Here is a 144,179-nt window from a genome sequence, read left to right as displayed (position 1 = left end):
TTTGTGAGTATGACGTTATGCATTAGCACATAAATTCATTTTATATACGCTTATGTTGTTCAGATATAAAGCTGTATTTTCTTTGCTCACACTTTCTGTAAAGACAGTGTTCACGAATGGTGTTTTAAAGTAACAGGCCATGGGGTCCTGTAAGTTTCAAATGTCTGTCTGACCCACTGAAAATTCACTGGACCCACAGAATAAAATTAAACACACATTTCAAATTTAACGTTTCTCATAATTGGCATTGAAATTATTAGCATTATATGATGACAAACATGATAAACATAAATTCATAAACAGTGAACAAGTGTCTCATGCCACAAATAACAACTTCAGACAAAGTTATTGGGATATATTCAGTCTGACACTGGGGCCAGCAGGTTGGCGACTTCTGTCTGACTGTTGGCAAATCTGCCGGATTTGTCAGAGGGTCAGACACTATTCGTGAACACTGTAAAGATGCCAAATTAAAAAAAAATCATAGCAGAGTGCTTTTATTGGTGCACAGAAATTGACTGTTTTTCAACACACACACACACACACACACACACACAGGTTTTGGACAACATTTACCAGTGCCTATTTCTCAAATCCCTGAGGTAACCACAGTTATACTTGTACGAGCGGATAGGAAATTAAATATTCTACATTTCTGTGCAATTGTATAGCCGCACGCAGATGCAGGACCACGCGAGCACAAATTTCTCACAACGTTCACTTTTCAAACCTTACGAAAATGTGCGCCTGAAGAAAACTCGGCATCCAGGGGGATATGACGACAGTCAGTAAATACTTAAATAAGTCTGGACCAGACAATACAGTGATCAACAGCATGAACATCGATCTGTGCAATTGTGAACCCATTACATGTGTAACAAAGTCAGCGAACCGTACCAACCGATCCTGTTAATCGCATATTGCCCCAAAAAGGGATTACTGAAGACAAATATTCTAACCCAGACCTTCACGGGTCTATAACTATATGTATATGCTACTAACATATATTATCTTTGTTTTGTTGCACTGAGCAATGTGTAAACAATGACGTTTGATACAAATTCGTGTTTTCTGTAATTGCTACGATAGTTTTTGTTTACAAACAAAAGAGCATGAACTGTTGGGAAGTGAAAAAAAATATACTAACACATTTAAAGTTTCTGTGATACAGAAACTGCACCATCGACTATTACTTATCTGAAAACGAGAGTGTGTCATATAGGTAGTGTTTCAGCCATAATGTGTTTACAACAAGTTCAATATTCATAACACATAATGTTATATTATGAAAACCTGTCAATGAATGACAGTAAAAACAACTAGAATATCACAAATACTGATGTAACACATGTAAATATAAAAGTATTGAATACCATAAAATCAGACTCCAACAACTGTAGTTTGATCACCATAAAGGGACCACAATGACTTAAAGTATTATTGATGTCTACATTGACCCAAGCTGGATTTACACCATCCCTCGGATTTCAGCAGTTGCAGCCAGTCTAGCCAAAGTTGTATATCTACAGAATATTTTACTCAAAAATTTGATTCTTTCATTCCTTGAAAAAAAAAACAGCAATTCTATGAAAAATGTGAAAAAGCATACAATCGCTGACATTATTTTACATGGGATAGTAGTCTTGAAAGAACAGGAGCGGATTTTTATGGATAGATATTAATGCTGGACAGACCGGCATATAAAATAAGGTATAAGCGTACGAAACGTACAGTAACTCAGAAGAAATGTTATACACAGCATAAAACAGTCAGCCTAGGTCTATGGGAAACAATTGGACTTACACTGAAGAAGTCAGGCATTCGTGTGTTCTGATTTTAACTTGATTGCCATTACGAATATTCCAGTTATATGGCAGCGTCTGTACATAATCGAGTCTGGACCAGACAACCCAGTGATCAACAGCACAGCCTACACTTCTGGGATTTGACGAAACGTGTCAGCCAAATCAGCGCGCCTGGACGCCTAGTCCCTTTAGTGGCCTCTTACATGGGTTTCCAAAGGCGAATTCTAACTCGGATCTTACCAGGCAGGTAAGCAACGCACTTCTAATAAATGGGTTTACAATTATATTGACATGTCCCTCAAATACATCAACTGCATGCAAAGTCAGCTGAAATCCCGGCTAAAAATGTTGTTACAGCTATCTATGGCCCCATCCAGATAGCATTTAGAGTTGGGCCAACATTGGCAGACATTGGTGCAGCACTGGATCGTTCTGTCGAGATGGATAATAAAGAGAGCTAGCACACTTGGGCCAGTTGACGTTACATGTATTTCCGTGCACAGACTTACATGTTAATTTAGTGTAACATAGATAATTTTCATGAATTTAAATTTCGTAAGATACATGTCAAATTTTGCATATTTGTGTAGAATCATCCTTGCCTACAATCTTATAATTTCTGTGTAATTTTCCGTTGCGTTTTTATCGAATGTCAACCAGTTAATCAACATGTGTACAGTGCCGAGAACTCCTTTAACATAGCGGCCTATGGGATTGTGCATTGTGGAACCATACGTAAACTGATAAATGTGAAACCATTAGTTAAAGAGTGGTCGGAAAATTTAACTGAAATTATGTGCGCCGAGCAGAGATGATTTTACAGTTGCCTGTCACGTTTTACAAAGATCCACCCTAAGCTCACTCCATGACAATTATTGATGCAACACCGAAATAACATGTACGTCCATAGACATTACGTCAAGTGGCGCAGTATAACTGACACGGGTCTGTATGTTGGTGCCATGAGAGCTATGGTGATGTAGTCTGATGTGTCTGTATTTCCGTCTTCTTGTTCGCGCCAGTCAGGAGTTACTCGAAATGGACCCAGTTCTGCAGGTTAAGTGTTCTGACCCCCTTGATTGCATGTAAACACAAAATATAACATATTTATCGATTGGTTCAAAAGGTGACTCTCACCTCTGTGTTTAGCATTGAAATGGACCGTGTGATGATCGCTACCCCGCACACTTTCATACCAGTCGATAAAATCTACTGAAGTGACACTGCTAATAAGCAATACACTGCTGTACAGCTCTCATTTATGATGCGAAGTGTTCGATTTAATCAGGGATCACAACGATCCATATTGCAAGAGATAGCATTTATTGTTTAATGGTATATATATTATTTTTTTTAGTTTTTGACTTTGTACAGTGTTAAAGTAACAAAACTATTTTACACATATTGGATAATTTTCGTAACCTTCCAAGTTTTTGACGTTTTAAAAGTAAATTCATTCCCAAGAAATTCTATATAGTGTTAAAAAAATGTGACTTAGCTGTTTTCTCTCCTTTTCCGAAATTGCAAAGATTTGTAAACAAATAAAAAAAATATCTCTTAAATCAACTGAAGTTTTTTAGTTAGTTTTTTTGCAACTGCTTCAATGGGCAGATTGTGTATTAGAGGAAAGGATATTCAGCTATGTTTGAATGTATCCAGTGTACTTAAATTGCCCTTTACTCCAGGTAACAACAAGCTAGAAAATAAAAAAACAAACAAACAAGAAAGAAAATATATTGCACATTTAATGTGGTAAACATGATTTCTAGAATTTACCACCAGTTATTTTTTTTCCTTTTCCCCACCTTGAAGTCATATTTTTGGTTTGTGGGGGGAGATCCTTCTAATTCGTGAATACATATATTGTTCCCATTTGCCTTGTGCTTCGTGACACCCGTGTTAGTGAGGAGGAGAATAGTAATTTGTCGTAACAGAACACATACAGATTTTGTTTCATGGATTTGAAAACATCAAACATTGCCTGTTGTGGAGCATGCACGTGTTTGAAAGACTGGCTGAGTTCTTCATCAACATCCGACCCTGAAGATCCAGGGTAGAGTAGGTTTTCAGCAACCCCTGTTTGCCACAAGAGGTGACTATGCTTTTCATAAGAGGCAACTAACCGATCGGGTGGTCAAGCTGCTGACTTGGTTGATACATGTTATCAGTTCCCATTTGGGCAGAGCAATACTCATACTGTTGATCACTGGACTGCCTGGTTCAGACACGATTATTTTCGGACCGCCGCTGTATAGCAGCAATATTGCCGAGTGCGGCGTAAAACTATACTCACTCACTCACTTATCAACAGCCTTCATTCTTGTTGTTGCATGACATCATAAAGAAGCGTCAAACTCTTTCAATATCCATTAGCAATCTCTGTTTAAAGCAGGGCCGATTGTTTAGTTCTGATTTTATTACAAGAGAAGAATCGAGTCAGGACCAGACAATCCAGTGACTGTCACCATGCGATGTCAAGCATCTGTTTATGAATCACTGTTAAAGGTCAGAACAATAAAGGACTACACGCTCAGGTATTGTGAAACAAACGTGATCTAAACGTGGTAGATGTTAGTACATTTGACATAGGAGTGTCAGAAAGCATCATCTTGTGGTTGTTCATGGAGAAATGACCTGAAACGCAATGTGACCTAAATCTGTATCTGTCTTTGCTGCAAGCCTCTGTCCGAGGTGGTGGATTGTGCAAGATGTGACGTGCTTGTGCCTGAGCCATTATTTTAAGACCAAAAGTTGTAAAGTTTGGTCCTTCAATGTTCATGCAGTATTTTGTGGTACAGGAAACTTTTGTCCAATGAAATACTGTCATGCAGTTGCGCAACAGGAAGGGGCTCTTTGTATTCATGCATGTATACTTCCTGTCGTACTGTCAACTGTGAACCAGTTATGTGAACACTTCTGCTGTGAACCAGTTATGTGAACACTTCTGCTGTGAACCAGTTATGTGAACACTTCTGCTGTGAACCAGTTATGTGAACACTTCTGCTGTGAACCAGTTATGTGAACACTTCTGCTGTGAACCAGTTATGTGAACACTTCTGCTGTGAACCAGTTATGTGAACACTTCTGCTGTGAACCAGTTATGTGAACACTTCTGCTGTGAACCAGTTATGTGAACACTTCTGATCTTACAAATTAAAAATCAATGATAATTAGAGTCTCTACCATGCACGAAGCATAGCATATAGATTTTTAACGTCAAACTAAGGGAGATATTCTCTAATGTATGGAGTTTCACACTGTTCGATACACTGCCACGAATCTAAGTTTCTCACTTCATTTAAATATCCAAGCTCAGAGTTGGTTATTTTCCATACATCAGCACAACATATTGCCATGCTGTAATAATGCCAAACGTGACATTCTGAATGTCTTACAAATATCTTTCAACAAAATATTGTCTACTGTCGCTTAAAGGTTTCATAAAGTCGCCCACTGAATTGAACCCTTAAGTCAAGAGTAATACATTGTCTGTTTTGGGAATCCCCTCTTCAGTGATGAATTGGACCATGACCCAAGGAGGATAACTGATTGTTCTTTTCATCCGTGTATTCATAAGGTAAAGACAGTTTCCGAGTCTACATATGAGCATGCTTAGGACTTAGGTTTCTTTTCTGCCTTCGCATGGCAAGTGTCAGGCTACAACTGCTTGCATTTGAATGTAGACTTATGGGCAGCGTGAAGAGGGCATGGAGAGGAACTTTAACCAGTAAGAAATACAGCATTTAAGTGTGTACTCATGAATAGGATATCTAACAGTTTCTCCTAGGACATTGGACAGATTGTGTATTGGAGGAAAGGATATCCAGTCTCTGTATGTTTACTCATTCCCTGTCTAAAGGACATTTCATACGTGAACCATTTTAAGGATTGACTGTGTATTTCTTTCGTTGCATTGAGGTATGAAACTAAAAACCAATGTACTACGCGGATTCATACAGTTTGCACATTGGTTTTTAGTTTCATACCTCAATGCAACGAAAGAAATACACAGTCAATCCTTATAATTAAATTCAGCAACAAATACAATACCCTTTCAACAATATTTTCTGTAAACATAATCAAATTCATTGAAACAGATATCTTTGTTACCACCGATTAACATTTTCGGTGTATGAATTAGGTAATGGCGTGACATGACTCAGGTGACTCATCTACATAAAATGACACGCCTACCAAACCATTAGCCAATCAGCATAGAGCACCCCCAAACAGCTGCCAATCAACCAAGCTAACATCGGTCGGCGAATCAGTGTGGAACAACTCAAGGTGACGCGTCCGGTATCGGCAAAGTTCAAACGTTTGAATTACTACCAGCGAACTGAAAGAGACAGTTTGAAAAGAGACAATTGGAAATGAAGCCCTATGATATGAAGTTAGTGGAACTAAGACTGTAGTATTTACGCAAATAGAAAGAGGATGTGATGTGACTGGGATTGTGATGCCATGAACTGATGTTCCAACGTGCGCATACTCTTGTCATGGCTTTGCAACGTTATTAACGTTCACGGATAATTTTGAGTTGTTTGTTTATGTTAACCACAATGTATCACTTCAATGTTTACCCAAAATTCATTAAGGTACGCGAGTGCAAGGGAATTCCCTCCATGTATAAAGGTATTCCCCGACATTCCTCAGGTCCGAAAGTAGTCCGGTTCGGTGGTCGTGGCTTATTTTTTTTTCAGATTCATTGGGAAATGAAATCACAAGAAATGTTCCCAGTTAACCAATCAGATTGACAGAATTTTAATGAACACAATAAAAATGTAATTATACGTACACAGTGTCACTGTGAAGACAGTAGGAATATGCCCTATCCCAGCAGATTTGTTCACTTCACTATGGTTTTAGGCGTTAAAAGGGAATATTTACTGTGAGCAAATGCTGTAGATTAAATCATCTGTAGGACAAATACCACTTCTGCTAATTTGTGATCATTATAGTAACATTGTAAGCAAGATATATCGCCAGTTATTATGCAAAACAACCGCCCACACCTTTATCCAGCTATTGCCAATTGCTAAAGAGTATTAACTGAAAATATTGCATATTTCTTTATCATGTTATTATGAACAGAAATGCACACTGATGTTAAACATCATATATACGTTTACTATAAGTTGTGACCTTCAGCTCTGAATAAAGTTTGGTAGAGGTAAGTCAGCATTTCACAAACTGCTTTCTCACTAAACTTCAAACATTTTCTTTCAATTTTGACAAATTGAAATGAATCTCCGAAAATAGATACGTTGTTATAACATTGTGCACGTCCTTATTTACAAATGCCCAATGGATCAAGGAATGAAGTTTTCCCTTATGTATGGTACACTGGATAAAAGTGAAAACATTTTAGAAAATCGATTGTTTTTACAAAACAGAATCCCAGTCTTGTTTCCTTCTTTTTGCAGTTTGTTCATTCCACCAATGACATCATCAAACACTCACTTTCCTCATTCTGAAAAAACTTCCGCAGGTTCCTCATCTCTCATGGCCCATTTGTTGGGCAGGTGCGTCTCCATAAAGTTGTAGTCCGGATTAGCAGGATGGTGGATGTACATGGTATTTAGGTCCATGTCTGTACAGTTGGTGAAGGTTGCATTAGTCAACAGTTGAGAAGTCACCTATGATTGTCATTTCAATTGCAGTACAAAGTTTTCAAATGTTAAACATTCATGAAATAACTGTAATAGCGCCACAAAATCCATAATCAATAAACACTTACGTTATAGATGTGGACCTCCCTATGGTGAAATTTACACATGATACATGGATTACACAACCATAGCGAGACATGGTAAATTACGTTGAAACAACAGATACGTCTACATATACCTCCCAATTACGTCTAGATTAAGTTAGAGTTCAATTAGCTTCCCTTTCAATTAACGGAGACTTTGGTATGTGTTGCATTTACTTTGTGACGTTATTAATTCACACATTCCATAAATCTTCCGAACACCATGCACAATTACTCACTAATAACATTATCGAGCAGCCCGATGTTAGATATTTCTAAAATTGTGAATATTGTTAACAAGTGTTAAGACTAGAGCTAAATATTGATAACTCTTCTGTCAGTAGAGTTTATCTGATTGCCTTTACTGTGAATCCCTTCACTTCTATGACCTCCACAACTTACAATAAGATTGTAAGTCAGATCAACAACATTACAGATATATCGTGACTAAAACAAGCTATAGACTCATAGCAACTGGAGTTAATTTACAACAATCTGTCGACGAAGGAGATAACTAGAATATTGCAGCATGTACTTCTTTCACACTACCAGGCCTGTTCATGTAATGATTGTAGTGGTACAGATTGTAGTGCTACATAATATTATTTTGAATCATAAGAGGACTGAAAAACAAAATGAACAACAACTAATCAGACACTTACTTTGTTGACACCTATTTGAATCTTACAAATTAGAACAATATTTTATGGATAATAAGTTCTAAACTGAGTGAGAGTACAGATTTGTTACCATGACAACGGTACTCATGCTTGACAACGGTATTCTTGCTTGACAATGGTACTCTTGCTTGACAACGGTACTCTTGCTCAACAACGGTGCAAGAACCTGTATCGAAATGTCACATTCACGCAATCCAAGTTGTTATCCATAAACTATCGTTCTATTTCGTACGTCTCCACTTCTGAAAACAAGATATTTGAATTTTGTGAGACCACCATCAGTATTATGTGCACAAGCGTTAGTATCAGGCACAAATCGGGTGTCACGGGTTAAACATTTTCAGCTTACAGCGAGATATATTTTCTAACAATCATGTCTCGCCATTTATTGTGCTGGTAGTATCTCGCGTGGATGATATAAAACTACCCCAAAGCAAGCTGAATTCAACGTTCTGGTGATTTCGATGATTAGGCTACATTCCTAGCGCTATATCTGGGAAGTACGTGCGCGATCTGAGCGCACAAAGTTTCATCGGTAGGGTGGATGCCTAACTGCTGCCTAGCGAAGTTTTACTGACAATTGAAATCCCGAAGTTCAGTTGTATAAAAAGCAAATAAACGTAAATATCATCTCATCAGTCGTTTGCTAGTGACAGGCAATATATAAACAGGAAACCACGTGACCAAAACACTCTCTCGCAGTGCAGGTGTGGGGTAAAGTATGGCTCATCCTCGAAAACACATACCAAAATAACCGGATGTGGTTAACGGCTACATTTTCTCCGATATATATATACGATGTCATCAACGCTATTTATGAAGGATACACTTGATATTTATGTGTGTAACACATGACTGTATCCTTTTCCTCTCAAGTTTAGTAAAATAATAACTTTAAGTGGTATTAAAGATAAAGAAAACACGTTTTTACTTTACATCGTGGAAACCCCTTAAACCCGGGATGTTTCTGTCCCATTCAAGTCTCCTTAGTGCTTTGGCGGAAGACATGTTGGGAGGATTTCTATGTCTTCTCTGAACTTTCAGCAAATCTTTGATAAATTTAAAGTCATCTGAATACTATTTTTCTACAATATTTTTATGTTGCAGATATTTTATTGATAAGAAGAGAGTTTTCAGAAATACATGGTTTGAGAAGACCATTCCAAATATATACCATGTTTCGTATGCAGAACACTACTGTTACAGAATCTGAAAACATTGTAGCAGTTTTGAACAGAAGTAGAGAGTTCACAAGAATATCTGCGTAGGGTTCACTAACTTCTCCACACACACAAAGGAGTCCTTCTTAGTAACGACACTCCACCTCACACATGAAACTTGAAACTGTATTTTGGCCTGTGGTACTGTAGTTCTGAATCAGATTTTGCCCAAATCTTAGATCATTGGAATGCACCCGGACTGAACTTTCATCATTAGGAAACACCCAGACTGAGCATTCATCACTACGATAAACCCAAACAAAACGTTCATCATTAGGATACACCCAGGCTGAACTATTATCATTAGGATACACCCAGACTGAACTATTATCATTACGATATACCCAGACTGAACTATTATCATTAGGATACACCAAGACTGAACTATTACCATTAGGATACACCAAGACTGAACTATTATCATTACGATACACCCAGACTGAACTGTTATCATTACGATACACCAAGACTGAACTTTCATCATTAGGATACACCCAGACTGAACTATCATCATTAGGATGCACCCCGACTGAACTTTCATCAGAGAAAATTATGTTGCTCCAGTCCAAGTATTCATGGCACATTCAAGGTAATGTTAATACATTAATGTGACACGTGGCAGCTGGAAAATAATGTTGGTAGGGCTAAAGTCGTCGTGTGTAGGTGGTAGATTGAATGAGATTGAAAGTATGAACGTTTTTATTTGAACAATGATACTCCAGACAATACTGTGTGTTTTTAGACAGATACATGGGAGAACATTTTACGTTCTGGACCTTGGTATCAAACTCAAATGATTTTTCTACAACAAGTGAACAAAATGTTATGCATGTTGAAATTAAAGATCTAGAGTTCCTTTTTTCATAATTTGCCACTGTTCACTTTCAAGGAGTTGAATAAATTCCTAAATACAAAAGTGCTTTCAATCAGAGATGTACTGATATTGATAGTGTAGATACCATATTTACACATATGTTAATCGCAAATCAAACTCGTAGCATAGTCCTTTATATCATATGTATCACACGTAAGGGTGAAAAGAAATAAATTACCTTTGTTTAAATTTACATGTAGTAATCATAAAATAATAACTGAGAAATGTATGCATTCAACCAAAACTGGGAAATTGACCATCATCTCATGTTTGAATGTCCATTTAATAATAATTTACGATCTGTGACACTGCACCAATATTTTGTATGAAATGAATCGTCACATAAAAACGTATGTATAATTTATGTCACAATACTCAGGTGTTTTGAATGGGCATACCAATTACATGGTATGACGGACCACGTTGCAGTCTTTATGTTTCAAATGATGCCATGCCAACACTTCCAACATCATCACTGGTGCTCAAGTATTGTTGATACTGATTTCCTGTATTGGTAATAAGCCAGAGAACACGCTATATCCTAGTTTTAGCTTAAACACATGTACGTTTGACAAAAAAACATATCAGTGCAGGCAACAGAGAGCTTATTGTCAATTCAATCATCATTTTGTTCGGAAGAACAAATGACAGAGTGAAAAACACAACTTTTTATCCAATGTGGTCGGTATATTTGTAAATTAGAAATGGCAGACAAAATAACCCGATATGCCATGAATTCAGATCGGTTGTATGGTGCACTGGAGTTCATTCAGAGCTTCTATAGTTGGTGTACATGTGCCTATACCATCTGAGAAACATATGGTACGAAAACCAGATGTATAACTGCATTATGAAAAACGATACAACACCAACAAAATGGGACACCTTTCATAGTCCATGCGATACATTACAAATGGCTCATAAATTACCCCAAAATAACCCCCTATTCAAATCGGTTGCATGGTGCACTGGAGTTCATTTAGAGCAACTACAGTTGGTGAACATGTGCCTATACCATCTGACGACCATGTGCTACAAAATCAGTTGTTTAATTGCATTATGCAAAAGGATACAACACCAACAAGAGGAGGCCTCTTTCATCGTCCATGCAAAACTTTATAAATGGCTGCAAAACTGTTCAAACTGAGGTCTCTACACATCGGGTGCATGGTGCATTAAAGTTCATTCAGAGCATCTACAGTTGGTGTACATGTGCCTATATCATCTGACGTCCATGTGGTACAAAATCAGATGTTTAACTGTGTTAGGAAAAAAGGATACAACACTAACAAGAGGGGGCCTCTTTCATAGCCCATGCAAAAAAAAAAACAAAAATGACTTATACAATACCCCCAAATACCCCTTGTTCAGATCGGTTGCATGCTCCATTAAAGTTCATTTAGAGCATCTACAGTTCGTGTACATGTGCCTATACCATCTGAGAAACATATGGTACGAAAACCAGATGTATAACTGCATTATGAAAAACGATACAACACCAACAAAATGGGACACCTTTCATAGTCCATGCGATACATTACAAATGGCTCATAAATTACCCCAAAATAACCCCCTATTCAAATCGGTTGCATGGTGCACTGGAGTTCATTTAGAGCAACTACAGTTGGTGTACATGTGCCTATACCATCTGACGACCATGTGCTACAAAATCAGTTGTTTAATTGCATTATGCAAAAGGATACAACACCAACAAGAGGGAGCCCCTTTCATCGTCCATGCAAAACTTTATAAATGGCTGCAAAACTGTTCAAACTGAGGTCTCTACACATCGGGTGCATGGTGCATTAAAGTTCATTCAGAGCATCTACAGTTGGTGTACATGTGCCTATATCATCTGACGTCCATGTGGTACAAAATCAGATGTTTAACTGTGTTAGGAAAAAAGGATACAACACTAACAAGAGGGGGCCTCTTTCATAGCCCATGCAAAAAAAAAAACAAAAATGACTTATACAATACCCCCAAATACCCCTTGTTCAGATCGGTTGCATGCTCCACTAGTGTTCATTCAGAGGATCTATAGTTGGTGTACATGTGCCTATACCATCTGAGAAACATATGGTACGAAAACCAGATGTATAACTGCATTATGAAAAACGATACAACACCAACAAAATGGGACACCTTTCATAGTCCATGCGATACATTACAAATGGCTCATAAATTACCCCAAAATAACCCCCTATTCAAATCAGTTGCATGGTGCACTGGAGTTCATTTAGAGCAACTACAGTTGGTGTACATGTGCCTATACCATCTGACGACCATGTGCTACAAAATCAGTTGTTTGATTGCATTATAAAAACGATACAACACCAACAAGAGGAGGCCTCTTTCATAGTCCATGCAAAACTTTATAAATAGCTGCAAAAATGTTCTATGTGAGTTCTGTTCACATCGGTTGCATGGTGCATTAAAGTGATTCAGAGCATCTACAGATGGTGTAAATATGCATATACCATCTGACGATCATGTGGTACAAAATCAGTTGTTTGATTGCATTATAAAAACGATACAACACCAACAAGAGGAGGCCTCTTTCATCGTCCATGCAAAACTTTATAAATAGCTGCAAAAATGTTCAAACTGGGTTCTGTTCACATCGGTTGCATGGTGCATTAAAGTGATTCAGAGCATCTACAGATGGTGTAAATATGCATATACCATCTGACGATCATGTGATACAAAATCAGGTGTTTAAGTGCATTATGAAAAATGATACAACACCAACAAGAGGGGGCCACCTGTTTCATAGTCCATGCAAAAAACTAGAAAGGCCTTACACCATACATCCAAATACCCCTTATTAAGATTGGTTGCATGGTGCATTTAAGTCCATTCAGAGCATGTACATTTGGTTTCAATATGCCTCGTTTGCATTGTGCATTAGATTTCATTCAGCGCATTTACTTTTGGTGTAAATGTGCCTGTACCATCTGACGAACATGATTGTGGTAAAAAAAAGAGAGAGACTTAATTGCAGTAAGAAAAACGATACACCACCAACGGAGGGCTTCCCTGTCATTCCCCATGTGAAAAATAATAAATGGCTGCAAAATTGTCCATAATGAGCTCTATTTACATCGGTTGCATGATGCATTGGAGTTGATTGAAACCATTTACGGTTGATCCAGATGTGCCTATACCATTTGGCAAAATGTCCTACAAAAACCAGATACTTACTTGCATTATGAAAAGAGATCCACCACCAACAAGAGGGACAATACTAATGACTGACAAAATACCCCAAAATACACCCACCCATATTGGTTGCACGGTACACTGGAGTTTATTCAGAGCATTTACAGTTGGTGTCCATGTGCCTATACCAACTGATAAAAAGTTGTAGAAAAACCAGACACTTAACTGCATTATGAAAAACGATCCAACATCAACAAGAGGGAGCCCTTTTCATTGTCCATGCGAAAAATACTAAATGTCTACAAAATAAGCCAAATGACCTTTACACACATCGTTGTATGGTGCCTTGGAGCTCATTAACAGCATCTACAGTTGATGCCTATGTGCCTATGCCATCTGACAACATGTGGTACAGAAATCCGATGTTTAATTGCATTATGGGAAACAATACAACACCAACAAGAGGGTTTGTTTTATTGACCATGGGAAAAAAAGTAAATGGCTGCTTAACAGGCCAAAATGGAATTCATTAGGACCATTAACAGTTGATGCACATACCATATGCAATAGGTGGTGGAAATAACAGATGCCAGCATCAATCTGTCCAGTGATTCTACACCATCAAGAGAGATTCCTGTTGAGGGATCAAGTGGAAATTATTGAAACTAGAAAATTAGCTGAAAATAAGCCCTGTCCAGATCGGTGTTAGGCATAGCAAGTCTTTAATTGCAATGTAATACACCAGTTACATTTATATAGAGTCTTTTTTTATGATCCAGTTAGAATCTGTATAGCTACAAACAGGCCCTTCACTTGCTTCCCATCTCTGCAAGGTTGACTTTCAAACTCTTAATAACAAATGTTTTATGTTTTACAGATTAAGATAAAAAAGGAGCAGAGAGGGGTCAGTCCAGTAAGGCTCATCATCACCTCAGGGCCCTCGCCCCCTCTACACGCAGCCAAGACAGTGGAACCCACGAAGAATTTCCCAGGGAATATGAAGGCTCCCCAACACTGTAGCATTACCCAGATTGTCAGAGGGGATGTGCTCCTGGTGGAGAACCCGGGCACTCTCCCTAATCTTTGCCCAGCACTCTTCTGATAAGTGCCATGAATTTAGGAGGTACCAAACCAACGTTAGCGAGAACAACGGGAAGGCTGACGACAGTGTAATTGAGATGCAAGCGAGACATTTCAAATGCGAGGTCCGCATATTTATGATGCTTTTCCTGAATTTTGCCAGTCACATTGCTATTAAAAGGGACAGAAAATTCAATAATATAAATAATTTCACTGGCTTTATCAAAAAGGAAAAGATCAGGTTTGTTGGCTGGAATTCGTCTCGCGCTGCATACTGGCGTATTCCATGGAAGTTTAAAAGCATCATTTTCCATGACGCCCTGGACATGTTCAGGGTCATACCATTAATACAATGTGTTATTATTGCGATTAAGATGATGATGATGACGACGACAACGACAACGACAACGATGATGATGAAAACAGGCTCCAGTAGTAGCTTACTTTCAGTTTACGTTCAAAACTGGTATGTTTAACACAAAGGGAACTTCAAAAGTTAATCAAAAACAAAATCTTCCTGTTCACTCGCTTATATTTTCTTATAAGGATCCATACCAAATTTTCGCATCATATGTAACAAAGAAGTTGTTATCAATAAAGAATCTTACCCTCTTATCACTCACCAGCTTCTAATAATGCCAATCCAACAAATGATCAATTAGTATAGATCTAAGTAGTAGTATTTTTTTAAATATCTGAACTGAGGCATCTCTTCAATATATATTCATTTGAATCATACACAAAATATATCAATACATTATTTCAGGTGAAAAGACAAATTCCTGATGAATAGAATACCAGTATAATACTGCAACCAACTGAATTTAATTGGATCCCTGGTATTATTCACTTACATTTTTGCATAACATGTGTATGTTTGTTGCTTGGCAAAGCAGACAACCAAGAGTTGGCCTACAAATCCTGCAATAGGATGGCCAAAATGATTTTTTTTTCAATTTAAAAGCAGAGATTGTGTTGCTTATAAGTTAAAAGCATTTCAGAAACAAAACTACAAAATGAGTAAACCTTACATCACAATACTCAACATAAGAAAGAAAACATAAGTTCTTTATTCTATTATGAGTCGACATTTTAGAATAGATCCTTAAACCATTGACAAGGAAATGTGACATGAAGCATTCAGATACATAGAGGTTATAACGCATTTTGGGAATGGTTAATATCCTGCATTAGAAATAAACAGTGTATTTCATGGTCCACACACGACTGCTGACCCTTGAGGCCATGTTTGTGTACACTGTGAAAGTAGTCGATAAAATTTACATATGATCTAGTTTGCATCACCTTCAGTTGCTGGTCATCTATAGCCCGTGTTATATATTGTATTGTCTGCTCTAATTACTAGAATGTTTACCTTTTCCATGCTAGTTTTATACCCATACCTGTGATACCCTAGTCTTTCTACTAACCATCGTGACAGGTTTCATTCTTCAAAACGTTTCTCATTTTTCTTACATAAATTGTTTTGGTCACAATATGGCTGAAATATTGCCGATGTGAGTTAAATTTTTACCCAGTCACTCTAATTTGCATCGATGTCCATATGTGACCCAAACAGATACCTATAAGATCTGTTGGGGCGATCCTGCTGAGAACACTATCCATTGTACTGTAAGAGTCTATAATGATCACTAACGGTGCTTCAAAAATGTCCATTATTAAAAGGGTGGCACGTGGTGATGAATTGAATTATTATTTCCCCTTTATCCATTTTAGTAGTAGCCAAGGGCCAGTGAATCATTTTTGCACGTATCATTTAATCTGTCAGATGTATCATATATGCATTCGTATTATGTGTCTATATGTGTCATATATGCATTCATATCATTTAATGTGACCTATGCATCATATAACATTTGTATCATACAATGTGACACATGTATTATGTTCTCTATCAATAAATTTGCAATCCAGGTGTGCTTATACCTATACAGCATGTGTTGCATATATGGTACCTGTAAATGTTGGGATATGTCTTCAAAATATCAAAATTACCCTCCTCCTCAAACCAAAACAGAGTGGCGTCACACTAAATGGTCAAACTTTGGATCACATTTTACATTTAGAGCAAGATGTTAGAGTAGCACAACACGACACAATGGCCATCTTCACAGACTTATATATGGTCTGGCATAATGACCCTCTAGTAAAGCCACAAATACCATAATAGACACTCATCCCTCTCAGCCAAGACCCAGTATGCATCACTCAGGCTCCCAGGGCCACAACTCAGACACTCATCCCTCTCAGCCAAGACCCAGTATGCATCACTCAGGCTCCCAGGGCCACAACTCAGACACTCATCCCTCTCAGACTCTCAGGGCCACCACATTGTAAAACCGGAGTCTTTACCCAATCCCAAGCCCTGGTAGTATGATATGAGCACAAAACAAATCTGTCCCATTATTGCGGATACTCGCACTCGCACACAGTCGGCAAATTACTCTGTTGACACAGCAACAAACATTCCCATACAACACACATCTCCTGAGTTAATATTCTCACCTAGTAAATCAGAAATTAAATAACTATGTCAAAACATTAAAATTCATTCAAACTCTTATTCAAAGTCTCCCTCCACTACCTGATAACGCGAATCAACAGTGGCACAGCATTTACTAACACGTCCACACAACATCAGTAATCTTGTACAATGGATGCGTGATCCTTCATGTGACCCCAACCATTGTTTCTTTTCATCTTTAGTGATGTAGACAACTCCCTTTGGAACTTGGCTGGTATTACTATGGAAACACAGTCTTCACAACACATCCACACAACATCACTAATCTTGTATAACGGATGCTTCATGTGACCCCTCAAGATAACTGTCCCTTCCCTGTCTTCTTTTGTGATGCTCACAACTCTCTTCAGAACTTGGCTGGCATCAAATTCTGTTGATTTGTATTCCTGGTTAACTCTTCAACTTCTTCTTCAAAGATTTCCTTTCATTACATCCATCAGAATAATAATGATAGCTTCCTTTTCCCCCAATGCATGTGGTTCCCTGGCAGCTCTAAAATGTAGAAACATGTAAGTGTGAGATTTGAGTATGTAAAAATAACTGACATACGATTGTAACTTACTTACACATCATGAGTTATGTAAAAGCAAAAGAGATCCAGTAATTTAACAGAAGTTTGCTATTAGCTTTGAAATTCTACCAAACGTAATTACTGAAAAGAAGCAACAAATAACACTCATATTGAGAGAGTGAAACCTTATGGAAATAGCGTATTACAAAATCTGAAACTAAAGTGCCATCTTTCACATGGACAAGTATACTAAACAAAAATAGAAACTTCACACGTGTTCCTTTATGTCCCAAACACACCCATATAGAACAAAGTCTGTTGTTAGCAGTTACACCTGGTATATGTAAGTAATTTGCGTACAGTGAAAAGGGATCAGGCATACAGGTGCAATTGATGCACCCTCCGAGTGATGAGTCACATTTTTATTTCGCTGAGACCCATCATCTACATTAGAGCTTGTTCTGTGCACCCTACTTCTCATGACTACATGGCAACGTTGTCCCACTGGCTGTCTATCACAGGCACAGTATTCAGCTGCTTGGGTCAGAGCTACACCAACATGACCCAAACTCTTGGGACATTCTAGGGTTGGTGCCTGAGAGGAATACTTCTTCAAAGGGCATCCTATCTTGGATTGAGGTCAGGTGATCTTAATGGCCATTCCATGACAACAGCACCCATATTTTGCATGAATGTAGCCCTCTGCAGGTGCAATTGTGCCCAGTATAAATGTTCATTACAGTTTAAAAGTGTCAGAATGGGTCCAACATTGGGACACTAGGCACAAAGATGGATGGTTTAATATGGTCTGGGCAGTTATACCACATCCCAATAAGTACATTACTGGTTTATATGGAAGATGTAAAACAATCAATAATGCCTCTGTTGACCTTAGGGGATCAAGTGTCATACCCTGTTGATGTAAATGTGACCTAGGGTTCTGAATAGTCTGTCTACGACATCTTATGGGATGTGCAACAGTCACAGTAGATTGGCCCGCCTGCAGCATTCACGTTCAACATTTAGACGTTCATCTCACAAAGGCTACTAATGTGTTTGCCTAATCACCAACACAGATGATAGTGTGGTCATGTAGTCAGGTGTTCACAAAAGAGCGTGCTGCATGCACCCAGCATGGTTCACCACAGGTGGAATGGAAAGATGTGTCTGGCTGCACTTAGCCACTATTGTATTCGCCCACATGAACCTCATAGCACTACCTTTTGTCAATATAATTCACTTCTCTATGCAGTAATCATCTTTTGTTTGTTCAGCATATTTGACATTTGACATTATTATTTAGAATGTGGCCTCTATGCAGAAGAAGCATCAACTTGTGGAAAACAACACATTAGTCTAATAAGGCAATCAAATCCCAGCATACCATGATGCACATTTAAAGCACATGCTTCTTAGAATGTCTCAAAAGCTGTGGGTTCCATATTCACATGCTGTGAAGGTGCTGCTTTGTTAAAACAAATTCTGAATTGCAGTATATGCACAAGAGCTTTCTAACTGATTGAAATGATGACACCAGAAAAAGTCGACTATTCTTGACATAGCAAGACTTTCAGAACATACATGGTGGCAAATTACTGGTATGGATGATGCCGTAGTGCACTGTCACAACCTCAGCATTAAACAGCATAAGATATGCTCATAGTATTCATAGTTATATATTCATCACTGTGGTAAATATTACTGTAACCTGTCTGAATACATTTTACCACCATTGTGAACATGATGAGATAAATAAACAAAATCACTGTGATGTAGACAGTAACATTACTGCACTTTAAAACTTAACTATGAAAATATACTACTAATCCTGTCTGGTCTTGAGAGGGCAAACTAAATGGTTGTCACTGCTATATATATTTCAGTAACTGATAGTGGATTTGGTTTCCAATTCCCAACACTATTGGTATCAAACTAATACATGTCATGTTACCATCTTAATTCATAACATTTGCTTACTAAAACATGTGGTATTTTCATATTTATCACAGAGTAAACCAGGTGATGCTTGATTAATACTCTTGTGTATGTATAATCAGTACATGACATCAACTTAAGGACAATGACAATCAATTGTTCAGGCAAAATAGTTTTTCACTGTCCCATGCTGGTTGATACAATGTCACCACAGTGTCTCATTGTGATGGTCATTGGTACCAAATCAACATGATGACCGTTGATGCCATGTCACAATGGTGGTCACTGGAGCCCTGTCATTGATGGTCTTTGATACTATGTCACAATGATGCTCATCAATACCATGTCATCATGAAGGTGTTTGACACCATGTCATCATAATGTTCATCAATACTATGTCATCATGACGGTCATCAATACCATGTCATCATGACGGTCATAAATACCATGTCATCATGATGATGATCAATACCATGTCATGATGATGATCCATACATGTCATCATAATGTTCATCAATACTATGTCATCATAATGGTCATTGATACTAGTCTACTCAAAAAAAAAAAGAAACGCATAGGTAAGTTTTCAAACTGGAATCATTGGTGTCTATGTAATCAGTATATCTTTGGTGAACGCTGTCTGCAAACACAAACGCACCGAAATCTGTTTTCCTTTATAAATAGAATAAATTGTGAACAGTAAGAAAATCATGAATTCCACACATTCCATGCATCATTTCCAGTAAAAGCCAGGGGTGTTAAATGCTCTTGGGACGGTTCATAATCTTTAATTTTGTGTTAAAGTCGTACCTGGCTCAGCGCAACAATTCGTTTGGTAATTTCGAGGCTGGGGAATCTCAGTCTGCGATTGCAAGGCAACTCAATGTGTCACAGGGTGCCATACCAAGACTTTGGCTTCACTACCAGCACCAAGGGTCAACACGTGATCACCCCTGGTCAAGTCCACCCCAGGTGACCATGCCCGCTCAGGACACGCTTCGACATTTGCGGAACAGGTTCACCACAGGGGTGGCTGGTGTCAAACACTGACCACTGAACCCTACCTCCCACTATGATCTAGAGTGTTCAGTACAGGGGTGGATGGTGGTTAGCACTAACCAGTGAACCATTCTTCCCTTCCCGACTGACAGGGTACAGTACAGGGGTGGCTGGTGTCCAACACTTACCAGTAAATCCTACCTCCCTTGGAGGCTGACAGTGTCCAGTACAGAGGTAGCTGGTGTCCAACACTGACCAGTGAATCCTACAATTCTTCAAAACTGACACGTACACTAACCAGTGAACCCTCCCTCCCTTCCCGACTGACAGGGTACAGTACAGGGGTGGCTGATATCAAACTCTGACAAGTAAACTGAAACTTACTTTGGCGTCACTACCAGCACCAAGGGTCAACACGTGATCGCCCCAGGTCAGGTCCACCCCAGGTGACCATGCCCGCTCAGGACACGTTTTTTCAGCTTCGACATTTGCGGAACAGGTTCACCACAGGGGTGGCTGGTGTCCAACACTGACCAGTGAACCCTACCTCCCACTATGATCTACAGTGTTCAGTACAGGGGTGGATGAGGGGTGGTTAGCACTAACCAGTGAACCCTTCCTCCCTTCCCGACTGACAGTGTACAGTACAGGGGTGGCTGGTGTCCAACACTGACCAGTGACCCCTACCTTCCATTAAGACTGACAGTGTACAGAACAGGGGTGACTGGTGTCCAACACTGACCAGTGAACACTACCTCCCATTATGACTGTGTACAGTACAGGGGTGACTGGTGTCCAACACTGACCAGTGAACCCTACGACCCATTATGACTGACAGTGTACAGAACAGGGGTGGCTGGTGTCCAACACTGACCAGTGACCCCTACCTTCCATTAAGACTGACAGTGTACAGAACAGGGGTGGCTGGTGTCCAACACAGACCAGTGACCCCTACCTCCCATCATGACTAACTGTGTAGAGTACAGGGGTGACTGGTGTCCAACACTGACCAGTGAACACTACCTCCCATTATGACTGTGTACAGTACAGGGGTGACTGGTGTCTAGCACTGACCAGTGACCCCTACCTCCCATTATGACTGACAGTGTACAGTACAGGGGTGACTGGTGTCCATCACTGACCAGTGAACCCTACCTCCCATCATGACTAACTGTGTAGAGTACAGGGGTGACTGGTGTCCAACACTGACCAGTGAACACTACCTCCCATTATGACTGTGTACAGTACAGGGGTGACTGGTGTCCAACACTGATCAGTGAACACTACCTCCCATTATGACCAACAAGGTACAGTACAGGGGTGACTGGTGTCCAACACAAACTAGTGACCCCTACCTTCCATTAAGACATAGTGTACAGAACAGGGGTGGCTAGTGTCCAACACTGACCAGTGACCCCTACCTCCCATTAAGACTGACAGTGTACAGAACAGGGGTGACTGGTGTCCAACACAGACCAGTGACCCCTACCTTCCATTAAGACATAGTGTACAGAACAGGGGTGGCTAGTGTCCAACACTGACCAGTGAACCCTACCTCCCATTATGACTGACAGTGTACAGAACAGGGGTGGCTGGTGTCCAACACAGACCAGTGACCCCTACCTTCCATTAAGACATAGTGTACAGAACAGGGGTGGCTAGTGTCCAACACTGACCAGTGACCCCTACCTCCCATTAAGACTGACAGTGCACAGTACAGGGGTGGCTGGCGTCCAGCACTGACCAGTGACCCCTACCTCCCATTAAGACTAACAGTGTACATTACAGGGGTGGCTGGTGTTCAACACAGACCAGTGACCCCTACCTTCCATTAAGACTGACAGTGTACAGAACAGGGGTGGCTAGTGTCCAACACAGACCAGTGACCCCTACCTCCCATTAAGACTGACAGTGTAGAGAACAGGGGTGACTGGTGTCCAACACAGATCAGTGACCCCTACCTCCCATCATGACTAACTGTGTAGAGTACAGGGGTGACTGGTGTCCAACACTGACCAGTGAACACTACCTCCCATTATGACTGTGTACAGTACAGGGGTGACTGGTGTCCAACACTGATCAGTGAACACTACCTCCCATTATGACCAACAAGGTACAGTACAGGGGTGACTGGTGTCCAACACAAACCAGTGAACCCTACATCCCATTAAAGAAGCACTGATGCGGAGCGAATAATGTTTCTCGCCAACGGTCTAATTATGAAACCAAATTAGTCAGCGCCCGCTCCCTCGACTGTGACGGACAAAGGGACTGGGCTCTGGTCCACATTAGCAGAATTTCTTCACCTAAACAGTCAGGAGGCCGGATGCCCACCATATGCCATTATTTAAAAATAACAAAATAACAAAGTAACAAAATATCCCAGCAGTGTAGTTTTTTTCGGATGGTTGGATGGTTTAGTGACTGATCCAATTTGATCCAATTTCTGTTTTTTTACCTCGATATTTAATCATGTTATGTGAAAATATGATGTCTACAGGCACATAGTAAACCATTTGTTTCACTCTGAAAGATTGAAACCTATATACTTAGAGAGTTTTGAGTGTTGGCCCAGTTGTGATAGCAAATATCATACGTAAATTTTGGAAGCTATGGTAGCTACCCTGGTTTATTATCTATGATAATAAAATCTCACAGTTGATTTATTTGATTTTGTAAACTAAAAACAATAACTTTGATATTGGTAGAGAAATCTGAAAATGTTCTTACTTAAAACAAACTGATTACACCTATTTACCCAACTACACAGCAAATGTTTGCATGTATTTCTTATGTAACGAAGTTCCGTTAGTATCCTCAAAACAGTTTCGGCCCATAATTGCTTTCGGGCTGCATGCGACACAGAGATTGCATCTTCCTCGCTGTTTGATGGTCTAAACCTACACGTGTAATTTGTCATCATTCTCTTGATGGTCAGTTAATGAATGCATAACAGGTATAATTAGTGGTAACACTGTATGTTATGTAATATGTGCATGTAAGTGATGCAAGAGGGTTTATCAGCTGAGTTACAAAAACAAACATCGATCAAAGGATTAACCAATAACACACTGATTGATTAATTACTTCTATCTACTACAGCGGATTTGTCAAACAGCAGTGTATGTAGATGTACTACATCCTGTCGTAAAGTACCAGTGTAAAAGCAACATCATCCCTTCAAAGAATTAACCACCATTGCGTTGATTGACTGATTGCTCATTATTGGTTAACTAAATTACTTAGAATGGCGGACAACATACAATTCGTTGCCAAGTGTGCTATCTTGGATGACCAATGAGACGTTTATCAAGTTTTCACCAATGCAAAAGACGTGAAACGATGTGTTCGCAAATTAGACTGTTGTAAGAAACACGACATAGAGCAGGAATATATAAATTATTTACCAGTTGCAGATGAATAGAATATGGTTCTTTTATGTGGATATTGATGGATACATTCCTGAACAAGGTAGTAGTCTATTTTAAATTATTTGCATTTGGTTTTAATTTATTTGTTGTAGCATTCAGCAGAATCTAAATGACAGAAAAAACTAGACCGCGTATTGGCAGTCTATACAATGTTACAGTCATGTTAGAAATTTACTATCGGTATAAGCAGACCGTGTGTTCTTTTATTAATTTTCAAAATCATACAAATATGACAATAAACTAATTAGGATGGTGAGAAAAAATATAGATATGTACACTGGCTTCGTTACTTGTCCGTGCTAATAGTTTTTTACCATTTCTACCACTGGCAGATTATTAACCCCCATTTGTTTCATTTGTTTTCATTATACATTTGTAATGATGTTTTTAATAAAATGACTTCACTTTACTTGATGTAGAGGTCACGCACCAGTCACGAATTCTGGAATATCATCCAGGTACTGATGGGAGAAAAACAATAACAAAAATTTCCACCAGTCCACAGAAACTGCTCCACATCAGTGCCCCTTTAAGACTGACAGTGTACAGAACAGGGGTGACTGGTGTCCAACACTGACCAGAGACCCCTACCTCCCATTAAGACTGATAGTGCACAGTACAGGGGTGGCTGGTGTTCAACACAGACCAGTGACCCCTACCTCCCATTAAGACTGACAGTGCACAGTACAGGGTGGCTGGTGTCTAACACTGACCAGTGACCATACCTCCCATTAAGACTGACAGTGTACAGTACAGGGGTGGCTGGTGTTCAACACAGACCAGTGACCATACCTCCCATTAAGACTGACAGTGTACAGTACAGGGTGGCTGGTGTCCAACACAGACAAGTGAACCCTACCTCCCATTAAGACTGACAGTGTACAGTACAGGGGTGGCTGGCGTCCAGCACTGACCAGAGACCCCTATCTCCCAATTAGACTCACAGTGCACAGTACAGGGGTGGCTGGTGTCCAACACTGACCAGTGAACCCTACCTCCCATTAAGACTGACAGTGTACAGAACAGGGGTGGGTGGCATCCAACACTGACCAGTGAACCCTACCTCTCATTAAGACTGATAGTGCACAGTACAGGGGTGGCTGGTGTCCAGCACTGACCAGTGAACCCTACCTCCCATTAAGACTGACAGTGTACAACAGGGGTGGATGGCGTCCAACACAGACCAGTAAACCCTACCCCCCATCAAATGTCACAAGCAACGTAAAACACAACTTCGCAGATTCTGATACCTTTTGGTATGCACTTACAAAAACAAATCATCATAAATGCCAATTCCGCCTATAAAGCTGAAAATAGGCGAAATAGGAGTTCAAACTATTCACTAAATTTCACAAACGCTGGGTTAAAAAAAGTGGTTTCAACAGCTGTGCTGCACTGCACCCATAACGAATGCACAGTGAATAGGTTGATTGTGGAAAGCAGCCTCTGTCATAGAGAAAACTCAATGTCTGGTTTATTGACACCTATATGTCTGTCTCTCTGTCTGTCTGTCTGTCTGCTGAAGACAATATGCAATACACAGCTTCAATCATTGACCACATATCAGGCTATACACCATAAACAAAATAAACTGATTTATGACTCGTGCACCCAAGTTCTGCCTCTGCCACATTATGTAATTAGGCAGGTGTGATACTTGTACACATGACATGTTTTTATGTCTATGGGTTGCAGACAAACTACATCCATTTTTCTTGGCTGACTGGATCTGACGGAAACTGACGCAAACTCTTGTCAGTTTCAAGTAATAATTTGTACTTGGATGAATGACAGTTTCCAGCCACGCAGTAGTTCACCATCTGTACTGAGATGACTTTAGACTGCATCGAACCCAAATTCAGAGAACATGTATTTATAAAACCCAACATCTCTATACACATTTTTATGGACAGCAACTTCTTCTAGTGTATATGATTTTGTTTGACAACAGTATATGAATCCATACTGAAACGACACATCAAGTACAATAAAAGAAGTTGTTATCCATAAAGAATCCTACTTTCTTCTGACTCACCATAGTTCTAAAATGCCCATCAAACAGATCAGAAGTGAGTCCTCAACGTATCAGCAAATGAACCAGCCAAATGGAAGCTGTTGTTACACTAGAGTGCACATCCACGCGCTTTGACTGGGTTCAGTCTCCTGAGGGCTTCGTTTCGAGGGGTAGTAAGCCCAAGTACAAAATGTTGCACTTTGAATCGCAATTGTACACTTATAATTTTGTTTATTTGCTTTTTAACAAGCAGCAATGTATATTTTATGTCATGAATAAGTGATAATTGTGTTTCAGTTATGTTTGATTTTTTGGTTGCAAGTGACCTTTAAGACTGATAGTGCCCAGTACAAGGGTGGATGGCATCAAATACTGACCAGTAAACCCTACCTCCCATTATGACTAACAATGTACAGTACAGGGGTGGATAGCATCCAACACTGACCAGTGAACCCTATCTCCGAGTAAGACTGACAGTGTACAGAACAAGGGTAGGTGGCATCCAACACTGACCAATGACCCCTACCTTCCATTCAGACTGACAATGTACAGAACAGGGGTGGATGGTGTCCAACACTGACCAGTGAACCCTACCTCCCATTATGACCGACAATGTACAGTACAGGGGTGGCTGGTGTCCAACACTGACCAGTGAACTCTACCTCCCATTAAGACTGACAGTGTACAGTACAGGGGTGGCTGGTGTCCAACACTGACCAGTGAACCCTACCTCCCATTAAGACTGACAGTGTACAGTACAGGGTGGCTGGTGTCTAACACTGACCAGTGACCCCTACCTCCCATTATGACCGACAATGTACAGTACAGGGGTGGCTGGTGTCCAACACTGACCAGTGAACCCTACCTCCCATTAAGACTGACAATGTACAGAACAGGAGGGGTGGGTGGCATCCAACACTGACCAGTGACCCTACCTCCCAGTAAGACTGACAGTGTACAGAACAAGGGTAGGTGGCATCCAACACTGACTAATGACCCCTACCTTCCATTCAGACTGACAATGTACAGAACAGGGGTGGATGGTGTCCAACACTGACCAGTGAACCCTACCTCCCATTATGACCGACAATGTACAGTACAGGGGTGGCTGGTGTCCAACACTGACCAGTGAACTCTACCTCCCATTAAGACTGACAGTGTACAGTACAGGGGTGGCTGGTGTCCAACACTGACCAGTGAACCCTACCTCCCATTAAGACTGACAATGTACAGTACAGGGTGGCTGGTGTCCAACACTGACCAGTGACCCCTACCTCCCATTATGACCGACAATGTACAGTACAGGGGTGGATGGTGTCCAACACTGACCAGTGAACCCTACCTCCCATTAAGACTGACAATGTACAGAACAGGAGGGGTGGGTGGCATCCAACACTGACCAGTGACCCTACCTCCCATTATGACTGACAATGTACAGAACAGGGGTGGCTGGTGTCTAACACTGACCAGTGACCCCTACCTCCCATTAACACTGACAATGTACAGAACAGGGGTGGCTGGTGTCTAACACTGACCAGTGACCCCTGCCTCCCATTAAGACTGACAATGTACAGAACAGGGCTGGCTGGTGTCCAACACTGACCAGTTGCCCCTACCTCCCATTATGACTAAGAGTGTACAGTACAGGGGTGGCTGGTGTCCAACACTGACCAGTGAACCCTACCAACCATTAAGACGGGCAGTGACTTGAACCAGTTTTAAAATGCAGAAACGTTTTTAAGGAAGCATGTTGTTGCGGTGCTAAGCAATCATGTCAGTGTGTATAAACAAGTCTTCAGTTGGTAAGAGTTTGGCCCGTACCCCCCACACCTCAAAAGTCAAAATTACAAACTGACATGCATACCTCATCCTAAATATACATTCAGTATACTAGAACAGGTATAAACAAAAGTCATCAGAAGATGACTTATCTCCCCAAACCCCACATATGTGAAAGAAGAAATCATGTGACAGTTAATGAAGCTTTTTTAGATTAAGTTTGAATCATTTCCATGGAAATCATGAAAAATATAAATGCCATATATTTGTAAACAGCAAAAGGGACCACTTCAAGATCTGTCTGATATATCTGCCAAGATATGTTAAAAGAAAATGAAATGGTTTTCAAGTTGTCCGGAAATGAAGCCCATCCCTCCATTTTGAGAGGGATTGGCTTCAGAATTGTTTCAATGGAAACCAGGAAAAATAAAAATGCCAAAACTTTGTAAATAGCAAAAGGCATCACTTTGCAGTCCGCATATCTGACAAGTTTTGCTGAATTATATCAAAAAGTTTTCGAGTTGTGCTCCGGAAACAAAGACAATCCCTCCACTTGGAGACCCAGTCAGAATCGTCCCCATGGAAACCGAGAAAATAATAAACCACAAAAACCTGTAAATACCAAAAGGCACCACTTGAGGTTCTGACTGATATATCTACCAAGTTTGGCTGAAAAATATTGAATGGCTTTTGAGTTCTGCTCCAGAAACGAAGCCCACCCAACAATTATACTAAGACCAAAACGTTTCATGGAAAAACAAAAAACTAAATAAAAATGCCAAAAAATCCACAAATAGCAAAAGGCACAACCATAGGTTCAGATTATTATGTCTATCAATTTTGGCCTAAAAATATTGAATCGTTTTTAGTCAAAATACAAAATGATTACGGACGGGCGGACGGAGGGACGGACGGATGGGGGTGCCAGGAAAAAGGGGTGGGGGGTAATAAAAAGGTGATAAAAGTTGACAGTCACAATGTAAAGGAAAATATTGAACTCACGTGTCAACATCAAAACACAGCACGGCAAATAACAACATCCGGTTTTTTAAATGGGGCTGCGCAGAGGGAAAGGGCTAAAAATAGAAAAGCACATGGAGTGTGTTTGTAAACAATCGCTGTTTGCGTGGAGGCAAACATCGCACTGGGTGTATATGGAGGTTTGCACTTAAACGTCGCAATCTCAATAATAACTGGCATGGACAAATGAATAAAAACAAACTGAAAAGAATTGTTTAGCTTGGTTCTCTTGTTTCTGCTTTGCGAATAAGCCCATACGAAATACACAGAAAATGTATTTGTAATTAATGTAAAGATACAAATAAACTCACACATCGCAAATGTTACTTCACATTCGCGTACATTTTTCTGAGTTGAAATAAAAAGTCATTTTCATTTAGACGGCAACTTTAAACGTTTTCCGTGTGCTCTTGTCCTTTTTGTCGTTTGTATATTTTATTGGACAAGTCATTGTGAGTGAGTGAGTATAGTTTGCGCAGCCTTTAGCAACGTTACAGCCATATCAGTGCTGGGGACACCAGAAACGGGCTTCACATATTGTACCCATTTGGGGAAGCGAACTTGGGTCTTCGGCGAGAAAAGCCAACACTTTAACCACTAGGCTTCCCCACAGCCCGCATAGATGATATAATAAACCTTACACCCAAATTGAACTGCAAAGAGGCAAGAGTTTATTTCATGGGTAAAAAAAATCGTGTTTTTCTTTTGACAAACTTGTGTTTCTTTTTGGATTGTTCTCTCCCGTCACATGATACATAGGATGTGTAGTGTTGGTCTGACTTTAATTTGGTATACATTAATCCAAAGAATATTCCAATGCCCCGAGTACATGAGTGTCAGAGAGTGTATTAGTCCAGGTTTGGAAATGTAAGACATGCACTGCTTACATTATTCCCTTATCTGAACGCCGCCTCATAGTTAATCTGCATATCTCTGTCATTTATACGGGTGCCTGCTCCACACAAATGTATCTAGTTACTGTGTCTCAGACGTTTATTTTAGGGACCATAGACGACCTTTACCTTATTCGGCATACTTCTGTTGACATCACTTTATTTCCGATTCCCAGTGATGGCAGCTCTGGGGTGACTTCTGTCCTTGAACATGTGTACAAGACATGTGATATGATGCTGTACAGTGTCAAGATGCACGAGCCAGGAGGACAGATGTCACCTTTTGGTTAAGACACTTCACGAGTGAGTGAGTGAGTGAGTGAGTTGGGTTTAGTGTCACCTTGTACTTCACAGTGTCACTGAAATGGGAATGAGTGAGTTGGGTTTAGTGCCACCTTGTACTTCACAGTGTCAGTTGAATGGGAGTGAGTGAGTTGGGTTTAGTGTCACCTTGTACTTCACAGTGTCAGTTACATGGGAGTGAGTGAGTTGGGTTTAGTGTCACCTTGTACTTCACAGTGTCAGTTGAATGGGAGTGAGGGAGTTGGGTTTTGTGCCACCTTGTACTTCACAGTGTCAGTTACATGGGAGTGAGTGAGTTGGGTTTAGTGTCACCTTGTACTTCACAGTGTCAGTTGAATGGGAGTGAAGGAGTGAGTGAGTTGGGTTTAGTGTCACCTTGTACTTCACAGTGTCAGTTGAATGGGAGTGAGGGAGTTGGGTTTAGTGTCACCTTGAACTACACAGTGTCAGTTGAATGGGAGTGCGGGAGTGAGGGAGTGAGTTGGGTTTTGTGCCACCTTGTACTTTACAGTGTCAGTTACATGGGAGTGAGTTCCGTTTCATGCCACCTTGTATTTCACAGTGTCAGTTGAATGGGAGTGAGGGAGTGAGGGAGTTGGGTTTAGTGCCACCTTGTACTATACAGTGTCAGTTGAATGGGAGTGAGTGAGCGAGTGAGTGAGTTGGGTTTTGTGCCACCTTGTACTTAACAGTGTCAGTTTCATGGGAGTGAGTGGGTAGGGTTTCATGCCTCCATGTACTGAACAGTGTCAGTTACTTGGGAGTGTGTGGGTTTCATGGCACCTTATACTTCACAGTGTCAGTTGAACGGGAATGAATGAGTGAGTTGGGTTTCATGTCACTTTGTACTTCACAGTGCCGGCTGAATGGGAATGATTGAATGAGTGAGTTGGGTTTCGTGCAACCTTGCACAGTGTCAGTTGAATGGGAATGAGGTTCTAAATATTTGAATAGCTGGTGAAGGAGGTATGATGAGACTGACTGACAAACTTAGAGTGATTCTTGTTTACAAGCAGCATATCGTCACATAATGGCATGTGTACTTGTAAATATCATAAATATGATTTTGGTTCCACAACCGTCAGAATATCCTAGTATGACCAAGGGGTGCTACTTTGTCATATACTGAACAAGATGAGATGGATGTATTAAACAATATAAGCAAGAAATAAATCAGTTTTAACATATTTATTTTAAAAATTACTCAATGATGGTATTTTACATTTATTATCAAATAAGTCAGCTGTCATGAAACCATTTCAAGTATGCTTGGCAACAATAGTTAGTATGTATGCACATTTGTAAAATGCAACATTGACAACACTGTCAACATGCTCGTAATGATTTCAACAAAATTATAAAACAAATCAGAACCACCTGAGTACCAGTCTTGCTGATGATAGATCTTATATTACTGATACCGTGTGCAAAATAATCTAACAAAGCATATCTGGGACTTTTCTGAAGCTCAAGAGGCATGAAGCATCAGCTTTCAAGATGTGTCAATGACTTGATGCAAAAATCAAATTCAATAATCATTACGTATATATCAACGATTGTGAGCAAAATGATGCTCCTTAAAGACACTTCGAGTATAGACATTTGCCATTATTCTAAAAACAACACAAATATGTGGAAAAGGGACAACAAGACAACACATTCTTTTCTTCCCACACCCCTCCTCCAAACTGACGAGCCCCAAACAGAACACTCCACCCTGTATCATTTTGCCCTCCTCACACCCTCCTCCAAACTGACCAAGCCCCACCTCAACATCACCACGCTATATAATTCTACTCTCAACACATCCCTCCTCCAAACTGACCAATCCCCACCGGTACACTCCCACCCTGTATCATTCATCTCTCCCCACACCCCTCCTCCAAACTGACCAACACCCACCAGAATACCCCCATTCTGTATCATTCTCCTCTCCCCACATCCCTCCTCCAAACTGACCAGCCCCCATCAGAACATCCCACCCTGTATCATTCTGCCCTACCCACACCCCTATTCCAAACTGACCAGTCCCCACCAGAACACCCCCACCCTGTATCATTCTGCCCCACCCACATCCCTCCTCCAAACTGACCAGTCCCCATCAGAACATCTCCACCCTGTATCATTCTGCCCTACCCACATCCCTCCTCCAAACTGACCAGTCCCCATCAGAACATCCCAACCCTATATCAGTCTGCCCCTTCCACACCCCTCCTCCAAACTGACCAGCCCCCAACCAGAACACCCCCACCCTGTATCACTCTGCACTACCCACACCCCTCCTCCAAACTGACCAGTCCCCATCTGAACACCCCCACCCTGTATCATTCTGCCTCCTCCAAACTGACCAGCCCCATCAGAACATCCCCACCCTGTATCATTCTGCCCTACCCACACCCATCCTCCAAACTTACCAGTCCCCATCGCAACACCCCCACTCTGTATCATTCTGCCCTTTCCACACCCCTCCTCCAAACTGACCAGCCCCATCAGAACATCCCCACTCTGTATCATTCTGCCCTACCCACACCCCTCCTCCAAACTTACCAGTCCCCATCGCAACACCCCCACTCTGTATCATTCTGCCCTACCCACACCCCTCCTCCAAACTGACCAGTCCCCATCTGAACACCCCCACCCTGTATCATTCTGCCTCCTCCAAACTGACCAACCCCATCAGAACATCCCCACTCTGTATCATTCTGCCCTACCCACACCCCTCCTCCAAACTTACCAGTCCCCATCGCAACATCCCCACCCTGTACCATTCTGCTCTACCCACATCCCTCCTCCAAACTGACCAGTCCCCATCAGAACATCCCTACCTTGTACCATTCTGCTCTACCCACATCCCTCCTCCAAACTGACCAGTCCCCATCAGAACATCCCCACCCTGTACCATTCTGCCCTACCCACACCCCTCCTCCAAACTGACCAGTCCCCACCAGAACATCCCCACCCTGTATCATTCTGCCCTACCCACACCCCTCCTCCAAACTTACCAGTCCCCACCAGAACACCCCCACCCTGTACCATTCTGCCCTACCCACACCCCTCCTCCAAACTGACCAGTCAGCACCAGAACACCCCCACCCTGTATCATTCTGCCCTACCCACACCCCTCCTCCAAACTGACCAGTCCCCACCAGAACACCCCCACCCTGTATCATTCTGCTGTACCCACATCCCTCCTCCAAACTGACCAGTCCCCACCAGAACACCCCCACCCTGTATCATTCTGCCCTACCCACACCCCTCCTCCAAACTGACCAGTCCCCATCAGAACATCCCCACCCTGTATCATTCTGCCCTACCCACATCCCTCCTCCAAACTGACCAGTCCCCACCTGATCATCCCCACCCTGTATCACTCTGCCCTACCCACACCCCTCCTCCAAACTGACCAGTCCCCACCAGAACATCCCCACCCTGTATCATTCTGCCCTACCCACACCCCTCCTCCAAACTGACCAGTCCCCATCAGAACATCCCCACCCTGTTTGATTCTGCCCTACCCACATCCCTCCTCCAAACTGACCAGTCCCCACCAGAACACCACTTCTTTTTGTCTTCAGATGCAGTCTCATACTCGAACTCGAGTTCAGGAACTGGATGATGATTTTTCAATCCATTTACTATTACTTCCATACAGCGTTGATCCAGCTACCTGCAAGGCTTACTTACTGACAGGAAGGTGCATGCATGTGAGACAATTCTTACCTGACTACTGATTATTGTGTTCACTGCTGTTTCTTGGCATTTGTTTCATGTGACATATGTGAACACATTCACCACGCAGTACCTTTTGGCAGTAAGGAAATGCAATTAACAGCCTTGTTAGCAAGGTGTGAGTGAGTGCATCACGTTTTATGCCACTTTAGGCAATATTCCAGCAATATCACGGGTTGGGACACCAGAAATGGGCTTCACACATGGTACCAACGTGGGGAATCGAACCCGTGCATTCGGTGAGAGAGTGAACGCTTTAACCACTAGGCTACCCCACTGCTCATGTTAGCAATGAAATACATCTAACAGATATATAATATAGATTGAAATGGCTGTATTGCTTGCTACCAGAACCCTTTTCAAACATAACCAAAACATTTGTTTAAACAGGGTTTGACTGTTTTATTTTTGCAAATTGACACCAATTTATAAACAAGAACTGTACTTATTTTTCTTGAATAAATAGTACAACTCATAAACGCATTAAAGCAGGAATGGTTGATAGTCCCAAGCATATCTGTTCCGATTTATCCAAGTAAGCATTGTATCTTCATTGTGCCAAGCTTCCTCTCAAGAGTTGTCTTTGCAGGCACAACTGTGGGGTGGCAGAGTGTATGACGGGTGTCACAGTTTCGGATAGACTGGGGCTGGAAGTCCTGAATCTGAAACAGTGAGTGAGTGAGTGAGTGAGTGAGTGAGTGAGTGAGTGAGTGAGTGAGCGAGAGAGTGAGTGAGTGAGTGAGCAAGGTCATCTTAGACAAGAATATAGTTATGTCCTACTTCTAACTTTCACATGTCTTACTGAATTTCACATTCTTTCTTAGTAAGTCATCAGCCGACAGAGGGAAAATACTTCCAACACAAATAGTATATCTGCTGAAGACATTAACTTTACATTTTGAAGCATCTAATGCATTACTGCATAGAAATGGTAGGTACTCTTGAATCATCTATTGTCTTCATGCTGTCTTCAAGATACATGTTACAGCAATACACGTCAGGCAAACATACCAAAAAGGGCTGTTCTAAAAACATCATGCCATATTTTCAAACTTGTTCTTCTTGAATGCAGAAACAAGGGATCAGACAGATAATTGAGGACTGCTGTCTCTCCATAAATTCTCACATGTGAATTGTTTTATGAACACATTCAAAGGTACAAATTTCTTCTTGAGAAATCTGCAACCAACTGGTGGTTACCAACCAATACCACTTTCCACTATGCCATTTCTTGTAGAAGCAGGCGACAGAGTTCTGGCTGAAGATGGCCTGCTCTTCAGTCCTTCTTCCCAGCTTCCTTCAGTCTCACTGGCAAACAGAATCATAATATTGTTACATTCAAACATTCTTCAGTCTGGACCTAACTCTAAACTGACAGACAAAAGAAAGTATACCAAAAGTTTACCATTTCTGAAATTTTTAGAAACATTTTTGAAAGTATATTACACACTGAAACATGTCACGCCAACATAGATGGGTATCAGATTGAGAACTTGTGGGTTGCACTCGGAAGACGTGTGCGGTAACGCCCTAACCCACCACAGAATGGGCAGCAACATGCACAAGCCGTCCAGGACGAATGGCTAGGAGGCTGTGTGTCTATATTGATGCAGGATACTGAAATAATGGTAGTGAACATCTATTTGGTGTAACTCTGTATCTCCTTATTCTCAATCTGACTGAAAACTGTGAACTTTCAGTGCATGTCACTGCATGTCTGACACCTGACTTCGGATGACCTGAACTTGCCCATGTCTGACACCTGAATTCTGACACTTTAAATTGCCCATGTTTGACACCTGAACTTGCCCATGTCTCACACTTGAACTTGCCCATGTCTGACACTTGAACTTGCCCATGTTTGACACCTGAACTTGCCCATGTCTGACACTTGAACTTGCCCATGTCTGACACTTGAACTTGCCCATGTCTGACACTTGAACTTGCCCATGTTTGACACCTGAACTTGCCCATGTCTGACACTTGAACTTGCCCATGTCTGACACTTGAACTTGCCCATGTCTGACACCTGAACTTGCCCATGTCTGACACTTGAACTTGCCCATGTTTGACACCTGAACTTGCCCATGTCTGACACTTGAACTTGCCCATGTCTGACACTTGAACTTGCCCATGTTTGACACCTGAACTTGCCCATGTCTGACACTTGAACTTGCCCATGTCTGACACTTGAACTTGCCCATGTCTGACACTTTAACTTGCCCATGTTTGACACCTGAACTTGCCCATGTCTGACACTTGAACTTGCCCATGTTTGACACCTGGACTTGCGCATGTCTGGCGCATGTCTGACACATGTTTCTGTATTAAGCATGTGATCTTTAGCTCAGATTGAGTAAAGATGTTGTTAACACCTCTGTAACATCATGATCACGTTTGTGTCTAGGTACTCTGGGCCAATGATAATGACCTCTTGGAAACCTTGTATAGTTTGTTTTGCCAGTCAGTTTTGTTCTATCGCACACAACACCGTATTACATTCAGAACCCATGAAGATCTGGTTTAGAATTAGTCAACATCAACCCTTGATACTTGTCACAAGAAGATAGTAGTATTCACTGGCATGTCATTGTCTACTGATCACATACATGCTCTTCAAGTCAGTTGATTAAATCAATGTCATATGTTTCTTTGAGTGGCATTTTTAGAAGTCAGGAGTCAGATAGAACAAGTACATGTGGGTGACAACTTTTTCATTCTAGAGTATGACATTTCGATAAAGGTTCCTGTATCGATGTCAAGCATGAATGGTACAGGGAGACAACAGGTGATATATATACAACAAATGATACATAGACAACAGAAGACTAATTAACAAGGAGACAATAATGAACAAATGGACAACAAAGCATTACAGGGATAAACACAGAGGCCAGTGGACACAGAGATACCCGTGAACCCCACCTACCATCATAACTGACAGTATACAGAACAGGGATGGTTGGTGTCCAACACTGACCAGTGACCCCTACCTCCCATTAAAACTAACAGTGTACAGTACAAGGGTGACTGGTGTCCAACACTGACCAGTGAACCCTACCTCCCATTATAACTAACAGTGTAGAGTACAGGTGTGGCTGGTTTCCAACACTGACCAGTGACCCCTACCTCCTTTTATGACTGTGTACAGTACAGGGGTGGCTGGTGTCCAACACTGACCAGTGAACCCTACCTCCCATTATAAGTAACAGTGTAGAGTACAGGGGTGGCTGGTGTCCAACACTGATCAGTTACCCCTACCTCCCATTATAACAAACAGTGTACAGAACAGGGGTGGCTGGTATCCAACACTGACCAGTGACCACTACCTCCAAATTGTGACTGTGTACAGTACAGGGGTGACTGGTGTCCAACACTGACCAGTGAACCCTACCTCACATTATAACTAACAGTGTAGAGTACAGGGGTGGCTGGTGTCCAACACTGATCAGTGACCTACATTATAACTAACAGTGTAGAGTACAGTGCTGGCTGGTGTCCAACACTGACCAGTGACCACTACCTTCAAATTATGACTGTGTACAGTACAGGGGTGACTGGTGTCCAACACTGACCAGTGAACCCTACCTCCCATTATAACTAACAATGTAGAGTACAGGGGTGGCTGGTGTCCAACACTGACCAGTGACCCCTACCTCCCATTATGACTAACAGTGTAGAGTACAGGGGTGGCTGGTGTCCAACACTGACCAGTGACCTACATTATAACTAACAGTGTAGAGTACAGTGGTGGCTGGTTTCCAACACTGACCAGTGACCCCTACCTCCCATTATGACTGTGTACAGTACAGGGGTGGCTGGTGTCCAACACTGACCAGTGAACCCCACCTCCCATTATAACTAACAGTGTAGAGTACAGGGGTGGCTGGTGTCCAACACTGACCAGTGACCTACATTATAACTAACAGTGTACAGTACAGAGGTGGATGGTGTCCAATACTGATCAGTGAACCCTACCTCCTATTATGACTGAGAATACAGAAATACAACAGAGATGCCAACCCTGAATCAAATGAAAGCGGAGTCATGCCTTGCCCAAAGCAATTCTCGAGCCCCGAAGATGCGAGTTGAGGGTGAGCGTGAGAGGGGGGTCAGGACCCTTTCGATGGTGGGTGTCTGGGGGGGCCTCTCCTACAAAAATAGATTTAGTCTACTGGAAAAATGAAACTTCTGGGCATTCTTAACCAGATAATACTAGTCTAAGTAAACTTAGTCTCAGTGTATTTCGTTACACTCCACCACAGAGTCTAACAAAACCTAATAGAAGGCCGCGTCAGGTAACCTTTCAGCGACGAATGACCGTCCAATCAAACGTGAGACGGTTAAAAAGATTTAACAAATCAGACAACAGCTACGATTTAGGGATCGGAGGGACTTTCAAAATATTCAGGTCACCCACACAGATCTCTCCACAAACAAAAATCTGTATATGACACAGTTATTTGACCTGCAGTATATACGCTTTGGGGTTTCTGTTGACATGGTTACCATTAGCTAATATTTCCGCAAGATGACATCCTTGAATATCGCCAAAAACACTATTTTCAGCGACTGTTTACTCACCGTTGTCATGGTTGTACATACAGCGTGTGCATCACCCGGAAGTGATCGTATGCTACATAGCATTCGGAATCATTCGGGTAAGAACATTTTCGAGATAAAAAGCTCAAAAGGTATATGCGAATGTCCCTTTTCGCGATTTGGTAAGCTGTGTTCTGATTGGTCAATCTTATAGGTTACCTGAAGCGACCTCCCATAAGGTTTTGTTAGACTCAGTAGTGGAGTGTAACGAAAAATACTGAGGATAAGTTTACTTAAATTAGATTACTAAAATTCTTTCAAACATTCTAAATTTATAAACATATTTGTATTTTAAAAAAATGGGAGTTTATTTAGAGACAAATTAGACAGTAGATTTTGTGTTTGAAAATCGGAGTAACTGCTCCAAAATCAGTGTGGTTGGCATCTCTGATAGAAGCGTGGAAGGTGTCCAACACAAATCTGTACCAAGATCTGAAACAAACATCAACTGTATCACTCTTTACGTATTCCAGTCTTCAGCATTTACATCAACCTATAAATAAACGAGACCTATTAACTTCACAACCCACCTCCAAACTGACCAATACCCACCAACAAGAACATCCCTACCCTGTATCATTCTCCTCTTCCCACACCCCTCCTCCAAACTGACCAATACCCACCAGAACATCCCCACCTTGTATCATTCTCCCTCCCCATAACCCAAATCCAAACTGACCTACACCCACCAGAACACCCCCCACCTTGTATCATTATCCTCTTCCCACACCCCTCCTCCAAACTGACCAATACCCACCAGAACATCCCCACCTTGTATCATTCTCCCTCCCCATAACCCAAATCCAAACTGACCAATACCCACCAGAACACCCCCATCTTGCATCATTCTCCTCTTCTCACAACCCACCTCCAAACTGACCAATACCCACCAACAAGAACATCCCTACCCTGTATCATTCTCCTCTTCCCACACCCCTCCTCCAAACTGACCAATACCCACCAGAACATCCCCACCTTGTATCATTCTCCCTCCCCATAACCCACCTCCAAACTGACCAAGCCCCACCAGAACACCCCCACCTTGTATCATTCTCCCTCCCCATAACCCACCTCCAAACTGACCAATACCCACCAGAACATCCCCACCTTGTATCATTCTCCCTCCCCATAACCCAACTGCAAACTGACCTACACCCACCAGAACACCCCCACCTTGTATCATTCTCCTCTTCCCACACCCCTTCTCCAAACTGACCAATACCCACCAGAACACCCCCACCTTGTATCATTCTCCTCTTCCCACACCCCACGTCCAAACTGACTAACACCCACCAGTGCATCCCCACCTTGTATCATTCTCCTCTTCCCACACCCCACCTCCAAACTGACCAATACCCACCAGAACACCCCCACCTTGTATCATTCTCCTCTTCCCACAACCCACGTCCAAACTGACTAACACCCACCAGTGTATCCCCACCTTGTATCATTCTCCTCTTCCCACACCCCACCTCCAAACTGACCAATACCCACCAGAACACCCCCACCTTGTATCATTCTCCTCTTCCCACACCCCTTCTCCAAACTGACCAATACCCACCAGAACATCCCCACCTTGTATCATTCTCCTCTTCCCACACCCCTCCTCCAAACTGACCAATACCCACCAGTGCATCCCCACCTTGTATCATTCCCCCTCCCCATAACCCACCTCCAAACTGACCAAGCCCCACCAGAACATCTCCACCTTGTATCATTCTCCTCTTCCCACACCCCTCCTCCAAACTGACCAATACCCACCAGAACATCCCCACCTTGTATCATTCTCCTCTTCCCACACCCCTCCTCCAAACTGACTAATACCCACCAGAACATCCCCACCTTGTATCATTCTCCTCTTCCTACACCCCTCCTCCAAACTGACCAATACCCACCAGAACATCCCCACCTTGTATCATTCTCCTCTTCCCACACCCCTCCTCCAAACTGACTAATACCCACCAGAACATCCCCACCTTGTATCATTCTCCTCTTCCCACACCCCACCTCCAAACTGACCAATACCCACCAGTGCATCCCCACCTTGTATCATTCTCCTCTTCCCACACCCCACCTCCAAACTGACCAATACCCACCAGAACATCCCCACCTTGTATCATTCTCCTCTTCCCACACCCCTCCTCCAAACTGACCAATACCCACCAGGACACCCCCTCCTTGTATCATTCTCCTCTTCCCACACCCCTCCTCCAAACTGACCAATACCCACCAGGACACCCCCTCCTTGTATCATTCTGCCTCCCCATAACCCACCTCCAAACTAACCTACACCCACCAGAACACCCCCACCTTGTATCATTCTCCTCTTCCCACACCCCCCCTGCATACTGACCAATACCCACCAGGACACCCCCTCCTTGTATCATTCTGCCTCCCCATAACCCAACTCCAAACTAACCTACACCCACCAGAACACCCCCACCTTGTATCATTCTGCCTCCCCATAACCCAACTCCAAACTGACCAATACCCACCAGAACACCCCCACCTTGTATCATTCTCCTCTTCCCACACCCCTCCTCCAAACTGACCAATACCCACCAGAACATCCCCTCCTTGTATCATTCTGCCTCCCCATCACCCCTTCTCCAAACTGACCTACACCCACCAGAACACCCCCATGCTGTATCATTCTGTTCTCCCAACACCCCTTCTCCAAACTGACCAACACCCACCAGAACACCCCCATGCTGTATCATTCTGTTCTCCCAACACCCCTTCTCCAAACTGACCAAGCCCCACCAGAACACCCCCATGCTGTATCATTCTGTTCTCCCATCACCCCTTCTCCAAACTGACCAACACCCACCAGAACACCCCCATGCTGTATCATTCTGCTCCCCCAACACCCCTCCTCTAAACTGACCAACACTCACCAGAACACCCCCATGTTGCATCATTGTGTTCTCCCAACAACCATCCTCCAAACTGACAAATACACGTGTTTTACAACACGCTCATATTTTGAAGTCATTTGAAACAGATTGCAATTGAAAGTGATGTGCAGAGTTCTTGGTACTCTCTTGTCAGTGAGGAAAGGTAGTGCATTTTGTTACAGTTGAGGTATGTCTACGTTTTGGAGTTTACTTGAAAACAAACAAAAGCATTTCAGATTTATGTGTAATGTCTCGAGTGCGCCAACACGCCCCGCCAGTATGTTTGAAGTGCGGCTATGAACTTTCAGTGCGTGAATGGAGGGTGCGGCCTCGAATGAACACTGACTGGGGAAACAGTAAACGCATTAGTGAATAAGTGAGAGAGAGTGTCAGCCAGCCATTATAAAATTTAGTAGTCCTATCCATTCCCCTCCAGTCCCAGTCAGCGCTCTTATATCGTGGTTCAAGGTATAATTTTTCTCCGACAACCATTCATACAACAGTGTCTTATCAGCTGACCGTCCAGCCAGCTCCTGATCGCTGAAGACCCACTCCTAAACGTTTTCATCAATTAAAATCATTAGTCAATTGTAATACTATACCTTAGGCATACAAAACGTCGATTCCCCTGTCATGACACGTACCCTGTGCTGTACAAAACAGTGGTAATCACCATCCTCATCCACACGAATTCCACAACAACTTCCGGCGGCCATTTTAAGAACAAGGCCAAGGCCGTTATCGACGACAAGCGCGCTCCGCAAACTTTCTAAGCCGCAGTGGGAGAACGGGGAGGATGTCATTCTACGTTTTAGGATGATTTCGCAAAATTGTGCCGCATTTTTACCATTGTAAATAACTGCACTTTAGCATGTGAATTTACAATTTTAAAGCACTTGACACTACATTAGCAGACAGGAAGGGTAGATATAAAAGACGAGATAAAATTATACAATGAATAATCAAAGGCGGATATGCTTGTTTCATGCTCCCCAAAGCTGATCTGGAAATAAAGGACAAAACTCCTGAACTACAGCAAATAAGAAACGCTGGGTATTAAACTTTCTTATTAAAGTGTACGCTGTAGACGCTGTGGTGCTGAGTCTCATATCGGGTATGATGTGTATCCTCAGAGTGTGGCAGAAAGTCCCAGCTTACAATGTCAGCTACCTGGCCTCCAAAATACCGGAGAAAAATAATCCGGTGGTGTAGTGTATGTACTTTGTCTACCCGTCTGACCAGGGCAAATTAGTACTGTTCCCAGAGAAGAATATTGTACACACTGTCGTTTTACCAGTGATCAAATGTCGGGAAGTGTGACTCTAAATATAACACCTAACTTACTTTCTCATGATGATGACGAAATAGAGAGTTTAGTGCCATTCAGTACGATACACATTAGGTTGATCTTACAGAATCTGATAAGTTCTTGAAGGCATAATGCCTGGATTCTGAATTTTCATTTTTGCTTCTGTATGCTCTTTATGGATCCTGTTTGGTCTTGTCCTCTGACCTCATATTGTGTTAAAATTTCATGGAACTGACTTTGTTCATGGTTATGAAATCCTTTCAGCTTCCATGCCTTTAAAACTCAACCTTGAACTTGACTTGGCACAGACAGTGAGACATACACTGTCTGTGCACATGCTGTATTAAAACTTCATCTTTCATTGTTGTCCATGAAGTCTAAACTTTAATGACAGAAACACTGATCATGAAAACAGCATTGTGTACATGAAATTCAGTATGTGATGTTTGGGTCATTAGAAGTAAGCAATCAGTTTTAGTGAAAGTGTTCACTTTTTGAGAGAAATGTATGCATATCCACTTGTTGGAACATCATCCATGATCCAGAACTCCCAAATACGAGGGTGTACGTTTAATTTTCACCTCAACATTCTATACTGACTTACCTACTGTAATGCTGATACATCTTATCAGTGTTTGTTCCTCTATGCATCAATTGATCTGTACATGAACTGAAAAATATTTATACCAAATGAAGTGCCATACATTTCACAATATTTGTGATGCCTTAAACATTAAACATTCTATTTATTGTTTCTTGGAACAACTGACTGCATAATTGTTGTAGCTGAACTAATTTGTAATCATGTATCAAACTGAGTAGAATAAGGTTGAAATTTTGAAGTAGTTTCATAATAAATCAGAAATTTGTGTCTTTGCTTGTTTGTCATATAACTTTTCAGAAACTGCAATCAAGCATGAAGTGAGTGGGTACGTGTTGAAATTCTCACACGGTACTAGGTAACATTAGACACCATATGAGATTGCACTTGTGCAGTCAGATTTCAGTGCAAGTGTAAATTTGGATGAAAGTTATGGTACTTTCAAAGCTCTTAGCAATTTGGATTTTAGGGTGTATTTATTCAAGGATTTGGTAATTTATCAGGTACTGTGACTTAGAATAATGCCTTCAACGTTAAGCAATTCGGACAGAATACAAGGCTCTGCTTAAAATTGTTTTGGAACAGACGACCCCCAGCTCGGCCATATTAGTCAAGTTACAAAACAAACTGCTTGGTTAGTCCTCATTAGCAAGACAAAAAGAATTAAAGCAGATGCCAACAATGTTGAGAATAGGATTATCAACCAGTTGAAAACAGGATTGTGGACCAGTTACCAACAGCCATGAGCACAGGATTGTGGACCAGTTGCCAACAGCCATGAGAACACCCTTTTGGGTGGCATCAACAATGGTCTCCTTGGAGGTAGAAGAGTGCGAGATTGAGACATGTCTACCATTAAACTACGTCTACACCTCTGACATGTCACTGTATCCCAATAATTCCATGTAGCTGGAATACTGGTGAGTTCATGTTAATCAAACACACAAAATAATAAATCTCTATCTTGCTCTCATTCACTCTACTACTACTTGGCAGCTATGTTATGTCTCTTCATAAGAACAACAAACACCACAGTGATTTATTTGCTTATAAACTGCTTTATATTCTGCCTAACAAGTAATTGTAAGACAGATCCATAACAGTGCTATGATAGTGTAACACAGGTGGCATGTCAAGGCTCTCACAGAGCAGCGTCAGGTCACAGTTAACACTTCCTGACTGGACCATGTAACAACGGGGCAAGATGCTCATGCCGTGCTGAACATCAAACGTAAGATAAAACAAATCTTGTCACAATGTTCCTTGAAACCTTCACTTTCTGTATGTCAACACCCAGACAGAAACATACAAATTGACGGGGAAAAAAAATGAATATCAGATAAAAATAAATCTTGTGTGAACAAATGAATTACAGAAAAAATATATTGAAGGCCAGACGAATTTTATTTCTTGTTTTACTGATTTTTGTAATCAGATAACCATAAGACAGGAGATAACAAATAAAAATAAAACCACCAATCAATTCTAAAATAATCTAAAAAAAAAAATGATTTTCTTGTCAGTTTACAATTTTGGCCAATGAAAACATTAGGATTTTATTTTTAGTGTGGGAAAATTCCCTTCTATTTGTTTTCCTAATTCTCTTTAAAAAAATACAGCAGGTGGATCTGCAAAACAAGAAAAAAATTGGGTCTGGTCTAATCATGTTAAGCACTTGCACATCAAGGCATTTTTGACGTAGATAATTTTCTGGTATCAAAGGCTTAAGACTTCAAGACCCTAAAAAGCATGTCTACTGATGAATTCATCAAGAGAGCACAATGAATGAAAAAACATTTACAGTCTTTGACTATTCCAATAATGCCCATTGTTCGTCTTATTACAACCTTCCTCTTTGCCATCAGATTCATATTCTTCGTTTGTCTAAAGCAATTTTATTAAAAACGGCAATATATAAAGAAATCTCTTTTTTGTGGGACATCAAAGATTTCAAACTCCAGCAAGGCTATACACTCCAAGCTGCTCTCATCCTATAATCTCACCAAATACTTGGATTCAACACTGGTGATACACAAAATAACCAAACGTAAACTTTCAAAGATGTGATGGAAGATGCTGATGATGAGGCTTCAGTTGTGGACAGGAACTACTCAAACAGAAATGCGTGCAGGAAATATTAGGATCATTCAAGGTAATGCTAAGTTGAATGCTTATCAAAAGCGGAGACTGACTTCTTGCAACTTACATAAGCACTGACCAAGTGTGACAAAGACATTGGTAGCATTGTTTACTTAAACAAGAAAAACATTAGCAGAGGATGAGGTAAAGAAGATAAAAGCACATTGTCAACAGTTCTCTTAAACACATCTTGCAGAGCGGAACCATGCCCAAAAGTCAAGACTGGCAGACATACATAAACAGTATATTTCAATCATTTCTTGGATAACTACAGTAGGGTATTAATACAGGACAAATTTTATGGATAGCAACTTCTTAAGTTTATTTTCACGACTGCTATGCTATGATTGTGACGTCATAAGCATTGTGGGGTCATGGGCAGAGTTAACAGTTAGCCTTGCTGTTCAGTTCAGCTCAACCTGATGAGGGGGCTAGGATAAGCCCCGAAACGTCGTGAAAATAAACTCAAGAAGTTGCTATCCATAAAATTTGTCCTGTATTGCTACACCAACTTCTAAATGCCTTTGAAGAATCACATACAGTACGGTATGAATGTTATCAAATTGAGCAAACCTGGAGAGTTAGAAGCATTGTGTCGAGAGATCAGTCAATTAGATTCAGCATTATTTAAACTGATGTCAGGCTTAAAATACAGGACTTGCTAAAAATACAAGGAATACATTACTGTGTATTGTGGAACATGACCAAGATCTTATGAGGTTCTAATAAATTTTGATACATGATAACAAGGAAATATAAATAGATATTTCTTTAATACAAGAAACAAACAATGAACTCAGCTGTACATCCTGTTTTCTTGGATTAATACTTAGGGCACAGGTTGACATAATAGTGATATAGATAGTGGGCTTTCAGACAACATTCTGGTTTCTTAGTAACAGTTTTATATACCAGTATACAATACCAGAAGCTTGTCAAGAGAATAGCTCCTGTTCACTTCAGATTAAGCAAGGGGAACTTTCAACAACTGAAAGTGACAAATAAAACAAGAAATATACTATATAAAGTCAACAAAATCCAATTAAGAAATATAGCTTGCATACTCAAAGTGCACTACCTTGATTTCTTGAGCTAAATCACTACATATCAGCATAACAGCAATAGTATAATGAAAAAAAATATACCATTTCTAAATAAAAATTCACACGTTCTTAACCGATTGTTGAAAAGTCAAGAAATCATGTTCTTTTGTGCAGTTCATAACACAAAGTTCTTCACTGGAAACATACAATATATCAAATTTCTTTGTTATTCTATATCAAAGCATTGTTTCTTCAAATGAAAGGCTGTATCTGCCTAAAACAATTTTTCAAACAGCTTTCTAACTGGTCTTCATCATAAATCACTTCATATAAACACACTCAGGACAGCTTTGTTTCATTGCTTTAAGACAAGAACTGACAAACAATGCGATAACAAAATAATCAAAACAAACTAACTCTGTCCCAATTTGTCGTAAGGACTGCCTGACAACATATTGCAGCATATCATCCCACTTCTCAATGCCATAAACAGCTAAAACACTTTTAGATGTGTAAATGTTGGCTGTACATGAACCAGTGCCCTTAAGCTTTGGACTTGTAACTTAACATTAAATATGTTGATTAAACAGAACAGCACAAAACCTAAATAAAAGACATCTTGCTGGAAAGCATTACGTTTGAGAAAGCATTACACTCCTCTGGCCATGAGTTTCAAATCCAAAAGTCATTTCAAGGAATGCAACTAAAACTATAATTAGGCAAAAATGTTAAGAAGCATACAGCTACAAGACCAAACACAATATCAGTCCTCCTATGCTGGAGGTAGGTAAATTAGTGGAGTTCATTCTCCTGTACCATAATTATTAATAAACAACTACTGTAGCAAAGACAATATCTGATGTTATCTTGAGCCAGTATTTGTATTAAACATCACACTTTGATCAATTGACATACTAAGTATTCCAAAACATTTGTTATCACAATTAAGATGGAAAATTCACATCTCTGTGAAGCCATCATATACAAAGAAAGTTACAGGAAAATAGCACACTGAAATGACATTAGCACAATAAATGGTATTTTCAGGTAATGACTGACACTACTTTCCTGGAGAATATTATGTCCAAGTATTCACCCAAAACATCACTGCCATAACCTCTTTAAATATTCATTCCTTAACAATTGCTTAACACTGAACTTCTATACAATTGTTAAGTTATAAGGACGGATAAAAGAAACTTAACAATTTATTTGCAAAAAAGCTTCTTATTTAATTGGACTTGGATCTGCTTGGGCAATACATACTATTCTGTACAAAACCTCTCAGGGATCCTGGTTGTAAAGGTTGCTAGGCAGTAGTCAATCACATAACTAGAAGATTGGCTTCATGTTTCCTTGTGTTCCTAAATGTTTTGTTTGTTTTCTCCTTGTTTTCCATTGGCTTTATTTTCCCAAGTACATCACAATTATTAACATAACACTATCATTCTATTTCATAAGATTCTCAGATATATGCTAACTTTTCTTCATAGTGATCTTCCCTCTAGTAAAGCCAATCCAGTCCCTCAGCTGTCAGGGTGTGTTTATGGTATGCATATATCTACAGCTGATCGTTGCACATTCGTCAAGCTGGAGACGTGCAATCAGTTCCCCACATTGGTACAATGTTTGAAACTCATTCCTAGTCTTCCCTTGCATGATATTGGCAACGGCAGCATTGGAGCATCTTCACTCATGTTTCCTTCCACTTGTGAAACAGACCAACAACCAGTATGCATACATTAGCCTTATGACAAAGCAATTTATTAATGTTGGGTATTTATATTACTCAAAAGAAGTTAGGCATCACCGGCTTCCTTTAATACTACATTCTCCTTCATATTGTACTTTGAACTTGTCTGCCACTTTGGGTATGACTAGGGTGTGCACTTTCTGTCCATGTTTTCGATAGACTTACTAAATCAGTACTTGGTGACTCTTGGATTTGTTTTTTTTAAGGGCATTAAAAGCAATGGACATGAGCATAAGATATTTGGGACATCAAGTTCAACTTGTTTATTTGTTAAACAGGACATTATTACTTCTTCCTGTGATTGAAAGAGTAAGAAGGAACTTTGACACGCTGTGAGCATATATATTAAAGAAGAAACAAATTCCTCATCATAGAGAATGCTTGCAGATCGATTTGCAAAACAATGACAGCATACATGCATAAACATTCAAATTCAATTTCCATTCAAATAATTTTCAAAATAACTTGGCTATGTTAATCAGTATGGAATCAGTTTCTGAAGTTAATAAAATGTCTGACACTGACTTTTAAGTTTATTGATGTATAAACATACTTCATTTGATCTTTCTCAACAAGAACAGAGACTCTTTATTAGGCAATTTCAACATAAATTAAGTTAGTAGACAAACTGAGATCGACATGGTTTTAACTGTCATGATTAAATAACATATTTGAGATGCTACTAGGGTGAAGTAAGGTAGAAGTATTTTTAGAGAAACAAAACTCTGGGACAATATAAGAAAAGTGTAACTGGGACTCAAGTTCGATGCAAGTTAGACACCTAAAAGTAAACCTTTTCATATTTTGTTGAGACACAAGAAATATCTCAGAACCTTAATAAAAAGACTTGCATCAACTCTTATATCTGCATTCAAATAACACTGCTGTGTACATGAATTCAACTTTACTAATATTCCCATCACCCTTTCAATTGCAGATGGACTGACAAGACTACCAACTTTTACATATCATTGTGATAAATCCCTAACAACTTATTCAGTTGGAAACAAACAGAAAGACTTCGTATGGCATCCAGTTGATTGCACTGCCCGAACTCTAGCAGGTCATCTAACTTGCTACTAAGGTACTGATTTCACCTCGACTGAGGCTCAGTATATACACAACTGCCAATGACTATGTACAATGAACAAACACACTGGTACTCTAGAAATAGCAAAATGATGAATTCAGTCAGCTTTAATGTTTCATGGATATTTACATTTTGCAGCTAGCAAATGCAGTGAGCTAGCCAGATTCCTGTGTATTGTTTACATATACAACAATATTCACAAACATAAAACAAGAGAAAACAGTCTAAATTTTCCATAATGTCTAACAGTGTAATATTTCCTCCGTCATTCAATAACCAGACTATAGAATTTACTGTGACAAACTGAACAAGAGTAAATAGTTTTCTGAACTTCAAACTCCTGAAATTGGCAGTCTGTAGTTACCTCCAATTAGTATTAACTTAGACATCTGTATAAACTACTGGCCCATTGTACACGCGAATATCAAGCTGCCCATACTTAAACACAGGCTTATGTTCAGTGCAGTGCAAACTCTGCTTTGCTGAATGGCACCAATGTGGTTAGTGCAAATTTTGCATCAGTCATCTTTGAACAGCAGATTAACTGCAGCAAGTAAGTGGATAAGGCAATCTGATATATGTAAGAAAATGTCTTTTGAGAGATTTCATTTCAAACGGTAATTTGCAGATGAATTAATTGATAAGATTAAGTAACCACAGGAATACGTAGGCATAAGCAGGCATGGCCTCGTTCCGTAATGATACCACTTAACTATACAGTATGATAATCTTAAATTGCGTTTTCACATCAAAAACAAACATTTCCTACATTTGAAATTGATGCCACATGGCAGAGAAATTAAATATATATATATATAGATACAGATATATATATATATATATATACATCATTCATATCACTGCTAGTCATGAATTAGCAATGTCATGTCACACGATTAATTCAACTACCTGAAATGGGCACTGCAATAAATCTGGGAAAAAGGGGCTATTGAGGGTATGGATACACATTCCTGTCTTCAGTTTGGACAGACATGTTATCATATAAATACAGTCTAAGTAAACATATCCTCAGTACTTTTCGTTACACTCCACCACTGAGTCTAACAAAACCTTATGGGAGGTTGCGTCAAGTAACCTTTGAGATTGACCAATCAAAACACAGCTTACCAAATCGCGAAAGTACACATTCGCACATCCCTTTTGAACTTTTTATCTCGAAAAGGTTCGTACCCGAATGATTCCGAATGCTATGTAGCATACGATCACTTCCGGGTGATGCACATGGTGTACGTAGAGCCATGACAAGGCTGAGTAAACAGTCGCTGAAAATAGTGTTTTTGACAATATTCAAGGATGTTATTTTGTGGAAACATTAGCTAATGGTAACCATGTCAACAGAAACCCCAAAGCGTATATACTGCAGGTCAAATAATTGTGTTATATGCTGATTTTTGTTTGTGGAGAGATCTGTGTGGGTGACCTGAATATTTTGAAAGTCCCTCCGATCCCTAAATAGTAGCCGTTGTCTGATTGGTTAAATCTATTTAACTGTCTCGCATTTGACTGGACTGTCATTGCTTGCTCAAAGGTTACCTGACGCGACCTTCTACTAGGTTTTGTTAGACTCTGTGGTGGAGTGAAACGAAATTTACTTAGACTGCATGTAAATAGTATGTATATTTCATGTTTGTATTGTACATAATACAATATATAACAGTGTACGTCATGACCATGTTTATCATGTCAACAACATGTCAATATCAAGTATATTACATGACAGAAATGTACATTAATATAAAGCAGAAGAGTGTTTGTTCTTAAAACCATGTACATAGGATGTCGATGTCATGTATTTTACATGCGAATATTGTACATTAATACAATGTAGAAGATGATCAACTCCTTGGCCATACACATGTCTGCAATAACTGCTCATAACTCATGGCCATTTTCATAGCATGTCAATATCTTATTTATAATCCCTGCACAATGTCCAGATATGATAGATCCCTCTATCACATACCATGATATAACACACCAATATCATGTATACAAAATGTTGATCACATCAAATTCATGAAACTACATGCATATTCCACTCCAACATCATATATATCCCGTGTCATTATGATACATCTGCCATGTCAATATCATGTATATTCCATTTCAATACCACACCTCTAATCTGACCTGACATACACATTAACCTGCATCACACTTAACAAATAAATGTATATATTCTTTGTATTCACAGATTATAAAGCCCCTGCCAGGCTGGTTCTGTCTTTGTTTTGGTTAGCTGAGGTATTCCATTTCTTTCCTGGTTGGGACTATTGGGGTCTGTTTTACTCCATGCTTGTCAAACAAAGAGCGTAAGGCAGCTTATTTGGTGTAAACTCCTGTCAGTAGAATTGAGGGCTGCTGAAACAAAACGAAAAACAAATATTTTGAATGAGTTCTGTTAACGCTGTCATATCATGGTGTCAGTTACAAGGGAGACCAGGCATTAGTCAATTACCAGTACTGGCAATTCAAAATGAAGGTAGCATGTGGTTCTGTTAGACCGTCTCAAAGTCCCTGAACCACATTATTTCCCCACTGTTTAGCAATTTGTCTAGAATTTGTACTTTACCAAGAAAGTGTAATCCCAAACATGACAAATGTTACACATGTTCATGACTGTCATGGCCTATCTGATCAACGATATAAAAATGACAGAATTGGGTGTTCTTTATTATAAGTTTAACGTTATTTTTCAGGGCATTATCATTTGCAGGAGCCCAATATTATAGCTGAAATGAATAGAATTTTTAATAAAATAAGAATAAAAAACAATGGCATCGATTTTGAAGCATTTACTGTTAACAACAAACGATGGAGGTCACTGACACACTTTTTACAAATATAGACATGTCATAGAAAAACACAGATGATGTCATCATTGAGAGTGATGACACTGACCTTGACCATTGCCCATACTACCAGCTGCCATTGTTTTCTGTGCTCAGCAACGTTAGACTTCAAGTGGATATTTTCATTACTGTATGTTGTAATTTATGGTACAATTGTTATGGTTGGCACTGGGAAGAAAGTACATACTGGCGCAGGTACATGTGACGAATGTGAGTCAGATATATCGTCAAAAGTGAACCCAAGTTCAAAAGAGCCCTTGGTGATTGTACTTCCACAGCTCAGCTTGTTATTATGTCATCTAACAACGGGCTTGATAATGGATTGTCTGCAAGCATTTTGCAGGCATTATCAAGTTACAGTGTCATTTCTGATAATGTGTGAGCGTTTTAATGATATTTCTATCCATTTTAAATATAAAGCTTGTTAGAAGCAATATTTATGATCACTGAATATGCCCTTCCTCAATAGGCCGACCTGGTTTACAGCTGACAGATCTGAACTGTCGTGTATTGGTGCAAAATGGTTTAAACAACTGGATGGCAAACAGATTCCAGATCTGACCACTCCAGCTAACTGCCTGCTTCTGTTTCCCAATAACCCACCTTGCATGACCTTCAGCAATATTCACCTGAATCATCCATCCGAGATTACCGGGTTTTCTGGCTGATGGTTGTTGCAGACGTCAGCTCTCGCTGACTCCTTCGACAGACCTGTTGAAACGGCAGCCTCCTTAATCTGAAGAGGAAATAGAAAATCTTCAGTATCTGCCATCTTGGTAGCGAGTCACTAAGTTTGGATTTACACAAATATTTATGAAGGAGAACAACGTACACTGTACATGTAACCATTTGTGAAAACAACTCTGGTTCTTTTTAATTCTGTAGCAGTAATGTCTGAACTAGGTAACTGGAACCTCAAACACACTAACTATCAGTATCAGCTCCCCACAACTTGGGTGGAAAGATGTGACAAACACGATCAGGTGGTCAGGCTCAATGACTCGCTTGACACATGTAATCCTATCCCAAATTACTTAGACTGATGCTCATGCTGTTAATCATTGGGTTGTCTGGTCCCAACTTGAAACTTCATACAGCAAACAGTGTAGTCTTTGGGAACCCCTATATTACAGCAATAGACAGAATCATATACGGCTGAGGGAGTGAGAATCGTGGTACCTACCTGTCTGATGTACTCTTGGCAGTCCTTCTTGGCCTGCATCACCAGGTCAGCCTGACCTTTCAACACTCGGATGTTCCATGCAAAGTTCTCTGTTGCCTGTGTAGGAAGTTTGAAAATATTTTCTCATGTTTGGTGCATTTACAAAAAGTGAGTAAGTTAAGATTTAACATCACATAAGCAATATTTCAGCCATATTGTGACAAGAACACATGCAATATTGAAATCAAATATGTGTATACTATAAAAACCTGTGGTCAAAGCACAGTGAAACAACTACAATATCACAGTTACAACTAAAACTAGTATAGAAAGTTAAAACTAATAACACTATTTGGACAGTACAGTGTAAAAACTGGGTACAGATCACCAACAGCTGAAGGTACATCACTATACTAGGGATCATGGGGACTGACAGTACTTTTACTACCTGCAATGGACCCTAGTTGGATATATATCGACTCTTCAGCTGCTGGTGACTATGGTCAAATTTAGCTCAAATTAAAATCACAAAAATATGTTTATAACAGCTGATAAATTTAAATATCTGTTGAATGTTTTGGGACTTGCTTAACCTCTCAGGAGGGCTACAATTTTAAAATACTTCAACATCATTTGAGTGTACAGCCACAAACAAACTCAGTCACTAATCTAAACTATCAACAATAAAATATTTACCTATGTACAAATCATTTCACGAATGTAATGCTTCTAAAATGCAACAATTAAATGAGAACTGTTACTAGTAAAAAGATCCTTCATAGTTCATGATTTGAAATAGGTTTCCCTTGTAATGAAATATTCAACAGTCAAACAGGACATGCTTCACTGAGATTCTTGCATCACAAGGGATACAGAACTGAGGATTTTGCCTTTCAATGAATATTCGTGAGTATATCTTGTATGACCAATGCGACATATAGCAAGAAGACCTCATCATATCTTGACTAACAGCCCAAGCAGGTGTAACCGATATAGTGTTTTATTTCATGTAACTTATTAATACCTACTTGGGTCTCCCAGTTCTGCATCTGATCATGAATGTAGGTTCTCATGCTAACTTTGTAACCAGAGTATGAAATAAGAAGTGCCGTCACAGATTTGTTGGGTGCTGGCTTGACTGTAAAATCAGCCATTGTGTTCCCGAAAATGCCAACATGACTGGGTAACCAACAAAAAACGATGTCGCACTGGCCAGTAGCAAGATGACAGGTTCATTTACAAAAGAGCAATACAGCAAGTATCAGGGATTTATTGAAAGTAGCCCCGAGGTTGACGTTTGTTTGCAATAAGTGACTGCCAAAATTTGAAACCGAATTAAAACATTTTTGCAATTCTTAAAGGGGCACTGATGAGGAGCAATTTCCGTGAACTGGATGATAACTTTTGTTATTGTTTTTCTCCCGTGAGTACCCGGATGATATCCCAGAACTCGTGACTGGTTCGTGACCTCTGTATGCGCAACTGATAGTTTAATTATAGACAGATCAAGTAAGGCGAAGTCATTTTTACTTCATTACAAATGTATTATGAAAACAAATGAAACATTTTGAAGGTTAATCATCTGCCAGTGGTAGAAATGGTAAAAAAATATTAGGACGGAAAGAAAACGAAGTCAATGTATGTCTCTATATTTTGCCTCATAACCCTAATTAGTTTATTGTCATATTCGTATGATTTTGAAAATTAATAAATTAACACATGGTCTGCTTATACTTATAGTAAATTTCTAACACAACAGCAACATTTATACGTTGTATAGATTGCCAATGTGGATCCTATTTCACACACATACGCGATCAAGTGTGTGTTTTCCGTCATATAGATTCTGCTGAATGCTACAACAAATAAATTAAAACAAAATGCGAATAATGAATGTAAACCAGACTAATTTTTCAGCAACAATGTCAGGCTACTACCTTGTTCAGGAATGTATCCATCAATATCCACATAAAAGCAACCGTATTCCATTCATCTGCAGCTGGTAAATAATCCTGCTCTGTGTCTTACAACAGGCTAATTTGCGAAAAGGTAACACATTGTTTCACGTCTTTTACATTGGTGAAAACCTGATAACCTCTCATTGGTCACCCAAGATAGCACACCTGGCAACTAATTGTATGATGTCCACCATTCTAAGTAATTTAGTTAACCAATAATGAACAATCAATCAATCAATCAATCAATGCAGGGGTGGTTAATTCTTTAAAGGTAGGATATTGTTTTTACACTGGCACTTTACGACAGGGTGTAGTCAGTATAAATTAGTACATCTACACACACTGCCTTTAGACAAACCTGCTAGCATATAAAAGTAATTAATCAATCAGGGTGTTATCGGTTAATCCTTTGATCAATGTTTGTTTTTGTAACTCAGCTGATAAACCCTCTTGCATCACTTACATGCACATATTACATAACATGCAATACATTTGCCATTATAGACCTTAATTTATAATGTTCAGTATTTACTCCAGACAGGCGAAATGCCAAATGGGAACCTTTGTTGAGTAACCGAAGTGGTGTTACTACTAATTATACCTGTTATAAATTCATTAATGGACAGAATCCACAGAATGATGACAAATAACATGTGTAGGTTTACACTATCAAATGCGAGTTACAGCAAGGAAGAGATTGCGAGTTTCAGCAAGGAAGATGCAATCTCTATGTCACATGCAGCCTGAAAACACTTATGGGCCGAACCAGTTTGAGGATACCAACGGAACTTTGTTACATAAGGAATACATACAGGCATTTGCTGTGTACTTGGGTAAACAGGTGTAATAAGTTTGGTTTTTTTTACGTAAGAAAATTTTCACATTTTTCTACCAAAGGCAAAGTCATCATCTTTTGTTTACGAAGTCAAATAAATCAACCGTGTGTTTTTATTATCATAAATGATAAACCAGGGTAACTACCATAGGTACCAAAATTTACGTACGATATTTGCTATCACAGCTGAACCAACACTGAAAACTACCTGAATATAAAGCGTTGTAATCTTTCAGACTGAAACAAATGACTTGCTACGTGCTTGTAGACATCATATTTTCACGCAACATGATTAAATATCGAGGTTAAAAACACAGAAATAGGAACAAGTTGGATCAGACACTATACCATCCAAGCATCCGAAAAAAACTACACTGCTGGGGTATTTTGTTACGATCAGACAAGGAATACCATGGATATTTTGAAATAATGGCATATGATGGGCATCCGGCCTCCTGACTGTTTAGGTGAAGAAATTCTGCTAATATGGACAGGAGCCCCAGTCCCTTTGTCCGTCACGGTCGAGGGAGCGGGCGCTGACCAATTTGCAGTTTGGTTTCATAATCAGACCGCTGGCGAGAAACATTATTTGCTCCACATCAGTGCCCCTTTAAGCTTAGGAAAATAAGGATACTAAATAAATTTTAATCTTGAGGAATGTTTAAATAGTACTTAAAATAGAGCTACTAGTCATATGGGGTACTGGTGCATGTTTTGTGCTGCAACCATCTCTCCAAGATTTAGAAATCTGCAAGTTATATCAGCTTATTGTGAAACAAACATTGGAAGTTACATCTCAGATGTTCACCACCTTCGTAAATAAAACGACAAACAGTTTGTGCGTGTTGACACACCAGGAATCATGATCACCGAGTCAAACCATTAAAAAACGGATTCTGGCATGCCAAGGGGCTGCAACTCTGTTCAGCAAATTTCACAACATATATGCTATCAACAAAAAGCAAACAAGCAGCAACTGACTCACCTTGGTCAACTTCTTGCTCTTCAGTCCAGCTTGTACACACACATTCTCCAGGTCCTCATGCCATTCCATCCCAGCTCTCTGACAATGCAGCAACTACAACAACAACACCAGCTTCATCTCAGCAGCAGACTTGCTAAGTCATGTTCTAGGACAATTCTAAGTCTCACAGAGTTACCATGTATATTTTTGGATGAGTGAGTAGAGTTTCACACCTCAGACAGAATATTTCTACTGTGTGATGTTGGCTGATATGTTCTGAATTTAGGCCCAGCAAAACCATGGATAGATACTCTGACCAAACATCAACTCCCTTGGGACACACTGATCAGTAATCTAAGGACAGGATGATATGCAATCAGTTTGGAGCCACCCAATCCACATTAGTCAGCTCCTAATACATGTAATCTGACTGGTTGATCAGTTTGTTCTTCAACACAGCATTAAGCAAAATTCCAGCTACATGGCACCATCTGAATCATATTCTACATTCTAGTGATTGATATTATTATGACCAACGCAAGTATGGGGCCATGACATTACAAAAAGTCACCATTCTTGTGATTGATTTCACATTCTAGTGATTGATATTATGACCAACAAACCACAGCACGGGACTATGACATTACAATAAGTCACCATTCTTGTGATTGATTTCACATTCTAGTGATTGATGTTATGACCAACAAACCACAGCACGGGACTATGACATTACAATAAGTCACCATTCTTGTGATTGATTTCACATTCTAGTGATTGATGTTATGACCAACAAACCACAGCACGGGACTATGACATTACAATAAGTCACCATTCTAGTGATTGATATTATGTCCAATAATGCAAGCATGGGGCTATGGGATTGAAACAAGTCACCATTCTAGTGATTGATTCCAAATTTTAGTGATTGATATTATGACCAACAATGCAAGCACAGGGCTATGGGATTAAAACAAGTCACCAAGTGCATTCCCCTCTAACAGCATTGGTGGCTCAGGACACTTTCTATCACAAGTACCCATGGGGTCAAGCAAATTACCAGTGAAACTCAAAACATCCATGCTATAAGTTTGGATTGTTCAGTAAAAAACATGGCTCACCTTCTCATACACACTATCTGCACATTCTATAAGGTTTCTGCACTCGGTGATCAGCTGAAAACCAATATAAACATCTATCAAATTGTTCAGTCATATATCATGATTTCAGATAATTAGACTTTTCTTACTTTTAGCAGAAGTTCCAGTTTCATAAGTGAGCTATACTCATATGTTGGTCTTTCACTGGTGAGCTATGGTTTAATTCCAGCTACTACTCACATCATCAAATGACAGGAGAGCTTTTTTCAGTATATCCGGCAAGTTCCCTTGTGCTTCTAAAGATGGGTACTGCAAAACCGATAATCAATACATACAAACAAATACTGATGTCATCAACAAATTTAAGTCTCAGTTTGAGCAAGCAACATAGGATGCATATAATATGACAGGTATAATTGACTGACAGCAGCTGAAGGACAATTAGAGACAAAATGATTAAAGCTGATGTTGTCTGAAAGTCTAACACTTGAATTTGTTTGCTTGGTCATAAACACAGCGCTGAGCAAGTTTCCAGCGACGTGACAACATAGTACAAATAGTCAAGTCTGGTCCATACAATCCAGTGATTAACACCATGAGTATCAAGACTTAGTACTACCCTACAAACACATAGATGATTTATGATGAAGACTTCTACCATTAAAAATTCATAAGGGTAAATGGGGTGGCCATCAAGACTATAGCTTGCAGAGAGCAAAGAACAAATATCAGACTCACCTCATCAGTCTTGGCATATATCACCTTCATGACATTAGACTCACTTCTCATAACACTGTCAGACTCCCCTCCCCTCACCTTTCATGACATAACAGACTAACTTCTCATGACACTGTCAGACTCACCTCTCATGATAGTGTCAGACACACCTTTCATGACATTTTCAGATTCAGCTCCCCTCTCATGACCCTGTCAGACTCACTTCTCTGACATAACAGACTCACCTCGCCTCTCATGACGTAACAGACTCACCTTACCTATAAAGACAACGTCAGACTCACCTCGCCTTTCATAACATATGTGAGACTCTGGTCTCCTGAGTTGGTGATTCTGGTGGACAAGAGTCGGATACACTGCTTAATGTTGGCGATGGGTGGCAGGCCACACGTCTCCTTGAAGCCACTCAGGGCTAGTTGCACGTTGTCTCGTAGGTCGGTGCCATCCCGCAAAGGCTGGATTGCAACCTGAAGATAGGACCAATGGCTGTTGAGCAAGCAGTCAGTGTCAATAGGGCTGAATAATTTCCTGGTGCTCACCTTTGAGATATATCACCAATTAAAAACTTACCGGGAGCATTGAATTTTCAAATTACATGTATTTCTGTTAGCTGTTCATAAATATTCAATGCCATTTAGAAACTGCTCAAATGTAAGTTTTGTTATATTTGGGTCTACACTTTCTCAGTAAAGTGTAGATTCTAGTAGTCTGTTGGGTGGTGTCCAATTCAGCGACAATGTCAATGAAAACACTATCATATTGTAATAAAGGTGCAAAAGTTAAGATATTTTACAGACAGTTCCTATAATTACATTACAGTCCAGTAGAGTCTACACACAGACGTTTCACACAGTAAGACACTCATATGATTTGTTAAATCAAGAACACATGAACCATCACTTTTCCTTCTACAACAGAAACGGGAGATGGATATTCAGGTGTCTTTTGAATCTGTTAAACAGTAATCATTGCAATCTTCATCCCTTCCTTCACTGGTATTATGTTGGACTGTTACTTCATTATTAAGCAGTTTTTGATGAACCCATATTACCTTTCATAATATTTCCATAACCTACCTTGAATGTTTCATCTATGTTTTTCACTCCGACTGACTTCATGCTGGTGTAGTCCCGATATCGTTTTGTTTTCTTCACAGATAAGCCTCGTTTGTATGCCTGTGGTAGACCAGATACATTTAGTCCACAAGGAAAGTTGTTAAATTATTGCTTTGGACATATGTGCTTGTTGCCTTATATGTGAGTGAGTGAGTTGTTGCTATATATGAGTGAGTGAGTGAGTGAGTGAGTTAGTTTCGTTTCGTTTCGTTTCAGGCCACAATCAGCAATATTCCAGCTATATGGCAGCAGTCAAATCAAATCTGGACCGGACAATCCAGTTCAACAGCATGAACATCCATCTACACAATCAGGAACCGATGAAGTGTGTCAATCATGCCAGTGAGCGTGACAACCTAATCCTGTAAGACACCTCTTATGTCAAGCATAGTTGCCTCTTATGGCAAGCATCTTCATGGGTTACTGTGTGAGTTAAAGAAACATTAAACAGAAATGAGTGAATGCTGTTTTAATGCATACTCACACTGCTGATAGTGTATGTTTCACACCACAGTGAGTGAGCAAATACTGTTTTCAGCCAAAGAGTGAGTTAGTGACTGGTAACCCTACTGAAGGCAGCAGTAGTTTGGGTATATCATAGCAGATAATAAGGGTTCAGATTTTCGAAGCTCTCTTAACACTAATGAAAGGCACTTACCACTATTAAAGAGCTTAGAGAGCTTAGAAAATTAAGCCCAGGTCCTCAAACAAACTCACCCCACCACCTCTCTTGTTTGTTATTGCTACATGTACAAATAATGTACAGTTTTCAATGGGGTACCCCGTGTTTGACAAAAGCTGGATATGTCGGTAACCTGTGAAAAAGAATGGATAACAATCAAAAATAAGAAACTGACAATTAGAAAACCATTATACATTTTTATTCTAGCTACAGAATTTTGCAAGATATGTCACAAAAGAGAACCCACAACCTAAATGGAAATCTCCCTTCTGCTGTGATCAGGAACAAGGGAAGAGTTGTTGCCCTTAGATTGAGAATGGCACTTAAAACGTTGTTAACTTCTACACCTTTAGGTTCATATTCAGTCTGGTTTCTAACAAATGGCAATAAATCCATCATATCTTTGGACATGAAGTGGGATGAAAAAACAAACACATTATTTTCTCAGATACTTTTCACTAAGTTACTGTCCTCCGGCAGGTTATAGTATCCCTATGCAATGTTTCAACATAAGACATTTACCTGTTTGCATGCACTCAAATGGTATTGTGAACTGTCCAATGAATTCATCTCCAATAAAGTCATCATCCAGAACAGTGAATCTCACCAAAGCCAGCTCTGGCAAGTTAATCTGGAACTCGAAGCTTTCATCAAAGATTGGATTATACCCTGGAAACAATCAAAATAACACATACAAAAGCATATATTAGGTTGATATTTATTTAAAACCATTTTCTGGTATAAATTAAACATGACATGACTAATTTACAGTTTAAGAAATTCATTCTAACAACTGCTATCCTGCAGTGAATATTCAGTGCAGACGGCAAGTTCAAAATGACTTCTCTCACAGCAAAAGGTGGATTTCACCCCAAACTTGCAAGTGAGGTGGGATAAAAAATATCAAATGATTTATCACAGATTTGGTATAGGTACCTGTATGCTGAAATAACTATGTCATGTAAGTTCCAACCATTCACAATCTAAGAATTCAATATTTTAATGTCTGTTGCACATTTCAGTTCCCATTACTGAAATCTGTCATCAACCCACTTCCACCTATAATTGACCTAGGTACACAAAACACAAAAATAGTGGAGACTAAGTGTTCAGACTTACCATTATGCGGCATAGTTTTTGTCCTCTCTTCAGCACAGTCCGACGGAATGCCGAACACTTCAATAGTAACATAGGGATCAGTCACCTCCCCTTTAGCTGCAGAACCCTTAGGCTTGGGGAAGTTCTGACCGCTAATAATCTGTAAGAAACAAAAAAAGAAGAGGTCATTTTCACATTTGTCTTGATAAAAAGGATTTATTGTGTGGTGTCTGCAAGTCAGTTACTGAATTATTAAATCAGCAGCAAAATTTTTAGTTACTGTCTAATGTCAAATTACCATTGCAAAACACTCGCATGAAAAATATATATACTTGCCGAAGAGTTTGAGGGGAAATATTTGTTAAGACCTCTCTAAGTAGTATTCATCTTGATAAAAACATTCCATAGTATCAGTGTGGGTATCATCTTACACAAAATATTTGTTTAGACACAACATTTATCATTTTGAAGACAATTTTGGAGGGACACAAAGTTTACCTTCATACTGATCATTTGTTCAGTCTCCATACTGACCTGTACACGGGATATTTGTTCAGTCACTTTATTCATCTTTACACTGAATACTTGTAATGACACCATAATCACCTTTATATGAAGTATTTGTGGGGACACCCCTGGAATGACCTCCCTGGTGTTTGCACTGAAGTATGAGATCTCTTCTCGCATGATGGCTGGTTTCAGTACAAAGCCACAGCCTCCATTCTTGTGGAACCAGCCGTTATAGAGATCCATCATGAGACCTGCCGTCTGGTAGTTCAGGGCAACTGGGGAGGAAAGGCAGACATTATGTATGTCATACATCAAAATATTCTCAGGAGAGGCGAGTGTTTGAATTGTTTGTTTGTTTGTTTGCTGCTTAATGCTACACTCAGCAACATTCCAGCTACAGGGGGGCAGTCAGTAAATAATCAGGTCTGGGCCAGACAATACAGTGATCAATATCATGAGTACTTGGGATACGATGACATCTGTCAACCAAGTCAGAGAGTCTGACCACCCAATCATGTCAGTGTCCCCTTATGACAAGCATGGGTTCAATTCTGACTCAGCCCTAGATGGGTTGTTCAGGACCAATTCTGACCCGCATCTTCATGGGTACATGCATGTCTGCAACCATGAGGTACAGTCTATGTGTGTTAATTTACCATACAACAAACACTTTAGTTGGTCCCTTTGAGCCACTTGGTTCTTAATTCTATTTTCCTTCAAGTCTCCACAGATGTACATGTAAACAAATTCAAAATGTTGTAATAATTAGTAAATGGTTAAAAAATCATCAATAAAGGCTACAGAGTAAAAGTAATTACTGCAATACAGTGGAAGCTGTCTAAACCAGCACTCACTGGGACTAAAGCAATAATTCAGTTTAGACAACATGCTGGATTGTACAGCTGATGATGGATGTACAACCCACCGACAGGACTGAAAGTTTATGCCAGTGTTGAGAACTTGCTGGATTGGACAGATGCTGGTTTTGACAGCTTTTACTGTACAGTCAAATCCTGAATGTTGATTACCAGTGTCTTGATTCTTATGCATAAGTAAACGTACCTTTCTACCCCGACCATTTTTTTCTACCATCACAGACATACCAATGTCACAAATATATCAAGAAGTCGAATTTATCACTTGGTCAGCGATTCAACTCACTGAGATTTGAGTGTATATCTCTCCTCAAGAGAGCAACCAAAGATGGTGACCCAGTGAGTCTTAACAGAGTCGCAGAGCAGAAACACCCTGATAATGTATGCCATCCAACAACCTTAATACAACAGCACTTCTTCAGCTGCATGTACTGCATGATTAACACAAACACCTTGTCCTTGGGGCCCTGGTGTTGGGCGCTGAGTGGAGAGTTGGAAGTAATGTTCGTGCAAACTGATCTCTTTTTATAGGAGTACAAGGATAAAGAGCAATAGCTGCATACTGTACCTCCAACTTTACCACCATTTATCCATAACAACGTATAACACATGCACAGCTTGTATGGGAGTGCCCTTACCCATTTGGCAGCCACAGTTCCAGAGATCTTGGGGGTTGTAGTTGCTGGAGTCGATACGCATGCCGTTGGGGTAGATGCGTGACAGGAACCGCTTGTTGTGGTTGACGTATTCCTCTGGTGAGGACATTGCCAACTTCAGAGCCTGGGACTCGCTGTATGAGCAAATCTCCCAGCACTTCTCTGAAAAATAAATTACATATGACATTTTCAAAGAATCATATTATTAAATCTGTAATCTGATTGAGAATTATTAGAATAAATGTGTTACACCACTACTTGTCCAGAACTGTGGAAGGAGGTGAGCTGTATTTCATTTATTTCCAACACACCTGTGCACAAAACCTGCCCATATTAATATGAAATACATAGTCATCCACATGCCGTTGATTTATTTGTGAAAACTGATATAGACTTCATCTCTCTGCAAAGCAGCAATAGTCATGTTCACAAGCATTGCCATGACTTGCTGAGTAGAACTGTACTATACTCTGTGAGCCATTTCAAAAGAAAATTATCCATTCCATTTGCAGAGGAATACTATCTACTATAGCATAATATACTACTACAAGTCAAAGTATCAAGTTCCGTGGTGTTACACATGTAGATGTTGGCATAACATGATGACATTTGAAGATATTGTGGATAAAAACTTCTTCATAGTTTGTGGAAGGCCTCAGTAGCCCTGACGTGTAATGTGTCAATGCATCATACTATGTAGATTATCATGACCCGATTAATATGACATGTTTAGAGCAGTCACGACAGGAAGGACATGGACTCTTAAAGTTATGCATGTCTTAGTTAAGTGAACTATTTAACTAACACTTAAGACTCCGAAATCTGTAGCATATAGCAGGTAAAGGCCTTGGGAAAGGGAAAATAGTACAGTTCATTGTGAGAACAAGGTTTAATACATCTACTTCCTATTGTCTAGTGGAAAAGGTATCACTGAGCTCTTGTTTGGTTTCTAATATTCATCCTATGATGGGCCTTACCGTATACCTGTTACACCAGAAGAGCACAACATGCTTTTCAAGTGACACATGTCAGACCACTCTGAGAACTGGTATACTGGGTAAAAAATATATGAAAGAATCTGCATGTACAATAAATGTTAATCAGAGCCATAATTATTTCAGGGCCTTAGTATGTAGAAAACAGGATCTGCATGTACAATAAGCGTCAATCACAGTCACACACTTGGCTCACAATATATCATAGTACAGACAGTATATTGCAATGCTATCTATTTGCCAATACATAGCCCTACAAGCAATATGACAGGCTGAATATTGTGTACATCAGGGTACAAAAGGACACACTCGCCTGAGTCACCAAGTGCTTTTGGTCACTTCTTACAACCAACATAGGTAGCTGGGGGCAATTGTAACCCCGGGCCCTTCTAGGACATCTTTTGTGTACTTACGGTTCTGCTGGGACGCCTGAAAGTCTTCAAATCTCTTGGACACACAATACACAACCATGTCCGACAGCTCCTTAACCAGTTTGTGTTTCTTAACCGACCCTTCCTGAAACACCAACATCCAAGGATTCTGCAGTCTAATAACCAAAACACAGACAACTACATACAGCCAACAGATTGAGAAAGCTCTAACACATACATGTCTGAAAATTGAAACAGCCATGAAAAGATGCATTTTTCTACCAACAGGCCATGTTCTGAATGCCATCAAGGTAAACAAATGCATGCCCAATAGATAGACATGGCCGTTCAGTCAATCGGTTGCAAAATTTGGCAAAAGCAGTGCAGTTCCTTTTTCCTTTCAGTCTCCATGATACAGCAGAAGAAGCATGCGACTTGACATAAGGCAGGTAGGTCCCTCTGCATGTTTCACTGGCTGAATTCACACAGTATACAAAGCTAGGCAAAAACCACTAAACTTCAGCCATTTCTGCATGTGGGAACAATGCAATCCCTGACTTTATTTACCAGTATGCTAGTGTTCTTCATTTTGTACATTATGGAAAATGGTGTTTGTGGCAAGGCTGCTAAAGACCAATCCTGGCATGGACAAGGACCAAAAACACCACAAGTGAATCTTGTGACTACTTAACAGGTACACACTTATCAAACAGCAATGGGCAATTGTCTCCAAATAAATAGAAGTATCTCACAAATCTATGTTTTCAGGATTCCAAAAGCTTACACATATGGCATTACAACCACTTAAATTCAAACTAGATTTATTACAATAATAATTTTCACTATATGAAAGAAACTAAATAACATTCAAATCTTTTAGCAAGATCTCACTGACAACAAAATATTGTTGTTTTTTCATGTTTTTTTTTTGTTTTCTCAAACTCTTTGCAAAAAGAAACATTCCAGTCAACAAGCCTGAAGGTGGCGAAAAGCTTCAATTTCACTATGTTTCAGAGTTATCAAATAGGATTTTCTTGTACACTGAGTGACATTTAACAATACACTATTGCCAGACTGGTGGCTTAAGTCACAGACTATAACCGAGTCCTTTGAAACTTGAACTTTTACCTAGGATTCACCACGTCTCCTTGACACTGATCTTTAACCTTGACCTTACCCGTTTACTATTTTTCTTCTTGTCAGGTTCGGCACCTTCATCCTCATCAGTGACATAGCCCTCAACTGAGCTGCTTGAGATTGGCAGTTTTTTACCCTGCAATAAGCATGAGTTAAGCATGTGAACAAGGCAACTAGATCTACTGATACCAGCAAGGTGAGGTTAATCTGGGGTCCAGATAGGGGACGATGTCAGAAGCCAGCCAGGTCATAAAGTCCACACCAACACAGCATATAGTATACAAAAACCATGCCAGAGAATAACCAGTCTCAAACATACTCCAAAACAGACTCCACTGGGCATCAAACTCACTGTGATGTTACAATAGTCATTGACAGGTCAGGTCATAGCATAGCTGTTATATTTCAGTTACTGGTACATCTATTGAAGTGACTCAATTTCATTTCCAAACACTTAAACCATTCATGCCAATAAATAATGATACGATTGGGAAACATAAATATGCAAAGTCTATAAGAAATTTGAACCTATTTCTGGTAAACTAAATCCTTCAGTTGGAGGTATCAGGACATACCTGTATTTCACCCACACGGGTGGTGTTGGAGTTGTATTGAGCTCCTGACCAGGCTGTAAGCACTATTATCTTACCTCACACATGAATGTCGCTTTCTGATTGGCTAAGCACTATTTAATTATTTTCCGTGTACCCCACTTACTGGCGATGTATTATTTTCAATGTACACTGCTGTGAATTCCAAACTCTTCTGGTTCATGGTTGTACTTCTTTGTCTCGAATAACATTGAATCACACATGAAGCACGGAAATTACTGATGCCTTGTGATTAAAAATTGATGGAAGGGAGATAACTCTAAATCTGTTTATCTTGTGTCGTCTGCAAAATGGCAAAATTCTGATGTTCGGCATGATAAATACATTGTTCACTGGTCCCTTGGGCTCAAGGAACATAAACAAACCTTGAGGGTACATGAGCCCATGGCCCCCTTGAAAATAGTGAACAACTTATAATATGCATCCTGACCTAGGCACATATAGTTGTATAATCATATCCTTCAGCTGTAAGTATCAGGACATGCCTATTTCACCCACACAAGTGGTACTAGGACATGACTATAATCAATGGCAGAACCAAGAAAGTTAGAACCAGATCAGTTCCTGACAGTTGGATATACTTCATAGCTGCCTCATGTGTAATGATGTATGGGACATGCAAACCTGAGCTGATGAAGGGTCTTTCTTGTGAGTGAGATGGTTTCATTGATAGCAACAGATTTGTTTGTTTGGGAAATCACTGCATGTCAGATATTAGCAAAAGCAATGCTTGTCATTGAACTTTTTTATATGAGGAAATCCACCAACATGGGTATAAGCAACACCTCTGGAACTCCAACTGGCATTGATTTGAGCCCAGTGATTAGCTGTTCATTATGTCCATGAAAATTAGTACTTACATTTTTATCCTAACTTGGCAGATTATTCACACAAACTAAGCAAATGACTGTATTTTCATGTTTAAAGTTTCATATCAAACACAAACATTTTGGACCTGTTGACATGTACGTCAGGAACATAGAAATGACCTGAAATCATAAAATGAATTCTTCTTTAATAAAGACGTGTGGCACATCATGGTTCAGTAGTTTAGATTCACAAGGATTTTTAGACTTCGTAGTCTTCAGTCTCCAAAAATGCAATTAAAGATCTTTGAAGGCTAAAATTGCACATTTGGCTAATAACTTAACAAACTTATCAACACACTTCATCTCCCTCAAATTCAATTTTAGGAGCCAAAATATGACTGGCTGAGGTGAAAGGTACACTCACAATATCTGATCAATATCCAAAGAAATGAATAAATTTTCTCAACAAGTCTGAAGTGTCTCTCGCTTATCCTCCAATATTGATTGAACATTCCTCTGTACGACATTGACAACACAGCCTGATCACTCACCACAGAAAAGATGAGAATGCACTTGCCAAAAATAGCTCATAAAACAAATTTGCCAATTCCTCATAGATGACAAGCAAGTAATTATCCACCGTATATTAAACATAAAACTTACAGACTGACTTTTGTCGTAACGTAATTTTTGGCCAGCAATATTGATCTTGAGCCTTCCTGCTACAGATGAGATGATGTTCAAACCTTCTGTTTCCAACTTGTTTTACAATGATAAATATCTGTAGTGGATGTGATGAATTACACAATCAGAGGATCCAATTGATTGTGATCACAATTCACTTTGAACGGTGACAGCTAAATCAGGCTTACTCCATGGGCAGTAAACCGAGGTGATAAGAAAATATAATCTTTATGCCTTATAACTCAGCTGACATGGAGGTGTGAATGTTGTTTCAGGGCAATTATGTCATGGATGCCAGTAGAATGTTATTCTTTTTCAGTCAGACCGCAAAATAATAGCTAGAAACACAAGTACGTGTTTATACTAACAGTACAATTATGGTGTAACAACAACTGAACTAATGCGCTTGACAAACTAGAATGTTGTTGCTGCTGACACCAGCACACACAGGAGTTTTTTGCCACCTCCAACAATCTTTATGAGTTGTGGGTAGCAAGATACCTTTACTGAAACAACTTATTATGGATTGCCAACAATGAAGAGGACTTCAGTTGAAAATCTGAAGACCGTAGAGTGTGATAGCAGCAGGATGCAGGATTTAGGGCAACAATGAAACATTAACTATTGTTCAAAATCTTACAGCATATATTTTAGTGTAATGACAACTGAATCACACCATATCTATACTGACGTAAGACAGGTAATGTATTCATAAGAATCGTAAAAAATACCCTGGCAACTCTCTGTCTTTTGGCATTTGTGACACCATGTTTATCGGTGTGACCCACTGGTCACATCCTGCTGGCATGCATTTTTCACGTTGCAACCTCAATGACAACAAGGGGTTCTTGTGTCATAATTTGTTATAGTACTGTTGCCAGGATCACCTGCGTTAATGCTTCATGAACACCTGTTCACCTTCATTTGGATAACATGAACAATGGATCTGGCTACTTTCAAAGTCTAATTTTTACTATAAATTCAACCTGTCCAGTATAAATACCCTAAATATTTTGTGTTTTTCTTATGTGTCATGCCAAGATTATTTCTGCTGACTGAAACAAAGAATAATGTATGTTAGCTCTCTTGTCCATAAAGATTAAATACACTTGGGACTCATTTAAATGTTTAAACCATCTTAACCCTTCACTAATCATACACAGCTACAACCATTTTCTCGATCATCCATCCATAAGTTCTGTATGTGTCAACACATTTAAACACATTTATAGATGCATACAACAAGACGATGAGTGACTGTCCACCCCCATCATAAAAATGGCAAGTTACGTCAGCACTTGACATAAAGTTTATTACATTAGAAATATTTGATAGAGGCCTATTCCGGGTGTGTACCAAAAGGTACTTGTAAATCCTTATAGTGAAATGGCCTATAGAAGAGGTCTGTCCAACGGTATCCTTCTAGAGATTGTAAATGTAAGTCCCTTTAGTACAAGGACCATGGAAAGTGATGACAGACCTTTTCATGGTATGTGCCAATCCTCATAGAGTAAGACCCAACAGTGGAAGACCCAATAGTGATAGGCTTTATCGAGGAAGCTAACAAGAGACCTATCAACAACTTTCCTCCTGCAGATGATATATAAATGTAAGGCCTCGTAGTACAAGGCCATATGGTTGAAACTGCTGACAGACTTTTACATGTTTTCCACCTACATTTCATACCATAAGGCCCTACAGTGCAAGGCCCAATACAGGAAGGCCCTATAGTGGAAGCTGATGCGACTAAAGCAGGGACTGTTCAAGGCAAGGCATTTCTCTTCCCACACCAAAGCAAATAGACAGTGGATATCCTAAAATTACATCTCTTTCTAAATGTGACCCCCAGGATTATCTAGGTACAGTTTAAGTGTTTCCAAATAGAGGTTTCGCATTACCCATAAACGTCAACAGCTCCAAACAGTTGCAGTGCATCTTACCCTTGACCATAATCACCATATGCTATGTGCTCACAAAAAGTAAAGAAGGATTCTCACAGTTAGTTTCAACTGATGTTTTTCCTACAGTTTCTTTTGAAGCACTTATGTGCTTGAGACATATCAACAATATCCTGTTCGATTTTTTTTCCCAACATATACCAGAATGGAAACTAGTATGTAATTTTCCTCAGATATACTTTCAAGAAAATCCACCAAGTGACAATTAACACACTTACTTTGATAAGAACTTTGCCTTTGAAGAATTCAGGTGAAGGTAAATGCTCGAGATTTTCATCGGCAGCCTCTGTGTACAACGTGTCCCCAAGTATAGTTTTCATGTAATGGGCAATAGCTTGCTGTTGCTTGACAGTACAGTGGTTTTCTATTGACAATATCACAGGGTACCTGAAATACAAGTTATATCATATTGAGCTGTTTGACAGTGCAGTCGTTTCTATTGATAATATCACAGGGTACCTGAAATACAAGTTATATCATAGCGAGCATGGATGTTTCACTTTACAGGCAGCAAACATGCTTGATCAATAAAAGTAGAATTGCTGAAGATCTATACACATCTAAACATAATTATCCTCTCTTCAATCAACAGAATTCAGTATGTAAATAAACTTTGAAATCATCTTTGTTCATGCATTTAAGAAATAAGCAACCAACATATATACATACAATCAACAACATACATAATGAATACACTCACACTGAACTAACAGATACAAGGAACTGTTAGGTTTTTTGTCACTGACACCTGCTTCACATTCAAGCTAAAATGTGTTGAACACACTACCATTATAATGAACCAAAATAAGAGGCCCCTTTGAAGGTTCTTCCTAACCCTACTATACCGTAATGCTTACCAGATTAATTGTAAGAATATACACAATCTTGAGGTCCTTAAACCTTTTCAGTTGTAAAACACGAAATGTCACCCACAAAGATATCCATATATAACAATCCATTTTCTATGTTCAACCATCAAAGTTTGTTGAATACATCCTTGCTATATTTCTGCTTAGTAAAGCAATTTCTTTGAAGAAAAGTGGGAAGCACGATCCTATGTTTTCTCTCTGAAGCATGAAAACACTTTGAAGCATGTATTCTTGTCAGTTTTGCCAAGAATTCATTTATCCTTGGCAAATATCAATCAAAATGTTGCTGTGTAGATTGAGGTATATTCTTTGTGTCAATGCTCCTAGAGACTCTGTTTTAATGTGGAGACTGGAGGGCATGATAGAGCATGGTCAATAATCTAGTTCCCCTCAGATTGCAATGCCACGGAGAAACTCTACAGCTGAGTCCATCATGTCCTCATTACATCTTCCCAGTGTTCATTACTAAGGCTAACAAAAAAACCCTATAGACTCTTCATTGTCCTCGATAATTAGACATCATTCCATCCTCAAAGGTGACATCAGATGAACAAAAAACAAAAACAGATGCATGTTTTGGATTACAAGAAGAGATGATCAAAATGATGTGTCATCAATATTCCTCTAAGAATACAACTTAATAGTAGATCCTATTCCTTTACTTCTGTTTCATTACAACTCTTCTGTTACAGGAATTAGGTTACATAAATATCAATGCCAAGATCACAAGGATGGGCAAACTATGGACAAAGTTGGTTCTGTGAAACAAATGTTCTATATCCTGGGTTACAACAGCCACGAAGTAACCAGAACAAAATAAGTTGCTCACTGGTCATGAGGGTACATCAACCATGGACCCCGATGGACCATTGAACAACTTATTGAACTTACCAAACACCTTAATTTTAATTTTGAACTGTTTGAAGCATAGATATTGGATTGTACACTTCATATGGATCATGAGCATTCAATTGGGATACGATGACATGTGTCAAGTCAGTGAGTCTGACCATCTGATCCACTTAGTTGCCTCTTATGACAAGCATGGGTTGCTGATGATCAATTCTAACCCAAACCATCACAGGTTTCAGTACTTAAATATGACTACGACAACACAAGCTTAAACCAATATATGTGAAGTCCGTGACTATATGCAGTTCTTCACTTGCAGGCTCCTGCTGGTTCTGCTATTTATAGATTGTCCAACAAACACTGAAGCATACTTCTACTACAATAGAGGCTATACAGGTTATAGAAGGGCATGCCCTACTCTTCTCCCAGCTCCCCTCAAAGGTTAAGAAATACTACAGATACTGGCCCCATCAGGTCAGCCAGTTCCATAAAGGCCACACCTCTTCACAAGCCATCAGCAACACTCATTATTCCAAACACATTTTATGCTGCACATGTCGTGCACATCAACCTGAAACCTGTTACAGCTTCATCTTTTCACCGATCTTATTGACCCTGTTAAATTATCGTCCTTAAAAGCTGAAGGTGCTGATAGGATGATTAATAGGGGATTATTGGGACCCAAAAGCAATCTAGGTGCCTGATCTAATCCTTCAGAATACTGTGTGGTCACATAAAAGACAAGAATGTATTTTGACTGGTGGTGAGCCTGACAAAGTATATAATAGAGAAGTCTGGGGGCTGATTCCTGAGGCAGTCTTTATGACACCACCAATATCAAATAGCAATACAACTTATACCTGCTGACTTGGCATAATAAAACGTCACATCTAATCACTGCTAACCATTCTTGAGCAGATGGACAAAGCAGTGAACTAGTAGGTTTCCACCTTGTTTTACTGGAAAACATTTCTAATCCTCAAAAAAATGAACAAGTCATTTCAGGAATATGGGGGATATATACCTTTGAATTATGTAATAACATTCAATTGCTGGCTTTATACAACTCTTTATATGTCATAATTAGGAACTGCTTGTTTTGTCTCAAACTAATGAATTTGTCATCAACATATATGTAGGACTCAGATCTGTGGCACGTTTCCTAATTTGTGGCAGGTTTGATTGTTTAATTGTTACGTGGCGTCATAGCATGAATGAAGTCAATGTTATTCGACACTACACTCGCCATTCTTGGTGATAATAATCTAAGGAAAATCTTCAATGCCAAGAAAATGGAAATCATTGAAAGAGGTAGGTTTGTAATTGCGGTACCACCTACAAAGAGGAAACCTGTACAAAAAAACATAAATGCAGCAGCATTCTGAAATGGCATGGAAAAAATATTAGAGATCAGAAAACTGAAATCGGAAAATCTGAACTGGGGAAGGGAAAATCCTTGAGAAATATCCTCTCAAAAAAATAAAAGAGAAGAAACTTGACATAGGAACAATTTGAATATTATGGAAATAGCTGACACAAAACAGTCCATGCTGAATCACATCATGTGGGGGAATGGTTGCCTGAGTCTAAGACTCAGGCCCTGATTTCTCGAAACAAACTTCAGTTATTACTCAAATCTCAAACTGAGTTTGACAATTTGAAACTGCTGAATTTTTAACTCAACTACATTTTTTAAAATATAAAAGTCCAAACAGCAAATATAGAAATCTGTGGAACAAACTCTGATCGTTTACGTAGTTAAAGTTTGATACCGATTTCCACTCATTCTGGAAAATGTATGTTCCTGATTTTGCTAAAATTTGCGCAAAACTCAGACTTCAGTTTGTTTCGAGAATGGGGTCATATTAATTCAGTAATATTTGAATGAACCTGAACACTACACTAGGATAAAAGATTCTGAACATTTTACTGGGATAAGTCTGAACACCACAATGAGATATGTAGAAACACTCTATTCTGATAAGTTTCAACATTACTAGGTAAATCAACACTACTGGGAGACGTCTATACATTCTACTGGGACATGCGTGAACACTACATCAGGATAAATCTGAAACTATTAGAATAAATCTGAACACTCTACTGGGATACATCTGAACACAACAGCTTGATAAGTCTGGGCACTACTGGGATAAGTCAGCACATGGTGTTGGGAAAACTGAACACAATTGAATAGATCTAAATACTCTATACGGAGATGTCTGAACACCCTATTCTGATATATCACTTTATTGCGATAAGTGTGAAAACTATTCTGGTAAGTCTGAACTCAATTGGGACAAGTCTGCACACTAGTCTATGAAATCGGAACACTTTAATGGGATAAGTCTGCACATTATTGAGGCACGTCTTATTCTAACACTATTCTGGTAAGTGTGAACACTACTGGGACAGAACTGCACATTCTGTTAAGATAAATGTGACAACACTACATATGGATAAGTTTGAACATTATTGGGATAAGTTTCATTGTCTGTGTTGAGTTTGTGTAGCATCAGTGCTGGGAAACTTTTCTCCCATTTTGTTTTCCACACACGCAGAGATTAAAAAAAATCCCCTCACATTGTCGAGAACAGTAATATCTAGCCAAAAACATGTGGCTTCAAAAAGGGACAGATTCAGTTAGATGAAAAGGCTTCATCTCTAACATTGTATTCTGACGGCAAGACTATAATGTCTTCTACAATCAAGTAGACTGGTAGACTAACAGCTAGTCTCTGAAATGAACATATTTTACTGAAAAAACGTCCATAGTGTAAAAAAATAATATAATGAAATGGAGCCCTGAGACTTTCTTCATTTGGAAATCTAGACTTGCCACATTTTCTAGACTTGCGTGGGCTTTCTTGGATATTTATACTTCAGGGTCTGTACGACAGACTCGTAGACCGGATGTGCACATCAAGCTTCCTCAAACATGCAGTCAGTCTTCATTTATTCAGGTAAAAAATTGATTTCAAACACAGAACTTAATATCAGTGGGGAAAAGGTAGCCTGGACGTAGTTTTTTAAGCTCTTTTAATGCTAAGACAGTCGTAAGTGCCATACATTAACATGGTTTTGACTATCATAGCGCTAAGAGAGCTTCGAAAATCTAGGCCATCTGACTAACAGTTACGCTATCAAAATTGTTTTTAATTAACATAAAATACAACAAAAAGAAGCCCTGAAACTTTCTTCATTTTCAGAGACTGTGGTAATCTAGACCTGCCAAACATTTTATACTTACATAGGTTGATTTGTTTCGGGGTTTGTATCACCGAATAGACTTAACACATATTCCTAACTTGCATGGACTACACATTGGGAAGATTTGTGTCAGGGTCTGTATAACTTGCCAAACATTCTAGAGTTGCATGGACTACATTGGGTAGATTTGTTTCAGGGTTTGTATAACTGACTAGACTTGCCAAACATTCTACACGTGCGTGGGCTACATTGGGTAGATTTGTTTCAGGGTTTGTATAACTGACTAGACTTTCCAAACATTCTAGACTTGCATGGACTACACATTGGGTATATTTGTTTCAGGGTCTGTATAACTGACTAAACTTGCCACATTCTAGACTTGCATGGACTAAATTGGGTAGATTTGTTTCAGGGTTTGTATAACTGACTAGACTTGCCAAACATTCTAGAGTTGCATGGACTACATTGGGTTGATTTGTTTCAGGGTTTGTATAACCGACTAGACTTGCCAAACATTCTAGACTTGCATGGACTACATTGGGTAGATTTGTTTCAGGGTTTGTATCACCAACTAGACTTTCCAAACATTCTAGACTTGCATGGACTACATTGGGTAGATTTGTTTCAGGGTCTGTACAAGTGACTAGACTTGCATGGACTACATTGGGTAGATTTGTTTCAGGGTTTGTATAACCGACTAGACTTGCCAAACATTCTAGACTTGTATGGACTACCTACATTGGGTAGATTTGTTTCAGGGTATGTATAATCAAATACACCTGCCATACATTCTACACTTGCATGGGCTACATTGGGTAGATTTGTTTCAGGCATGTATAATCAAATACATCTGCCATACATTCTACACTTGCATGGGCTACATTGGGTAGATTTGTTTCTACCTGGTCATCAAAGGCACTGCAGTTTGCTGTGAAGAATTACATGCTTTTGGCAGGCACTAACAATTATGAGTTTGAATCCCATTTGCCTACTGGTACTTCATGGTCTGTCTGCAATACGACTGTACTCACACTGCACTTGCAAAAGTGGTAAATGTCTGAGACACTGCATGCTCTCATTTCAGTCTGTCATCACACATTCTGACATACAGTGGTACAACTGGATTACTGTTCAAACCACTTCATACTTAATTTCTGTCAATATTCATCATGACGCCACTACCACTAAAAGTCATCTTACTCATATTACCTAGCACACATCAGTTAATACTCAGAGCGAGTGACTGAGTTTAGTTTAACGCCACCTTTGGCACATTCCACTACCACTAAAAGTCATCTTACTCATATTACCTACCACACATCAGTTAATATTCAGAGCGAGTGATTGAGTTTAGTTTAACGCCACCTTTGGCACATTCCACTACCACTAAAAGTCATCTTACTCATATTACCTAGCACACATCAGTTAATATTCAGAGCTAGTGACTGAGTTTAGTTTAATGCCACCTTTGGCACATTCCAGCTATAGTAGCAGGTGACACTAGAAATGATCTTCGGCATGATGAGAAAATGCTTTAACCACTTGTCACCCATTGTACCTCCCTATTCAGGTGTTTTAATGAAGACAAGTTCTTGGAAAGGAAAGAGTTCTGGAGACATATTAATCCTTTTCGCTCTTCAACAAAAAGCCATCTGCTTCACCAACGTAATTTTAAAATATTTAATGAAAAATAGTACACTTAATCATTCTCCGAGTCCCAAACATGTTTGAATGATTAAAGCTTTTTTTTCATTTCAATAATGCTGGAATTTGTTCAATTTCCCTTTTTTTCTAGCTTTCTTTTTATTTAAAAAGAACAGCATCTGAAAATACCAGCCACATGAGCCTGCACTATCGAACAAAAACTGGGCAGTCTGCTCCAATCCTGCCAAGAGAGGTAGAAATTGCATTTAGGAGTAGGGAACGTTCTACAAATTCTGAATGGAATTGATTAGCAGAAGAGAGGCATCAAACCAAAATGGCAGCTATGACATAGCATCCATGTCACATCAAAAGGACTAATTTGCTCATTTTGGTGTGACAAATAAGGAAATTGACGTTGCTCCCAACAAGAACAAGCCTTGGAGGGATGTAACGCAATCTGGCCACTAGTAAATTCTTCAGATCAGCTGGGTGTACTAAGTCGGGCAGGATTCTCATGGAGTGTAAATTCTGGAGATCAATAATGATAGGAAATAATCAAAATTCCACGTTTTCATCTCCAAAATCCACATTATTGCAAAATCTAATTTCTGATTGATGAGAACCATAAGAGAACAACCATGACAACTTTCAGTATCCAGAGCTTTTGATAGCTCTTGGTTATCTGGTATTTTACTCAAAGGTTTTCATTTAATATGTCACATTTCGCAATCTTCCAGTAATGAAACTCTCTCTGTGTGTGTGTGTGTGTGTGAGCGTACGTGCGTGCGCGAAAGAGAGAGAGAGAGAACCGATCAGTGACTGTGACAGAAATACACAAACTAGACACCATGTATGTTTCAATAGGAACCTACATAATTCTGTGAGTCATATGTTTACATAATGTAAATGATAGTAATTGAATTTTGTAGTCATGACATCTAACAGTTGTAATGAAAGCACTGTTCTTTCTTTTCCCCAACTGTGAAATGTTTTCATGAATCTAACAACCCCAAGGCTACTGACATTATGCACAAATCTTCCACATAGCTCTGTTAGATTCTACATAAATCATGGAAAGATCAACGGTCAATGTCACAAGACAGAAAAAGTGTTACATACGGTTACAAATTCCTGAAATACACTGATGCACTGTCATTAAATTTGTTAGATACTTTTTCTAAATATACAATTAAAGTTACTCTAAAGTTATGGTCATTGTTCAGCTTTTTGGAAAACACTGTCAAGTCTGTGACCGAGGATTGCTTTCCTTTCCTCTTCAGTCATGAAACTTTACATTAACCGATTCTTCAGGTAACTCACATTGAAGTAAAATGTCATGGTAACCTTTAACATACTCGTGAAATGTAGATGTGTCATATTTTCTTTTGAATATGATGTATACTGTAGATATTTGTTGACTAGTGCGCAGAGTTCTGAGAGTACCCTAATGGTAATAGGAATATATAATTGTCAATGGCAACTTGAAATGTTTGTTGCCATTGTTAATCAATGTGGCACTGGTATTCTAGCTACACTCAAGTGATGTTTTGTAAATAAACAGTTCTGGGTCAGTCAGTCCAGTGATTTGCATCGAGCATTATTCGATGTTGATATGATGACATGCATCAACCAAGTCTGCATGCCAAGTCAACCAATCACGTTAGTCACCTTTCAAAATTGAGTGGCTGAAAAAGAACTGTAATCTAGATTTCCATGGGTAGAAATTAAATGAATGACTGATGAACACAAAAAGAATAAAACAAGTGTGAAGTTGCATAATGAACCCAAATAGAGAGAGAGGGTGGTGAAGGCCAAGAGGGTGAAAGCTTGATATTCTGTTTGCATATATTCAGATGTAATTATTGTAAAATACATGAAAAAAGCTAAAGAGCTTAGTTCCAGGTTATAATAAAGAGGTACTGAGTCTGAGGTAACAGGTTTACTCGAATTTCAAAACACAGGTTTATACCTAAGTAAATGACTGTTACTACAGAATATGAGGCGCTATAGCTATCAGGATCTGGTTTCATCAACATAACATATTCAGTGTTCCTGGTGGTTTTGAAATTTACCAGCGGCTTATACGACTTAGTCCGAAAATTATAGAGGGATTAGTTTTTAGACACGGACAAAGTAATCAGTATTCATGACGAAATACTGTCAATAAATGTGCTGCAAAGTGTGCTGCGTGTTGCTTGTTTTTCAAGAATATGTTCATGGGATCTACATTACAATTATTGATTCGATTTGGTGCCATGCTGAGACAATCAAAATACAATTTCAAGCAGTCCAGCTACATTCAATAAATGTGTTCAGAATGTCATTAAATTAATTGAATAAACTGATGCATAACATTAACAGTATTCATAAAAGTTGTCAAACGTACATATAAATTACTATGTCCACACTTTTGTGTGATCATGTAATGTAAGTCAAGTCACTGACAAATGACATGTTGCCTTTTGTCACATCAATCTTTATCAGACAAGATGTTTAATGCAAAAACATGCATGTAGCATATTTGTGACAGGTCATAAGATAGCACAATACTTCCAATAAGTCCAATAATTTACAAATAGATAGTGATTTCTTGCTTAATGTGTTCACAATAACATTATCTCACCCCAAACTTTTGTCTAAATCTGAAAGTTTTCATTTACGAGGACAGTATCCATTACTTTTGGCCAATCAAAATTCCTATAGCAGACTGTGTCGAAAAAGTTTCATTAGAAACCAATTCTTATATAAAAAAAATGCTTCTTACAATTGTCAAATTATACTCAGCAAGGGTACAGTAATATTGTTGATGTTCAGAGCTTCTGAACGATACCTGCTATCGCCTTACATGTTATTCATAAGAAGCTTAAAAAATGGAGGTATTTTCCATTATTGTGTTATGTTAGTGAGTGGAAAGCCACCGATATTGTAAAATGGGCCACCATACATATTATTTAAGGCATCTTTTTAATCATAATTTTCTGATTACATTAATATGACAAAATATAAAAGAACAGGGATATTAAGACATGTCACAAATGGAAGCACATCGCCATATTTTCTGTATCCTTAACCACTGGATTAGATGTTTCACTTATATTTGCTTATTTGTCCCCAAAAAGAACCCTGTCAGTGTATGCTGTTATTTTTTACTACTGGAAGCCATTTTTTTTCCCTATGCACCCAATGATTACCACGTGCTACGGGTACAAAGAGTTAACAGGGCATGGCAGTGTGCGAATATCTGTATCAGGTAATTACATGGCATGGCTTGATCTGCATATGTGCAGTGTACTAGAGTCTATATTTAGATGTGCCAAGACGTTTTTAACTGCAATTTTATTAAATATACCTTTGAAAGGCAAAATGTACCAGCAGCTACAGACAGCAAATGAAAATACGGATCATCACAATTTTTATCGGTAAAAACCTGGTAATTACCAGAGAATGGGAACACTGATATTTTGGACCATCATGTCTTCGGTGATGTTACAAGGTTTCACAAGTCACTGAGTTTGTGCAGTGAAATGGGCATTAATATAGTACTCACTCAGACTTAACAAATGCGTAGTCTCGTATTGCCTCTATGACGGCCTTGAAGGAGATCTTGGAAGTGAGAGTGTGTCCATGGTAGATGACAGGTTCATCGTTTGGACCATCCCAGCAATCAACTGGAAACAACATCAGTACAACATGTGATAGAGTGAGTTTAATTATTACGCCACTTAAATTTCCACATTGTACCCATGTGTTGAATCAAACCCAGGTCTTTGGTGTGATGAGCAAAACTTCACCATCTTACTACTCCACTGTCCCACATCAACAATGCGGAAGAACTCTTAGGTGCAGGTGGTGATGTTGACACCAACTGGTCATAGTGGTAAGAAGACCATTGCTTAACATTAGCTTACTATTGTACTATTGTTGTATCACTCTGGCCACTTTGTAGAGCATACACTCATGGTTGTGCACACACACAGACACACAGACAGAAATGTTTGTCAAGTTAGTACTTTACAGCTGACTGTAAAAAACATCTACTACCACCAAAGACCTTAATTATGATGCAACTTATATCAAGCTTAAACCGGAAACAATGTCTTGTAAATACATTCAAAGACAATTTACAATATGGTCAAAAACTGGTGCAATATAATAAAAACAATGTTTCTGTCATGTAACAACTCTCCCAAAAATCAAAGCAGAAAAATGTTTTTGACTAAATTGTTTTTCAACCATTTTATTCTTCTCTTTTTCAGAAAGATATAAAATGCAAAAAGCACTTTAAGAAAAATATCAAAATCTAAACTGGGGAATGTTCTACATGCAAACAATTTTTACATAAAAGACACTGTTTCCAGTCCTGACTATATATATCTCAATTCATCGCTAATGCATACTGTCAATATAAACATAATATTACCCTGAAAACTTTGCACCATGGCAAGAAGGTAAAAACTGATTCCCTCCCCCCCTAAACCCAATATATGGTCATTGCTCTACATCTTTACAACACACCTCTCTAATTTAATCGATCCTGACACAACACCCTCCCTAGCCAAGACATATGAAATGTCTCCAGTCTTTCCTAAGTAAACATCACTAGACAATGACACAAAGACCAGAATGGATAATGCCAAATACCAGTGATACACACATGGGAACTTCCGTGTTAAGAACTGCAGTTTTCAGACAGCTGATATTTACATCCTTTGAATTTAATCTGAACAGTGATTCTTCAGCATTGGACAATGCAGTACATTTTCCTCTCTTGTTCTGAAAATAGATGCTGTGTGTCCCACTGCTATCTGTGGCTAGCTTGTCAGTACATTGTAGACGAAGCTTCTACACACAGTAGCAGCTGGAGAAAGATCATTCACCCTGTGTACATAGCCTTATTGGTAATGAACAGTGCAAGATGCTCAACATTAACCTCACAGGCCTCAAAGAATACACTACGAGACAAAAGTAATATGCATTACAAATATAGGTACATGAAAACAAATATCTATATGGAAACACAATATCCAGATGGCATTATCTTTATCTAGATGTATAAAGAGGTATTCTTTGACATAGTTTTGTCATGTTGCAACAGTTGACAATGTCACAAATTAACGTGCACAATCATGTAATATTTTGGTTGATAAACTGACTTGGCTCACTGACCCCAGTGACACCACTTCATGGCTTCATGACACAATATTCCTTGGGCTATTTCCCAAGGGCCTTCCCTATAAAACCTGGCCTATGAAAACATAACAGACCTGCACAAACACTGGATCAGCTCAGTCACAACATATTTGTATCAGTACAGGTGAGACGCTGTTGCACAAAAATCAAATGATCTGCTTGTACAATGTTGTTTTACACTATGTCTGTTGTCGGCAAACTTCAAACACTATCAAGATACCGTGCCAGAACAGACCGCACTAGAGACATGGGTCATCCAATCATGAAAGACATAGATTTGCTGTTCAAAGTTACGCTTATAAGATGTGTGAAAACATGACCATATTTTCCAATCACTATTCACATTGATTTCCTCTAACCAAAGTGACAAACGTATCTATAAGATCTGCATCACTGTGGGCATTCCTCCCACATTCAGCCCACATGCCATGATATAACCGAAATACTGTGGCGTTAATTGCACAAACATACACTGACATTACAAACCAAGCATGTTGGGAACTTTCTACACGAAATCCTCTTGGACTGTAATGCACTGTAACAGGGATACATGCAGACACCTGCTACAATGTACCAATCTGTGAATAATTAAGTCTGGACTGGGAAAACCAGGGTTTGACAGCCTGAGCATCTCTCAAAAAAAACCCCAACAAAACAACTGGGGTCAGTGTTTCACAATCATGAGGCCTCTTCCTTCAAAGTGATTGTTGTGATACAATTATGGTAAACCTCTGATAAAGTAAGCGCATTAAGATCATCTTAGTGCACAGATAGGTTTCTGGTACAGGGTCCAGAGGTCACGCTGGTATCCTATGACTGTCATGTTTCAGCTTCTTCAAGAGGGGGTAGCAGGAGGTTAAAGTGTTCGCTCATCACACCGAAGACCCAGATTCGATTTCACAAATGGTTAAAATGTGTGAAGCCCATTTCCAGTGTCCCCTGTCGTGGAATATTGCTATAAGCGACATATAAGAAAAAAACAAACCCAACACTCACTCAGTTTCTACAAGCATCACGCCAGTCTAGAAAGAGGACATCTGGATTTCACCCTTTTTTCCCCATCTATCTTGTTAATGTACTTACGTTCAATACATCGACAGCCTTTCTCCAAAGCTCGGATATATCCCTCCACGCTTGAGGGTCCCTTCAGCTGATCTTCTAATAGATACCTGCAACAACATGTAGAAAAGCATCAGTATCAAGCTACTAATTCATTACGCTTTACATTCTGCTTTCGTCCTGGCAAAAAAGTTCTAATTCAACAGTGGCCATCTGCATATTCTACATGTCTGGTTTGTTGCAAGTCCTCTTCAAGCTGAAAAAGTCTGCCACAAATAGGCAGTTGAAATAAAGGAGATTGAACCACTGTGTGGCTTTGATAGGTTTGAGAAGTGTTTGTAACCTAACGCTATATGTCTGAATTATCCACAGACTATAAGGGGTATGCAAATTATTAGCTGTCTGGCAGTCAGTAAGGACCAGCCAGCTTAGCTTTGACAATGTAAGCACCTTTCAACAAATCTTACCATTAACCCACCTTCAAGTTGTCATAACAGTATCTTATACTTCCAACATGAAGGTTAGCTGAAAGACATCAAGCTACTTTGTGGTGGAATACACTTGGCTACAATTTTAGAAGCAACAAAAACTTTACAAGTTTGTTTTTAGACAGCTTTGTGAATACACGACCACAAAATGCTGCTGCCTGAAATAAAAGGCTGACCTCTAAAGCCTGGACACATTTTCAAGCCTTAGTACCGATAGATATTGGCAAGAGAGTTGTTGCTTAAATAGAGTCGATTGCACAAGCAAATATCTCATATCACTTCATAGTTTGAATTCTGTTATGTATGTATATTTGAGATTAGCAAGTGTGACGAAATACAGAAATAATGGTTGCTAGATATAAGTGATATGTGCACACTTGACATATACGACACTGGCTATGTTTCACCCTATGGACAATAATTCAACATACTGTCACATCAGCCATGTTGCAGATATCAGTAGCTAAATAGTTTGTTTACCCTGTAACAGTTTTTTTTGTTATGTTTTAAGGCTTCAAAAAAGCAATATTTTAGCAAAATGACAGTTGTCAGAAACAGTCTAGACCAGACAGTCCAGTGATAGGCACCATGAATATCGATTTCATGCAAAAGAATACCCTGTCCTGCATATCTTCAGAAACAGACTCAATTTAGTGGAAAGGAGAAAATATGCTGTGAAAGTTTTGTGAATGAGTTTGTGATGACACATTCTTCAAAGCATTAACACTTAATCTAAACTAGCCATATGATAATTCTCCAAACAAAGCAAAAGTAGATTTAGTTTGTTGATTACATTGTTTTTGGTGCTTGACCATGGCCTAGCCATGGACAGTGCTACAAAGTTCAGCTCTTCATATAACTCATGCTTTTTCTAATAATAAAACAAAAACAAGAAGAAAACACAGTCATCAATATCCCCCACATTGCCTCCAATTTCAGTCTGCATCACACCTGTTGCCATGGAAATGCCAAAAATATTTTGTTCAGAATTCCAAAACTATCAAAAGGCACCAGTACACCACTAGACCATTGTATGTGTCAAGTTTAATGAAAAAATTCTGAACGGTTTTAGAGTTCTGCTCCGGAAAAGATAAATGTGCATGGACAGGGTGCATTTTAATGCACCCCTGTAAACAATGTTGGGTGGGGTGGGGGGGAAGAGATAAAAAAAATTCCTTGTCTCAGTTATGACAAATATAACTTTATTAGGGCTATCTGTATCCAACAGAGATGAAGAGGTATCCTTTTTTGTGGCAACTACTCCAAAAGCAAACAATAACACATAACTTCACAAAAACTTCTCAATGGAAGGGACACAACTCTCTGACAACTGACCCATTCAGAAATGATTGACCACAATTGACCCATTCTGTTTAATGAACATTTGCACAAGACTGAAAATGGTGGTTTTATTGTGGTGTTTTGCACAATGCACACAGAGTACTTTGGCCTACTGGGGACAAAACTGAAAATCTTCTCTTTAAGAAAATGGCTGTAATGATGATCACTGACACAGCAGGTGATTCGAAATCAAATGCCATAGCTGAATGTCCTGCAAGACTGACATCTTCCAGAAATTTTACATCTGTGCTTCTGTGAAGTGAGCTCATAGGTCAGGACATGTTCAAAGCTGTTTCTTAACCCTTCCATACAAGTAATTCATGCACACAAGGACACACAAGCAGCAAAACAACTCCAGATGATTACTGAGTAAAAAAACTACCTTCACTATAAGATCTCCAACATGTTATAATCAAATAGAGTGTCAATCCTGTAATTTAATAAAGTCTCTTATTAATCCATACAACTGCCTATGGAGCTGGAGAGATGTTTTTTCACAGCTTTGAACAGTTTTTCACTTATATCACAGCAAGTCATCTTGTGTGGGAGTTGAGTGACATTTATCACTTCGGTGAAACCGATGTCATGCTAACAGATAAAGGATGATTATACGATGACAACTTAGGTTACAACAAATTGCAGCACTGTAGATGACACAAATTAGAAGACAGATGCATATGTCACGCTGCTCAAAAATACTAAACTTCCTACATTTTAAAACTTTAGAGTAAATGTTTCCTGTCTTAAAACAAAACTTAATCTCAAACGACATCACATCAAACAAAACAAGAACCAGAATGAGTGAGTGTAATAACGCTGTAGTGAATTCAGGATGATGGTTCATTAGATTGGCAACAGCACTGATGATGTGCCCAGTATGCTTTTTGGTATAGAAAAACAAAGAAATCTTGAACTAATAGCAAAATACAAGTTCTAAAATACTTCATAGGAAATACCGATATGCTCTCTATGCTTAACGAACGCTTAAACAAGTTGCTGTAGAAGACATTGTGTCAGTTTGCAATGTTGCTTTCAAACTGCTAGAACAGTTTCCTGTGACAAATGCTTCATTACTTGAAATTGTGCTTCAATGAATTAGCAATGAGATTGGTAGATTTGTTACCAGTGTTTGCGCAATGCCCAAGGCAATTGCACAAATCAATTCCATTTTTTCGTGGTCCATTACCTCCAGTCGATACACGCAGAGAGAGAGGCTCAGAGAGTCTTCTTCAACAAACTTGAAGAAACAGCAAGGGAAAAGAATATCTAAATGCTATTTAAAAAACATTACTGACGCGTACTTAGGTTTTAAGTGTAGCAAATTACACACACAGAGTTAAATCTCTTCCTACTTTACAAACATAAGCTTTAGAGGTTCTATTTCTCCTGACACATGCATCTTTCTTCGATTGGCATTCTAGAAGTTGGGTAGATGAAGGATGAGCACTATTTTTATGGATATACAACTTCTTTATTCTGTACAGGCGACGTTTTGACATAATGTTGTAGTCGAGCAAGTGTCACTACTTACTTCCCAACAGTACTTCATCAGCTATGTAAACACGTATGTACATCACTTCCAACTGGCTGCAATCCCTTATGTATATTATCATCACGTGCTTGATAATGACATTAGAATCTATGTCGAAACGTCACCTATACAAAATAAAGCAGTTGTATATCCATAAAAATGGTACTCATTCTACACGCATCTTTGTAGTGTTCAGTGTCTCTGAAGCATGGATCAGAAAGCAACTGCAAAATCACCATGTTACAATATGTTGGCTTTCAGCATGTTCTTTAGGAAGGCATCAGGTATGAGAGACTGTTGTTTGTAGAAACAATGTCCTCAAGTTGCCTCTGAAAAACTGCATCAACTAAATCTGGCCTGGCCAGGTCCACAAAATAATGTAGGCTGATATGTACAAGAGACAACAAAGGTTTAACCTATTAACATCCACGGAACTGAATCAAACTTTGAACAAGGAGATACAATTATTTCTCTCCATTAAACCATGTATGTTATCTGTGCAACAGATGACATAGATCCCACCACATTACCATCAAAAGGACTGAACTAAAGTTTGAATGGCTAAAGTACACTCCACCTCAAGTATAAAAGGGTTTCTGAAGGAAAATGCATCAAATATTGAGACAGCATCCGATGGGTGCAGCACAGCACTATTCCTGACATGCATAGGATAGGAAGTCAATACCTGCAGCCCCTTGTGGAGGAGGAGCATGAATGTGTTACTACACTCCTTATACTTGTACAAAGACTGATGAAAGTCCTGTCAACACTTTTCTGGTAGGGAGGGGCATACATGTAATGAAAAGCAAGGTGTACACTTGGATATCACACCTTCCTTCCTCATTTGTAAGTGTTTCCCTCTTCAGTTGCTTTCACAGCTACACAGGTAAATGTGCTGGATTTCATATCCTGTTGTCCTATTCGGACAGTAGTGTGTGAATTAGCATGAGTGCCACTTTGAACAATAGTGCAAAATGAGATAACCTATTGTGTCAGGAAAGCCTAAGTTTATCAAGAGAGATATGGTTAGGCTTAGCTTTTAAGAGCATTGCACTTTACAGCTTCATGCCTGAATGTATGGGTGTATGAATCTAATTTTTCAAGCCTGGACTAACAATGGTTTCATAGTACTAGGTCACTGACAAAACATGCCATCACTGTATACTGACTTCAAATTCATGTCTAGCAGTCCTTGTTTTAGACTGAAAATGATGAGTCTCAAACAAAAAGGGTTGGGAATAGATCATAACTGGACAAAACTCTGTCATACAGACTCATAGCAAACAGATCCTGCAAGGCTCTGCTGACAACAAACTATTTTCCTAAATGACTGCACAACCTAACCATATGACGACTGACTGATCTATTCAATACTTCAGCTGTGCTAAGTCTTGATAATTGATGGAATTATGAAGGCTTCTTGATAAAGACAGGTCAAGAGGACACAATCTCACACCTCTATTCCTCCTAAGAGATAAATTAGATCAGATTTGACAAGCCTTTCATCTCCAAACACCGTTGACATTTTAAAATTGATTCTTCTTGACACAATGGTGTCCTTTCAGTCACCAGTCAATATCAAGCAGTCTGATTGAATTTACCCAACATAGAATATATAGAGGAGCCTGCTGATTCCATTATCCTGAGCAAACTTGGTCCTCACTAGACTCACCCTCGAAGCACAGCATCCTCCAGCACAAACACAATGTTGAAGAGGAGTGTAACATTGGCCTGTTTCGGAACACTAATTATTTCACAACATTTTATCTCTAGCTATTTCCTTATCCTTTCAAAGATATAGAATATTTACCAGGGGATGAATTATGAGAGTATTTAACATGCTCATGAAACAGTGCCTTGTTGCAAATAGGTGTTTGTCATATGGTTCATATATTTAGTTCCACGCTGAAGGATGTTTACAGCGATGTTCACAATGAGTTGACCAGTCACAGACATGATAATGAGGGTTCCAAGACATGACAATAAAGTGCAAGATATGACAGCAAGGGGTTTCAGACGTGACTGTACAGACGTAACTGAAGTCCTAACCATGGCAATGGAGGTTCTAGCCATGACAACTGAGGTGCATGACAAGGCCAGGGATCACTTGGGGTTACTACTTTACCAGCTACAGCAACTCCCTGCTGAAAAATGTCAACCCTTACATTACTGAACATAATGAACAACACTTTATCTCTACAACACCATAACGAACTGTAATGATGGCTTGTACACCACATGTGACTTGTAGTGGAAATTTTTATGCATCCATTCCTAATTTTGATATGTCAAACCTATTCTGATCGAATCTTGCAATCAATGCAGCATCTTCTACATCTGCCATGAGAAGCAGGGTACGGTTGTCATTTGTGGCATTAATACATGTCCCTGCACTGATTAGAAGTGACACAGAAACCTTAATCAATATGTAACAAGTCACCCATTATTTTGTGGCAGACATGCATGCAACCTGTTGCCCACATGCACATTCAGTAATAATAGAGCCTCAGTGTATTCCCATGGCATTTCAAATAGGATCTTAACTATGCAGGTCAGAATGTGTGAAAGATCACTGGTCAGTCCTATTGACCAGATAAAGAGCCTGTAACCATCACTGGATTGTCGGGACTTGATTATCTGCACACAAAAATAACTGTTGTTGATATATGTGTGCAAGATGCAATCACTGGACAGTCTGGTCCAGACTTGGCCTGACTATCTGGTTAAAACTGCATTTACAAATTTGTAATAGTGTTGTTTGCAACTGCAGTCAATATGACAGATGTTTAAGTGTAACATTAATCCACCAACAACCACTACTGATGAGTGTTTCTGGTGTATATGATTTCCATCACTGGATAGTCTGGTCCAAATCTGATTATTTACAGCAGTCAATAACGTAATATCGTTCAGTGTGGTGTTAATCCACCAACAACCATTGTTCATGACAGTGTTTCTGGTGTATATGATTTCCATCACTGGATAGTCTGGTCCAAATCTGATTATTTGCAGCAGTCAATAATGTAATATTGTTCAGTGTGGTGTTAATCCACCAACAACCATTGTTCATGACAGTGTTTCTGGTGTATATGATTTCCATCACTGGATAATCTGGTCCAAATATGATTATTTACAGCAGTCAATAATGTAATATTGTTCAGTGTGGTGTTAATCCACTAACAACCACTGTTTGTGACAGTGTTTCTGGTGTATACGATTTCCATCAGTGGAAAGTCGGGTCCAGACTTGATTAACTGCTGACAAATGTTGATGACACTGTTTCAGGCATTTATGTTTTCCCTGCATGACAAGGCCACCAGCTGCAGCAGGTTTGATTTGACAAGGGTCACTATGGTGGTCACGGTGGGCTAAGTCAGTCAGAACATAGTGACCAGCTTACTGTCATTTACACAGACATGTTATAGTGAAAATTAATTCAGACCAAGCAATATACACAGAACATTAAGTCGTTTTGGCCCAAAATACTCACGTGTTATGCGAACTGGCAATGAAATAATGACTTAGAGGCTGTGTCATGTCGTGGCAGACTTTTTTATGCATTGGGTCAAAAATATCACATTCGTCAGACAGGAGGTATTCCGTGAAACCTGAAAGACAAAAAAAATAAAATAAATAAATAAGAGACATTAACAAAGACTGCAGAGATACAAACTTATCCCTAATACCTTAAAATGCCTTGTTACACACACTCGTTCCTATCATGAAAGAATATTGTTTTATGTCCCTTTCTGTCTGGCATCATCTTTCTTTAAAATATCTTAAAATGTCGCTTTTCAATCAGTCATACTTTTGAGATGAAACAGGAGCAGCAAGGAAAGTAGTTTGCATGATTAAACACAGCAGCAAATGTTCACACCACAGCTATATGCATCCATAATTAAGTTTAATACGAATGAATTAGTTCAAGGGAGATACAATATATAGGATAAAACATGACTGACACAAGAAGGTATGTATTATGCATCATGTCACTTTGGTACATAATTATTGTACTGATGAATCATGATATGCCTAATGTGATACAAGATACAGTGTTTTTAGTTGATTAGTGTATAAGATGGCTTACAGAAAGTTGAAATATACATGCACATCACGCACAGCCTGGACTAAATAAGCCTGATGGGTAACTGCTATAACTTGCACCCTGGCCTCCCAGTTGGAAGAAGAAATGTTCAGATTAACCTGTACATGACACCACACATCAAGGCAGTGTCACTGAGATACTGCCAATTAATAGATTCTGCAGAATCTCGGTACCATTGTAATACAAGAAAACATCTTTCACGTTACCAATGAGAACATACACATGGACACCGACATATCCAATGTCACCTCATTAGCCTCATTAAGGTCAGTGACCAGAGACTGAGACTGATGCCGGGAAATTAAGACCACACCACCATCATTCATCTCAAATGAGACTAATCATACTAACTCGCAGTACAAAGAAAGCAACCTTATGGCAACGTAACTATCCATCTGTTCACAATGTATACATATAGTGCCAGGATCTGTGTATGATTCTAAAACAGAAGCATATAGGATGCCAGTCATCATTTCCTTTTCTAAATTGGATTCATTTTAAGATTCCTAAATGCAGAATTGTAAAACTTAGGGTTAAAGTGTCTGCCAGTTATTCATTATTTCAAAAGTCAGAAGTCACTAGGTACAAAAACTTTACATAAGTTAAAAGAACAACAGCATGAATAGCAAATGCTTTCATGCAAATTTTACTGACATCAGCTGCTTATTTGTAGTCCATTATCAGCCTCAGAGTGGAGGGTGTTTCGCAAAACAATAGTTGCTGTATGTTGTTGAAATCCATGCAAAAGTCATGGAATATTGATAAATGATTGAGGCCAATCTCTAAATAAAGCTCTGTGGCCAATGAAACTTTCATGGGTTTTGTTTTTGGAAGATAAAGTCACGTTCACTGAGTATGCAAGACAGCTTTAAAGAGTGATAATTGATATGAACTCACATACTGCTGTGGCATGGGAAAGGCTGTTGCATAACAGACACCCATAGGATCAAATTAACTAAAACCCAGCATGTATAAAGTAAACAGCTTTCACTAAACATCACTATTTTGATCCTTAGCAAATGTTGAGTGGTATGTGCCATATCAATCAGCAAACAACATACAACATTTTAGATTTCGGATAAACAAACATTTTGGATATGAGAGCAAGATGCCATTTGGGATTTCAGACGCCATTTGGGATTTCAGAGTAACATATGCCATTTGGGATATCAGAGTAACAGATGGCATTTAAGATGACAGGAAATGAAGTCTTAGAATACGCTAAAGAAATACTAACTCAGGTATCAAAAACAGAAAGATATCGCAGCCAAAGACACATGCCAGATCGGTCTATTTCCACATTTCAGCCTACTAGTAAATGTCAGCCTGCTAGTGTCCTTTCCAAGTGAGACTGAACCCCACTATGATGGCACTTGAGACAGGCCCTTGTAATCTCAAATACAACATCCGACCGGTCAGCCAGGATCATCAGAGTTTTCTTAAAGATCAGTGTTAATATTCATAGTCTGAAATAAAGAGAACTGTAAGACCGTATTAACATACAGACATCCCAACACTAATCACGAAGCCAGTGTGGATATTTACAGCCTGAAATGATTATAATGTTTGGGCTGATGTCAGTATTTCAAGGACTGCAATGATGTTCAAATTACAGTCTGATTGAAATAAGAATATTCTGCCTAATTTACCATGCGAGTCTGGTCATCAAGTCACCATGGCCCTACAAAATATTCTCAGTAGAGTAGCCAGTAATCTTCAAAAACAATGAAACCTGTCAGTGATATATTGTTCATTTGCAATGGTATGTCATTCCTAATATATATGCAAGCATCATTGCCATGCCAAAGAAAGATCGAAACACAAATTCCATCATGGTCTGCACATGTACCACACAGCCCTACCCACAGACTGAACACTGATTGCCACTTTGCCTTACATGTCCCAAAATAGCAAGAGTATATGCATTACATTAGTCAGTCAGATTGATACAGTGATGTCTGGGATGCCACAATGGTCTGTGGGGTATATACCTCCATCTGACTACTGCACAATGCAGAAGCAAGTGTCCTGGGCAATACATTCATGACCAATTCTGTCCAGACAGTCACTGATGAACCCCTGGTCAGCATAGCCTGTGGGTGTGTGATACGCTTCTCAAGCAGTCCCCTACACTCCAGACCTCTTCACACAATTGGGATCCATCGCAGAATAAGGCAGATACGGACCAGACAGATTGTTTTCTTGTTCAAGGCTGCACTCAGCACTTTTCCAACTACTTACTGGATAATGTTTTGGACCATACAAACCATGATTCAGAATGTGAGCAATGACGGATACAGTATGGGTGCTCTAATTGTATACTCAACCATGTCTCAGCATGAATAATGTGATGTATTGTTTTCATCACTACCACAGATTCTATCTCAGAATCTTCACCGGGGGCTATCAATAACTGGACTATGTTCAGGAAGTTATTCAGTTGGAAAGATGGTAAAGAATCATTTCCTGACATTCTGAACAATATTTCTGTTACATCATTGACTTCTCGTAACCTGGACGAATCAAAATGAAGCATATGTATGACATTACCCACATTGTTGATGCTTGTGAGCATATGTATTGAGCTGACAAACCAATGGTCATGAATACTGTCAATCTGGTTCTGAAACCGACAATGAGCTGAAGGCTGTATCACTAAGGACGGAAAATCTGTACCGTAAACTGCCTTGAAGGATAATCCTGCCGTATCACTGTTAGATCACTACGGGAAGTAAACAGATGGATGTCTCAGTTCACATTTACCTCCTTATTGAAGACGAAAAACAAGGCATGGAGCAGATGGACCAACCATTCAAGAAGTCCAAGGGATGTTACTTACAGCAAATTGTGGTGCCTTAGCTGAGTTGTCCATGAAGTCACTTTAGGAAGGAGGAATAGATCTCTCATAGCTATAGGAAATCGATAACGAAACTAAGATACAAAGAGTGCTAGTATGCCACGAACACTATCAATGGGGTTTCCTTCTGCAGCAGTTGACCTTGACTTATCATGATGTCCAAGATTGGTCATGAGGTTTTATGGCCGCTTTTTCAAAATTTCAGCAATGGTAATGAGTAACCATTAAATATGGTAACAGAAAACAAGAGTCATCAGAAGATGACATATATCCCCATCCCCCACATAAGTGACAAGTCCAAGGGATGTTACTCATAGCAAATTGTGGTGCCTTAGCTGAGTTGTGCATGAAGCCACTTTAGAAAGGAGGAATAGATCTCTCATAGCTATAGGAAATTGATAACGAAACTATGATACAAAGAGTGCTAGTATGCCACGAACACTATCAATGGGGTTTCCTTCTGCAGCAGTTGACCTTGACTTATCATGATGTCCAAGATTGGTCATGAGGTTTTATGGCCGCTTTTTCAAAATTTCAGCAATGGTAATGAGTAACCATTAAATATGGTAACAGAAAACAAGAGTCATCAGAAGATGACATATATCCCCATCCCCCACATAAGTGACAGGACAAATCATCTGAAGGTTACCTGATACTTTTTTAGACTAAGTTTGAAGCGTTTCCATGGAAATCATTAAAAATATAAATGCCATATATCTGTAAAAAGCCAAAGGCACCACTTCAAGATCTGTCTCATATATCTGCTAAAATCTGTTGAAAGATATCAGATGGTTTTCGAGTTGTGCTCTGGAAATGAAGCCAAGTCCGAATTGTTTCCATGGAAATCAGGAAAAATAGAAATGCCACAACTTTGTAAATAGCAAAAGGCACCACTTTGTGGTCTGCCTCACATATCTGCCAGGTTTTGCTGAAAGTTTTCGAGTTGTGCTCCAAATGAAGCCCATAACTCCATTTTTAGACTAAGTCTGAAACGTTTCCATGGAAACCGAGAAAATAATAAATCACAAAAGGTAACACTTTAGAGTCTAACAAGTCTTACAGAAAAATATTGAAAGGTTTTTGAATTCTACTCCGGAAACGAAGCCCATAACTCCGTTTTTAGACGAAGTCCGAAACGTTTCCATGGAAGCTGAGGAAGTACTAAAACACAAATACCCATAAATAGCAAAAGGCACCATTTTAGGGTCTGCCACACATATCTAAGTTCTACTGACAGATACTGAGAAGTTTTGAATTCTGCTCCCGAAACGAAACACACCTTTCACTTTTGAGACTAAGTCAAAAACGTTTCCATGGAAACCAAGAAAGTCGTAAATCACAAAACCCTGTACACAGCAAAAGGCACGACTTTAGTTTCTGATTGATATATCTACCAAGTTTGGTAGAAAATATTCAAAGGTTTTTGAGTTCTGCTCCGGAAATGAAGCCCACGCTACCCTTAGACTAACACCAAAATGTTCCATGGAAAAACAAAAAAATATAAATGCCAAAACGTTGTAAATAGCAAAAGGCACAAACATAGGTTCAGATTGTTATATCTGTCAAAATTGGTCTAAAAATATTGAACAGACAGACTATATTCCCCCTGGCATGAAAAAAGAGTATTAGGTCCCTTTAGAATCTGACTGGATTTTTTAAAAGAACCTTCAAACCCTTCCTTATGGCATTATGTAATCATAACTTTAATGAGGCAACATCAGAAACAGGTTTTATGTACGGTACCAACATGCAAGTAAGAACAGCTTGTCTTTTGCAGCCAACAAATACACAGAGACTGCTGCTTACAAGTACTGCTAGGAAGAGTGTTTGGTTGTAAAGCTGATTTTAACAGTATTCTAGACACATCATGGAAAGGATGTATAATGAGGGAGAAAAGCTTGAAGTGACCGTCTCAGATGTTTACCACTTTATTGAAACCCATGAGAAAAGGGGTGGTTCTGACAGAAACATGACTTGGGCTAACCAGGAATACCATCAGCAATCACAAGTTTCTCCCTTGTCCAGGGGTACAGTGAACAGCTGCGCCTCAGACGATTCAGCCACCCAAGACCCCACACATAAGGGGAGACACTTATGCGATAGGTTTGTTTTTCAACAAAGCCAGGCAGTTTTGATGTCTGCCCTTGTACTGCACTTGCTGTTGGATGTCAATCTTTTTGTATGTACTGACTTCCCATCGTCAGAAATATCAATACTTGTTTTACATAGAACAAGGAAGCTCTAGGAAATGAACCAATACCACATTTCATATACAACAATGAGAAAAAGTACAATGTTGCTGATAACTGCCACAAGCACAAGACCTGACCAGTTCTATGAGCTTGGCAGAGAGGAACATCTTCCATTATCCAGCAAGTCAGTAGATACACAAAAACAGAATGTTTTGTAACACAAATATTGGCAGATGGAATGATGAATTCAGTTCACTAAGCGCAAGGATGAATACCTGTTTGCAGCTCTATCACAGAGGCCTGTTGAGGCATCTGGGCCCACATCACTGACTGGCAGCTTGAGCAATGACAATGTCAGGGGTTGCTGAAGTCAGTCACTGAAATCTTGTGACTGCAGCTTTGTGTGTTACATTGCATTTTATATTCTAGCTTAAATACAGACAAATCTGGACAAGACTGTCTACTGATCGATATGATGATGTCATCTGGGTAAGAGAACTCTAAATCATCCGAACTTCACCATCTGATCTGTTCAGGGAGGCTTAAGATCAAGTTTCTTCTAAGCGAGTGACACTGGGGACCAATCTGCCCTTAGACATCAAATGAAGTCTCATATAATAAGCCTAGGGAACTGTAGACATACTCTGCTATGGGATACCCACTGTGGTGTCTTCTGGCATGGATGAACACATGGCACCTGCTCTACACCCAGATCCCTACTGCAGTCAACCAACCATGGATAGTTTGGACCTGCACAGCATTGGGAATATCCCCAAAAGGCTCTTTGAACAAGAATATGGGACAGGGGGCCACCTTTAAAAGCCAACTGCAGTCTCTCTTAACATATACACTTCCTGTGCATCAGCATACCCACTGAGGTCTCACTGGGTGCAGGAGATCTACTAGCCCTAGGATACAGAATATGGTCCTGGGGACCTTCATTGCCTTGGTACACGAACTGTCCTCTTCCAAAAAAAAAAAAAATCCCAGCCATGTATTGTAAGCAGACAAACAAATCTCCTGTTATTGATGTAGCAAAGACACAATCACTATTCACATAAGCATACTTGTATTATAAATTTCTGGGTCAAGACTGACCTATGCTACAGGATTAGGATACAGCCAAGGGCTACATAAGCCAATGCTGTTGTTTCCCTGTGGAAGAAATTTAATCGTACCATTAAAGATGGAAAATGAAAAGAGCATTAGGTCCCTATGGAGTTTGACTGGAATTATTAAACAACCTTCAAACACTTCATGCACAGTACATTAAAGAAGTTAATTACTCTAAAAGCGTATTTTATATTTCAGGTTGATCCTGAAGGAGAAGATGAAGCAGGCAGATTACATCATCCTTTAATGTAACCTAACAGGAAGACAAGAAGAGACATAAGTCTCTGTCACAATTAAGGCGGACAAATTACATCCAGGTTCTTACATTAGAAAGTTTAATTCAAGAAACTTCTTATCAAATCTCTTTCTACGGTGTTACCTCCTTACACAGCTGAGAATGATTGATGGGATTCCCATCGTTTGAGAAAATCAATGTCACTGTAAATAGGGCAGTTGTAAATTATCCACATTGAACAGACAAGAATATTCAAATCGCTGACCTAACCTCACTACATTCCCGCGATCATAAACTTGATTTAAGTGCATAATCGCATCACTGAACTCTTTAGATTCACAATTTTCAAGATGTCCAAGATGCCGTCCTCTCATTGAAGTGACATTATTCAGTGATGGAGTGGCAACGTCCTTCGTCCAGACAGCTTGTTCCTCCAATTCTGGTCAGTTGTCCAACATGGCTGATCAGACAGTACTTCGTTAAGACTGAGAAGGATCTACATTAATAGTGATAACGATGTGGTGTGAGGCCAACTGAAATAGCCCAATGCTAACACAAGAAGTCCAGCATCCTGGTCTGAATTCATCTCCTAGCAATTCAAGGAATCTATCCTACATCAATTTTTCTATGAACGTGTTCCCATTGCTTCATAAATATCAAGAGTGACTCATCCATCAGTTGTTGCCTCATTAGCCACCATCCTCTTATTGTCATCATCATATATTTCCATTGAAAATTTGACAACTTATTTCATATCAACAAAAATAATTTAGCCCTCAATTTTTACAATTCATCTTTTAATGAATACGCTCTATTGACTGAAGATGCTGCACAATCCTTCCTGACCCTGCCATTCATGTGTGACACAGGCCAGACAAGCTGGTCTGTCCAAGATAAGCAACAATCTCACATCACTGTGACATCGTCTATGCTCGACTGAAGTCCTTCCTGTCTGCACTGCCAATTCAAATATCGATAAAGGTCAACCGCCACTTCTATAGCAACTAGTTACTTCTTGCATTGTTGGATTATTTCTGTTGTTAAAAGTCTGATGTGTTACACTGTTATCGTTGTATCATGCAAAAATAGAGAGCTGTTTTGAACCGGTCTGTGTAACAAGTAGTGTTACTTTATGCAATACAATGTGTATAAAGAAATTTACTACTACTGCATGTTAATCCTTTATCAGGAATCTTATCAAACCATGTTCCATCACACCCTGGTTGATTCAACCCTGTCCATCACACCCTGATCGATCCAATCCAACCCTGATCAATTTAATCCTGGTCCATCACACCCTGATCAATCTAATCCTGGTCCTACACACCCTGATCAATCTAATCCTGGTCCTACACACCCTCATCCATCACCATGGTTACTTCTGCCCTGTTACATCATACCCTGGTCCATCATATTCTCTTCCATCAAACCCAGTATCCGACAGTCTGTTTCACAATGACTTTGATGTTGTTGTATGTGATATATGACATTTGATTGCTGTTTATAAATTTTATGTTTCTTTATAATTTCAATGCCAGTGACAAGAAATGCTAAATCTGAAATGTGTGTTGAACTTTTATTCTGCGGGTCCTGTGAATTTTCAGGCAGACATCTGAAACTTACAGGGCCCAGTGTCCTGTTTCTTTGACACACCTTCAATGAACACTGCCATCGTACCTATGTAACTAAAAAACAAAAGGTGTTGGTCCACCAAACCTGTGTACATTAAGTTTTTGTCAACCCCACCTAGTTCATACAAGATGTAGTCTAACAAGTTCAGGTTTGCAAATCCATATTCTACATCCAGTGACTCAACTGGACTGACTGATAATCTGCATAGCCTCAGTGGGACCAGAGTTACAGCACCTTCGGGCCCCTATGTAATTAATGCCAAATTAGACAGAGACAGACCAATACGTACAACACAAATAGTCTCCCTCACGTAACTTTCAATGAAATAGCCCTGAACCACAGAATTCTGAATGGCAAGCCAAGATTTACAGAGTTGTTCCCTGACCTTGTCTAGTGCAGCAAAGCCATATACTTCATGGTTGTTCCTTAACCATTCCTGCCACAGAGATAATGCCTTCTCTAGTCCTGCAAGGCTGCCTGTCAGTATATTCTGGACCATTTAGTCATTTAGTTCATTGCCCCACACAAAATGTTCTCATCGATCATTAGTGTGCCAATATGCACAGCTTACTGACTTCTTGGTATAACAAACATACAATACCAATTTTCCCAACAGCAAACCTTAAACAGCTAAACCCAAATAGTGTGGATCAGTTCATTAGAGCCTACGGACAATAGGAGAGCAATATGTTTAGTGTTTGAAATAGCTACAGCCTCAAAGTTGCTGTTGATACCTGCATGTAGAGGTACTGGCAAACCTTACACATTCAACAGGTGGCATCTGTATCTCTAGTACTAGCATTTCAGCATACATGCGGTAGCCTAGTAGTTAAAGCCTTCACTTGTCATGCTAAGGATCCTGGTTCGATTCCCCACATGGGTACAAAATGTAATTTCTGGCGCCCCTGCCATTTTTTTGCCAAAAGCAGCCGAAAAGCAAACTCACTCAGCATACCTGCGCCCTTGGACCTACTCCTATTGGTGCATGCTTTGATGTAGAACATATAGAGGACACCTCATGAAAACACAAAAATCAGACAGTTTGGCACATTTACGGATACATCTTAAACACTTCGGTATTAAAAGGAGCCAAATCTAATTCCATTTCTGATCAACACACCTCATCATCTATATAATGACTTGAAATGTTTTGCTATCCTGATATCTTTCCTTAACTGTCTTCACTTTGACTGTGCGAACCAAAATGATTCCTTGTTTGGAACTGTATTCAACAGAGAGGATACCTTTAACATTATCAAAACTAGGACTGATAAGATCGATAATTTGAAATATCACTGTCTGCAAAAACCATGAATGATAACCGACATGAAAATAATGTCACTGATAATATCGTTCAATGACGTTCACACACTTTGGTGATAGGATAAAGTTTAGATTAACTAAAACAATACACAAATTCAGGTTCTTGTTAACACATGCAGTGTTTTTGGTTTGGGTTTTTTTTGTGTGTATGTGCTTTTATTTTTTTTATTATTGCTAACAGTTACTGTTATGGACAAACAATGGCTATTTAGTCAACGATTATCTTTCTCTATGATCTGTAACGATAGCTACCACTAACGAAAATCCTGGCCAGTATTTATTCCAATGCCTCTATCAAGACTAGTCCATGTTCTATGGTGGAAGTCTCCACAGTCGAGACAGTCTTGTATTTAGAAGCTCTACCTGCCTGATTGTGAATGCTTAACTGTCTCTGATAACTACTGATAACAGTTATCTTATTTGGTAATGATTCATCTGCGTTGTTAACTGGATCTTCCCAAAGCCATTAGGAGGCAAAGCTCTTGATCCCATGATAGAAGCCCCTTAAAACCTACACTTAAATATGTAAATGTAACTGCATACACAGAGCTATGAGGCAGGAGATAGCCAGATAGGTCTCCTCTCTTTCCTAAAGGGAAAATGTCTGCACAGTCGATAAAAACTGGAGAAACTTCTTACACAACAAAAGATCATCTGGCAGTGTTTCTGTTTGTTTGTTTTGTTTTGTTTTTTTAAAAGGATTTTTAGTAAGAGATGTCAAAATGAAACTGAGTTAGACAACTATGTCAGAGAAAGCCAATGTGAACTGTAGAAACTGAAAAATTACAGCCAAGGGAAAAAGCAGAGAAATAGAAAAACTAAACCTAATGTAGCGCACTGTGCCCAACACTTTTGTGTTTTCTAGTATAGATGTTACAGACAGGCAGAGTTTGATATACATGTTCTTTGCGTGAAAAAACAACAACATGTAAGCGTCATCAGGACAAAATGACACAACAACCTTTAAACACTCAAATCTGAGCCAGCCAAACCATCATGGATCTATGCAATCTAGCCAAGATAAACCATCACCAGCAGGGTCACATAGTGAAACCGACCGCTCTCAGAATCCCCACATGGACCAAAAACATATACCAATGATCATCCATCACAATAAGTAGGAACTTTCATCATGTAAGTGTACCTTATTGCTGCAACTGTGACAGCCAGGCTAGCAATTCTCGAAACGTTGGTAGCCCTTCGAAGTTCTTAAGCCCATTCTTAACACATTGGCTACGACCAAAGTTAAGAATTCTTAGGGCTATGAACGTTTTGAGAATAAAGCCCCTGATCCGTGTTTTAGTTGACTTTTTACAATACTAATAGGCTCACATGGGGTTCTATTTTGCATATGAACTCCTGGGTTCATCTGTCTATAAAACTAAGGGTGAATATTCATCTTAATCAAGTTTTAACTACCATAAAGTCAATACAGCTCATGAATACAGTGTGTATCTAACAGAGAAATCTTCCCATGTCCGTTTGGTAATGAAATCTTGCTTTGCCAGAGTTTAGTTATTCATTCACCCATTCATTTATCTATTCGGTTATTCACACTTATTCCACCCATACATTTGTCCATTCATCTAGTCAAGCATGCATCAACTTGTCCATTAAATCTTCATGCCAATCTCTCCAATTGCATCCATTTGGCACTGTCACGCAATGGAAACTCACTGCATTACCAAAGGACCTGAATATGAAAGCAGGCAAGTCTATTTCAGTTTTCACCCTTTCCAGTCTCATTAAACAATAAATACAGCAGGGCCTGATGATTTTCCTTGTCGTTTGGATTTGGCTGACAACAAACTCTCTATTGATCTCACCTTTTCTTAGGCTGAACCCTAAAGCAAACTGGGTTTAGGATTGACTGAGGGGATGCTATACAAGGGGGATGCTGAATGAAAGGGGGGTAGCACTGGGAACTCACAGAATGCTAGTTTATAAAAAGATGCTGTCACCTATTTTGTAGAAGAGGTCCAGTAAATTATCACATATTGATCCTTGACGGGGCTCCCAGGAGGCCTGGCTTGTGTAGATAGTGGGGGCTCACTTGACATACTACTGAAACCTGAATTCAAGCTGACGATCATTGAAAAAACATTGGATTAACAGTTTGGTGTGTGCTAAGTGTTAAAATTATACATACATTCTTAAGATTCTGCAGAGACATTTCTTCATATTTGGGCTGCTTTGGGCAGATTGATGTCTGTATTAAGATGCTTGGTTTATCTGGTTAGACTCCATCAGACACTTTCCACAAGGCTATCATAGCACTAGCATTGTTTACGTCTATGTTATAGTAAGCACAGTATTATCATGCTGGCATTGTAAGCTTTGATCACTACAACGAGACTCTGCCTAATTTCAGACAAGTGGAAAGATGGGTTGCTTTTGAAATGAATGTCTCTGTAAATATACGTTCTGTGGTCAAAGAAAGTGGGAGAGTATGGTTTTATCCCACTTGTTGCAATATTCAAGCAATATCATGGAAGGAGACACCAAAATGGATTTCACATGTTGTACCCACGTGGAGAATCTAAACAGGATCTTCAACATGATGAGCGATCCCTGTAACCACTAGGCTACTCCTACACACCACCCTGTCTACAAGAGAGACTTGGACTCACACAGCAGACTGAAACACGTAAAGCAGAATCCCGTTCATCAGGAATCCTCACTGTCTTCCATGATGACAGGCTACATCCATACATTTCTTAAACTGGACATTTTCATGGAGAATAGTAACTGACTGAAGTGCTTTTCACTGTACATGGATTAGAATTTAATCAGTCACTGAGGATTAATGTTTGACAAGATTTAGCTTACTTTTTCAAATTTAGAAATTTATCAACATCACATATTTTGCTGTCTCTTATCCTTTACACAAGATGCCAAACCACACATATCTTCATATCCTAATAAACAGATATATTGACAGACCATGACATCATGAGTAGTGAGACTGGCACCAGGCAGACAGGTGATTCTAACGGGTCAGCAACAATCATGTACATATATATACGAATATCTGACAGCTGCCAGTCCTACACTGCTCTGTCTGGTTGTCGGTCCACACAAATGAAATCTGGGATGTTGGACATGTCCAGCACAGCTATTAACTTATCAAAATCATCAGCAGATGCCCTTCTACATAAAACATTCCTACCTTCAAACTTTTCACACTTGCCCAACTGGATCTATAAATTCTGCTGTTTCATAAATTTCCAAAACCTGCAGACAACAAGCTTTCAACAAGCCAACATAGGTAGAGGCAACAAGAGTTGAGAACAAACTTCATGTCACCAATCTTCATTGTTTATGATTAGTACAAAGGTCACACACATTCTTTCCCCACAGTAACAGACAGACCATGGCATCAACCGTGAAACCTGCTTCATGAATATTCTGGTCACTACCCAGAAGTCTGGCTTGGTCACAGCACACAATGATTGGTCCCAGTGACCTTTCTGATGTGGGTTAACTGATGTTGATTAGTTCCTTTGAAGCTGAAACTGATGTTTTCAGCCATTACGAAACCCCTGTCAGTCACATCATTCATGCTATCTATTAATGACTTATGAACTGTAGTGTTCTTGACTAAAATCAATTACCGCAAAACTTTAATCCTGCAATTTCTTTCTATCAAATGGATAAAAAAATTAGTGTATTTGGAGTGTCATGCACCCGTTCAAATATGTACACCATATCAATTTCTATACACAAATCATCTTCTCTTATTCATACAAAAGTTCAACCTAAGAACAGCTTTTCCACATCCAGAAATAGGACCTCTCTTATCCACACCACCGGCTAAACAAAGTTAAACTCACGTTACAGTTCCTTCCTTTCATTACAACCACTGAATTATTTGAAAAGCAATCTATGATTCTTCTTCTCCTGCCATCCATCTTTCCACACTCTGGTTCATACATTTCACGACAGTTCAACCAATAGTGTGAGATCTACAGCACATTAACTTTCATCCAGCAACATCAAATCAATTCCAAGGACTGTTACGACCTATTTGAGATGTATTTACCCCTGCTCCAATATCAGCACACATTTCATCACAAATATGTCGAACCTATGGCAATATCCCATCACAGAACTAATCATGACAGCCACATGGGTCTTCAATTGGCGGCTTCTACCAGAGACGGTGTAGAGGAAAAGTGGACTGCCCTTTCTTGGGTTGTTTGCCCTTTCTATACAGAAATCAAACATCCATTTGATGATGCATTAGATGCATCTTCCCAGTGAAGGAGGTAGAGTAAGCACACCACCGGCTGCATCAGCTTATTAAAGATGATTGAGGTTATCATTTGGAACAAATTTACTCAAACATTTCAGATGTGTTGTGGCACTAATGTACATGATGCCTATATTGACGCCTTTATTGTATGTAGATGGAACCATATTGATATCAATTGCTGAAAATTGCAGTTATTCTGGCACAAATATATCACAAGTAATTTTGAGGCAATTAATCAGCTCGCCAAGCTTTTTGTGTTGCTTTTAAGCTTGCTATGCCGACTAATGATGTAGCTGGTGTTAAGCATTAAATTAGTGACGTATCATTGTTGAAGTATTTACAAGCAGGAGTTTACTTGAAAGTGTTTTTGCATTTATTGAGATATATAATTGGCATCTTGTGCACATGTGTTATTGTTGACGTTTTTATACTTCAAAATGTATCAGCATTTACAGAACTTACAATTTAAATGGCTTGCACACTTTACTTAAATCTGTTTACACAAAGTATGCAGACTGTCTTGTACTTATTGCTACCTCTAAACCTTGAAATATCTTTTTTTTCATTGATCTGATTCACTGAAATTGTTCCAGATAACATACTACAAGCTTTATTGAGTGAAGTATTAGCATACACTTGCACTGTCACAATATGTATGAGAGAAAAAATGTTGACAAAAATATGTCATCCCATTCAACTAGACTATCCCAGGCACTGAAAAATGTTCAACAGCCGTGTGAACAAAGGAGAATCACTGTGAGAATATGATGTGATGTGGCAGAGGAGCTCGTTTGGCAGATATTTCTAAGAGATTCCTAAACGTGAGCGAGTTTGGCTTTATGCCGATTTTAGCAATATCACAGTGAGGGACACCAGAAATGGGCTTCAGGATTATTAAATACATCTGAATAACAAAATATTAAACACAAAAAAAAACACCAGAGAATGCCTAGTGTCTTTTATCCTGCAAAACAGATCCACTGGGAATACAATAGGGCAAAAGAGAAGTGAAAATTAGATGAATGCAGGAATTGGGATAGGCAGGGTCCATGGGCCATTTTGCACATTAGAATAAGAAATGGCCCGTTCAAATTCTGAAGTTTACTATTAATACATGGGCAGTGGCCCATGCCATATTCAGAAAAACGGTGAATAATCCTGAAAATGGCCATTGTCAAAGTTTTCTATCCCAATCCTTCAAAAGGATAAGCATTTCCAGTCCTTCTAGTACCGCATGCCACTTGAGATAAGAGATCATGAACAATTTGGAATGAATAAATTTCTCTCCCAACATAATTGCAGACAAGATAAACTGTAAATGTGAGTTATAAAGTCTGAAGAAACTTTCTTAAAACATGATGATTACAGATACAAGCAGACATGCGAATATGCAGAAGATACCTATGATATTAAAAAAGTGGGGTACCAAAATCAGCAACCATGACGACTACATCTCCTTCAATATCAACATCATCATCGCCAACTGAATGCTAACCCTACTCAACACCATAATTCAGCATCTGAAATTAGCTGAGAGAATCAATAAAATACCACCATCACGTCATTTGAAATTAGCTCTGGCACCAAGGGCTGGTAAAAAGACATCAACTTGTCGCTCAATGTCACCTACATCCACTTGGAACACCATGGCTCTGTCAACAGTGACCTTCTAAGTGACAATGTTGCCATCACCAACTGAGGCAACCCAGTTACAGGGTGATAATTTGTCATCACCAACAGCTCAAAGCTATCACAGATCATCAGCTCGTAGACTTACACAATGCGTTTACACAGATAACAAACAATGGTGACATAACTTTGTCAGTATTAACAGATGTAGATACAGGCAGATACAATTTGAATCATGTAACAAAAAGTTGTGTAATCTTTCTTCTTCATCCATGTCATAGAATCATAGAATCTAGAACAATTGTTCTCTCTCTTTATGGGGGCGAGTTTCTGATGCAAGTACAAGACAACTGTTTTAAATTCCGCAGGAAATACTGAATCAGGATCCAGCCATAAATAATGTGCAAAGGTAGCATTAAAGGTTGAAGCAATAACCTGGACTGAGAAATGTCCCTGGTTGTGTAACGCGAAGGCCACTGTCTCTTGCTAAGTTGCCAGATCTTATTTCAGTTGGAAGTGAAACTGATGCAGTGACATAGCAAGAATTATCTTCAAGGTTCTGGAGTCAAGGAGGTGGTGTGGGCTATGTTAGCAACAAGTGGAAGGAAAACATGCTGGTAAAAACTAGGGAATGGTTGGCCACTTTGTGAATATTTATTGACAAAAAGTGGCCATACAACACATCGAGAGAAACTTCTGGGACTATTAGTATAGGGTGTAGTGGTATTGGTGGTGGTGGTGGGATGTGTCTGTGTGGATGGATGGATGAAATGATGTTTCTGAGCTATGTGTTCACAAGTCTCAATATACCAGGTACCACACATCACTACTAACTCTGATCAGAAAATGGACTTACCATCAATGCCAAGTTGGCCTTTCCTTCGTCCTTCTTTTGAAGGTTCAAATTTGTTGATGATATCCAGACATTTATCTTTGGTAACTCTTTGCATCTGTAACAAGAAAAAAACAAAATTTAGTCGGTGTAAGAGCTCTTGAGTTACAAGACCATCTCTCACCTACCTACTCCGGTAACACGGCAACAAAAAGACATACATCAGATCGTTTAACCTTCATGAGAGGCATACAACTTATAATATCAGAGCATAAGCGTTTGACAGTGAGGGACACTGACACCAGAAATGGGCTTAACACATAGCATCCATGTGGGCATCGAACCTGGGTCTATAGCGATACAAACACTTTAATCACTCGACTACAACACCAGCTTTGAAAAAGGGATGCAGAATTTCTGGCAAAATAGGAAGTGTTCTTTCTCGCCATAAGATCTGGGTTAGTTAAGTTTCCGGTTAAGTTGCATTCTTTCTCTGACCTTAGACCTTTTCTATTTTGACTCACTGGAAACATGCAAGTGACTCACTTGGTTACTACACCACTTTAAACAATACTTCACTCATTTCACAAGATTAAAATGGGAGGAAATATCAAATTGATGCAGCTCTTAGCTGTTTATCATCATAAGGAAACCGTTTAACATGTGTATGGTGTGACAAACAGAAAGACCAAAAACAAGGCCAAACCCAGATTCCATCCAGGAATAGCAGTTCCTGGCAGCATGGAAAGAAACTCTCAACTGTATTTTATGCCACTTTTAGATACCAGCGATATCATGCCAGGAGACACTAGAAATGGGCTTGATACTCTGTCCATGGGAGGGGAATAAAACCAGGGTCTTTGGCATGAAGAGCAAAGACGTGAACCACTAGGCTACCTCATGTCCCAATTATGAACAGAAACTTCCACTCTGCCTTCTATCTTCCCAAGATGTCAAATGCCATAGTAAATGAAATGAGTGTAACTGATACAATAATACATTAATTATGACTAAAATACAACATAATGTATGGTAAAGGCTTTACACAGACACTATCACTGTGATCAAATTTAACCCTTCTACAAGCCAGTGATTTATTGCTTCTTAAATAGCCCTGATTAATTCTTCAGCAACTATGAAGGGTTTTGGAGGCCAGTACAAGGGATTAACCCCCATTAAACAGAATGATTTCCCTTGCCTATTAAGCCAGACATTAATGTAAATATTCTCTCCAGCACATTTCTCACTTTATGGCACTTCAGGATTTCAGTGTCACACAATTAATTGTATGCATTATTTATCACCACAGGGTTTGGCTGCTATAAAAACTAGCCACACTTAATTACATTCTTGATTTACATATCATCAATGTTAAGGAACACCTCGATTCTGGATTAAAATACAAAGCACTGGCACATTGAGTACCGACCATTATCAACTGAAGCTGATGCTGCAGCTGTAGATTTTGTTCGTGAATTGAAAAACAAATTACACCCTCATCACGAAGTTGATAAATGTTTCAGATTTGGCAGGTTGCTTCCATTTATCACGATCCAACAAATGGAATGAATTTCAAATGGTTACTTAGTGTGATTGGAAAAATCAGATTGACCATTTTACACAGTTGGATATTTCAAAGATTTTCAAAATCACCATAGTGACCTAAATTCAGCATAAACGTACTTATCACAGCACCCTAAATAATGATAGAGATTTTAGGGATCACTATACAAAACATCAAAATATCTTCAGGACTCTAACAACAAAGAACAAATGAAGGTATTTTCAAAGAGACATGGTCCAAGACAAACCTATACTTGGTCCAGTTAGAGCTGTTCTGCTTGTTTTGTTGAATGTGTGTTGCTGAACCCCTGGATGCCACAGGGACATATATGTCCTTTCTCTTCAACCCTCACTTTGAAGTCCAATCAAATTTATAGCTTACAGATTTTCACTAGCAGTAAATGTTTTGGTAAAGTGATAAAAATATCCAACATAATTCATAGTTACATTTCATTAATAACATGGCTGCTTAGTTCAGTCAAGTAAGAGGGTAAAAAGATTTACTTTAAGTTCAAGATATTAAATATGTTAACAGATGTCTGATATAAAAGAAAGGTGTTCACAGAAGACTTAAAAGTATACAATGTCTTCAACAAGTATATAGTTTAAAGTGAACTATGAGCTTTAGCTATAGTTTCCTAGTTGTTTCTTTTTCCTAAATCGCTAAAGTAATCTATACAAAGTACATCAAAGACTGATGGGCTTTAACATCATACTTAAGAATATGTTTTACTCACATGACAACATGCATGCATGTGTATATGTGTGGCTTTTTCTCCTAGGCAGGACTTCAGCTCTGTGTGTGTGTGTCTGTGTCTGTGTGTGTGTGTGTGTGCGTGCGTGCGTGCATGCATGTGTGTGTGTGTCTGTCTGTGTCTGTGTGCGTGCGCTAGATCACTAACAAACCATGCCACAGTTACACATGGATATTCCACTCAAGACACATTATGCTGACACTGAGCCGACTTTGTTTTATCCATAAATGCCAAGCGCTAAGCAGGAAACAACAAGTACCATATTTTAACATCTTTTGATATCATGTGGCTGGGGACTGAACCTGCAATCTTCCTCTCCAGACAGACTATTAATCACTATACCATGGAGGCAGTCAAGTCAGATAGGATTCAATGACCTATGATGCTCAGAATCTTGCTCAATAAGAGAAGTTACTGCTACTTTTAAGTAAGACAGAGTCAATCCTGAAAAAAATTCCTACTTGATAAATATAGAAACATTAAACTTATCGTTAACCTGAGGTATAACACAGGAAAACTACACCGGGGGATGTTTTTCAAGTGGACGGCAATTAGAATGATGACTAGGGTAATAATCCCCATCTGCCTGACTATCAAACACTCTACCTCACACAATTCAATAACCACCAAGTACCTGACAACAAAACCATCAAATATTCCAGATGTATCCGAATCACATCCTTACTGTCCAAAGAAACAGGGAACACCTTGTTTAAAAACGGCAAAACATAAAAAACATGAGGGCTCATGTACAAACTGGATGAAAATCTACCAAGTGATTTATTGTGGCCAAAGTAAAGAAGCACAACATGATTCTCTTTTCCATCACCTGACATTCAAAGAATCGACATTTATATTAATCACCATGCTACATCTGCAAGTAGATAAAACTGACGTCTTCAATGAAGCTCATCTACATTGCTTCATAATTGATTTTCTAAATATATCCTCAATGTATTTTCTGGCACTAAAATGCAGCAGTGTTTTCCTGCAATAATATCTGCTGGTAAAACATGAAGCTAAAGCTGACATCAAACGGTAAAGGGTGATGTCTGCAGAAGGTTTTAATATCATGCGTGTTTGCTGCTCTCTCAATATTAATTGGCATGACTGTTCAGTTGCGTGAAGCTGGTTATTGTGGGCAGACAGTCCCACCTTGGAGTCAATGGTCAACCCAGTCAGTTCACGTTGAGTCAACTTTGAAGGATTTACACATAATTGGGTCCACATAAATCCACTGAACTCAAGAGTCATCAGAAGATGGCATATCACCCCGGCCCCCACATATTTGAAAGGACAAATCATCTGACAGTTACTTGATGTTTTCTTAGATTAAGTTTCAATCGTTTCCATGGAAGTCATGAAAAATACAAATGCCATATATCTGTTAACAGCAAAAGGCACCACTTCAAGATCTGTCTCATATATCTGCCAAGATCTGTTGAAAGATATCAAATGGTTTTCGAGTTGTGCTCTGGAAATGAAGCCCATCCCTCCATTTTGAGACTAAGTCAGAATTGGTTTCATGGAAACATGGAAAAATATAAGTGCCAAAATATTGTAAATAGCAAAAGGCACCACTTTGTGGTCTGCCTTGCATATCTGCCAAGTTTTGCTGTAAAGATATTGAATAGTTTTCGAGTTGTGCTCCTGAAGCAAAGTCCATCATTCCATTTTGAGACTAAGTCAAAATCGTTTCCATGGAAACTTGGAAAGTGAAGACAAAAGTCAGTAAATAGTAAAAGGCACCACTTTAGGGTCTCCCCTACATATCTGCCAAGTTTTGCAGAAAGATATTTAGAAGGTTTTGAGTTGTGCTCCAGAAACGAAGCCCATCCCTCCATTTTGAGACTAAGTCCGAAATGTTTCCATGGAAACCCAGAAAATTATATATGGCAAAAACCTGAACATAGCAAAAGGCACCAAAACACTGTGGGAGCACACCAAAAATGGTCTTCACAACTTGTGCCCATGATGGGAATCAACATGGGTCTTCGGCATACCAAGCTAACACCTTAACCATTAGGCTACCCCACCGGCCCGACGTCATAGTAGTGACATGACATCATAATAGTGACATAGAGCACTTTACAAAACCTTCCAGCGATGCATTTGACGTCTCTTTATAAACGTTTGAAAAATTAGAATAGTAAACACTTTCATGGTTTGTTGTATCTGTGGAACAGTACAGCCATGTGAGGAAAAACAGACCATTTCAGAACCACCCACACTTAACAAACCACTTCACTCCTGTGAGTTCATTTAGACATGGCAGAATGGAGTGTTTTCAGTGTATTTCAAGATTACATGTAGACTAAATTAAACATTTAAAACTGCATGCAGGTGGAAGGTCTCAAGTGTTCAATTCAGTTAAGTTATCAGGTAGTCTATGTCAGTGTTGAAAACGCAGTATGCCTGTCTTTCGATTATTCTGAAATAATGGGAAAAACACATGCATCCAATTTTTATGACAGTTCATGAATCATCTGGCAAATGCAAAACATGCATAACTGGAGCAAACAAAAGTACACATCTACCAAAAAAGAAGGCACATTATCACTGCTGGAATCATGTTCTATCACCAATCGTGACTTCCTGAAGCTATTTCCAACCCAGTATCTCTACATCACACTGTCACACTAGATTCATAGTGCAAATGCACTTGGACATAATCTGTGGACAGCAAAGAAACTACTCTCCGGACCCCTTCCTCCCCCCACCTCAAACTCAAAAGAATTGTATAGATGATAGACATACGACAAACTAGTTCGTATTTCAAGTATTTCTCTTCATTTTCAAAGATTCTTGACATACTCAAGGCGTTTAATTTCCAGATTCCTCCACTAAAAGAAGTGATGAGTCTGCGTGATGATGAAAGCCAACAGTACAAGTAATATGCCCTCAAGATGAGCAGATTGTGACCAGTTTGAAGGAAGCTATTCTCCCAAACCATGTCCTTGATTAAAGCTATCCAGCTCAAGTGTATTACCGAAGACTGCAGGACATGCAAGACTTTGATCTGAAGAACCAATACAGCTCAGTCAGTTTGTCTGACTTGCACAACGAATGAGTTATTGGGTCTACCCGACAACGTTCCAATACACTTGGTCCTGTAAGTGATCAGATGGGAGACGATGCAGCTAATGCAGGATGTCAAACTTGAGTTCATTTAAGAAATATGGTTGATATGATTGTTGGAGTGGAACAGTACACAAGTAAGTCTTGGATACACATAGCTGCACGGCATAGTGGTTCATGATGGATTCAATAATATTTCTCTTGGTCGAATGCATTTCATGAGTAAACTTCCAACAGCATCCAGAAAAAGGAAACGTTCAAGGACTGAATGAAAGTCGTACTTATTGACATTATTCAGCTGATGAAGACTGGGCCTCATATGACCAAATTCCATGATGTGTAAAGCAATTCATGGTAAATTTGTTCCTGTGAGGAACTGTCTCTTCCATTAAAACCATATTTGTTAGAGGCGTAGCATCTATTCTGTTTAAGGTGGCAAAATGACAATCACTACATCACTAATTCACAAATTCCATTTTCAAGAAGTATCAATACACTGTAGTATGAGAGATACAGATTCTGTTATGTGGATGATGTATGGCCAAGAGTGGCATGGAAGTTGCCATGTTTTAGTAGTCTTGAAACTCACAGAGGAAATACAGCCTTGAAAGGTCCTCGCTCATAGCTGAAAATTATTTTCTTACTAACCAATGAAGAGCATACTCGGAAATAAAAATAAATGGCTGATTCATGTTAAAGAAAACTATGGAAGTAGTGAAGGAACACCTTCAATTAATAAAACCTGTACATCAAAGAGCTAAAAACAACGGCTGACTATAAACACAAACACCTCAAAGTGTCAAATCAGCAACTGTTCACATTTTAATGAAATGCTGACTATTTCTTAAGCTCACAACTTTGGACTTAGTCTCTGACTCTCAAGAACACAGGTAAAAAGTAGTTTCTCATTTCATTCATAATCTGGTAACTGCTGCCCAACACATTCCTCTGTTTCATGGTTTGTCTCTCAGCTCAAAACAGCATTAGACAGCCAAACGAGGGTTTCCTACAAAAAACTACTCTGTTGGACACAAACGGTGGTGAACTGTTGGCAGCTCCGCATGCCTACAGCAAGTTCCTGGTTAAATAGGGAGCTGTCTCAAGAAGTATTGATTGGCTATCGGAATTATACAGTTCCTACACATGTTTACTTTTGGAGAACAAAAAATATTATTCCCTTAATGTATACTTCCTTTTTTTTGAAAATGTTTTTGTATCCACATACTGCATGCACATGACCTGTATAGATATTCTGCAGAGATCCAAAGAGAATGAAATCATTTATGAGTTATAAGTTTACACACAGATGTACAGGCAGCATGGATCTCCAAACCTCAAAAATGATGTTTGTGTCCTGTAGAACAGGATTAGGTAGGAGAATTTCATCTCGGTATTGTTGTACAATAAGTTGCATGAGCATGATTCAGGCTGGCCATTTGGTGAGATTGCTGATGTTAACAATTCCTGCATGAATCTGAACTTATTGTATGCAATTTGGTGCAAACTTTCATGTCTTCTGTCAAACAAAGCAAAAGGTGTAACTTGTTGTTGATCCACCCAGTTGTACACTGGAATTGTGACCATGCCTTGTGGACAATAACATGGTGTCATCACACAATGCAACACACTAATGCCAGATCACACACACAGTGAGCAGGTCCGGCTCTGGTTCGCCAGAGACCACTTACAGGATGATGCAGGTGTCAGCTCAGTACTGTCCAGAACTTCAGCCACATTGGTGAAATTCTTCAATATGCCCCCCCATGCTTCTGGAACAGCCCCAATGGCATTGTGGTCAGCAGTAGAGACCATCATGACTCCACACTCAAACAACTGGGCCCTGCTACACAAAGCTATCTCAATGGCAATCAGACTTCCCATACTCTAACATAGGCTTACAATAGCTTTAAGGGATTTTGAGCACATTTCACAAAGTGATCGTAGTATTACAACTGTCACAAGTCCATATCGAAGTATAGGGGCTGTGATGACCTTAGAGCAATGATCGTTTTTTGAGATGGGGCCATGTATACGAGTTACGACGGTTAAAGTGCTACGCTAGTTTTGTGAAAAGGGGCCCAGGCCATTGACCTGATAGCAGGACAAATACTTACCCCTTGTTCGGCTTCTAAAAATAGCAACAGGTCATCAGTAGACATGTAATCTGCATTGCTTGCATACCTGAAAACAAATAGAGCGATTATTACTCCACATCAGCTGATATTACACAAATGCATCCCACTAATCACAGGGTTTGACAACAATCACCATTCCAGGATTCCTTGTTTCAGCAGCATACAGCAATATTCTAGCTATAAGAAGGTGGAATGTAAATGATTGAGTCTGAAGAAGATTCCAGTTGACATCATGGTAACTGATCTACACAACTAGGTTGCAATGGCATACATCAGCTGGGGTTGTTACAGCCGCGTGGATAAAGCTTTTACTTGTTACTTGTTTTCACTGAAGACCTAGGTTCAATTCACCACAAAGTACAATGTGTGAAGTCCATTTCTGGTGTCACCCACGTTGATATTGCTGATATATTGCTAACAGATGCGTAAAATCAAACTCCTTCACCCACTCAACAACTTACTTTGAGTTGTTTACACTGGACACAGTCTGTAACCAATGTTGGCTTGACTTTCAGTTAGATCAAAAGTGAACCGGTTTGGGGAAGTAATGTGATGGAAGGCTTTGACTCCATACCGAAAAAAAAAAAGATTTGTCTTCTTTCTTTTTAACATCAAACCAACATTTCTTTGAAGAGACATTATTCGAATCTTACTTTATTTCAATGTCAACCATCAACCCTGCGGTGTTGTGAAAACAATCCATAAACCAAGTAATAAAGAAAAAGTTTTTTCTCTACAACAATCAATCACAGACTGATCAAGAATATAATCCACATTTCATTACACAGCCTTCTGGCAGAGCTGGGTATATACATTAACACCAAAGAAATTGTGATGGTCACACTGCTGAAAAAGCTCAAATCATGACAAAAAAATATTTTCTTTAACTCAATTATCTCAACACATGAGACAGCTGCCGTACAAATCAAAGAATTCATAAACAAACTTAAATGAAGCAAAAATGAAGCTTCAGTTTAAAATATATCACGCAACTCTACACTTACAACACTTTACTGTAAACATAATTCTCCCAAAGCCATGGCTTGAGCACGATGAAACGATGATGTTGATTTTGAGAATTTTGGATCAGAATGTGTCATTTTGTGAATCTGTTAAATTCCATGTCATTGATGTTTCTAGTGAAAGCAACTAAAAGTGATTCCATGGCAACACTGGTCCAAAAGTGATCTCATTAAACCAACACTTTCATTCTCTCTCTATTCCTGTGTGTGCAAGAATGTCCCATTTGGCACTACAATTCACTGTACAGAATTACTCTCCCTAGCCATGCCAGGATCTGCTGACATTGGTTGAAAAATACTATGATCTTTGGTCTGTTGGTATGTATGACCTGCCAGTTTAGCCTTCCCTTCCACAATAAAAGAAATATGGCATATGCCACAACATATCAAAGATACTGTTGGAATTTTGCTGATAGCAGTGAAAAACTAAACCCACTCACTCAAAATTAGATGGCCCATCAGTAAATGATCATCCCCAAAAGGATTTACCTAGGACAACTCTGACGACGTTATTACGATGGTATCTGCTGATCTTAAGTCTACAGCATATGAAACTGTAAATTCCTTCCTTGAATTTAAAAATCCCATTTTATCCAAATTTTCCAAATTAGGAACATTTAAAAAATCAAATTTCAACCAACATTAACATATTTCAAAAACATTTCCCTCCAGGGAAATGAGTAATCTCACTCAACACCAACTAACCAGTCAATCCAACAACATGAAAAGTATTTCAGTGGATTAAAATGATTATCACCATGAAACTGCTTGTTATATTTCAAGGCTGTGCAGGGGAGGCAACAAGCTGCCACACATGATATTTCAGCAATACCACAATGATACCAAAATTAAAGAATTACTATAGCCAATCAACCCCAGCGCTACCTGATCCTCTACTGAACTTCATTTGTATTCTAAAATGATTGTTCATATGGGTATACTGTTTGAAATATGTTCTAAAAACACTCACTCTATATCAAATAGGCACAACTACACAATGCCATTTAGAAAGCGGTCAAATGCAAGATATGTCATATTTGGGATTTCACTTTCTTAGTAAAGTACAACTTCTAGTACTTTTTTGGTTGAGTCCCATCTGGGATTCAAACCCTGCTGGCGATTAGGTGCAAGACTCTGAGGGTGCAAGTTCGAATCCTGGATTGGACTCAACCAATTGGAGTCATCAGAAGATGACATATCCCCCTGGCTCCCAAAATATTTGAAAGGACAAATGATCTGACAGTTACTTAACGTTTATTTTTTCAGATTAAGTTTGAATCGTTTCCATGGAAATCATGAAAAATATAAATGCCATATATCTGTAAAAATCAAAAGGCACCACTTCAAGATCTGTCTCATATATCTGCCAAGATATAGAAGTCAGAATCATTGCCATGGAAAATGGGAAAATGATAAATCACAAAAATCAGCAAACAGCAAAAGGCACCACTTTAAGGTCTGCCTCAAATATCTGGCAAGCTTTGCCTAAAGATATTAAGAAGTTTTTTAGTTCTGCTGTGGAAACGAAACCCATCCCTCCAATTTCAGACTAAGTCCGAAGCGTTTCCATGGAAACCCAGAAAATGATATATCACAAAAACCTGGAAATAGCAAAAGGCACCACTGTAGGGTGTGCAACACATATCTACCAGGTTTTGCTGACACATATTGGGAAGTTTTTGAGCTGTGCTCCAGAAACGAAACACACCTCTCACGTTTGAGACTAAGACTGAAACGTTTCCATGGAAAACGAAAAAATAATAAATCACAATAACCTGTAAACAGCATAAGGCACCACTTTAGGTTCTCCTTGGTATATCTAGAAAGTTTTGCAGAAAAATATTTAACGGTTTTTGAAACGGAAACGAAGCCCACCCCACCATTAGACTAACACCCAAATGTTCCATGGAAAACCAAAAATAATAAAAGTGCCCAAAACTCTGTAAATAGCAAAAGGCACAACCATAGGTTGAGATCATTATATCTATCAAGTTTGATCTAAAAATATTGAACGATTTCTGAGTTATGCTCCGGAAACAAAATGATGACGGACGGACGGACGGACGGACGGATGGACAGACAGACAGACAGACAGACAGACGAGGGAGGCATCGACTATATCCCCCCGCATCACATGGCAGGGGGATAATAAGGGAATAAATTTCTCACCCATTGGTCCTTTTTGTTGATAGACAAATCACACACCGATGCAAAGACTCGATAACACTAGTGCAACACCATTCACATGATGAATGGAATCTAGCACATTATAAACAGAATTATTATTTTCATTATTGCTGAACCTATTGTCTGTCTACCTCCTTAGCCTCATCCTCCATCTTTGACTGTGGCTGGATGTAGGTTAGTCTGTCTCACAGTCCCTGAGCCACATATTTTCACCTACTAACTTGCCCTCCCTGCAATGCTAAAGATCAAAATGAAGAAAGTCCAGGTTTCCACAGGTTCAGAATCTATCATGTCACGGGTCATTTGTTACTATCAAAATCAAATATATTCAGAGACTAGCTTTAGTCTAGATATGAGAATAAACCCATCAGAAATCTAGTAGGATGGTAGGAATATATGAATAAGAGGCGATAGTTTAAGGTAAATCTACTCTTCAACTGCAAAAACATGCTGGTAACTGGTGCAAGGTGGGGGAATTAAGCCTCATCATAATATTATTCTTAGGGTAAGGTAAATCTTTTCATTGGTACAATGCCATTTAACTTTTTACTGTGAACATTGTGAAGAGCACTGGCATGTTGCCAATCCAATCACAGACTTTAGTGATCTGATACTGACAATACCCTTCGACAACTCCTTACAGATGTCTTTCGTCTATATATATATATATATATATATATATAATCTGGACAAGACAATTAGCAAACATATCAGGTGACTAGTCACACATCTGTCTGCAGCAACCACTGCTGTGTGTCTTCAGTGGCAAGATTATGCGTGAGTTACAACCTTCATGTCTCGACATTCTGAAGCTGCAAGAACTTGTAAATTCCATGTGCCCATCACTTGTAGGGGGTGGGGTGTGAGAAAGAGGGAGAAGGAGAAAGAGAGAAAGAGCACAATAACTGATGCAGTACCTAGATGAGAATGGATTACATGCTACCCAGTTTATAATAACTATAATCAGATGGGATTCTATGCATTTGGGCGTTTATGGACAGGGCACTGAATATTAGACACCCAAAAAATTCTCTTCTTAATGATTTCTTCTTTAATTTGGTTTGGATATTCAGGGCACTGAATATCAGACACTCAAAGAATTCTCTTCTTAAAGAATTTTTCTTTAATTTGGTTTGGATTTTCAATTGATTTGATTTGTTTTCAATCAGATATTTCGTAACAGTTTCCTTGTAATGATCACCAAAGAAAACAATTGTCTCAGGCCATATGAGTCTTTCAGCTGAATGAAGTCAAATCAGAAACACTTTGACTGAATAATTGGTTGATTGAGGCCATGGGTCATAGAATCTCATCCCCTCCTTGTGGTCAGATTTCCTGTGGGAGCTATTACCATAAGAACATAATTTGATCGGCTACAGACTGCTGGTGGGAGAGTCATATGGACTCAACCTTAGCATGAGCACAAATGAAGCCTTCCGATTACGAAAGATATTTCATAACTTCCTCGGTAGTTTAATTCTGTTTCGCAGCGGATATCCGCAATTAGGATCACAGATATTGATGGCGATTTATATAAGGTTGCTCATTATGGGATTGTTGAAAGGTAGTGGTGGGATTTCTGACTGGCGTTCTCATTAGAGGGTAAATCAGATGTCATCTACCTCTAACACCGAAGATGGTCCCTTGTTGGGGCAGGGGACTTCTGGCACAGACTGCAGGTGTGTATTGACAGAAATAAACTTACCTGAGTCACAGCCTGCTGTCAGTCATGATTGTCTGCACGGATGATGTTGGAGCCGTCGGTGTTGGAGTCTGACTCCATACATGTTGGCACACATGTTGCAGTGGTCTTGGAGCACCTGCCTCCAACCATGATTATGGTGGTGAAAACTGCAACAATGGCTGTTTACTAAGTGCATGTAATTTGGCTGAGAGTGCAAGAGGCTTATTCTAACACTTGAAAGAACATTATTCTGATACTTACAGGGGTGAGTATTTACAAACAGAATAACTTTAATATGAAGCACATATATAATTAAGAGATATATCAACATTGTAATATGTTTCATGTTATGACAGACGGCATATAAGAAAAAGAAATGTTGATGATACAGCCAACTTATAATCCTGAGCCAGCGAGTGCCACACGGGCTGGGGAGGTGGGCAACCAAATGCAACAATCAAGAGTAGGGTAGAGGGCCAAGTGATGGCAGCAACACCTTGTCACAGACCACGGCAGGCAGGGGGAAACAGAATCACCATCAGCTCAAGCAAGCCCTGAACTGCATCAATGAAATGAGGAAAGCAAATTTCTTTGATTAAACGAACATTTAAATCTCTGACTACATTTCAACTGGTAGAGAGACACCCTGGGGGTGTGCCAATGCCAACAAATATATATGAAAAAAAGTAAATTTAAAAGGGTACTTTGCCTGTTATGTACTTAATAATGGATATCTTCTCTCTCTACTCTCTCTCAAAAGACTACTAACAGTAATCACCAGAATGCTAAAAGGGTACTTGACAGAGAGGTAAGAGGGCAGATTACCACTCACATTGCACGTTTGGGAAGATTTTTCTTTTTTTTTAAGATATAAAATCCACTTTCTGCCTCGCCTCACTCAATAACAACAAAGACACACAAGCCATTAATTACGAACTGCACCTCAGTATCAATGAATTGCATTGCAATGAGCTAGTTAATTAATATAATACAACCCAAGCGTAAGCCTAAAAACCAACGGCTAAATACAATAAGTTCCGCTCAGTTGGTCACCAATATCAGTAGTACAGGTAAGACGGAGGACTCTTGACCAGACCACCCGGGTTCGGTTCCCAGAAGCGACGTCATTTCTTTCAGACTTAGTTAGATTCGTAGTTAAAATTGTTAGTTATGTTGTTCACTTGAATGCTTACACCACTAACCATGCTAACATTAGATGCATGAAAGTAGCATGTTAATTCACAGGAAGTTGCAGGTGACGAGAAGAGGCAGACGAAGCAGAGTTGGATGAAGAAATAAGGAGACAAAGTGGAAGGAGAAAGGCATTCAATGTTTTCTCACTGCCCCTCCCCTCACTTTTTGAATATTATCCCCAAACATCTAAACAAAACCCCATTAAACGATTAAACGCTTAAGCACCCCAACCACCCCCCGCCCCCCTCCCCCACCCCCAAATTTATACCAGCGCCCCTTTTTGAAATATTACATCGGGGAATAAATCACCGGGATTGCTATTCTTACTTTAAAAAAAAGAAGCGGGGTAAGGGCAGAACTCTTTACAAAACAGGTAGAGAAGCATGATAATGACATACGTCTTGTTTTGGGCCGACATGGTATACAGAGCCAGTCAAAGACAGGCTGGCAGCTGCACGTAAAGACAGCCTTGCCTGACTGTGACGGCAGTGTCAGTGGTACAAGCCAATGGTGGAAGATTTGTTGGTGTAAATTGCTATTAGAAACGTTCCATACAAGACCTAAGGGTGACTTACCTGGTCGAGCGAGGTTGGGAAAGAGCTATAAGCTGTTTGAAATGACAAGCTGCATGGCGGGCCCACGTGACCCGGAAACCGTGCTGCACTGTGGTCCCACACCAAAACAGCTCTCTCCCTATCCAGTTTGGTGAAAAGAATGAGGGTGGCGAGAGGAAATATGGCGTAAAGGCCAAAGCAGCACTGTGGCTGATGGCGGTTTTTCCGTTCTTGTAAGAATGGAGTCTCAGACGAGAATTGCATACATGCTATTGCCACGCCCACGCCCACAAGGAAAGTGAGCTCCTTGAGCCCCTGAAATATACACGGTTTTAATGAAAATAAAAAATAAAAAATAATGCAAATGAAATCATTTTGAGGTGCAGATGCGCAGATTTAATGGTAAATATGCCTGTTAAGTTTTTGGCCTCGTACTTGGTGAAGGTTGTGAAAACATGCCATTGACTGCATGGGCAGGGCTTGATGGAGGTGTACAGAGCATAGGATAAGGCGACCACATGGAGGTGTATCGTAGTACAACATGACCATATATGGAAGCTGAATTAAAGCGACACCGACACGCATGTAGGGATGGGGTGGTTTGTTCATATATCAATTTGGATGTTTTTGTAGTTTTTGTTGTTTGTGTAGCCTTTGGTGCCTGATGTGACTGTGACTGTGGTTTTGGTATAGCTGGTTGGTTTTGGTTGGCTGGGAAAGATTAAAGAAGATGGTTGGTGCGAAGAAGTGGTGATGTGTGGCGCAAGGCTTGGTTAGCAAGGAATGCGATTGGTAGTTTGAGCCATGCGACGAGGAAGGGTGTAGAGTGGGGTGATGAAGTTCTTTCAAAAAGACCCGATGTGGCACCAATTTCGACACCTCCTGTGTCCAGTCTGGATGGCTGTATTCGTAGATGCCAATCTGGCGATCTCTCCTAGCCTTTGGCCAGGATTTCGAATTATGGTATTATTGGACCTCGATATGTGGTAGGGGAAAGCGCAGTCACCCAGTGGAATCGGTGGTAAAAAGGACTGCTTCCGGGTGAATTTGGTGAATGAACGCTGACCTATTACTGCATAGTGACCAGTGGATATAAAAACCCATACAGGGAAACCTCCCATTTTCCGAAAATATAATTTTAGTGCTAATTTGGATTGTCAGAAAATTGAGAAACACATTCTGAAGGGAGGGGGAGGGAGGGGGAGATGGTATTTATATTATTAATTATTTTTCAAATAGAACACGTTTATAGTTCAGGGCGATCAAAATGTGCCATTCCATTCCATTTCATTCCTTGGTTGAAAGCAGCCTGCCATCACATGGGATTTCTAAACAACGTTTCCTTTGCATTGGTCACTCCATATAGCTTCATGTTGTGAATGACGTAGAACATGACTGTGCAAGATGGTTAAATAAACCACAACAATGTCATGAGTATAGATATTCATACCATACAAATATGTGAAGGAATTCTGTGGCATGTAGTTAAACATGTTACATGTGCATGTACTAAATGGTCAAATTACGTAAACTGTTTTCATGTGAAAATGAAGTTGAGTTTGGTTTCGTATGGGCAGGCTTTGGTGATTCTGGTCTGTCAGATGTTGAGAAGCCATTACCACCACCCAGGACTCTGCAGGATTCACCAGTTTAAGAGAGAGGACACGCCTGCTTCTTTATCACGTCCACCCTATTGCAAGCAATGTAGCCAAGAGGACACATGTAAAAGTTAATACTGAAACTTACTTTCTGACGGAGGGTGAATAAGCCATAATAATGACACATGTATTGCAATTCTAAACACTTAAAGTTTAGGTATGAGGCTATGTACCTGTAATTTTAAAATGTTCAGTGTGTGAACTAGCAAAATTAAGCAAACTATTTTGATTGGAATGCAGTTTTGTTCTTAGATAACGAGGCAAGGTGTCGTTTCTTCAACGGCAACAAAAGTGAGCTCAGGAGCCACCTTCGTACGTGTGGTAACAGCAGACAAAATTCCTCTCAGATCTACTAAAATATACACCATGACGACTTAAATGTAACAGCTAAGTCAGTGGAACGCAAATGTGAGCTTAAGCCCAAGCAAGTCTAGGCCACGTAGCCGAAAGAATATCGCTGTTTTCAGAAAAAAAAATAGAATGTGTATGGGATCTTCCTTTTAATTAGATCTTAATATATACTTCTGTAAAATATAATCATTTCGGAATTTATAGGTAATTAGTGTAGATATTAGCCATATTCTACGAGGCACAACATGACTAGTATTTTTAACAACGACTGCATTGAAGCCGAAGGGAAGTGCCTCGAGAGATGAAGGTTTTGTAAAAACGCCATGATGAAATATGAATAAATGCAAATTGCACTTACATGTAAGAAAGCATCTGTGGCTGTGGGGTAGAGTGTACACTTTTAGTAATCTGAAGCTCACACGTTCCAGGTGAAATGACTGTTCTCTGTTTTGCCTCGGTATTTCCAATAAGCTATGTATCAGATGGTGTGCCAGTATATATTGACTGAGCACCATTGGAAATATACGGGATGAAATAACTGAGGGAAATTAGTAGTTTCAGAACTGATATTTCATCAGATTGTCAATCAATAAATAGATCATTATTCATAACTCTATGGTGATAATGTATGAGAAGGGTGTTTTCAGAATGAACCTCGTCGCCATTAATGGAAGTGACGGCTACGCTCCCATTGTACAACGATTACCCTTAAATGCCGCACTCAGCAACATTACAGCTATATACTTCGATAGGCCTACGCAGCGGACTGTAAGTAATGGAGTTTTGAAAAGACGGAAAAGCTGTCATAAAGAGCATGGACATTCATTTACGCTGTTGGGATACGATGATACCTGTCAACGTGACCATTCGATCCTGTCAGTGGCCTCTTATGACAAGCATTTGCTAACTATCTCATACATGCGACAAATGTGCCGCTGTACTACCTGGAACAGTGTGAAACATGCCAGGCGAAGTGGAATTGACCTGCTTGAAGGTGCACGACATTTATCAAAATACATATCACATGTGAAAATACGGCCAGTGTATTCTTTGTGTTTATGAGTGTTTTATGCGTGCGTGCGTGCGTGCGTGCGTGCGTGCGATTTTCATCCTTACACGAGTTGCAATTGAAGTGCTTGACCTTCTCGATTATATGATGCTCTTGAGCGACGCTTGTCCCAGTGCAATGCACTACACCAAAATTGCACACAGCACTTCTGAATAAATGCTAAAGCATTCCTCAAGAGCTTTGCCGTCTCCTTTTTTCTCTGGGTCACCAGGTGGCGATCACACTAAATACTGACATTTTACTCTGACCAAGTACCTCCCATAGACCTCTATGGTTTTACCAAGCACTTTCTCGATAATTATGTTTTAGGAAATTTGTAAAGCGACGGTTTTACTGAACCCTGTAAGTCAACTCCAAAGCAACAAGCAACTTCTTTTTCCTTTTTTATGTGTTGTACATTTAGAATGCACAGGGAAAGTAAAGAGCCTGTAGAGGCTAGAGAGCCTGCGACCCAGTTATACACGATATGTTTGAACTGTGAAAATGCATCTAATACGAGGCCTTAGAAACAGGGTGTAATCTTCATCGGGGAAGTGTAGGTATATTTGTTTGAAGTGACCATATATAAACAGATCCTTAGCAGTACGGTTTAGTAAATAGAGGGGATGGTGTCACTAGGGTCCCTGACGCACTTGAACCCCTACGACAACCTGACACCCAAAATGATTAGAGATCAACTTACAAGGAAGATTTAGTGGTAATGCCCACGACTCTTGTAACAGATGTTATTAGCTCATGAATATTCCACCCCTTTTCATTTCACATCTAGCAACTTGCTTCAGGCAGGATTAAATGTTTTCAGAAACTCAGCATTGATATGTCAGCTAGTATAAACTCCGATGGCCATTCTCTTTATGCTTCACTTGTAAATGGCACACCCACGCTTACTGCAGTAAATTGTCATCTGGATAAATGCCGCATCTGCCTGTACTTAATGGACCTCATGTGAATAAGCGATGAAGGGAAACCTGCAAGTTCTATGGATATATAATAGTCAACTTTCTTTCATTGCAATGATCTTCTTGGTAACACCGCTACCAAGCAAGTGATACAAAGAGCTGAAACAAGAGTTTATATATACAGAAAGTCGTACACTGATAAGATTTTTTGTGTACATTGAATACTTAATCAGTGATTTGAGCAGAAGTTAGTGTACAGAGTGATTGGCTCTGATTACATTGCACAAAAGATAGCGTGGAAGCCAGATAGGCAAACGAGGAATGGGTGGAATACTGGTATTTGCTGTTGATTAAGCGGTTACAGGCCAGAGAATATGAGGTATCCTGGATAACGATTCATGATGGGGTTTCATTTTTGGTTTTTATGGCTGGCTCCAAAATATTGCAGTATGCGTGGTTGATTTGATTCATGTTAGTGGCTGGCCAGTAGATAGAAATAACGCGTTCTCCCGCAGAGCCTTAAACTCTGTCATGTGCAGAAATGTCGTCACCCCCCGCAATAATCCCTAACCTGTAAACCCTAATCTAAAATGCCTAAGTCTCAATCAATAGCCCCCTAAACAATAACCCCTAACCCTAAACCTAAACCTAAACTTACATCCTAATCCTAGACCTCAACCTAAATACTAACCCTAACCCTAAGCCTAAGCCTAAATCCTAAATCCTAAATCCTAAATCCTAAATCCTAACCCTAACCCTAACCCTAACAATAATTCTAAACCTAAACCTAAACCTATATCCTAATCCTACACCCCAATCTAACCCTAAACTTAACCCTAAACCTCAACCTAAATACTAACCCTAACCCTAAACCTAAACCTAAACCTAAAAATAAACCTAAACCTAAACCTAAATCCTAAATCCTAAATCCTAAATCCTAAATCCTAATCCTAATCCTAATCCTAATCCTAAATCCTAACCCTAAGCCTAACAATAATTCTAAATCGAAACCTAAACCTAAACCTCTGTCCTAATCCCAGACCTAGACCTAACCCTAACCCTAACCCTAACCCTAACCCTATATCATAACCCTAAACCTAAGCCTAAATCTAAACCTATACCTAAACCTAAATCCTAATCCTAATCCTAATCCTAATCTTAAACCTATATCCTAATACTAGACCTCAACCTAACCCTAACCCTAACCCTAACCCTAACCCTAAACCTAAATCCTAAATCCTAAATCCTAAATCCTAAATCCTAAATCCTAACAATAATTCTAAACCTAAACCTAAACCTATATCCTAGTCCTACACCCCAATCTAACCCTAAACTTAACCCTAAACCTCAACCTAAATACTAACACTAACCCTAAACCTAAACCTAAACCTAAACCTAAAAATAAACCTAAACCTAAACCTAAACCTAAATCCTAAATGCTAAATCCTAAATCCTAATCCTAATCCTAATCCTAAATCCTAACCCTAAGCCTAACAATAATACTAAATCGAAACCTAAACCTAAACCTCTGTCCTAATCCCAGACCTAGACCTAACCCTAACCCTAACCCTAACCCTATATCATAACCCTAAACCTTAGCCTAAATATAAACCTATACCTAAACCTAAATCCTTATCCTAATCCTAGTCCTAATCCTAATCCTAATCTTAAACCTATATCCTAATACTAGACCTCAACCTAACCCTAACCCTAACCCTAACCCTAACCCTAACACTAACCCTAACCCTAAACCTAAACCTAAACCTACCTTAAAACCTAAACATAAACCTAAACCTAAGTCCTAAATCCTAAATCCTAAATCCTAAATCCTAGCCCTAACAATAATTCTAAACCTAAACCTAAACCTATATCCTAATCCTACACCCCAATCTAACCCTAAACTTAACCCTAAACCTCAACCTAAATACTAACCCTAACCCTAAACCTAAACCTAAACCTAAACCTAAACCTAAACCTAAAAATAAACCTAAACCTAAACCTAAATCCTAAATTCTAAATCCTAAATCCTAAATCCTAAACCCTAAACCCTAACCCTAACCTAACCCTAACCCTAACAATAATTCTAAACCTAAACCTAAACCTATATCCTAATCCTAGACCCCAATCTAACCCCAACCCTAACCCTAAACCTCAATCTAAACCTAAACTTACCTTAAAACCTAAACCTAAACCTAAACCTAAACCTAAATCCTAATCCTATACCTATACCTAAACCTAAATCCTATCCCTAACCCTAACCCTAACCTAAACCTAACTCTAAACCTAAACCTAACTCTAAACCTAAATCCTAATCCTATACCTATACCTAAACCTAAATCCTAACCCTAACCCTCACCCTATCCCTATCCCTAACCCTAACCCTAGCCCTAACCTAACCTAACCTAACCTAACCTAACCTAACCTAACCTAACCTAACCTAACCTAACCTAACCTAACCTAACCTAACCTAATAAATTATAACCCCCAGCCTTAGGCCTCAATTTGGTACCACATATTATTCCTAACTTTAAACCCTAAACTTTGATGCCTACTTCCAAATGTCAAAGCCCTTAATCCTTAACAACTAATCCCTAAACCTAAAATAAATGTATCCCTCAACCTCACCATAACCCTAAACTCAACCTAATACTAGCTCCAGCTCTAGCTCTACATCAACCTCTAGCTCCACCTACACCTACACCTCCACCTCGAGTCACAGCTACAGTCATTGTCACAGTTAGTTCGCGTCACAGTCATAGTCACAGTCACAGTCAGTTCGAGTCACAGTCACAGTCACAGTCAGTTCGAGTCACAGTCACAGTCACAGTCATAGTCACAGTCAGTTCGAGTCACAATCACAGTCATAGTCACAGTCAGTTCGAGTCACAGTCACAGTCACAGTCACAGTCAGTTCGAGTCACAGTCACAGTTACAGTTACAGTCACAGTCACAGTCAGTTCGAGTCACAGTCACAGTCACAGTCACAGTCAGTTCGAGTCACAGTCACAGTCACAGTCAGTTCGAGTCACAGTCACAGTCACAGTCATAGTCACAGTAATCGTCACAGTCATAGTCACAGTCAGTTCGAGTCACAATCACAGTCATAGTCACAGTCAGTTCGAGTCACAGTCACAGTCACAGTCACAGTCAGTTCGAGTCACAGTCACAGTTACAGTTACAGTCACAGTCACAGTCAGTTCGAGTCACAGTCACAGTCACAGTCACAGTCACAGTGAGGCATGCCTTTGAGGCTGCGGATTCGGCAATTAATTTATATGGTACTTAGAACAGGCCCAGTAGTGGTGCAATCATTCCTATGCATAATGACATACACATGCATGTGACTCACGTGACCCAATAGCACGGACATCAAAACACTGTCTGATCTGATGACAATCCAAGTCATTATGCACCAACACCTAGCTTCTCTATGTACACTTCAGAGAATCTACCAGGTTTATGGCGACAAATCATGAACATGCACGTATGAGTCAAAAGCAAAATCTGCATTGAGGAATGGCTCAACACTCGGTCGGACCAGGGCATCACAGCAATGTGAACTCTCTTGAGCAAACACTTTTCGTCAGATTCAAATTTGAGCTACCCAGATCTATCATTTCAGAACGCGTTGAGTAGCAGTCTATTATACACATTTGACATACATTTGGTTTATTTATTTTCATCTTTTGTTGCACGTCATACAATGCTTAATCCTCATGTTGCTGAACCAGTAGTAGGAGAAAAGTAATCCGTTTAGCACAGACAATAGCATTCCTAAGAGAACAAAAGCATTCCAGACGAATACAATAGCATTCCAAACGAATACAATAGACATTCCACAGGATTACTCCTTAAAATCCTTAAACTATTCAGGATTACTCCTCCCTTCGAGAACAAAGCATTCCAGAGCACAACAATAGACATTCCTGAACACACCTCCCTATGAGCACAAGCATTCCAGAGGGATGAATCAAACTATTTAAACTATTTAACGATATCATTCCACATATGTATCCTAAATACAATAGCATTCCACAAGAACGACTCTTAACACTCTTAAAACTAGGCAAACTATTTAACCTTGGCATTTCACAAAGTGCTCTTTAACGCAAAGTATGCAAACTATTTAACGATGGCATTAGACAGATACATCCTGAGTCAACTGAAACCGTTCAAACGATATGCGGTGAACAACCAAGTTATACATTAACCTTTGAGCAGCTCGTTAGCTTATATAGAGTGTTTGTTTTTAGGGGTTTTTTTTTTGTTTTTTTTTTTGCTTTGTTTTGTTTTGTTTTGTTGTTTTTTTGTTTGTTTGTTTTTTTATTTTATTTTTTTGTTTTTTTGTTTTTTATTTTATTTTTTATTTTTTATTTTATTTTTTTCAGATCTATGATAGAAGGTAAAGGTTAACTTTATGAAACGTGAACATTCATAGAGTTCGGAATGTATCAAATAATGAATGAATAAACCAGACGTTGCTTTGAAAAACTTGAAATGCTCGCTGAGACATATACACAGAGAATCAATGTTCCCGTACGCTCTCGAAATTGATCGCCAAAACGCAGAAACAGGCGAAGTAACGCGTTCGGTTTGACCTCATAACGCCTTGGCAGTTGCGTTCGAGTGAATGTTTTACGGTTCATGGTCTATGAAATGGAATTGTAATGCATCAATAACATCGCATCATAGTAAAGTACAACACATTTAAGTGTGATGACACATTTTGTTCACCCATGTAACACTTGTTACTCAATGGAACACAATAAATGAATGAAACTTACCTAAAGTTTAACATAACAGGGTTTGCAGATGCACTCCGTTATCGTCTTTAGACAGGTCATGTTCATTTTTTTTTTCAAAAATGGTAGCGTTAACACCTGTAGTTCCACCATACACTTGATATTTAAACACGGTCTCTTCCTAGTTGTGTCCTTAAATATTTCCAGATTGTCCTCTCCTCTCTTCCTCTTCACTATCTTCTCTTTCTTTCTCCTTTGCTTAATTGTTTTCTCTTCCAATGTCTTCTGTTCTTTCGTAATTGCTTTCACTCTCTGTCTTATCTCTTTCAGTCTTTTCAGTTTCTGTTCTCTCTTGAACTTTTCGCAGTAAGCCTTAATTATTGGTTGATTTTCTAGTATTTCTATTTGACGATCCAACAAAGTAGGAGTCTGTTTTTTGGTAAATGTTTGGTTTACTTTCCTTAATCCTAGAACGTTAAAAAAAATCTTCCATCATACCAGCAGTAAACTGTCCAAACGTACAGAATATTCATCACACACTCACATCGTCTTTGACTCAGTATTTACCAAAACAGTGTTCTATTGAAAATATTTCAATCTACCTTGTGGTTAATTTGAGGGTTGAGTTTATGGGCGGAGGGGAGGACTTCTTTGCCAAAAAGAACGTGAGCTAGGTTAACAAAGTGTGGTAGCCGTCCATGACCAAGGTTTTGATATTTGTCATGCCAACGTCAGCAAGATTTGATATCGCTTATGTGAATGTACCTAACTTCTTGAAACGTGGACAATTTCTTTTTTGTCTTTAAGAATACACCCATCATGACTTGTAGTTTTTGTTGAAATCTATGTCACGATTCTCGTTTTCAAAGCTGCGACTGTGCGATATATATAAGATGGTATAAACTTATACTAATCAAACGGTATGGCTTATCTAAGTATTTCACCTTCTGTTTCGGGATACGATTTCGCTATAGTTAAAGCAAACCATAGTATATCTTTTTGTTCTATTTCGTTCGAGAATTTGATTGATACCTTTGGATTTATTTTTTCAAAACTTGTGGAACATCAAAATTATAGTTATCCTTTTTCGTTGTACGAGAGAATTCAATTCACGCCCTTAAAACTAGGCAAACTATTTAACCTCAGCATTCCACAAAGCGCTCTTTAACGGAAAGTATGTAAACTATTTAATGATAGCATTTCACAGATGCATCCCGAATCAATTGAAACCGTTGAAAACGATATATGGTGAACAAACAAGTTATACATTAACCCTTGAATAGCTCGATCCGGTTAGTATCGTAAGCGTTCTATATACACGTGTGCTAGAACGTTAAAAAAAATCTTCCATCATACCAGCAGTAAACTGTCCAAACGTACAGAATATTCATCACACACTCACATCGTCTTTGACTCAGTATTTACCAAAACAGTGTTCTATTGAAAATATTTCAATCTACCTTGTGGTTAATTTGAGGGTTGAGTTTATGGGCGGAGGGGAGGACTTCTTTGCCAAAAAGAACGTGAGCTAGGTTAACAAAGTGTGGTAGCCGTCCATGACCAAGGTTTTGATATTTGTCATGCCAACGTCAGCAAGATTTGATATCGCTTATGTGAATGTACCTAACTTCTTGAAACGTGGACAATTTCTTTTTTGTCTTTAAGAATACACCCATCATGACTTGTAGTTTTTGTTGAAATCTATGTCACGATTCTCGTTTTCAAAGCTGCGACTGTGCGATATATATAAGATGGTATAAACTTATACTAATCAAACGGTATGGCTTATCTAAGTATTTCACCTTCTGTTTCGGGATACGATTTCGCTATAGTTAAAGCAAACCATAGTATATCTTTTTGTTCTATTTCGTTCGAGAATTTGATTGATACCTTTGGATTTATTTTTTCAAAACTTGTGGAACATCAAAATTATAGTTATCCTTTTTCGTTGTACGAGAGAATTCAATTCACGCCCTTAAAACTAGGCAAACTATTTAACCTCAGCATTCCACAAAGCGCTCTTTAACGGAAAGTATGTAAACTATTTAATGATAGCATTTCACAGATGCATCCCGAATCAATTGAAACCGTTGAAAACGATATATGGTGAACAAACAAGTTATACATTAACCCTTGAATAGCTCGATCCGGTTAGTATCGTAAGCGTTCTATATACACGTGTGTTTCACAGCTCTCACTAGTGACAAAAAACATGCCAACAAGTTTGTTAGCTTATAAAGGAATCCTTTTGTATAAGTTTGTAATCTTCTGTCACTATTCAGATCTATGATAGGAGATAAAGGGTTAACTCTATGAAACGTGCTCATTCATGGCGTTTGGAATGTGTTTTCAAATAAATGAATGAATGAACGAGACGTTGCTTTGAAAAACTTGTCATGCTCGCTGAAGCATATACGCAGAGAATCAATGTTCCCGTACGCTCTCGAAATTGAACGCCAAAACGCAGAAACAGGAGAAGTCAGGCGTTCGGTTTGGCCTCATAATGCATTAGCAGTTGCGTTCGAGCGAATATTTCCAGTTCATGGTCTATGAAATGGAATTGTAATGCATAAATAACATCGCATCATAGCAAAGTTCAACACCTTTAAGTGTGATGGTACATTTTGTCCTCGCATGTAAGACATATTACTCACAGCAAAACAAATAAATGAATAAAACTTACCTAAAATTCGAACAAAAACGGGTTTGCATACACACTCTGCCGTTTTCATATCAGTGATGCTTTCTTTTTTATATAAAACTAATTCCAGTGTTAGTCTTTCCAGTTTCACTGAACATTCGGTCTTTAAACACAATTTTCACATCACTTTTCAGGACAGGTTTCACATTCACATTACAGTTTTAGATTGGTACAATATTTCCATTGGAATAAATCAACAGGTGTTTTTCCGCTATAAATCACCAAAAGTCCGTTTTTCATGAGAAAGTGTCATTAAGATATCAATCCCACACATTTCAACACGTTAAGTCGCAAATAGTTTTCATATCAGTCATCAGCTACATACATAGTGAGATTTCTTCTTGGCGTCATGTAGCAGTTATACAAACAAATTGTTCAAATACTGTGATGCCCTCGGAGCACGATTGAAGTGAGTGGAGTAGTTTTACAAATCGTTTCAGCGGAATCGCACTCAGGGTTCAACTGGTGAAAAACCATAAGACATCTCACGCATGGTCGGTTTTATCGTTTGCTTCAGCCTTTCGCCGAAACAACAGGCTTTATGCAGTAACCGTTATCACAAACCGACCTCTACCCTGCGCATTTTATACTAACCGATAAACTAATGTATCACACGTTTTTGCCATAATGTCGGACACGCATAAGCGTTATACAACAAATATCACGACTTCTACTACAAACTTCAATAAAATGTACTGTTCAAAATGTCACGGACAGGATTTTGCAATAGGTTTAGTATGTAAGACGAAAAATACCCATGCATTATAACAGAGACCATTTAATAAATTTATTATATGGTCTCTGACTATAAGTGTCATGCCTGTTCTATTGATTTCACCTGCAACATTTGGCTTTGATTATTTATTGGTTATTCCTAACCATCAAATTTCTCTTTATGAACATACCATTCCATTTTCATAACTACTTTAGATCAAATCAGGAAATGACGAAACAACTTTTATCATTTTTTTTTGGTTCATACTACCATTATTTTATGTCAAACATAAATTAGTTTCACTGTTAAGTTATTTACCACGTCTGTGGAGATAACCGGTTATATTAGTAAAAAAAAATTATGAACAGAGCCGATCGCTACGTGTTCACCACCACCTTCCTGAAACACCCATGTGCCAAAAGACATCCTGGTACCTATTCATGCTACATAGTAATCTGTCCGATTGATCATTTCTTTCCGATTCAGTGCTGTATCACGTTGCGACCCAGCCCAAGTCAAAAGAATGTGCCGACTCTCTCCATCTTTTATAATCTAATGTAAAATGTAGACAAATGAAACCTGCCAAAGAGAAATTTCTCACGATTTGATATTGCAATGTCCTGGCACTTTCATAGAACTCTTTATCTCTTACAGACACCGCTAGTGCTTAGTGAAAGGAGCATGATATTGCAAAAATATTTCATCTATAAAAAGATCTGACTGTCCTATCATTCACTCACACGACATCAGGCAAGCATACACATTCGTGAAAAGCCTAGCCTTGTCACACCGAGGATTCTTCATCCGTTCTTGCATACAACAGAACGGTAAGCATTTTCACTGACTTTATTGAATAGTTTTGTCTGTTCTTTTTTAAGTATAAGCTCGTGTTGCATGCGATATTATACATTATTTGCAAATGTTTCTATAACTTCCTGTATTACCTTGATCGTTTATAAGTAGAGTAAGAGAAACATTGTGGCCAATATAAATGAGCGTTATGCTGAGAGTGAGCTATGAGACTTTTTATTATTTTTTTCCTCTCTCTACAGATCGTCAAGGGGTGTAACTTAGAAATTGATGAATAGCCAATGGTTCTACACATTGTTGTTAGCCTAACACTAGTTAGCCATGAGTAATTTCAGCACCTGCCCGGTGTTTGTTTGTGATCGTTGTCAGCAAACCTTTGGTCTTAAACATAATTTACTACGTCACCAAAGACATTGTGGTAGAGTAGACACTTTATATTCTTGTCAATTTTGTCAGAAGACTTTCAACCGAAAAGATAATTTGAATCAGCATGCTAAATCCTGTCGACAAAAAGTGACCTATCGTCGTCAATGTCTGCATTGCATTCAACATTTTCAAAATGAATCTGATTATCTAAACCATCACTGTGCATCAAGTAGAGCTCCTGGTCTCACTTGTCGAACCTGTCACCAATCCTTTCCTACCTCAAAAGCATTCAGACTGCACAAAAGTCAATCAGGTCATGATATGATAGGGCATGGTAAAGGCAGGACTAAGACAAAGTCTAAGCCAGCAACAGTGTCTGTAGCACCCCCTGATTCACCTCCTGTTTCCACTGCTCCTCCCGCTTCGCCTCGCCATCCTAGTCAACCCAAAGATCATTCAAAGGCATGTTCTAGTCAGGCTTTACATGGTGATGTGAGGGAGTATGATTTTGAAGGACAAACGTCTACTGACGCATTAGAATTTCTAGTCCGAGAACAGAGTAATGTCATTTCAACCCTTGAATCAGAAATAGGTGAGAAAAGGCAATTAAATGGTCTTTATGTTTACACATTAAAATGGAGAAACCAAGCGAAGATGCTCATTCAAATTATCACGAAGCCTACTTTAGAAGCAGCATGCAGATAGCCATGGAAGGGAGTGATTTGATTGAACAATATTTGGCCTCCATGAACAAAATGTTGCAAACACTAGACGATTATGAAGGGGTTCATTCAGGATTAAATGTTTCTGACATTGTCCTTTTGAAACTGACTGTGGTGAAGTTCGCTCCATTGAACGGTGGTACTTACATTCCACTTCCTCCAGCTCTGGCTAAACATGCGCACTGTATTTTAAATATTCAAAACAAAGACAATGATTTATGTTTTGCTCTCTCCATTCTTGCCAAATTGTACCCAGCCACATCAAACAAGGAAAGAGAAACACATTACCTCCCCTATTTGAATAGGCTCAATTTAGAAGGGTTTTCTTTTCCTATGACATTGAAACACATTCCTCGTTTTGAACGGCTTAACCAGTTGAGCATCAATGTGTACGGTTTTGAAGATGGTACCTTGTACCCTATGTACATCAGTAATGAGTCGAACGTGGAGGAACATAGGTGCGTAGATTTATTGTTATTGTCACAAGAAAGTCAACCAGATGATTTTGAGGGAGTCTTGGGGTTAGAAGATCACGAGGAAGCCATGGATGTAGACAAGATACCCAACACACATTATTGTCTCATTAACAACTTGAACAGATTAGTTAGAAACAGAAAAGGTAACACAAACATGTGTTTTGTTTGTAGAAAATGTTTGTGGTCTTACTCATCTCGGGAAAGGTTGGAAGCTCACAAAGACTATTGTTTTAAGAAAGCACAAAGAGTCATTTTACCTAAACCAGAGGAAGCAGTGTATGAATTCGGTTTAAGATCACAAAGCAAAACTGAAAGAGCCAAGTTTTTGATTGTAGCCGATTTTGAAAGCTTGTTAGTGACTAAAGATGGTGATTCTTCACGTTTAAACCGCCATGTCCCATGCGGCTATGCCTACAAGGTGGTGTGTACCGATGAACAGTATTCCAAACCCATTCAAACCTATATAGGTGAAAACGCAGCAGAACATTTCATCAACAGCATTTTGGAAGAATATGATGCCATCATGTGCCTGTTTGATTCTGTCAAACCCATGCAACTCACTAACCAAGATAAAATTGTCATAGCTAATACAGAACATTGTGGGTTGTGTGGAAAGCCCTTAGGAACAGACAGTGTATTGGATCATGACCACTTGTCGGGGAAGTTCCGTCAAGTCTTGCATAACAAATGTAACCTAAATTTTCAGTTCAGCAAGAAGGTAGTTGTGATGTTTCACAATCTAGAACATTATGATGCTCATCTTTTGTTAGAAGTAGCACAACAGTTTGACGATCGTGAGATCACAGTGATACCTCATACCACTGAGCAATTTCTGTCCTTCACAGTAGACCATAGATTAGTGTTTTTGGATTCCTACAAATTTTTACAAAGTTCTTTGGATGCACTGACACAAAATCTGTTGAAAAAAGGTGCGGATTCTTTTGTGTATTTGAAAGAGCAATTTCCTCAGCATGTAGATTTGTTAACACGAAAACTACCATTTCCCTATGAACATATGGATTCCTGGGAAACGCTAAGCGAGACATGTTTGCCTTCAAAGGAAGCATTCTACAGTTCCTTGACTGAGCAGGGTGTAAGTGAGGATGACTATGCATTTGCCCATCAGTTATGGCAAACATTTCAATGCCAATCCATGAGCGACTTCATGAGATTGTATGTGACAGTAGATGTGTTGCTGTTAACTGATGTTATTGAAACCTTTAGAACTGGTTGTTTAGCTGACTATGGACTTGACATTTGTCACTACTATTCCATGCCTGGTTTCTGTTTGGATGCTGCTATGAAAATCACAGGGGCTAAATTGGACCTATTCACAGATGTAGACACTTACAATTTTATTGAACATTCTATTCGTGGTGGTGTGTCTGTCATTGGTAAAAAATATGCAGAAAGCAACAATGAACATATGAGTGACTATGCTCCAGAGAAAGACACGTCCACTCTACTCTACTTTGATGTGAACTCGCTGTATGCTACTGTCATGTTACAACCGCTTCCTATAGGAAATTATCACTTCATTGAACCTGCAGAGTTCACCACCATAGACTGGACAAGCATCGAGGTAGGGGGAGAGTATGGGTACATTCTGGAAGTCGATTTGTTATATCCCAGTCATTTGCACCACGTTCATGCAGCTTTCCCTATGGCTCCAACGCATGATGATATCCCATTTGAGGAGTTATCCCCTACACACAAAGAGCTTCTCGCTCATTTTAACAATCGACCCATAGATAAACTTCCAAAGAAATCATCCGGTAGAAAACTTTTTTGTACCTTGAAAGATCGTACGCATTATGTGGTTCATTTTAAAACCTTGCAGTTGTATTTGAAACATGGTTTAGTGTTGAATCGCATACACAGAGTGCTAAAGTTTAGCCAGGGTCCGTGGTTAAAATCCTATGTGGAACTCAACTTGAAAAATCGCAAAAATGCAAAGGATGATTGTGACAAAGACCGTTACAAATTGATGAACAACTGTGTGTTTGGTCGTTTCTGTATGAATAAACGCAAACACATAAGAGTACACTTGGTGACACACAGACCCAAACTTCAAAAACTGGCCTCAAAAACCAATTTCAAACAGGTTAAAATTTATTCAAAGGACGTGGTTGCGGTTGAATTGGAAAATTTAAGTGTGCATTTAGATCAACCCATTGCTGTCGGTTTTAGCATTTTGGATTTGGCAAAATATGAAATTTATGACTTTTACTACAATGTGATGCAAAAGGAATATGGACATGAACATTTAGATTTGCTCATGACAGACACTGACAGTCTCTTTATGCAAGTCCATGCCCCTCCACATAAACCCCTCCAGGACCCCTATGTGTTTATGAAACAGAATCTCCATTTATTTGACACTTCCAATTATGCTCCCAATGACCCAAAGGGGCTCTATTCCGATCAAAACAGGAAGGTGACAGGCAAGATGAAGGATGAAGCAGGTGGAAACATCATACTTGAATTCTGTGGACTAAAAAGTAAAATGTATTCCTTCTTGATGAAAACGGATAAGGATCTTATTGAGAAAAAGACAGCCAAAGGTATTAAAAAAACAGTCATCAAGAAATTTCTCAGACATAAGATGTTTAGGGAGTGTCTTTTTGACAAAACAGCTGTGTCATGTTCTTTTCATCTCATTCGCTCTTTCAATAACGTCTTGTACACACAGAAACAAAACAAAGTGGCTTTGACCTCTATAGACAACAAGCGTTATGTGCTAGAGGATGGGATTCATAGTGTACCTTATGGTTATTCATCAACTGTATAGTTACTCACTCACTGCATCTGCACGAAATATGGATTTTTACAAGTCCTAACAGGTAAGCTATATGATTATTATGAAAAAAAAAATTTTTATTAAAATTTAGAATCGCATTGAAATTTAAAATGTATAGTCATGTCATTATGTTTGTTTTAATACTAGACGTGTTTGATTTTATTTATTTTCTATTTATTTTTACAGGATGAGCAAACCAGCCTACATGTGTACAAGCTGCGATGGCTTTCTACCTGTGGACGCAAATGGTGAAGACCGATCGGGTCTCTTTACCTGCGTATACTGTGGTACCAAATTAAAATATACGTATCATAGGTTCCTGACGCATACTGGCAAATGTGTGGTCAGGAAGGCAAAACTGAAGACAGCCCATGCTTGCACTTGTGGGAAGATTCATCATAATGACTCATCATAATGACTAACAGAAGTCAAACTTACACTTGACAAGACAGCGACTGGCTGAATGTATCCTATGTTTCGACGAGCTGAATGTATCCTATGTTTTGCTGCAAGAGCAAAACATGAACACTATGAGTGGTTACTTCAAGACTACAAAGTGAACACTATGTGTGACTTCTTCAAGACTACAAAGTGAACACTATGTGTGACTGCCTCAAGACTACAAAGTGAACACAATGTGTGACTGCTTCAAGACTAAAAGGAGAACAAACATAAACACTATTGTGCTCACATTGTTTATTGTCACAAACTATACATAGAGTACATAGAGTTTGAGGTTTCAATAAAACGATTCTAATGTTGCCAACCCTGGAACACCTTTGGCAGCTTTACGTTTCACAAATAAAACATTTCTATGTATCTTGGTTTTGTCTTTCTTTTTTCTTCCAATACATTTCCTGAAATGTTTGGGCAAATGTAAACGCTTTAATAGTTTAAGAAACTGTTTATAACCCACTGGTGAACGCCTACTTCGCGGTGACAGGATAAAAAAACGAATCAAGTTGACAATGTTTGAGTTTTGCAGCACATTATTATTGTTTCCCACAAGTTGTAAATGTTCATCTACACACAATTGTCCTTTTTTAATGTTGTTTTTCACAAACAGCCACATTGACATCAATTTCCCAATGGTTTTGGTAGAAGAAATGTCCTTGATTAACTGGTCGGGAACTTGAAACAGGAGTTCTGTCTTCTTGTTGCATACAGGATTATCAGCCGGTTGTTCCGAGTTAGCTATCCCTTGTGAATCATCATCATCATCAACTATCTCATTCACTTTCTGTGACTGAGCTGTCTGAAGAGCTGTCTGATGAGCTGTCTGTTGAGCTGTCTTTTCTTTTTCTTCTTGTTTGGACATCAATCTCTGATAATTCTCTCTCGTCAGAAGAATCATGGGCTTGCTCATTTTGAACTGAGGACAAGTAGGCTTGGTAGTTCCTTATGCAAATAGGTACAATTGAATGGTAGGCAGCGATGAGCTCACGTTTCCTGTGTCTGCTGACACTCTTACTGCCTAAGATTCGAATGACAGACTTATGACGTGACAGACGGTTTTTGTCACCTGGTGTGAGTGGTATCTTTCCAACAAGGATATTATACACTAGTGTAATCACTGACTTAAACTGTTCAGATGAAGCATGCGTCAACATAGCTTTTCTCTGTGCAGAATTAGCTTGTTCTAACATCATAAGAAAAGCCCAATGCTTTTGCAGCAGACCGCTCATGTTGATGTTGTAGGGTAGCTGTTCCACGTTCAAAGAGAGCTGACTGTAGAATGAGTGAAGTGAAGTGAACTGACTGTTATATTGACTATATAAATTAATTCAAAGTTGTATGTGTTCTAACCTTCCTTGTTGGTTTTGGGTTCAGACACCATGTGGATATAAGCACAATGTGGAGACAGTCTAAAATGTTCTGCTAATGGATCATCTTCGGCTATCCACGAATGCACTCTCAGTGCGCATTGGAAACAGTAGACCTTGTCAGATTGTCCCGTATAGATAAATCCTGCTTCTGCCATGACTTTTGGTGGCTGCTTCATTTGTACTGGCCAACTGTTGAAAGACTTCAGTCTGTCACTAAACTTTTGTCCAAACCTAATATTATTGCATGGTATTTCAATACAGTCTGCCACTAGGTTATCAAACGGTCCGCACACATCCATGGCTCTGTTCGGTATGAAAGTGAAAAGGATGAGACGTGGCTGTATATTACCTTAGTTATGTCACTCTATATCTGTGGCAGATACACTGTACACACCTCATCAGAGAATATACCTGTACGCAAACGACCATACTGTTCATCTGCATAGGGCGAGGTATCCATGACCAGATAACCATATTTCTTTCTACTTACAGCATCTTGAAAAGATTCGGTGAAATATTTAGCCTGTCCTGGAAATATTTGTGATGCTAAAATTTTATACTCATGTGCCGAACGAGGGTTAGACAATAACACAAAATAATGTGTGTTCAGTGACATAGTTCTGTTACATTCCCCCTTTGGATACGCTGATTGTAGAATGTTGATAACAGAAATTCCCAGATGGTGGGATAATGTGGTATATAGGTGTAAAAACAGCTGACTTTTACACACTTGTTGCATGAAGTCATCTACTACCAGGAGACAATGTTTATCCGATTCTAAAGAATATGAATTTAACTCCTGTTCTGTGGGAAGGACATCTTGAAAACGAATATTGGGAATGATTCTCTTGAGTTCACTATAGACATCCTGCCACACAGCATAGCAGTAAATAATCAATTTGGGTGCAGGATCAAACATGACATTGGCATGTCTTAACAGATGTGAAACCCAAAAGGTTTTACCACTTGACGATCCACCTATTACGGATATGGTTGTAGGCGTTTTAAAAGGCAACAGACAAGCACTTTCATCCATGATGTATCTTGGTCTGCTGTTCAGTATGAAACTGAACTTACTCACCAACACAGAGGGTATTTATACATAACAAAACATCATTTGAACTAAATCTAATTATTTATTTTTTTATTTTTTTATTCTACATGGAAAAAAACATTGTACATCATTGTCAATTAAAACAGGAAGGAGTACAGTATTTGAAATAGTTGCATATATACTGTGATACAAAAGTATCATTCCATAGGAAGTTCCTTACATCAAACTGATGAACAATACGCTGAAAACTCCAGTGAGCTTTCAATGTACATAACAGATAATACAAACAATAGAACCCACACACATTGGTATCTACAGATTGTATCTGTTCACTGTTGTGCAAGTAAGATCTAACATAGGACTTTAGGTACCTATCAAATACAGCATCAATGGGTTCTGATAGGCTGTCAAACAATTCTGCTCTATTTCCTTTGAAATACATAGCAACCCAGTGACGACCTTTCTTTTGACTACAGTCTGTATTTACAATTAGTCCAACTCCCCTTCTTATCATGGAAGATGTCAGTACAGGCAAAGTGTCTTTAGCATACACTCCCAGGACGTGACACTGTAAGACAGGATCGCACTGTATGGAGCACTTCAATTCCGAAGCTTTCATGTTTTACTTGATGTACACATTTCGCGCTTTATCAATTTCTATGATGGAATTTCTTTCACTCATGATAACACAACTCAATGTCTTAGTCAAAGCAGATTTGAATTCAATTTCAAGTCTCACATTTCCCGATTTCACAAGATTGAGATAATCGACATCTACTTCATCCAGTTGGTAAACAAAAAGAGCACTGCCAAGCAAAAAGTCCTGTCTTGAAATACCATTGCCCTGGTTTTGACACCAAAGTTTCTGGCTATCAAACAGGTTGAGATAGGTGTCTGCATCGTCTGCACTTGTAGCTCTCCCTGGGACACTGACTCCATTCACATACAGGTTGATCGTTTTAATCATGCCCGATTGAAAGTTGAAAGGATTCCCATCATATTTCCCATTAAAACTGCTGCTATCAACAAATGCTACGATATATCGATTAGCAATGGGATTGGAGACATTGTCAATGGTATGTGTTAACTGAGAGACGGGAATGCTAGTGACCTTCACCTCAGACTTGACGAATGGATAGAGGGCATTAGAGTTGTTCTCAAACAAAGTATTGTGAGCTATAATCAGGGCTGGGTTGACATTCAGTCTGCAGATTTTGAGATAAGCATCCAGAAGTGTTATAGTGAATTTTTTGTTGGCCACACCACTCATGAGACAGAAGGTGGGAGAGGATCTGTACAATTTCAAAGTCATAGGTACACCATTAATCATGTATCTATTCATCTCAAACACATCTTCAAATAAGTTTCCAGACATGGTCATCTCTTGACTCAATTTAATGAACGCTCCCCGTGCCATCAAGCCCGTGTTGCTTCCTGTTTCTGTATCCGTTGATTCTATATCACTGTTCGATTGTCCTACATCTTTATAAAACAACTGAGAGGTTAACTGAGTAGTCTTTGCATCGGCTCCAAAATTCAGTAATGCTTTCATCATGCTCTTGTAAGCATAATGATTGTTTGTGGAAGAGACCAGTGTGTCATTCAAATAAACTGAAACCTGACTAAAAAGCGACTGAAGAAACAAGTTGACTGGAGCCACGTGTTCCTTGGAAAGCAATATGCTCCCATCATTGTGAGTGACCTTGAGTTTCACGTGCAATCTTGTCCTCTTCAAATCAAGGTAGTCACTACCTGTGTTAGAAATACTGAATTCCAAAGGCGCTTCGTCGTTGATTTGACTCACTGGACGTACATTTTCATAGTAATGTTGTTGAACACATGTCTGAAATGGTGGCAGTGAGAACAAATTCAAGGATTCTGGAATTATCTCATCGAAGTGTTTACTGGTGAGCAGCGACATGGTGTTAACCAAAGATATCGTTTTCGTTCACTGGTGTGCTCTTGAACACACGAGCTGTCTTGGAGGGGGTGTTGCTCGTTAGACGTATCCTCTTGGTTGTGGCCACTCGTTCCCCTGCAGCTCTTTTTAATGATTTCTGTCTCTTCTCTTTAGCATCTGCTCTTTCCACCACACTTTGAGGTTCGGAAGTGACCTGCAGTTTGACTTTAACTTCTTTTGATGCTTCCTCAGGTTGATCAGATGAAATGAGCTTAGGTTGTGGTTTTCCATTCACCAGTTGAGAACTACCTGCCATGTGTTTTTTGAAAAAAATCTGCCATTTGTTGTAATCGGGTACATACAAAGGTAACGTCTCCATCTTAGGCAACAAAAGGGTAACGTCTGAAGTGAAGTGTTAGGTGAGTCTCCTCTTTCAAGAATGACAGTGAAGTTCCATCGCTTGCTTTTATACTAATTTCTATGTCAGGAGATTCTTTCACCATCACATGGATATTGTATTCATTAGCAAATGTAAAGTTAGGTCCCTCCCTCAGGTCTATGCGTCTCAACAATGGTAATTGAGTCTGTCCTACCAATGAACTGTCGCATAGGTTACACAACACATCTATGTAAGGATCATTCATATGAGTGAGATCCACCTTTCCAAAGTTTAATTCTGTCAAGCTGACTACCCAGAAGCCATCAAACACCAACCTTTGATTCAGTTTCACACGAAAATGATACGGGGTGTTGCCTTTGAAGTAATCTTTCCTCGAGTCTGAAGACTTCAGAAACACATAGGTCTCCATTACAGATTTTTCAATTGACTTTCCTCCACATAAGAATCAAAGGAACTGGGCCATCCTAACCATCGAACCAAAGCATAAGTCTTTCCATTCATACGTTTCTTCTTTAAGATCTTTTCCACCTGCCACTCAATATCTTCTGCTTTACTGACCTTCTGCAATTCACTGGTATAAAAAGTACCTTGGATCATTTCATCATGAAAATCTTTGACTTTGTACAGTGGAATTTCCTGTCTTTTAAAACGATGAGCTATTTTGAACAGTTCTTGTGTCCACTTCAAGTCAAGTTCTTTGTTGAAAGGTCTCTTCAGATATGGAATGCGAACAAGATCTCCTACTTTATATTTGAACTTCTTCCTAGGGTGCAGGCTTTTGAGGTGTTTCAACAAAGGTTTGACATACACATGTTGCCAAACTTTCAATTCATTGTCCTTATTCACTTGTGCAGGTGATAAATTAGG

General features: G+C 39.2%; 1 protein-coding gene and 1 long non-coding RNA gene across 3 annotated transcripts; both read right to left on the bottom strand.

The window, feature by feature from the left end:
- Positions 1 to 34,112: 34,112 nt before the first annotated feature.
- LOC137261781 (uncharacterized) lies at positions 34,113 to 41,964 on the bottom strand. Of its 2 annotated transcripts, XR_010954872.1 has the most exons (4): positions 41,837 to 41,937; positions 37,759 to 37,887; positions 34,940 to 35,043; positions 34,113 to 34,397 (listed from the first exon to the last, which is right to left on the bottom strand). It is a non-coding gene; the product is annotated as an uncharacterized lncRNA (long non-coding RNA). The 2 variants fall into 2 exon arrangements; XR_010954871.1 differs by lacking the exon at positions 37,759 to 37,887 and having other exon boundaries at positions 41,837 to 41,964.
- Positions 41,965 to 51,415: 9,451 nt separating this feature from the next.
- Positions 51,416 to 120,911, bottom strand: LOC137261859 (inactive phospholipase C-like protein 2). The gene is made up of 23 exons (XM_067799663.1): positions 120,845 to 120,911; positions 119,097 to 119,634; positions 114,162 to 114,228; positions 106,676 to 106,769; positions 89,969 to 90,086; positions 83,143 to 83,228; positions 80,417 to 80,537; positions 70,513 to 70,681; positions 66,273 to 66,368; positions 65,138 to 65,240; positions 63,712 to 63,891; positions 62,295 to 62,473; positions 61,710 to 61,848; positions 61,113 to 61,259; positions 60,626 to 60,723; positions 59,870 to 59,968; positions 59,078 to 59,260; positions 58,299 to 58,367; positions 58,080 to 58,133; positions 56,983 to 57,075; positions 53,226 to 53,321; positions 52,646 to 52,778; positions 51,416 to 51,548 (listed from the first exon to the last, which is right to left on the bottom strand). The coding sequence occupies exons 3-22, from the start codon at positions 114,204 to 114,206 to the stop codon at positions 52,677 to 52,679; spliced, it is 2,271 nt and encodes a 756-aa protein (XP_067655764.1). The 5' UTR covers positions 114,207 to 114,228; positions 119,097 to 119,634; positions 120,845 to 120,911; the 3' UTR covers positions 51,416 to 51,548; positions 52,646 to 52,676.
- Between the last annotated feature and the right edge of the window lie 23,268 nt (positions 120,912 to 144,179).

Source organism: Haliotis asinina, chromosome 14 (genome assembly GCF_037392515.1).
Source record: "Haliotis asinina isolate JCU_RB_2024 chromosome 14, JCU_Hal_asi_v2, whole genome shotgun sequence".
NCBI lineage: Eukaryota > Metazoa > Mollusca > Gastropoda > Lepetellida > Haliotidae > Haliotis > Haliotis asinina.
Note: the sequence above shows the minus strand (reverse complement) of the source record. Positions and strands in the feature narration are given on the sequence as shown.

What these genes read in the sequence shown, in the direction of transcription:
- LOC137261859 (XM_067799663.1), bottom strand. Translation starts at nt 114,206, where the DNA reads ATGTCTACTGATGACCTGTTGCTATTTTTAGAAGCCGAACAAGGG. An exon ending in AAGGCAAAGTTCTTATCAAA is followed by an intron (nt 66,369 to 70,512) that starts GTAAGTGTGTTA and finishes TGCTTATTGCAG; the next exon opens with GGTAAAAAACTGCCAATCTC. An exon ending in CACAAATACTTCATATAAAG is followed by an intron (nt 61,849 to 62,294) that starts GTGATTATGGTG and finishes TGTTTCTTACAG; the next exon opens with ATTATTAGCGGTCAGAACTT.